The sequence below is a fragment of the Eptatretus burgeri genome, chromosome 8 (assembly GCF_056783735.1).
Source record: "Eptatretus burgeri isolate ZD-2024b chromosome 8, Ebu_testis_v1, whole genome shotgun sequence".
Lineage (NCBI taxonomy): Eukaryota > Metazoa > Chordata > Myxini > Myxiniformes > Myxinidae > Eptatretus > Eptatretus burgeri.
Window position 1 is genome coordinate 51,884,665 of NC_140968.1, and position 126,416 is coordinate 52,011,080.

The 126,416-nt window shown below is 43.7% G+C and overlaps 1 long non-coding RNA gene across 4 annotated transcripts; it reads left to right on the forward strand.

Moving 5' to 3' along the window:
- Nucleotides 1-30,059: 30,059 nt before the first annotated feature.
- LOC147021731 (uncharacterized) lies at nucleotides 30,060-90,438 on the forward strand. Of its 4 annotated transcripts, none has more exons than XR_015060902.1 (4): nucleotides 30,060-32,447; nucleotides 61,157-61,262; nucleotides 78,807-78,971; nucleotides 89,790-90,438. It is a non-coding gene; the product is annotated as an uncharacterized LOC147021731 (long non-coding RNA). The 4 variants fall into 4 exon arrangements; XR_015060903.1 differs by lacking the exon at nucleotides 30,060-32,447 and adding an exon at nucleotides 57,799-60,521; XR_015060904.1 differs by lacking the exon at nucleotides 78,807-78,971.
- The last annotated feature ends 35,978 nt before the right edge of the window (nucleotides 90,439-126,416 follow it).

The following is a 126,416-nucleotide window of genomic DNA, read 5'->3' on the forward strand; positions in this document are numbered from 1 at the left end:
TTATCTGGGTGAGGATGATTGTGCCTTCGCTGATGCCCAGTGAATCCTTGAAGGTCTTTAGAGCAGTGACAGTCTTGTCATTGAACACTTGTCATACCAATGGTACGCTCTAGCGTTGAAGGGGCTTGGGGAAAAGAGCGGTGTGCGTCAGCTTGGTTAAGTGAATCGGAGTAGCCCGGTCGATCTCATAAACCTTCTGAATATCACTCCAGTAAGCTTTGTACTCATTACCATTTACGACAAATGAGTGTCTTGCCATCAACAGTAATCCAGTTGTTGCGAACATTTTTGAAGATGTGCACGTAGTCGTACACTAAGAACATAGATTGCTCTTGAATTGACAGCACTTGGCAACTTCCTGGTCCTCCAAGTTTTGAATAAACACTGAGGTTGGTATTGCAATTGTCACATATCAAAGAAATCACAGTACTGCCAGCACCAACTACAGCTGATGCAGCTTTGATAAGGAGTTCCTTCAGATGATCGGCAGTTAGTTTTTTGCAGGGCAAAATGTGTAGAATATAGCGTGGACCACCGAAATGGCAGGCAACTTCAACAACCATAGCATGTGAAGCAAGCATTTCATGTTCACCACCCGCTGCTGCATTTTGAGCATATCCTAAAACATGCCCTCCAGAAAATCACAATGTCTCGACCAGCTTTACCTCGTCAAACATTAAATTGACCAAACGCTGCTGTGGTTTAAGCTGGTCGAACAAGGTTTTGAGGTTGGAGTCCTGCTGACTACTAGCAAGCATCTGTTTTACCTTTTTTGTTCATGGTAGAATGATTAAGCTGGATCGACGAATCATTTTGTATGCACTGGGTGATATGTTGTGAAGCTGCATTGCGAAAATCATGGTATCAGTATCAAATCGGCGACGATCAAGAGGTTTGAACATAAGATGCAGCTGCGACAGAAGGAAGGTGAAATGAGGAAGCTCGTGTGCCTCAGTCATCCAACAGAGCTGGCTTATTACAAGCTGAAGAATTTCCTTGCTTGTGCATTCATAGATGTTTACCTGGTCAGTTATGGATCTAATCTGGGACCATTTTGAGAGCAGGCTGTTCTTCTGCAAAGAAAAATGTCGTTTGGACACCTCAATGCCATCTTTCTCAACTCTATTCAAGAATAGAAATCCAAAAGCTGAGTGAACTTGTTGGAAATGAAAGAACTGCTTGACAGTTTGTCCAGTAGCATCAGATCTTGATAGATAAAGGTTTTCCTGGTCTTTTATGACATAAAAGCCAGGAAAATAGGAGCTGATTTTAGCACAGAAGTGGTCGAAATCTTGGATATTGTCTGCAGCATCATCAGCTGCCTGCATCTTCTCAGCTCTTGATTCTGACGTCGAAGATGTTGTTGGGCGTGGGGCTGAGGTCACCTGCTTCAAAGCTGATTTCGGTACTCCAGGAAATATTGATGGGGGTTTTTTGTGTCGTTTGCCACCCCTAACTGACACTCAACCACAATTGAAATGTCTCACACATATATATCTCCTTTAAGCACCTCAAGGTTTCTTTCTCATTTGGCATTGCCAATATCCATCTCTCCCTCTCCTCAGGATCTTTTGGGAAGGATATGACCTTTACATAAGACGTCCCATCATAGTTTCTTCTACAACCAAAGCAGCTGCAACCATGTGGCATATTGTCACCAAAGCAGGAAACAACACAAAGATCCTGTCACATCACCAGCTGGACAGTTTCTGAAAGAGAAACAACCAAAACATACATTAGTCAACGATGATAGAAATCAGCAAGTAGGTGCAGTAGGTGCACAATGTCATGTTTTGTCATAGAATTTACAAAAGTTTTCCTCTATGAGTTCGACAGAAAAACGGGCAAAAAATACCAAAATTCAGTCATTTGACCTTGAGATATGACCTTTTGACCTTGAAGATAACCTCAGGTGGTGTTGAAAATGACACTATTGAACTCGCCGTCCTCAAAAACCCCTATATGGATCCCGAGATTGTGTTTCTAGCCCTTCTCGAAGTCATTTTAGCCCCGGACTCAAGTTAATCCTTCAGACTCAAGTTACAAACCCTGAGATCGTGTCGTTCCATTCCTTCTCTGTAGGAGTCTCTGGCTCTGCCTGAAGACAGGTCCTTGGCTGTTTGGCAAGGGTCATACTGGGTGGTCAATTGCCACATTTCCTTCCCAGCAGTTAGTCAGGGCAGGAATTTGTAATTCAGGGGAGGTTGAACTGCAAGGGAAAATGCAGACCACTGGGGCCGACCTGTCAGGCATGCAGGACGCAGAGGAGAAGATGGCGGTCGGGCAGGCCAGAGTTATGGAGGGGCTTAGGGCCACAAATCAGGTAGCTATGAGAGTAATAAAAGTGGGGGCAGTTCGGAGTCGTGTGGAAAAAGAGATCGCATCACTATGGTGGATAAAGGAAACAAACAATGAGATAGGATAGGTTAAAATGGGAATAGAGCAAACAGAAAATAAAATAAAACAGAGTGAAGCGATAGAGATGAGATTGAGTATATCGTCGCACCAAACAAAATTAAGAGTACAGGAGGTAAGCTGTGCGAGTTTCATGTGACCCCACATATGGTATGGGAATCTATGCCAGAGGCGCCGGCGTTGGTGCAGGACGATCGTGATGTGAAGCCAGCTATGGCCGCAACAGGGACAGGTATGTGTACGCCATTGGGAAAGGTGTGAATGAGGAGATGGGGGGGCCCAGTTTACATAGGTCTGGGCAGGAACTCTCCACAAGGAGGTATGTGTGTGTGTGTGTGTGTGTGTGTGTGTGTGTGTGTGTGTGTGTGTGTGTGTGTGTGTGTGTGTGTGTGTGTGTGTGTGTGTGTGTGTGTGTGTGTCGTGCGGTGTATGAGTCCCACACATGAACCGTTTGAACCTGCATCTGAGGTCCAAGGAGGTTAATGGACGTGTGGGGGAAAGGGTGGGTGAGGTATGCAAAACTCCACAGATGACATGGAAATTCGTGCCAGAGGAGCCGGCGGTGCAGGATGATCATGTGGGGGAGTCGATGATGGCCCCTTAGTTGAGGCTTAGTTGTTAAATGGCTTGACCAAGTGCTTAATTGAACATCTTAGTTGAGGGATTGGGGTTGGGAGGGGGGGTTACAGATTTGGGGTTAGGAGGAGGGGTTGAATGACTTAAAGAAGAAAGGGGGAGTAGAGGACATGAGTTTGAGTTGGGCAGTGGGGAGGGGTGGGGGGAAGCAGAGAAGGGACAGAGATTGGAAAGGAGAGTTGAGGACTTAGGATTGGGAGGGGAGTTGAGGACTTGATGTTGAAAGGAGGATTGCATATTTAGGGGTGGTGTGGGTGGGGGGTGGTGAGATGAGGTCACGTAAGGTATGGGAGCATGCGCCGGAGCAGCGCGTCGCTACATCCACTTTCGGCCGGTACTCCAGGGGCCTCCATTTGGCCATCCCCCAGGCTGACAGCTGGCCCATCCCCATCTCCTTGAAATGCTTAACAACCTGATGCAACCATGAGGCACGTGGTCAGCCCACTGGCCTCCTCCACTCACGAGGCTCCCTCACTGAGAGAATCTGGTGAGCAGGATCGGCGTCAGAAAAACGAGCCACATGTACATACAGCTGCAGCTGATGCTCACGGACTATGCAAGTAACAAATCTCATTTGAGTCTCTCTCAGCAACAGCCCATTGGACACAAAGTCCAACCAGTGATAGCCAAGGATACTCTGAGGAGACCTGGTACCAAAGGAATTACGCCTCTGTCTCAGATCCCTGGTCAGAGTCCAACTCACATCCATAGAGCAAGACTGGAAGCACCAACGACATGAAGACTCAGAATTTCGTCCTCCCACACAGGTACCGGCAGTGTACACCCCATGATCCAGTGATTCCATGACTCACCAGGCCCGACCCAGACATCTGTTGACCTCTGGCTCACTGCCAGCAGAGACATTAAATCACGAGCAAGGTAAATTAATCTCTCCGTGACCTCAACATCCTCGCCACAAACAGGTACAGACAGGATAACAGCATCCAAGATGTCACTGAAAGCCTGGATCCAAATTTTGACCCAGGAAACCCATAATCCCAGTGGCTCTGACCCCTCATTCAGCACCTCGTGGTCCTCCAAAAGGATATCTAGAGTCTCCGCAAAGATGACTGCATCATCTGTGAAATCAAGGTCAGAGATCTTGACATTCCCAAATGATGCACCACAGCTTGATCTCTCTGTCATCCCCCCCAGAATCCAGTCCATTCATGTGCTGAAAAGTGTGGTGGCAGTACATACCCCTGCCGAACTCAAGTAACAACTGGACATAAGTCAGAGATGGTATCACCACATCTCACAGCACTCTCAGATCCAGAGTACTGTTCAGACATCAGATTGATCAGTTTTGGTGGCACCCCACGAACACCAAGAATCCTCCAGAGGGCATCCCAATTTACCGAATCAAACGCTTTACAGAGTTCAACATAGGCTGCAAGCAGCCCTTGCCAAAACTCTCACCTGCATTCGGTGAGGATCCAAAGAGAAAGGATATGGTCAATCGTTGACCTCTTTGGTGTAAAGCCTGACTGCACTGGACACTGGTGCTCAAGCAGATGGTGGCAAATCCAATCAGGAATTATCTGAGCAAAGACCTTTCCCAGCACTGAGAGCAGCGTCACCCCTCGAAAGTTGTTGCAGTATTGGTGATCAGCCTTCCCTTTCCAGAGAGGGACACCAAGGCCCCTCTTCCAGTCAGTTGGGATGATGCCTGTGTTCCAGTCAGAGCACAGAACTGCATGCAATGACACAAGTACAGCATTTCCACCAGCCTTGAGAAGTTCAGCATGGATGCCACAGATGGATACCCACCGTCTGGTGGATGACACATCAGCACCACCCCGACAAACACTACCGCATTCTGACCCAGGAAGATTACCCTGTGGTTTCCGTCCTATCATCAAAGATTGGGGTTCCCAATGGCTTTGCCCCAATCCCGTCATCTGGCGAACTGCCCTGTGAAGGGCAGCTACACAAGAAATACTCCCAAGATGTGGGTTTTCAGATGGTTTTCTTTTGCTTTGGGGATGTTTTGCGGAATGAAGGGTTTTACGGTGGTCAGAGTGCAATTTCTGCCATCAACGTCCTAATAAAATGTAACGCAACTCCAGGAGGACGTCCGCAGACACAGTTGGGCACTAGATATGGATGGCCGTTGGCTCACAAGGAGCACCTCTGCCCTTTGACATGTCTTGTTTTTCATCCTGATGGGTGTCCATATCATACAAAGGGGGAGAAGACAAAAGGGGAAGGAGATGGCAGAGATTGGTGGAAGGATGTGGGGGGGGGGGCAGATTACAGACAGAGTGCTGGGAGAGGGAGTTTGAGGACTTGGGGTGCAGATGAGGTTTGAAGACTTGGGGCTGCGAAAAAAGGCGGGGGGGGGTTGAGGACTTGAAGAAGAAATGATGAGCGGAGGAAAGAGATTTTGGCTGGGGAGGGAGGGGGCAGAGAGTTGGGAGAGAGGGCTTGAAGACTTGGAGTTGGGAGGGAATTGAAGCCTTGTAGTTGGCGGTGGGGTTGAGGAGTTGAAATCACATTTTACATTGGGCCAAATAAAAAAAAAAACTCCAGTTGATTGTCCCCACCCGCTTCCTTTTTTGAAGCCACCTAATTCTTTTTTGTTCGTTGTTATTTTGTCATACATCCTGAAAAAAATCCATATCTTCATGTACAACTTGCACCATTCTCTGAATTGATTATTTCTTTTTATAACCGAGCCACAGGGCTGAGTGCTGTGCTGCCACTTTCCACTCACTGTGCTTTCCATTGCCGTTCCATTTCCTGCTTCCGTGACACTTTTCATTTGTGAAGATGGTTTTCATGTACTCGCAAATTCGGACAGGAACTAAAGTCCTGAAGCCATGGTATGCTCAAACAATTTTTGATACGTGACACTAACAGTGTGATATTTTCTCCGATTTCGCTTGTGCGAGTTGAACCAGGGAGAGGCTATGCAGGGGCAAGACCAAAAAGCGCTGGTGAGTCCACATCCCACATGTGTAAATATGTGTATTTAAATAAATGTTTACTGTAGATCTATGTAGAAAGGTGGCATGGTGAATAATTTGAATATGCATGAAGTGTGTAGTTTTTTTTGTATGTTGCTGCCATACATTTAAAAATATTTGTTTTGAACTGTGGATTGTATTTTTAATAGGCTTCATGAGTGTGTTGGTGACCTGTCGGATATGTGACCCACATCATGATATTTCTTTGGCTGTAGAAAACTGACATGTCTGATACATTACTGTAATGATGATGCAGTTTTGCTGGTTAGAACAATAAAAAGAATCAGAACATGTATTTTTAGTGAATTAAATCGGCTTCACACCAGACAACTATAAAACCATAACAAGTAGATGTCGATATGTGTATGATTTGTGATTATTTTCAATTTATTTATTTTTAAGTGTTTCTGTGCATTAAACATGAAGGGTCCTTGAATGAAAATGTCAGTGGTCATTTTGAACTAAAAATCTGGCGGCCATCTTGAATCTAAAAGCCGATGGCATTTTTGAAAATAAAATAAAAAGGGCCTCCTGGTTCCTTTAAATAAATAAAAAACATCTGGATGATCAACTGACATATTTTTTTTATATGGCCTGACATGGAATTTCCATGGGTCTTTGCTGTATATTCCAGACATACTTGATTGATGCCTTTGTCAGTGAAAGAGACAAGCCAAGTCTGCACATGCCTCTTAATTGAGACTTGTATGAGGAATTAGAGTAAGTGTCGTGCTTGCTTGAGGTCGGGTGGAGGAGAGTGATTAAGCCATTACCAGACTTCAGGACGTAAGGTAAACACCCCGCTGTAGAACAAGTGACAGGGATAAGTACAAGCCCAAGACAGGAAAGTATTTTGAAAATGAATGTGAAATTGGCTGCTTATAACACAAGCACACACATAAAAAGACCAATTGCACTCATTCATTGACTTTATAACAGCATTGTTAAAGTTTAATCTATTATCTCATTATGCCAGTGCTGCCAACAGCTCCAGCTCAACATGAAAGTTTGACCAACTTACTGAATGATGTCACTTCCTCTGAGCAAAAAGACAATTGAGATCATTGTATGTATTTTATAATATGATTACCATTATGATGCAGAAGACTGGACATGTATGGAGCATTTGTAGAATAGAGGAAAAATGTCATGTTATCTTTGAATGATTTCATTACTTCTCCATGAATGCATGTCCTAATGGGGGTTTGAGTGACAGAAAATGGTTGATACCCATGTGTGTATTAATTGCTCGATCGTTTCCTGATGTCTTGTTCTTCTTGAAATGGTCGTTTGGTCTTTGATTTTATTTTTGATTTGAAAAAGTGTAAATCAACTCCCAAATATATCTTGACAAGCTTACAGGAAGGACTTCATTTACACTCCACAAGCAGGAGTACTTGGTGTTGCTGGGCAACGCCAGATCCCTCATCCCACCCCATTCCTACAAACCTCTCTAACTTGCCTCATGTCATTTCGAAATCTACCCTTGAGGGACAAATTCATCGATATGGCCGAAATAAGTCATGGTATAGATGTTTATCCTTGTTGCCATGTAATGAATCTGGGGTGTGTTCAATTATCAAGTTTATTTTGGAGTGCTCTCCAAGTAGCTTAAGCACTCAAGCAAGCACTCCATTCGAAAGCGTTGATAAGGAACGGCTGGCTTGGCAAGCACTAGCTCGTTGCATAGTAACTGATCACACATCTCGACAGCATATAGGACAGCCAAATCCCCGACAAAAGGAGTTGTATTTTTTAATGAAAGACTTCAAATATGAATGATGAGTATTTTTGTTGTCATGAAAACGTACCTTGTTCTGGTTTCAACGTGTTTTCGTTTTTGAATAGTCCATGCACTCAGAGGTGATGTTGAGTGTACGAAAGTGGACGTGTACATTTCATTTAACTTTAACTTTAAAATGTACTTTTACGTAATAAATATCCTCCCAACTAATTAATTACGGCTTCATGATGAAGCCGTTTTTTCATTTATTTACTTCACATTATATGTGAATGACGGGCCCATCGGTTTGTTTATAAGTTTTGAAAAGTCGGGCGAAAACCAAAAGTTTTTTTTTAATTAAAGAACACTGTTTTCTTTCATCTGCATCATGAGAATGAACATACCTTCATTGGGCAGTGTATTTAGATCGCTGCAAACCAAACATGGATTACTTCAAAATGGTGCCATTATTTAAGGAGAGAAGATGCGTTGTTTAGTTTTCAAATGTACATCAGAGGCAGTGATGAACCCTCAGCTGTGTGGAGTGAAAAAGATGGTGGCAATTTGTGTGAAGCTGGAGGGAAATGTGTGGCCTGTAGAACAGGTGGTGCTTATGACCCACAGACACAAACTCAACTTTATATCGTGTGTGTGTGTGTGTGTGTGTGTGTGTGTGTGTGTGTGTGTGTGTGTGTGTGTGTGTGTGTGTGTGTGTGTGTGTGTGTGTGTGTGTGTGTGTGTGTGTGTGTGTGTGTGTGTGTGTGTGTGTGTGTGTATGTATATATATATATATATATATATATATATATATATATATATATATATATATATATATATATACATACATGTATGTGTGTGTGCAGTATATCATTCCAGCAATCTATGTGTGTGTGTATGTGTGCGTCTGTGTCTCTGTCTCTGTCTGTGTCTGTGTCTGTGTCTCTGTGTGTGTCTCTGTGTGTTTGTGTGTGTGTGGTGACCACTGTTTCTCGACAACCACTGGTCCGATCTAATTGAAACTTGCCAGGTATATTGCTGGGGACCTGAGGATGTGCCTTTTCAAGATTTGATATTAATCGGACAAGTGCTTCCCAAGTTATGGCCATTTATTTACCAACCAATGACAGGACACGTTGCTGCGTAGGCGTGGCCGATGCGCCATTTAGTTACCAATCACAGGACACGTTGCTGCGTCGGCGTGGCCGTTGTGGAAGAGATTCTCAGCCGCGTTCCCCATTATGGGTTACAACGTTCGGACTTCCAGATAGTGATGACACTGTATTCTCATAGTTTCTCGATTTCTTATGTGCATTTATAGATAAACACAATGCCCCAATCCAGTCGTCATTTATGAGAGTGAAGGAACGGCCTGTGCAGTTGTTTGAAAGTTTTTTTTTTTGGTTTGCACGTACGGCCACACGAGAGCGAAGGAATGGCCTGTGTGGTTGTTGTTTCTGGCACACAGATTGAAAGTTTATTATTATTTTTTTTTGTACGTACGGCCACCTACGTATGGGCATGTACTAGTATATATAATGTTGAGGCTCGAATAAGAGCTCACACACAAAATGTATACCAAGGGGGGGTAGGAGACATGAGAGGTAGGAGAGTGAAGCACAAAAGAGTGGGGAACAGAGATATTAGGAGATTTGTGGAAAGGAGAGGGATGGGGTGGGGTATACATGGTAAACAAGATGGACAATACAGGGACTTTCGGGAAGGAAAGCAGGGAATTTGAATATGGGTTTGGGGTGGATTAGGGTGGGTAGAAAAGATTTTTTAGCCTCAAACCTTAAAACATCTATCAGGGGTTGCTTTTATTACCTCCAACCCTCAACGTGGAAGATGTCCAGAAGAACATGGAGAAAAAAAAAATCAAATTTATGTGGAGCATGGAGGGAGGCATACAGATAAATTCTAATTACATTCTAACTGTGTGCATAGGGACTTTGTGGGAAATCTATACACTGCCCGGAAATAATCACCAACCAGACATAACCACCATCCGGATATGTGCGGAGAGAATTACCGTCCGGGCATAACAATTGTTGATATGCATTCGGGGGGGAGAGAGGGAGAGAGGAGAGAGAGAGAGACGAGAGAGAGGAGATGGGGTGTTATGCTTTACACACACACACACACACACACACACACACACACACACACACACACACACACACACACACACACACACACACACACACACACACACACACACACACACACACTTGTATAGTGTCGCCTATTCCTGAAATATAATATAATTTAAAGGATTGTTGTAAATTATTATAACTCTCTCTTCTTCTTCTTTAGGCGAGCTTCCGTTAGGGGTCGCCACAGCGGATCAACCATCTCCATTTCGCTCTATCCTCCACATCTTCCATTGACACTCCAATCACCCGCATGTCCGCCCTCGCCGTATCCTGAACCTCTTCTTTGGCCTTCCTCTTCTACTCCTGCCTGGCGGCTCCATCTTCAACATCCTTCTCCCGATATACTCAGCTTCCCTCCTGTGCACATGTCCAAACCATCTCAATCTTGCCTCTCTCACTTTGTCTCCAAACCGTCCTACCTGCGCTGTCCCTCTAATATACTCATTTCTTATCCTATCCATCCTCATCACTCCCAACGAGAATCACAGCATCTTTAACTCTGCCACCTCCAGCTCCGCTTCCTATCTTTTTGTTAGTGCCACCGCCTCCAAACCATACAACATAGCTGGTCTCACTACCGTCTTGTATACTTTCCCCTTCACTCTTGCAGCTACCCTTCTGTTATAAATCACTCCTGCAACTCTTCTCCAACCACTCCATCCTGCCTGCACTCTCTTTTTCACTTCTCTCCCACACTCTCCGTTACTTTGGACAGTTGATCCCAAGTATTTAAACCCATCCACCTTCCCCACCTCAAGTCCTTGCAACCGCACCATACCACCACCCTCCCTCTCATTTACGCACATGTACTCCGTCTTACTCCGACTGACTATCATTCCCCTTCTCTCCAGTGCATACCTCCACCTCTCGAGGCTCGCCTCAGCCTGCTCCCTATTCTCCCTACAGATCATGATGTCATCCGCGAACATCATAGTCCATGGAGACTCCAGTCTGATCTCATCTGTCAACCTGTCCATCACCATTGCAAACAGAAAGGGCTCAGAGTCGATCCTTGGTGCAATCCCACTTTTACCTTAAACCGGTCCGTCATTCCTACCTCACACCTCACCGCTGTCACACTGTCCTCATACATATCCTGCACCATCCTCACATACTTCTCGACCACTCCCGACTTCCTCATACAATGCCACAACTCCTCTCTTGGCACCCTCTCAGAAGCTTTTTCTAAATCCACAAACACACAATATAACTCCTTCTGGCCTTTCCTATACTTCTCTATCAACATTCTCAAAGCAAACATCGCATCAGTGGTGCTATTTTCTGGCATAAACCCATATTTCTGCTCACAGATCGTCACCTCTCCTCTCAACCTAGCTTCCACTACTCTTTCCCACACCTTCATGGTGTGGCTTAACAACTTTATCCCTCTGTAATTTCCACAGCTTTGCACATCACCTTTGTTCTTGAAAATCGGAACCAGTACACTCAATCACCACTCCTCCGGCATCCTCTCACTTTCCAAGATTTTATTAAACAATCTGGTTAACAACCCCACTGCCATCTCTCCTAAACACTTCCCTGCCTCCACTGGTATACCATCTGGGCCAACCGCCTTTCCACTTTTCATCTTCTTCATAGCAGTCCTCACTTCATCCTTACTGATCCACCCCACTTCCAGATTCACGATCTCCACCTCTTCCAACCTTCTCTCTCTCATTTTCTTCATTCATCAGCTCCTCAAAGTACTCCATCCACCTTCTCAACACACTCTCCTCGCTCATCAGCACATTCCCATTGGCGTCCTTTATCACCCTAACCTGCAGCACATCCTTCCCAGCTCGGTCCCTCTGTCTTGCCAATCGGTATAAATCCTTTTCCCCTTCTTTTGTATCCAAATTCTCATACAGCTCATCATATGCCTTTTCCTTGGCCTTTTGCCACCTCTCTTTTTTGCCCTTCGCGTGCCACTCCTTGTACTCCTGCCAATTTCTTCATCTCTCTGACTATCCCACTTCCTTTTCGCCAACCCCTTCTTCCTTATACTTTCCTGTACTTCCTCGTTCCACCACCAAGTCTCCTTATCTTTCTTCCTCTGTCCAGATGTCACACCAAGTACCTTCCTAGCTATCTCCCTCACCACTTCTGCTGTGGTTGCCCAATCATCCCACCCATCTTTACCACCATCCAACGCCTGTCTCACCTCCTCCCTAAATTTCACGCAACAGTCTTCCTCCTTCAGCTTCCACCATCTGGTCCTTGGTTCAGCCCTCGCTCTCTTCCTCAACCTCACCTCTAAAGTCATCCTACAGACCACCAATCAATGCTGTCGAGCTACACTCTCCCCTGCCACCACCTTACAGTCACCAATCTCTTTCAGGTTGCATCTCCTGCTTAAGATGTAATCCACCTGTGTGCACTTTCCTCCACTCTTGTATGTCACCCTGTGTTCCTCCTTCTTCTTGAAATACGTATTTACCACTGCCCTTTCCATCTTTTTGCAAACTCTACCACCATTTGCCCTTCCACATTTCTCTTGTTGAGACCGTACCTACCCATCACCTCCTCATCCTCTTTATTCCCTTCCCCAACATGCCCATTGAAATCTGCTCCAATCACCACTCTTTCATCCTTGGATACACTCTCTACCACTTCATCTAACTCACTCCAGAAATCTTCTTTATACTCCATCTCACACCCCATATGTGGGGCATATGCACTGATGACATTCATCATCACCCCCTTCAATTTCCAACTTCACACTCATTACTCGGTCAGACACTCTCCTCACCTCCAACACCCTCTTGACATAATCTTCCTTCAGGATTACCCCGACACCATTTATCCTCCCATCCACACCATGGTAGAACAGTTTGAAACCACCTCCAATGCTCCTCACCTTACTCCCTATCCACTTGGTTTCTTGTACACACAATATGTCCACCTTTCTTCTCTCCATCATATCAGCCAACTCTCGCCCTTTGCCAGTCATCGTCCCTACATTCAGAGTTCCAACTCTCACCTGCACACTTCTTCCCTTCCCCCTCTCCCACTGCCTCCGGACTCGCCTTCCCCGTCTCCTTCTCCTCCTTCGCCCAGCAGTATCACAATTTCCACTGGTTCCCTGCTGACCACCGGTACCGGTGGCGGTCGTTGGTAACCCGGGCCTTGACCGATCCGGTATGGAAATTCGTTTTGTTGTCCGCATAATGATTTGGCATAGGTTTTTACGCCGGATTCCCTTCCTGACGCAACCTTGGTCACCTCTTACGACACACAGGGATATGGTACACCTATTCTAACCGGGGCATACACCTCAAATTGTAAATTATGACAACCTCAAAACATATTTCTGTTACCTAAAGGCCCGGTCACACCTTGACGTTTTAGCCAGCGATGGCAACGTATTAAAATGTATCTAAAACGCTGGCTTACGTTGAACTTTGATGTTTTTTTTTAAAGATTCGGATGTATTCATAGCGACTTGGTCTTATGTATAACGCATTGGTAAGGAACACAGAACGTTTCGTTGTGTTATAGATAACTTATACCAACGAATGCTGAACCTGTTGTCAGCCTACACAACCGATGCCCAACGATAGTCTAACTTAGGCATAGCGCGTTGCACGCATCGCCGACGATGTCGTGACGTAGCCGATTAAAAGGCTGACGCACAACGATTCGAATCATAACTGCCGTAGTAATGGAAGTGTCAACATCGCGGTCACACCTTGGCGATCTTGCCAGCGTATGCCGACCTAAGAAAAATGTGTCTAAAACGTTGGGGCACGTCAAATACGGTATGAGTAAGTTTGGTATACGTGAGTAGAACGCTAAAGCACGCTATCATACGTCGTAGTAAGTAGAGTACGTCAAGAAATTTTAAACATGTTCAAAATTTTACGACGTACTCGGCGTATGAGACACGTTCCGCATGCGATGGGGATAAGTTTTACACACGATATGTGGACGCTTACACACGTCCACAAAGGCTACTTATAAGCTACTCATAAGTCGAAACACGTCGCGGTAATGTCTTTTTTACGCGAAACTTATTTCTAACTTATGTTTGACGTGCTTTGAACCAATTCTTTACATAGTCCCAACACACATCGACGTATGTAGACGTATTCCAATGACGTCTTCCGGTCGACAAAAAAAAATAATTTAACGTGTTTCTAGCTTACAACTGCCATATAAAGACGTGTTCCCAGCGGTTTTGGGAATTGGTATATAAAAATGGTGTTCATAAAAGGGGAACCCAACAGTGTTTTCGAGTCCTTTTTGAGTCGATGTCCATGTCAGCAGTAACAGTAACAGTATTAGTATTAGTATTAGTATCAGTATCAGTATTAGTATGTTCATGTTGGCAGTAGTAGGTGAGTGTGAGGGGGAGGGTGGGGGTTATGATGGATCGTCCTTGCGTTTAACGATTTAACGATTTAAATGATAATCTCAACGATTTAAATGGCTGCATCCCCACTATTGAAAGTAGACGCTTGTGCTCAACAATTGGATTTTTTTTACACTCAACGACTTTTAAACGGTACCACTCAACTATTTTCATTGTTTACAATGAACGATTTAAATTGCTGTCACTCGCCTTTGTTTTTTGACGCTGGGGTTTGAAAATTTGAAGCGTTTCTTCTGAACGTGCTAAATCGCTCAAACTCGACTATTTTAAATAGACGCTGCCGATGGACAATTGGAACCATAGCCAAGCTAGACATTGAAGTGTGAACATCCTCGTCATGCCGAAGAAAAGTTTGAAGAATGCTGCAAATAAGTGTCCTGGCTGTGGCCGTGGACGCTGACGCAAGGACGATCCATTATACCGACGTCTTTCAGCCTATGAGTAACTTAAAAGTAACGTCTGTCGATGTGTGGCAACGATCGCGTAACGTGCCAACAACACGTTAATCATAGGTTAGAAATAAGTTTCGGGTACGCTAAACATTACCTCGGCGTGTCTCAACTTATGATTAACTTACAAGTAGCATGTGTTGACGTCTGTCAACGATCGCAGACCGTGCATACAACTTGTGGCCAGCGTAGCGGAATGTGTGAGTCATACGCCGGCATACGTCGTGAAATTTCAAGCATGAAAAAATTTGAGGACAACCAAAAAGTACAACGTTTAAAGCCAGCGTACAACGACGTATGGCAGTGTTTTTCAGCGTGTTCTCAATGTTATCAAAACTTACCCATAACGTATTCAACGTGTGCCAGCATTTTAGAAAAAAAATTCAAAAATCGGCATACGTTGGCTAAAACGTCAAGGTGTGACCGGGCCTTTAAGTAGGAAGCTTAACCTGTAAGGAAATTAATGTTTTTCTGACTGCACAGATCATTAGCTGGGAACTGTTCTTTCTCGAGGTTTCAATCCTTTCATCTCAGAACCTCTACAAACGGCGGATCCACAACTTTGGTCACGGATCCACATCAGTGGATTACCTCCATCTGTTGCATCCATGCAGTCAGTCAACCCATCAATATAACATCACTAATCACACTTTACTCGCTGGAAGATTAAATGTATCATCACATAGTTACAACTCCCATCACACATTTTATGACATGATAATACATTAAATCATGCACATCTTACCATAAATATAACACGTGCATCAATAAACATGACCACCCCACTCACTTCTGAATCAAACTGTGTTCAAATATTCAAACGGTTGTTCATAAACGGTTTCTATTTTTACGGTTTTCTTGTCTCCGAGCAACCACTGAAGGAGGTTTGAATGGTATATATATATATATATATATATATATATATATATATATATATATATATATATATATATATATATATATATATATATATATTCATGTATTTAAATAAATATCTCGTTAGTAATATTTTTGCTATTCGTATTGTGTTTCACTAATTCTATTTCGTGTAGTTTTATGATCTTAAAGAAAATCTCTTTTAATCTGCTAACTGTGGCTCCCTGTGTTAGCCTTTGTAAACCTTTGTAAACCCATGTAACCTTGGTAAAGCACACCCAAGTCATATAAAATAACCAATTGCTTTAGAAACATTCACAAGGACAAATGAAAATGTGATCACTCGTATGCTGCTGAGGTTAATAGTTGAACCCTTCACCACCCATCATCATCATAAGATACAAGATGAAACTTTGTCACCATGGAGCCCTTAATCAAGCATGCAAGCAGGCACACACACCCACCTAGAGTCCCTTTACAAATCCAAATCTACCCATGCGTACCACGTCCGTGTGTGCTGTCTACGTATCTCTACCTTATAGCAACCGCCAACTGTACATCCCGATCAGGACACGAACTGTACCACTATCTACTGTGGGGTGCTCAGCAAGTGGCTTATGCACTCAAACAAGCACTTCAATGAAATGGTTCATAAGGAACGGCTGGCGTGGCAAGTGATAGCAAGCTGATTAGTGATGGCACACACCCGCAAAAAACTAAACATGGCGGATTTCACAACATTTTCAGATTTCACTCCAGGTTTCGAGTTATTTTGTCTCCATGATCCAATCCTCGAAACTCAAATTATATTTCTATGATATACCTTAATTAGTCCGTGAGAGTAGATCATGAAAAAACGCGTCATATAATGCATGAATTTACTTCAATCTCGTAATATGAAAACTATAAAACGCTTACAAATCGATGTATTCAGTGATTCGTGGGGATGTAGATGAGGCATTCGATGATATGAGTGAGGAAAGTGAAAAAATATTTTTGGAGTACTTTATTGTTTATAAACCGTTGTGGCCTGTTCCAACTTAAGGTATTATTCAGCAGGCCAAACAAAATGGTCAACTAAGACTCCAGTGAGGGATATCGAAATGACGGAGAATGCATGGATGTGTCCGAGGATGCGCCTGACAAAGGATATAATTATATAAGGCCGTTAATTCTCTTCAAAAAGGGTGTTTTAGTTAATCGAAACAACCAATTTTCACTCATTCACTACCTTGGAGTTCCCTTTGTATGCATGCAAAATTTCAGGCTGATAGGTTACATAGTTTTAGAGTTATGGAGGAGACACACACACACACACACACACACACACACACACACACATACACACATACACACACACACTGACATTTATTATTATAGACTATCAAATACAACCTGTCGCTTCGCTGATGGGGGTATTGAGATGGGAAGGGGGGTGGGTAGTGGGAGGGGGAGAGAGTAGGGATGGGGTAGTGAGGAAAGTGGAGCGACGAAGTGGGGCAGAGCGAGAAAGGTAGGGGGGGGGGGAATGCAAGAATGGGTGGAGAGTGAGGCCTCACCATATGTCGCTATTCACAGAGGGTGAGGGAGTGAGGAGGATTGGGGGGGGGGGAGTTAGTGGAGAGGGGAAGGGGTTGTTTTGTTATAATGCACCCTTATTTTGTTATTTAATGGATGTTAATTTGCAATCCAATGGTACTGTGGTATATTCATACCCTTTGCTTTACAATGGAATAATCCCCTTACGTTTTCACTGTCACAGCACATATGCTACCCCTTTAGATTTGCAGCAGTGGCGAATCAGTCCCCAGTTGCTAATTTTAACCACTGGATAAGAGGTCAAAATTCTTTAAGGCTACCGTGTGGAAAACGTTGTAAATTTTATCAGCCGGATCAATAATTTATCCACTGGATGGCACTTATCTGAGCTTTGAGCAATGTGGTTCCAGGAAATCGGTGGAGTATAGTGAAAAGTGTTTGTTTCTTTATTAATTGCGCATCGGTGAAATGGCGTTAACCGGGAGTGTGTGTCGCAAGGAGTGCCTGGATATCTATTGTTGAATCCGCTGGACAGTCGCATGTGCTGGGTACAATTTTGAACCAACCGCATCAAGCGGTCATGCCGGCCAGCTGTATCAGACGTCCTCTCCAAGTCCCGAGACGACCGCGCGTGCATGCTTTGGCTGTGCGGTATGTCCGTACTCCAATCAGTGGCTGGAGCAGTATCCGCGAGGACGCAGGCACGTTTCATGCAGGGCGTTAACTCAATCATTAATTGCAAGCACGCCTGACTCAATCATTCCTTAACGGACATCCCTAGCTATCAAAGCAATTGGAATCACTCAGAGACCAAGTTAATGTGAAAATGTGTATTGAAAATAACAATCGTTGAGGGAAATACAAGAAGAAGTAATAATAATTGACAACCATTTAAACTACGTGCCCTGGGTTTTGTACGGTCAGGGATGTCCTTAATTATTTAAACCTTAAAGGCCTTCAGGCATTCCACAGGAGTAGAAGGCAGGAAATGACAAGACTCAGGAATACTTGGAGCAATTTTAGGTTGAGAACAAATACAGCCGTTTCTTAATGTAGTTGAAAAGTGTGAACAGTTCGAGCAGGTTGTCTTTCCGTGGTCCAAGCTCCACAGCTCAGGATAAGACACGGCACAAGGTGGGGCCGAAACTGTTGTGGGAAGGAGTGGTATGATCACTCGTGGGAAGGCTGGCTCCACCATATTTTTGGTACTCGCACAGCACATCTCTCCCTGTAAAAGCCCAGATGAGACAGGTTCTGTGAAAGTCCAGATGAGACAGAACTCCAAGTTATGGCTGCTCTCCTTTTTTTATTTCCTCGGCCCTCGTCCCACCCCTTAACATCATAGGCCCCACACGTGCCATGATCATTGCCTGTGCAGGCATTGCTCATGCAGAGGCCATGCCTCTGTACCTCGGAGCTTCCCCCAAGTTTCCTCACAGCCGATTTGTGCCTAAACTGGCATCTTGTACATCCCGCTAGGTTTTGTTCGCTTTCAGAAAACATATAGGACAGATATGAAGGATGGAAAATTAAAACAAGGGGTGAAGGGATAAATTAATCTTAGACACATACCTGGGGGGGAGATGGACAGCAGCTGATATACATTTCAACAACATATTCTATATGACAAATTACTTCATTTTTATGCTAATGCATGCAATATGGGAGATAACTACCCCAGAATATGCAGAGTTATCCCACTCGAGGTCATTCCCACAACAATATCTTCCACAACAAATGGTCGCCCCAAGATGGAGAATGACTGTAAGTTTAAATACTTTGACATTAAACTTCATGATGTTGCAAAACACCAAAATTGAGTCATCAATGAGCCTCTGGAACTTTTAAGGTTGTAGCCTCCCTTGGTAAGTGAAGAACAAGAACTAAACCATAATATTTTGAAGATATCCTGGTGGGATTGGCACATAGACACCTAGAATGTTTTCCTGTGAAATTACAAAAAAAACGGTGTCCTTTTCACTGGATTCCCAGCAAGATGATTATTGCTCTGCTCTGAGTTATCTTTGGAGTGTGACTGTTAAAAATATATGCAAACTCAAGTCATGCCCTCTGCCAAGCTGCATTGCTTTCTTGGCTTACTCAAAGATGCCACTTTGGCTGAAGTCCTGACAGCAGATGGTTTGGATGAAAACGCCTCAAGGAAACTATCCAAATCCTCCATCTGCTCAGCAAAGGCTGCCAATACTAAATAAACTGCACCTCATTATGTTTCTTTTTCTTAAAACTTAAATGGAGATGGAAATATTGGTAATGGTCAATAACTCCAAACAGTCACAACAACGGTTGATAATTGCACGAAGAAATGTTGTGTTGTCTCGCAAGTTGGGGAAGATTCTGACGAGTTTGCGTGCTTTCTGTTTGTATTTTTGCTCCTGTCCACCTACCTGGTACTACCGTTGAATAATTTTAGGTGAATTTGTTAGCATTGAAAGTGAAAGAAATTTTACGACTCGTACTTCATTTTCCAAGCAATTACTGATGCTGTTCAAAACTGGTAATTATTCGGTGAATGGTTGAATGTTTTTTGGTTGATGACACCACCATGATATAAGCCATTTGCAGGTTTGTCCACCTTGCTTGCATGCTCCTTTGTTCTATCTAACTACAGGGATGAGGGGTGTGGGGTAGTATTCTAGTTAGTTCTCATGTGTTTTTCTTTCCTTTATTTTCCTCAATTTATATTCATAAGCGTACCCCTGCCATCTCTCGCGCATCGTGAGCCAATAAATGGAATAAACAAAAACATTTAACAAACTTCTAATTTTTTAAAATAGCATTCAGCACAGAATCCAACACAATGCATGCACACTTAGCCCCCCAAAACGCATCCCCATAATGGAAAGGTGACAACATGGACATCAGGTGATATTGTTAATAAAATATACCACACTCAGGAACCCAAATGTCAGGTCAGGTTCGATCAGTGACCTGCTACAGGTACCATGTAAACCTGTACTAACCTGTTCCATGGTCGGGTTGTCGGCGACTAAACCATCTCCCCCACCAGGTTTTCTGGTGAGGAGGGTGTTTGGATATGGACACCCAGCAGGATTAAAAACAAAACCTGCCAAAGGGCGGAGGAGCTCCTTGTGAGCCAACGGCCATCCATATCTAGTGCCCAACTGTGTCTGCGGATGTCCTCCTGCAGTTGGGTTACTTTTTTATGAGGAGGTTGGTGGCAGGATTTACACTCCAGCCAGCGTAAAACCCTTCATTCCGCAAAACGCAAAAACGCAAAAAAATCTGAAAACCCACTCCGTGGGAGTACCTCCTGTGCAGCTTCCCTTCGCAGGGCAGCTCACCGGATGACGGGATTGGGGCAAAGCCTTCGGGACCCCAATCTTTGATGATAGGAGGGAAACCACGGGGTAATATCCCTGGATCATATTGCGGGAGAGTGTGTCGGAGTGGTGCTGAGGTGTCGTCCACCAGACGGCGGTCTCCTTGGGTTAACCTGAGGTGGTCCCTTCGGGTGGGTGCCTGGAATGTCCTATCCCTAAGAGAGGATGATCACCTGTCTCTGTTATCATCTGAGCTCAAGTGTTTGGACATCGGGATTGCAGCTCTCTCTGAAGTTCGGAGACCGGATTGCGGCGAGATAATGGAGGGTGGTTACACCTACTATTGGTCTGGTCGCTCTGATGGTTACCATACCCAAGGAGTTGCTGTAGCAGTGTCCAATAAGCTGACCCCAATGATAATTGAGGTAACACCGGTCAACGAGCGTATTATGAGATTAAGGATTCGTCACTCCTTCGGTGTCATTTCCCTGGTCTCTGTTTATGCTCCGACTGAGGCGAGTGATCTCACCGTGAAGGACGCCTTCTACGCCACGCTCGAGTCTGTGGTTGATCAGTGCCCCAGACGAGATACACTTCCAGTCTTGGGGGATTTCAATGCATCGACTGGAACTGATAGGGATGGTTATGAGGTGTGTGTTGGTCCCCATGGGTCAGGAACTATGAACCAGAATAGCACTAAGTTCCTTGACTTTGCAAGAAGTCATGGACTTTGGGTGGCTGGTTCATGGTTTCAGCACCCACAAGCTTATCGCTGGACTTGGTATTCCAATGCTGGCGGTGTGGCGAAGGAGATTGACCATGTCCTTATTGACGGTCGTTGGCGGATGATCCAGAACTGCAGGGTCTACGGGAGTGCTCAGTTCCTCAATACTGACCACAGGCTTGTTGTAGCAACTCTAAAGCTGCACCTTAAATCCTGGAGAATGGTACCATCCCAGCCAAGGCTGGATGTTGGCAAGCTCAGGGATGAGAGAGTAGCTGATGAGTTTGCGAACAGGCTGAGTGGACACTTGGGGGGTCTGGGTGCTTTGGGGGGTCCTGAAGAGTTGTGGAGTGCCTTCAAGACCACCGTCCTTGATGTTGTCGGTGGATGTCTTGCAGCTCACCACAGGGCAAAGAAGAATTTTGTCTCTCAAGGGACACTGGATACCATTGAGCAGAGTCGCAGGGCCAGGCTGAATGGCAGAGCTGAGCTGTTCAGGGAGCTGAGGCGTAAAACTGTACGTGCACTGAGGGTGGACAAGGAGGCCTATGTGCGAGGAATCTGTGAGAGGGTAGAGCATCACCTGTGGACAGGTGATTCTCGTCCCGCTTACAGGGGAATTCGCATATTGCGTTCATCCAAGCCCATCCCTCGTAGCACTGCAGTTCGAGCAGAGAGTGGTAGTCTCTTGACAGAGGAGTCTGAAGTGAAGGCCTGCTGGGCCGGTTACTTTGAGCGGTTGTACCAGGCTGATCCCCCAGCTGTCGAGTTGGACGTCAAGGGTGTTACAATCCCTGTTGCTGACCCTCGAATCAACTGTGGTCCACCTTCGCTTGTGGAAATACGGGCTGCGGTGAACCAGTTGAAACGGGGCAAAGCTCCTGGGATCTGAGGCATCCATGCTGAACTTCTCAAGGCTGGTGGAAGTGCTGCACTCGTGTCGTTGCATGCAGTTTTGTGCTCTGCCTGGAACACAGGCATCATCCCAACTGACTAGAAGAGGGGCCTTGTTGTCCCTCTCTGGAAAGGGAAGGGTGATCACCAAGACTGCAACAACTACCGAGGGGTGACGCTGCTCTCAGTGCCGGGCAAGGTCTTTTCTCGGATAATTCTTGATAGGGTTCACCACCATCTGCTTGAGCACCAGCGTCCAGAGCAGTCAGGCTTTACACCAGAGGTCAACGATTGACCGTATCCTTGCCCTTCGTGTCCTCACCGAACGCAGACGAGAGTTTTGGCAGGGGCTGCTTGCAGCCTATGTTGATCTCTGTAAAGCGTTCAATTCAGTGAATCGGGATGTCCTCTAGAGGAGTCTTGGTCTTCGAGGGGTGCCATCAAAACTGATCGATCTGATGTCTGAACTCTACTCTGGTACTGAGAGTGCTGTGAAGTGTGGTGGTACCATCTCTGACTTATTTCCAGTTGTTACTGGAGTTCGTCAGGGGTGTGTACTGGCCCCCACACTTTTCAGCACTTGTATGGACTGGATTTTAGGGAGGATGTCGGAGAGATCAAGCTGCGGTGCATCGTTTGGGAATGTCAAGATCTCGGACCTTGATTTTGCAGATGATGCAGTCATCTTTGCGGAGACTTTAGACATCCTTTTGGGGGCCCTCGAGGTGCTGAATGAGGAGTCGAAGCCGCTGGGATTACGGGTTTCTTGGGTCAAAACTAAGATCCAGGCTTTCGGTGACATCTTGGATGCTGCTGTCCTGTCTGTGTCTGTTTGTGGTGAGGATGTTGAGGTCGTGGAGAGATTCACTTGCCTTGGCAGTGATATTCATGTCTCTGCTGGCTGCGAGTCAGAGGTCAATAGACGTCTGGGTCGGGCCTGGGGAGTCATGGATTCACTGGATCATGGGGTGTGGCGCTGCCGGTACCTGTGCGGGAGGACGAAAGTCCGAGTCTTCACGTCCTTGGTACTTCCAGTCTTGCTCTATGGATGCGAGACTTGGACCCTGACCAAGGATCTGAGACGGAGACTTAATTCCTTTGGTACCAGGTCTCTTCGGAGAATCCTTGGCTATTGCTGGTCGGATTTTGTGTCCAACGAGCCGTTGCTGAGAGAGACTCGGATGAGATTTGTTACCTGCATCGTCCGTGAGCGTCAGTTGCGGCTGTATGGACATGTGACTCGTTTTCCTGATGCTGATCCTGCTAACCAGATTCTCTCAGCGAGGGAGTCTCATGAGTGGAGGAGGCCAGTGGGCTGGCCACGTGCCTCGTGGTTGCAGCAGGTTGACCATCATCTCAAGGAGATGGGGATGGGCCTGGCATCTGCCTGGGGGGATGGCCAGATGGAGGACCCTGGAGTACCAGCGGAAAGTGGACGCAGCGACGCGCTGTTCTGGCACATACCTGACCTGACCTGAGGAACCCAGAAACACAATCCAAACGGATCAGATAGAATTTGGATCCACTGGGTAGACTACCGGCACTCCAAAAAAGCATCACCAAAAGATAATTTTGCTCTCCTACATGGTAAAAGTCTGTTTTGTTTTTTAAGTTAGCAAAAACGGGTTTATAGGTCAATGGGTACGAGAAGTTTGCAAATCTGAACTGAATAGCAACGGTTTACTGAAGAGTCAGTGGCATTAGGCCACTTTTGCTCCGATGAAGGGTTGATTCCAGAAACATCGGCTTCTCCTTGCTTCCCATGGTGGTTGGCATACCTCAATCAACGTCCTGATCATTTCATCCATTCTAGCTGTCCGCCGAAGATTGACACTTACCTTCACCAGCAAGCTAACTCGTTCTTCATTCCACAATGATACTTGACAATGTCCACAGTTTTCTCTACCAAACCATTTTAGGCAAGACAGTGTGAACTTCCATATGCTTTCTACCATTTCCTGCCAGGTACTCCTAAAACCCATCACTTGTAAGATTTGAACCATTTTCAGCAACTACAGTGAGAAACTACAGGAATCAGTTCTTGATGGTGGTAATAGTGGTAGAAACATACACATCAATTATTTTATGAATAGGCATCGATGATGAGCAATAACACTGGGGAACAATTTTTTTCTTATTATTTGTTGCATGAGATTTCTCAACTTATTCTACGTATTTTTTTCAATGCTGATTTCAAATCTGAAATCGGTTTCCCCCCACATGCTCTAGTTTTCAGGCAATTTGAAACTTGTGATTTTCGCAAAAAAGGACACCCATTGCTATTTGCACTAGGGATAACTTGAGAACTCGGGGTGCGATTTCGGACTTTAGTGGAAATATACGATGCCTAAACTACTAAATAACCATAGACCATATTCGTTTTGCTGCTAACGATTTGCTCACGATTTATTTGACATCAATTTTCTTTATCTTTATTGATATTTATTTATCTTTATTGATATATATTGTTTAACTTTATGTTTTTCTTTGTTTCAGATCTGATAATGGCTTCTTCAATAAGACATAAATTTGTAAATAATCCTGATGCATTCTGTTATGTATGTGGCTGCTACACACTACTTCATCAAAATATAACATCGTTTGTAAGGCGTGCCTATAAAGCCTATTTTGATGTTCCCCTTGGTGACCAAGACAAGAAATGGGCTCCTCATATTGTATGTAATAATTGTGAGGAAATGCTTCGTGACTGGACAAAAGGAAAATGAAAGGATCTGCCTTTTGGAGTTCTCATGGTTTGGCGAAAACCCAAGGACCACGTAACTGACTGCTATTTTTTCCTGGTCAACATAAAGGGTTTCGGCAAGAAAAACCAGCAAAAGATCTCCTATCCCTCTATTCCCTCAGCAATTCGATCTACTCTCCGCTCTCTGAGGAACTCCCCGTTCCAGTCTTTAATGGTTTTATCTTATCTGAAGATGAAGGCAGTGAACATGATCAGCAAGAGCACGAGGGTTGTGATGACAGGCTTCAAGAAATGGTTTCAGAATCCGAAGCCTCCTCATCTGATAACAGTCATCAGCCCCTCAGCAGTTTAGCCAACCGGAATTGAATGACTTAGTGAGTGATTTGGGGCTCTCCAAAAAAGCAGCTGAGGTATTAGCCTCCAGGCTGCAAGATAAAAAAATCTACTTCACCACTCTGAAAATGTTTCATATTTCCGAAAGCAGGACCAGATCTTTGCCTTTTTTCTCAGAAGACAATCAGTTTGTTTACTGCCACGATATCCCAGGTCTTCTCAGGCAATGAGGTGTTACTTCGTATAATCCAACAGAATGGCGATTATTTCTGGATACTCTAAGCGCAGCCTCAAGTGTATTCTCTTGCACAATGGCAATGTTTATAGAGTGGTTCCAGTTGGTCACTCAGTTCATTTTCGAGAAGAACATAATGACATAAAAATGGTCATTGACTTCCTCAAATATCACGAGCACAACTGGATCATTTGTGTGGACCTGAAAATGGTCAACGTTCTCCTTGGTCAACAGAAAGGCTTCACAAAGTTTCCATGCCATCTCTGCATGTGGGACAGCTGAGCTCGAGAGAAACACTGGATCCAGAAGGAGTGGCCCATCCGTGAAACTCTTGAAGCAGGCATGCCAAACATTGTGAATGACCCAATCGTCAGCCGAGAGAAGATCATTTTTCCCCCACTCCATATCAAGCTCGGCTTGAAACAGTTCGTGAAGGCATTGAATACTGATGGTGAATGTTTTCAACATATAGTTTCTGCTTTTCCTGCTTTGTCTTTCGAGAAGATCAAAGCAGGTGTGTTCGATGGACCTCAAATTCATGCCTTGTACGTGATGAGGAATTTGTAAGGAAGATGAATGACAAGGAAAAGACAACGTGGCTGCCTTTCGTCGCAGTTATACAAAACTTTCATGGTAACAAAAAGGCAGATAACTATGAGTTTCTGGTTAGTAGAATGCTGTTGGCTTTTTGCGATCTTGGGTGCAACATGAGTGTCAAGCTCCATTTCCTGAATAGTCACCTTGATCAATTCCCTGAGAACCTTGGGGCTGTAAGTGAGGAACAGGGAGAACGCTTCCATCAGGACCTCATGACGATGGAAGAGCGCTACCAACGGCGATGGGACAAAAATATGATGGCAGACTACTGCTGGAGCATCAAACGAGATTTCCCTGTGGAAGTCCACAAACGCAAGAGCTACAAGTGCAAATTCTTGCCTGAATAGGACCTATTTGAACTTTGCATTCCATCCTTATCAATTGTTCTGACTCACCTCTCTTCTTTATATCAAAATATATGTTAATTTAAATTTGCTTTTAATTCAAATTGTAACTTACCAAATAAATGTTGAAAATGTTGAATTGCAAATTATATGTTTAATATAAATTTGCTTTTAATACAAATTGTAACTTACCACATAAATGTTGATAATGGTGGATTGCAAAAAATCTAGAGCTTACAGAGAGAAACTAACTTCAGATTTAAATTCAGCACACTCAAATTAGGTAAGATCAAGTGCTGCTATCAATGCAACAAAAACTTTGTTCCCCAGTGTAATAATTGCTTTATAGACAACAGATCAGCACAATGAACACGAATCCCGCTTAATTGGCGACTCGGGTGCTCATAGGTAAGTGAGAGACATTTACCAGGAATCAGAGGTGCACAATGACGATCCACTCATGTCTGCTGCATTTACCCAATATCAATCACCATAAAGCAAGACAACATAATTGCAAGAGAACAACTTCATGCTGATGATGCCCTGATGAGTGTCATGAAGCATCTCAATGAAGGACTTTAAAGCAGTGGGTATCACTACATGGTCACCCCAGAGCATACATCCATGATGAAGGATCAACTCTATCTTTCATATGGGGAATGGATGAAGTTCAGGCTCCTCAATGACATTTAGCTGACCAGGTGATATAAAAGCATAAAGGCACTAGACTCATGCCTGGGCCCAATGTGGTATAAAAAGTGACGCATCTTCAATCCACAGGTGAGGTGGACAAAAATTCCACAAGATGTATTGACTCTGCTGGTGCTGGGACATGAACAATGGTTGGAATTTCAGGTAGTGGTATGCTCCCAGATCGTACTTGAAATGGTAGTCATATGCTTACATCATCACGGACCATTATTTGATCCTTCCTCAATCAATAATATTTATCCCCTTTGCTTCACCAAACAAGATCTCCAGTGGTTTGTGGTCACTGCTGATCTTGAAGGTAAGTCTATCGAAGAAGCGAATGAAACATCTTCCGACCTTGTGGTGTTTTCTCCAACTTCATATAATTCCTTTAGTCTAGGTATAATGCTCCTGAAGCACATGGTAATTTGTGACTCAGCATCACCAATGGCATCAAACAAGACTGCCCTGAAACCAAAAGATGCGTCATTTGAAAGCTTCAGCGGTTTCATACTATCAAGATCTACCAGTAAGTCACAACAACAGTTCCTTTGACTTCAGAAAGGTTTTCTATTGAGCTGCTCCCCAGATGAATTTAATAATTTTCATTGAATTAATAAGATGTCAAGTTATGCAAACTGATAAAATAATCTATATAAATTGACTGTAATAGTTCAACGGACCCAAATTGGCCTTCAGCTCTCTGCCATTAGGGGGTAATGGTGATTCAGTAAAGGCACACAGCTTGTCATTGAGGATGCTTCCTGACACGGTCGTTAGAGTTTAGATCAATTTTATGTCCGAGATACCTCACTTCCAGAGCTATGAACACACACTTCTCTGTACGCAACCACTTGCCCACATCAGTCAATCTCCTGAGCACTTGTTCTGGATTTTGGAAATGATCTTTGTTGACCAATCCAATTACCATAATGTCTTCTTCGTAAGCACTTTTGTGTCATGCCCTATAATAAATTGTTAATTATCCTTTGAAAGATCAATAGCACCAAATATATCCCCAAAGTTATACGAGTGTATCTAGTTCTAGAGAGTCTTCATGGAATATTCACCATAGTGTTGTGTGGTGCATTTATAACTGCCCTAATCCATTACTGCTTAGAAGAATTTGTTATTCATGTCCAGTCTAGTGAAGATCTTATACCAGAGTGAAGTAAAGATTTTCGATCCATGACAGCAGCTGTATGGTCACCATAGATCCTCACCATACTATCCAATTTCATAACTGGTATGTCGGGAGCTGTCAAATCGGAGAAGAGGGCAGGTTCCAGGATGCCTTTACTTTGTAGCCAAAGAAACTCAGCATCAACCTTCATCTGCACTGAGTAATACATATGTCACAGCTCAAAAAAAATTCTCAGTTACATCGTCATCTCTCAGTAGGATTTTTCAGTTGGTACCGCACAACTCACCTTGACTGTCCTAAAGGGAAGGGTATTTATTTAGAGCAAAGGTGATGGAATCAAATGGGCAAATTTATGCTCATGCAAGCTTCATTTTCTCATGCCAATTTCTGCCCAGCAAGTTTCGACCACCATCCTCAAAGACAATCGAGGAAACGCCTCTCTTTGATCCTTATGTTGGACCTTGACATTGAATGAACTCATAACCAGTGGAGAATATCTTGACTCCTTGACAAATTGTTGACTCCTTGACAAATCCCTGGGTTGAAAAAAGCTTGTTGGAAAAATGTTTGCACACAAAAGGCTGCCAGATGTACTAGTATTGATCTTGAAACGAATGTCATGTCCATCCAATGTTATCACAACTTGGTGTGCTGAACGTTGTGCACCCACTAAGAACATGCTATGCACTGTGGAGTCACTGACTAAGTGGATCTGCCAATTTCTGATGACTTAAACAATCTGTGGTTCACCCAAGCCACTCTTACAAGCACAATCTCCAAATCTTCAACAGATGTCCTCTCTTCTCACACAAATAACATTCAGAAGTCTTGTGTGGACATCTATGGCAATCGTTTTGATTGACACAACGGTAGCAGGGTTCCCACTTCTTCGATGAGATTGACAGGGTTTACTGCTCATCAGAATGTGATTTGGCATGGCTAATTAAGCCTCCCCCTCTCCTACCTATAGTGTCAGGGAGGGCTGATTACTGTTTTAGGGTTTGTTCCGACAATTGGTGCCCCCATTTTTAATGGTATCACAGAGCTTCTTAGACCCCTTGCAGTACTAAACCACAATTTCGGTTTTTCTCCTTTTCGGGCAAATGCCAAGCTGTATCTCAGATACGACTGGGACTTTTGGAATGAACATTTGCATCAACAATGGAAATAAAAAGTAGTTTGCAGGGTTGAAATAATTTTTTGACTTTGACCTCAATTTTATGGTCATCACCCAGTTCTAGACATTTTAACATTCTACTAAAGTGTGTCCGATCCAATTGGAACGAAATCTCCCTCCATAGATAGCCTAGAGCAGGGGTCAGGAACGTGTGGCTCGCGAGCCAGGTGTGGCTCTTTTGATGATTGCATCTGGCTCGCAGATAAAATTGGAGTTTGAAACTTTGAAAGCCCAATATTTCTCACGGAAACTTTACCTACAGTTTGAATGGTGTCGTGCTTCATTCACGTGCACGGCTGAACTTGGCAGAAGGAGAGAAGAAAAAACGCCTCCGAGTTGGCTGAAGCGGTTTTTGTTTCGTCCAGTCATGTGGCCGAGGCGACTAGTGATTTCGGTTCCTCCAATGACGTGCCGCCACCGAGACGCGTAGCGGAATTCATCTCAACCAATCACGCGCCACCGCTGAGGCGACAGCATCCCAGAGTCGGCCGGCCGCGCCGCACCTCTCGAGTACATAAGCCTGTGTGCAGGCCAGCCAGACTCACTATTTGCCAAGCCTCAGTTGGGTCAACATCTCCCAATCTCTCATTTTCTCAAAGCTAACCCTTCGATGAAGAAGATGGCGAAAATAAAAAAGATGAGGAGTATCGTACATTTCAGGACGAATGGGCCGAATAATTCACCTTTGTGGAGAGAGCAGGTTCTGTGGTGTGTCTAATTTGCAATGACAAAATTGCATCGATGAAACGGTCGAATATAAAGCGGAACTTCGACATGCGCCATGCTACCTTTGCATCAAAATCCCCTGCGGGAGCAGCAGAAAGAAAGCGTGCCAAGAGCTACTGAGCAGGGTGCAAGCCAGCCAGCAGCAACTCCGCGTATGGACCCGGCAAGGTGACTATAATTCCGCCAGCTTTGCTGGATCTTTAGCAATAGTGAGGAACGGAAAACCATTCAGAGATGGCGAGGATGCTAAAACGTTCATGCTGGATGTAGCCAATGAACTTTTTGATGATCTTCCGAACAAAGACAAGATAATCAAACGGATACAAGACATGCCTCGGTCGGCAAGAGCTGTTCATGATCGTACCATCATGATGGCAAACCAAGTGGAGGAAACGCAAGTGAAGGACATAAATACAGCGCCGTTCTTTTCCCTGGCTTTGGATGAGTCAACAGACGTAAGCCATTTGTCGCAGTTCAGTGTGATTGCAAGATATGCTGCTGGTGATACACTGCGCGAAGAAAGTCTTGCTGTTCTGCCAATAAAAGGGTCCACAAGAGGTGAGTATTTATTCAAGTCTTTCATGGAGTTCGCTCAAGAAAAAAATCTACGAATGGATAAACTTATCTCGGTGTGTACTGATGGTGCTCCGTGTATGGTGGGGAAAAACAAAGGATTTGTGGCGCTTCTCCATGAACATGAAAATAGACCCTTCTTAAGTTTCCATTGCATTCTACACCAGGAGGAACTTTGTGCTCAGATGTGTGATGGGCAGCTTGGCGAAGTGATGTCGCTGGTCATTCGTGTGATCAATTTTATTGTTGCCCGAGCCTTAAATGGTCGCTAGTTTAAAACACTGCTGGATGAAGTTGGAAATAACTATCACGGTCAGCTTTTGCACAGCAATGTGCGTTGGTTGTCAAGAGGGAAGGTGCTTAGCCGTTTTGCGGCTTGCCTAAACGAAATCCGGACTTTCCTTGAAATGAAAGGGATTGAGCATCCTGAGCTAGCCGAAACTGAGTGGCTCCTCAAGTTTTACTATCTCGTGGATATGACTGAACATCTGAATGAGCTCAACGTGAAAATGCGAGGCATTGGAAATACAGTGTTATCCCTTCAACAAGCCGTGTTTGCTTTTGAAAACAAGCTGGAGCTCTTTATCATGGATCTTGAAACAGGTCGTTTACTACATTTTGAAAAATTGACAATTTAAAGATGCATGCACAGCAAGTGAGCCCACTCAAAACTTTGATCTCCACCAGTTAGCTGGCTTCACATCCAGTCTCCTACAGTCATTCAAAGCACGCTTTGGAGAATTTTGTGAGCACACTCGTCTTTTTTAAGTTCATCACCCATCCAAACGAGTGTTCACTGAACACAGCCGACCTGAGTTACATTCCTGGTGTCTCCGTCAGAGATTTTGAATGAGAAGTGGCTGACCTGAAGGCCTCAGACATGTGGGTGAATAAGTTCAAGTCACTGAATGAAGATTTGGAAAGAATCGCACAACAGAAAGCGGAGTTGGCGAGCAAGCACATGTGGACAGAAATGAAAAAACTTCAACCCGAAGACCAGCTAATTATCAAAACTTGGAACGCGCTTCCTGTCACATACCACACACTGCAGCGTGTGAGTATTGCTGTATTGACCTTGTTTGGATCTACGTATGTCTGTGAGCAGTCATTCTCACATCTTAAAAACATCAAGTCCAACCTACTATTACGTCTAATGGATGAAAGCCTCAACGCTTGCATGAAGCTTAACCTCACCAAGTACCAACCAGACAACAAAGCCATCAGCAAATCGATGCAGCACCAGAAGTCCCATTAATGGTGAGTATTATAACAACATTATTTAAAAGAATAAATTCAGAGGCTTATTATACTCACATTTAGTTGAATTCAGTCTTAAAATATATTATATGGCTCTCACTGAAATAGATTTCCAAATATTTTGCTTTCATGGCTCTCTGGGTCAAAAACGTTCCCGACCCCTGGCCTAGAATAAGCCGCATTTCACCTTAATTTGCATCATACTCCTCCGAGTTAAAGGTCAAAGTCAAATGGTGGTCTGAAAAAAATAACGTGTTCTTTTGGTCATCGCTCAATTTTGCCAATGTGAAATCCTAAAGACTGCTCGGCCTTCCAAATTGTTCTTGCAACATAATAGTGTATCAACACTGATATTGTGCACCTGTTATTTGATTTGTGTGCTTGATCTACCTTTTTCGGATTATGACCTAATGCACAAAAAACACCTTTTTGATCATAATTAGAATAACCTTCCTCCAATTTTCATTGTAATTTTGTTAATTTACACTCTGCCCCTACATGTTGATGTTCGAGGTCATCTGGTGGTTCGAAAGAAATATGGCCATCATTGGATCATGGGCCAAGGGCAAGTCACGAGCGATCGCCAAGGATAAGCCTCCTCTGTCGGGGTCGCAGGTATCTAGTTTACCCTTGCACATGCAAAAATGATGATGTTGTTGATTTCATCACACACAATAGTCATAGTTATGTTGCTCGTATTCATGGTTGCTTTGTGCTAAATATCCCAAGCACTGTATGTGGATGATTTCATACCAATGCAGGTATTGAGTGCTTGGTTCAAATCCAAAGTCTTTTTGTCCCCAGTAAGTATGCCTTTTGGTGTTTCCCCATTATTGAGACTGGCTGATGTTGGCTCAGTGGATAAGGTGGCTGGCTTGGGATCCTAGGGTCGCTGAATTAACACCAGGTGGGGTTGACTCAGCCTGTCATCCTTCAGAGGTTGGTGAAATGAGTATCAGTGTACTGGTATAGGGGTACAGCATCTGTGGCATTGTTGTGCTCCAACAAAATGAGAGCAATCTGGCAACCTAGCTGCTACATGCAAGAAGAAGAAGAAGAAGATTGAGATTGGTGAACAAAATATCTATCAACCTTTCTAAACATGTTGAGCTGCAGTCACAATATTTGCATGGTCTGCAAAGTAACAATAGACTGTTTTATCTTATTTAAGAATGCACATCTGCTGTAAAGATATTACTTATGAATGGACCGTTGAACAATGCAGAAGGTTTGGAATTATTATGCTCTAAAAAGTTGAGTGTCAAGGGCTTGGAATCTCAAAGCAAACCACATCTCGTTGAATAAGCCATCAGGTCAGGTCAGGAAAGGGAGCATGCGCCGGAGCACCACGTCGCTGCGTCCATTTTCTGCCGGTACTCCAGGGGCCTCCATCTGGCCACCCCCCAGGCAGAAACCTGGCCCATCCCCATCTCCTTGAGATGCTGATCAACCTGCTGCAACCACGAGGTAAGTAGTCAGCCCATTGGCCTCCTCCACTCACGAAGCTCCTTCACTGGGAGAATCTGGTGAGCAGGATCAGCATCAGGAAAAGGAGCCACATGTCCATTCAACCGCAGCTGATGCTCACAGACTATGCAGGTAACAAATCTCGTTTGACTCACTCTCATTAACCGCTCATTGGACTCAAAGTCCGATCAGCGATAGCTAAGGATTTTTTGAGAGACCTGGTACCAAACGAATTAAGTGTCCGCCTCACATCCCTGGTCACAGTCCAAGTTTCATATCCATAGAACAAGACTGGAAGCACCAATGACATGGAGACTTGGACTTTCATCCTCCCGCACACGTACCGGCAGCACCATACCCCATGATCCATGAATCCATGACTCCCCAGGCCCAACCAAGATGTTTGTTGACCTCTGGCTCACAGCCAGCAGAGACATGAATATCACTGCCAAGGTAAATTCATTTCTGTGACGTCAACATTCTCGCCACAAACAGTTAATGACAGGACAGCAGCATCCATGATGTCATTAAAACCCTGGATCTTAGTTTTGACCCAGGAAGCCCATAATACCAGTGGCTCCGACTCCTCATTAAACACTTCCGAGGACCCCCAAAAGGATATCCAGAGTCTCCGCAAAGGTGACTGCATCATCTGCGAAATCAAACTCAGCCATCTGGACATTCCAATACGTTGCACCGCAGCTTGATCTCTCCAACATCCTCCCAGAAATCTAGTTCATACAATTACTGAAAAGTGTGGGGGCCAGTACACACCCCTGACGGACTCCAATAACAACTAGAAATAAGTCAGGGATGCTGTCACCACATCCCACAGCACTCTCATTACCAGAGTGTAGTTCAGGCATCATATTGATCAGTCTTGGTGGCACCCCACGAAGACCAAGAATTTTCCAAAGGGCATCCTGATTCACTGAATCAAACGCTTTACAGAGATCAACATAGGCTGCAAGCAGCTTCTGCCAAAACTCTCATCTGCGTTCGGTGGGGACCCAAAGAGCAAGGACATGGTCAATTGTTGACCTCTTTAGTGTAAAGCCTGACTGATCTGGACGCTGGTGCTCAAGCTGATGGTGGCGAACCCTGTCAAAAATTTTCTGAGCAAAGACCTTGCCCGGCACTGAGAGCAGTGCCACCCCTCCTTCGTTGTTGCATTCTTGGGGATCCCACTTCCCTTTCAAGAGAGGAACAACAAAGCCCCTCTTCCAGTCAGTTAGGATGATGCCTGTGTTCAAGGCAGAGCACAGAACTGCATGCAACGACACAAGTACAGCATTTCCACCAGCCTTGAGAAGATCAGCATGGATGCCAAAGTTCCCAGGAGCTTCACCCCATTTCAATTAGTTCACCGCAGTCTGTGTTTCCTCAAACGAAGGTGGACCACAGTTTATTGGAGCGTTAGCAATAGGGTTAGTAACACCCTTGACATCCAACTCGACAGCTGGTGGATCAGCCTAGTTTAGATGCTAAAAGTAAACGGCCCAGCGCGCCTTCACTTTGGACTCCTCTGTCAAGAGCCCACCACCCTCTGCTCTTACTGCGGGACACTGAGGGACGGGCTTGGAGGAATACAATGCATGGATTCCCCTGAAAGCAGGATGAGAATCACTTGACCACAGGTGATGCTCTACCCCCTCACAAATTCCTTGCACATAGGCTTCCTTATCCCCCTTGGTGCACGTATAATTTTACGCCTCAGCTCCCTGAACAGCTCAGCTCTGCCATTCAGCCTGGCCCTGCGACTCTGGTCAATGGTATCCAGTGTCCTTTGAGAGAAAAAAAATTCTTCTTCACCCTCCGGTGAGTTCCAAGACATCGACCGGCAACATCAAGGACCGTTATCTTGAAGGCACTTCACAACTCTTCAGGATCTCCCAAAGCACCCAGACCCCCCAAATCTCCACTCAGTCTGTTTGCAAACTCCTCAGCTACCCTCTCATCCTTGAGCTTGCCGACATCCGAGCCTTGGCTGGGATGGTACCATTCTCCTGCATTTAAGCTGCAACTTCAGAGTTGTTACAGCAAGCCTGTGGTCAGTGTTGAGGAACTGAGCACTCCAGTCAACCCTTCAGTTCTGGATTATCCACCAGCAACCATCAACGAGCACATGGTCAATCTCCTTTGTCACATCACCAGTGTTGGAATCCTAAGTCCAGCGATGAGCTTGTGGATGCTGAAACCATGAACTAGCCACCCTAAGTCCATGACCTCTTGTAAAGTCAAAGAACTTAGTGCTATTCTGGTTCACAGTTCTCGACCCATGGGAACCAACACATGTCTCATTACCATCCCGATCAGTTCCATTCGATGCATTGCAATCCCCCAAGACCCATCGAGTATCTCGCCTGGGGCACTGATCAACCACAGATTCTAGCGTGGCATAAAATGCATCCTTCATGGTGAGATCACTCGCCTCAGTTGGAGCATCTACAGAAACCAGGGAAATGCTACCCAAGGAGTGACAAATTTTTCATCTCATAATATGTTCGTTGATAGGTGTTACCTCAATTATCATTGGAGTCAGCTTATTGGACACAGCTACAGCAACTCCTTTGGCATGGTAAGCATCAGAGCGACTAGAACAACAGTAGGTGTCTCGACGCACCTTGATCTCGCAACAATCTGGTCTCCGAACCTCAGAGAGTGCTGCAATACTGATGTTCAAACGCTTGAGCTCAGATAAGAGAGACAGGTGATCATCCTCTCTTAGGGATAGGACATTCCAAGCACCCACCCGAATGGACCACCTCAGGTTCACCCAAGGAGGCCGTCGTCTGGTGGACGACACCTCAGCACCACTCCGACACACACCACTGCAATCTGACCTGGGAAGGTTACCCCATGGTTTCCCTCCTATCATCAAAGATTGGGAGTTCCGAAGGCTTTGCCCCAATCCCGTCATCCGGTGAGCTACCCTGTGAAGAGCAGCTACACAGGAGGTACTCCCACCAAGTGGGTTTTCAGATTTTTAAAATACTTTTGTAAGTTTTGCGAATGAAGGGTTTTACGGCGGTCGGAGTGCAAATCCTGCCACCAACCTCCTCATAAAAATAACCCAACTGCAGGAGGACATCCGCATACACAGTTGGGCACTAGATATGGATGGCCGTTGGCTCACAAGGAGCTACTCTGCCCTTTGACAGGTTTTGTTTTTAATCCTGCTGGGTGTCCATATCATACACCCTCCTCACCAAGAAAATACAAAAGAGGAATATCTTCAATTATATCTACTGAAACTAAAAGGGCACTTGGGAGAGTACGTACGTCATCGTGGCACTCACCAATTGGGTGTGTCTGTTTTTCCCTTCACTTGTGAATTGGTCGTGGCACTTACCAATTGGGTGTGCCCGGTTTTTCCTTCATCGTTATTCGTGTCTCTTGTTATCACATCTATCCGCATCAGCAAACAATGGTCCATCGAGGTGGTGCGGCAACTCGCACATTTTCCTCACCTTGTGCTTCCTCACCTCTCGCAGTGGTGATTACAGTGCCTCATCCTGATGATTTTTTATTGATCACAGTGCAATAATTTGCAATTTTAGGTTTATTTTGAATCCCCGGACATGAAGCAGCAATCCGTGTTTAGTGAGCCGACGTGGGTACTCCCACCTGGAGGGCGTGGGTACCTGTTTGTTTAATACATTAAATTTTTGAAATGAAAATTGAAAAAAAAATCATGAAATACAGGACGTTCAGGAAAAAAATGCTTGGAATTGTCATATCTTTTAACAATGACAAGAGATATCATGAGCTCTTTCAACAAAACTTTTAAAGAGCATAAAACATTTCAGGAAATGAGTAAAAAAAAAATTACATCAGAAAAACAGAACTTCACAAGTAAGGTATAATTTAGTCATTTTGCAAAAACTTTCAATATCATCCACCTCTTGGAAGATATGTGTTGTATCAACTCTGTCCTTGGAATTGGGTCTTTGATTTCCACAGCTTTGTAGTTTGCACAGGTCTGTGTATCTCAAACTGTTGATGAGACATCCAGATGTCTTCAGCATCACATGGCCTTGAGCATTTGGCATGATAGAAAATTCAAGGCCTGTTTTTGGTGCTGGTAATCCTTCAACTGCTTTTATAGGCAAACAGTATGTGCTTGTATCTGGTGTGACTTGATTGCTCCTTTCTTGGCATAAAATAGTCTGAATATTAGTTCATTGGCATTATGTTGTGATGGTCGCCCGGTTGTCCCACTTGTCAAGTTAAAATCCGGAAAGTCTCAATGCAACCGTAACAGTTAACCGGGGTCTTTTGCGCTGGATTTACGCATTTATGTCACAAAACTGTGTGTATTGGAAACCCAAGTCGACCCAGCGTTATGTCAATTAGGTGTCACACATTAAATGCAAATTAGGCCGAGCGAGCCTGACATGGGATGCAGTCTGAAGAGCGGTGTTGAGAAGCACAGCCAATTAGCCCTAAATGAGTCCTTCTTAATCACCCCAGGAGAACCACGACAGTCAGAATTCACCTCGAGACCAGGTATATTTAATAACCAATGACACAGGGAAGGAAACAAAGGAGGCAATAACAACTGTATATAATAAATCGAAAATAAAAACCCCTTACCCACTTCCGTTTATGCACCCACGAACCAAACAAACGATCAGGAGATCCTTAAGTAGCCTATGCCTTCGGCCCAATCGGATACATGATGTGAAATAGATAAAGTGTGGGGGGGGAGGGGGGTGACTCGACAGAAAGGAGTTGTGGGAAAACCTGACAGTTTGCAGGAAGAGCCACACAGCAGTCCTGACAGCTCGGGTTGGAGAATCTCTTGTGCCGTTCCTATAGTGCCAGGTACCACACCAGGAGAGGGTGTGGTTCTGGCATGGGCAATGGCATGATTCCAGAAAGAATGCAGGGGGAGGGGTCGAGCAAGGAGCACAACCTCTTTTCCTTGCTTAGAACACCTCCATTCCCCTCTCTGCACCTGCCTATATAGCTTCTGGCCAGTGTGTCATGACTTATGTATCACTCCCCTCCCCTCTCATTCATGATTGGACTGTGGGCTCTTCTTGGGTGGGGAAAACCCTTCCCAGCCCCACCGAATAGGGCTGCTAATGGTTTACATGGCCATTGCAGTCTTTCCTGCAAAGCTTGCACCTCAGGGCTGAGCGAAATGCTAAAAAAGCACATATATGAGAGATTATAGAGGGCAGAATTGTAAATGTCAGGTCAGGCCAGATTAGATCTGTGACTTGCTGCAGGTATCATGTAAACCTGTACTAAACTGTTCCATGGTTGGGTTGTCAGCGACTAAACCATTTCCCCCACCAAGATTTTTGGTGAGGAGGGTGTTTGGATATGGACACCCATCATCATTAAAAACAAAACCTGTCAAAGGGTGGAGGAGCTCCTTGTGAGCCAAATGCCATCCATATCTAGTGCCCAACTGTGTCTGCGGACGTCCTCCTGCAGTTGAGTTAATTCTTATTTGGAAGTTGGTGGCAGGATTTGTACTCCGGCCACCGTAAAACACTTCATTCCACAAAACACAAAAACGCAAAAAAATCTGAAAACCCAATCGGTGGGAGTACCTCTTGTACACCTCTTGTACAGCTTCCCTTCGCAGGGCAGCTCACTGGATGACAGGATTTGGGCAAAGCCTTTGGGACCCCCAATCTTTGATGATAGGAGGGAAACCACGGGGTAATATTCCCGAGTCAGATTACGGGAGAATGTATCGAAGTGGTGCTAAGGTGTCGTCCACCAGACGGCGGTCTCCTTGGGTTAACCTGAGGTGGTCCCTTTGGGTGGGTGCCTCGAATGCCCTATCCCTAAGAGAGGATGATCACCTGTCTCTGTTATCATCTGAGCTCAAGCGTTTGGACATCGGTATTGCAGCACTCTCTGAAGTTTGGAGAGCAGATTGCAGTGAGATCATGGCAGGTGGTTACACTGACTTTTGGTCTGGTTGCTCTGTTGGTTACCATTCCCAAGGAGTTGCTGTAGCTGTGTCCAATAAGCTGACTCCAATGATAATTGAGGTAACACCGGTCAATGAGCGTATTATTAGACTAAGGATTCGTCACTCCTTAGGTGTCATTTCCCTGGTCTCTGTTTATGCTCCGACTGAGACGAGTGATCTCACCATCTCACCATGGATGCATTCCACTCCACGCTCGAGTCAGTGCCACATATGAGATGCACTTCAAGTCTTGGGGGATTTCAATGCATCAACTGGAACTGATAGGGATGGTTATGAGACATGTGTTGGTCCCCATGGGTCTGGAACTTTGATCCTGAATAGCACTTTGCAAGAAGTCATGAACTTCGGGTGGCCGGTTCATGGTGATGTGGATTTTTCACCCAACCTCTTCGTGATCGTTGTAGAATTCTGTAGGTTGTTGTGGAATCTTGTCCTCCTCGAGGGTTCAGCGTCTAGCCGACTCAGTTTTATTATGTATCGTGTTAAATAAACCACAGACGCAAGTAAAATCAAATGTCCACAAGTAGTTCTTTCTTTCGTACAATTTATTTCTAATCTATCCTCGAGTTCAGCTTCTGGTCCGCACTTCCCCGCGATTTCTCTCCTTCATATTTATATATATATATATATATATATATATATATATATATATATATATATATATATATATATGTATATATATATATATATGTATATATATATATATATATATATATATATATATATATATATATATATATATATATATGTATATATATATGTATATATATATATATATATATATATATATATATATATATATATATATATATATATATATATATATATATATATATATATATATATATGTATATATATATATATGTATATATATATATATATATATATATATATATGTATATATATATATATGTATATATATATGTATATATATATATATGTATATATATATATATATATATATATATATATATATATATATATATATATATATATATATATATATATATATATATATATATACCATTTGAGAGTAGAGAGGGCTTTTTTTGATAGCAAAGAACAGAAAGTACAGCTCATCAGCCCGGTCACCTTGTACATGCAAAAGAACCAAACAATGTCCAAAGTGGCAAAGAAAGACAAGATTATAAGTAGGTGGTAGGCCTTAACAATTAAATAATAGAACAGTAGAGAGTAAAAAAAAAAACACTTTGACCTAGTCAGACTGAGGCAAGGGTTTCTTGTCTAAAGAGTAATAATTTCCCCAACACTCCCCCCTTGTTGCCCAAAAAGGCAACACAACTTAAGTTTAACGATTCTGTCATTTGGAAATACGTTTTCTCTTGCGTTTGAGTGTGCCCATCTTCTTGGGTAGTCACATCCCCATCGCTCACATCATCGAGCTCAGTCCCTTAGCCTTTCCTGTCCCACAAGCCAGGTGGCTTCATGTGGTTGTAAACTTTGGACCTGGTCGAGGTTCCAGTAGGCCCCTAGGCCGATAGAAGATAAGGCTACCCGTTGGGCTGCACGGCTGATTTTGAACAACCTATTTCAGGAACAGAGCAGATGGGCAAAGTGGAATGACAATTCCCGTTGAATATTTAACACACTCATTGCATTGATTTATGGATTTCCAAGTTCAGGTTCTATCTCGTAAGAGTTGTAGGATTCAATTTCAAAATCTAAATAGGAAGCTTGGGCCACCATCACCTTTTTAGCCGTATTCCTCTTTAGACAAGAAACAATCAATGCTGGCATTGTAATAGTTGCACATCTAACAAGCACCACTACAATGATGATCCACAATAACCCCACGGAGATCCAGTGTAATGTTGGTCACAGACGGTACTTATCGGCTTAACAGACGAAGTACATATTGTACAACTTGCATTTAGTAGTACAAATAATCCTGCAATGGAAATAATCATCGAAGTTATCAGGAAGCAATGTTCTCCTCGAGTTCTTTTTGGCCGTGTGCCAGTTTGCAGTGTGTGGCATGGATCCATGTTGCTCTTCCTTTACACTTCACAGCTGTATGGGTAGTTAGCAGTATTAGAAACGGCCCACACCAACGTGCTTGAAGAGAGTTCTTCCTTTTGTAAATCTTCACATAAACAAAGTCTCCGGGTTTGAGGTTGTGATGATCAGACGTGGCTGGTTCTGGCAGGGCTTGGTTCACTTGTGCATAAAAAGTCCTTACAGCATGATTCAGAGAGACACAGAATGTAAGCAACGTGTCATGCATTTGCTGCACGTTCATGTCTTTTATAGTCAAAGGAGGTGAGTTTGTTAATCTCATTGGTCTTCCCATCAGAATCTCATGCGGAGATAAGCCAGTGTTTCGATTTGCGGTAGATCTCATAGTCATGAGAGCAATTGGCAGAGCATCTGGCCATTTTAATCCAGTTTGTTCACAAATCTTGGCCAGTTTATTCTTTAGGAATCCATTTTGCCTCTCTACTGCCCCTGCAGATTGCGGACGGTACGGGCAGTCGAAATGTTGCTTGATTTGCAATATCCGACACAATTCTCTCACCACTTTGACTGTGAAATGAGTACCTTGGTCACTGGAGATCCTACAAGGTAATCCAAACCTACAGATGAAATCCCTCATCAACAGTTTAACCACAGTAATGGCATCTTCTTTCTGACAAGGGTAAGCCTCAACCCACTTGGTGAACAAATCGACGATGACAAAAGCAAATTCAAAACCACAGCATTTTGTTAACTGGACAAAATCCATCTGGATATGAACTAAAGGTCCGAATGGAATTGGATGACCCCCTGGGGCCATCTCCACCCCCCTTGCTGGGTTATGTTTTTGGCAAATATGACATGTCCTACAATACTGTTTTGCAATTGGACTAAACCCCAGGGCAAACCACTGTCTCCCAATTGAAGCACTCATGCCCCTCTTGCTGGTATGCCTGGCCCCATGTGCCAATCGGGTGAGCCAAGGTAATAGAGCTCTTGGCGCCACCACACGACCATCAGATGATCTCCATAATTTGGATTCATTTTCAAATTCACATCCAGCCAATATCCACAAATCTCATTCTTTAGTACTAACAGCTGTCTGCAAAGTGTTTACATCGTCAATGGTCGGCGTCACCTCTCATCTCAATACACATTGTGATTTCAAAAGAGCTCTGGTGTGGGCAGCAGATTTTGCAGCTGCATCTGCCCTGGCATTTCCCCGTGAGACGTCATCAGATCTTCCGGTGTGGGCGTCACATTTAACCACTGCAATTTGGTGAGGCAGAAGTATCGCTTCCAGCAGATTCGCAATCCATGCTCCATTCCTCACCCGTGCACCTGATGATGTTATAAAACCCCTTTCACACCAGAGGGCTCCGAATTCGTGCACAGCACCAAAGGCATAGCCGAAATCCGTGTAAATTGTCACTATTTGGCCTTTGGCTAAGTGCCATGCACGAGTGAGGGCGAACAGTCTGCCTGCTGCGTGGGACAGCTTTCAGCTAATCTCCTGCCTTTGATTACTTCGTGATCAGAGCAAACAGTGGAGCCTGTTAATAGATATCCATCAGGTGCACGTGGTGATGACCCATCGACATATAAAATCGATTCAGAATTTTGGATTGGTGTGTCTCTCAAATCAGGATGCGGTAGACACGTGTGTACGATTATCTCCTCACAATTGTGAGGATCACCATCTTGTTCTCCTGGCAGCAAACTAGCAGGGTTCAGCGGTGCACATCTTCTAATTGTAATGTTCGTGGGTGCTGTGAGTGAGAGTTCGTATGTCGTTGCTCTTGAAGCCGACAAATGCTGTGTTTTTGTTTTTAACAGTACAGCTGTGACTGCATGCGGCACCATGAGAATCAAAATGTTTCCCATGACGAGCGCTTCTGTCGCCTGCACCGCGAGCGAAGCGGCTGCTACTGCCTTTAGATAAGATGGGAATCCTTGCGCTACTGGATCCAATTTAGTACTATAATATGCAACAGGCCGTAATTTATATCCGTGCTTCTGTGTCAGCACAGATTGTGCAAACACCTGTCTCTCACATGCGTACAAATGAAAAGGTTTTTCAAAGTTTGGTAAACCCAGAGCAGGAGCCGAAGAAAGAGCTTGCTTTAACGTTACAAAAGACTTGTTTGCATTTTGTGTCGACGCCAGTGGGCTGGGTGCGTTTGCCGAACCAATGTCCACCAGGCGGTGCACTAAGGCCGCATAATCTGGTATCCACTGCCTGCAATCGCTGGTCGTTCCGAGGAAAGACCTCATCTGTTAAGCAGTAGTTGGCTTGGGCAGTTTTAATATTGCAGCTACACATTCAGGGGAGATGCGTCTTGTATCTCCCTTCAGAATATGCCCCAAATATTTCACTTCTTCTTGGCTAAACTGCAATTTGGCTCTCAATGCTTTGTGTCCCTTTCTGGCTAAAGCTCCCAATAGCGTCAATGTATCTCATTCGCATGCGTCTTTCGACGCTGAACAGATCAGCAGGTGGTGAACATATTGAATCAGTGTGGCTCCACAAGGAAAAACTACGTCATCCAAGTCATCTTTCAGAGCCCGCGAGAACAATGTTGGACTTTCACAATACGCTTGAGGTAACACAGTCCAAGTGTATTGTCTTCCCTTATAGGTGAATGCAAAAAGAAATTGTGCTTCTTGGGCTATCGGTATACTAAAAAAAGCTGAACAAAGATCCACGACACTAAAATAGGTAGTAGTACTAGGGATGCTTGCTAGAATGGTAGTTGGATTTGCAATTACAGGATAAGCTAAAATTACCACGTCATTCACTGCCATCAAATCCTGTACGAACCTCCACGTCGGCTTCCCAGGTTTTCTTACAGGTAGGATCGGTGTATTACATTGTCTAACTATGGGAATAATTATCCCTTGCTTCAATAGCGCTTCCACTATGGGTGCAATCCCTACTTCTGTTTCTGGGCATAAAGGGTATTGCGGTTTTCGAGGCAGTTTCTTTTCTGGATCTATTTTGATCTTGACTGGGTGCATGCCTCTAATTTGCCCTACATTGTTGGCATGTGTTGCCCACAGACAAGTCGGGACTCGTTCAAGTAATTCAGGTAATTTTTCTGACACATTTATTTCCGAGAGTTCAACCATCTCAAACACAGTTTTTACTGTCCCTTGACATTCTGACCAGCAGTATCCATCTGCTCCAATCTTCCAAAGTCCATTTACTTGGCTCGACTCCATCAGAGTCGCTTGTGATGCTTGCTTCAAAGAGGTTACCATGTGACCGATGTCCGTTTCTTGGTAACCTTTTGCAATCGCTAAAGTAACATGTGTAACACTGCACGGTTGGTTCCACAATTTTAATTGTTCCCGCGTGAGATGCACCTCCAGGCCAATCCCTTGCTTTCCAATACAAATTGTTCCCAACACGAGGTCAAAGGTCTGGTGTAATTTTGAGAGTGTTTCACTCGCATAGACGTTATCTTTCCCTTTGATGTTGCAATCTGAAATGCAGTGTCGTCGAGTCTGTACCCCGTGTCTGTCCTTGTGATATTGACTCACCCAGGCGTACACCTTGGGTGCGATTCTCTCCAAATGTGACACATATTCCTGCAAATAGTTAAATGCTTCACAATTAATCACAGTCCATTGATATACAAGATTTTCTGTATTTTCCTGCAATAAATTCATCATAGTTATGTGCGATTCGTGAGGTATTTCTAAATATACTCCCCCAGGGGTACATTTCATTGAACAGTTCAGTTTACATAACAGATCTCTCCCAAACAGATTAATTGGTGTATCAGTTGCCATCAAAAATGCATGATTTGCAGACAATGGTCCAATTTCTACCCGTAGTTGCTCTGTCAGTGGGATCGCCATGGCAACTCCTGACATTCCCACGACTTTCACTCGTTCTCGCGATAACGGGGCATTCGGAAAATCACTCCTTCTGAGCACAGATTTGGTTGCTCCTGTGTCAACTAAGAAAGGAATCTCTCGGCCTTCAATTTTCAAAGTCAATTTCGGTTCGTCACATGGTTTCAAAGTCAAAAGGGGTAACTCAGACGAAGTCGCTTCTGTTCTTTGTCATAAAACGAATGGGTTTTGGGGTTGGAATGAACCTTGAGTTGGAGGGGATAGAAATGAGGGAGGAGGAGGCGGGAATTCGGGTGGAGGAGGAGGAGGAGGGAATTCGGTGTTCGGTGCAGTGGGTTGAAATGAGCCAGCATGCTCAAACTTTGTTCCCCATCTTTCCTGTTGTCTGAAATATGGATTTTCATCCATTGGAGGCGTGGAGTGTCTGCGATTTTCATCTCTCTATTGTGCCCCTCGTCTCTATTTTACCAGTCCGTACGTATGATAAGTTCGACTGTTTCTGCGGTTCCAGCATTCGTTAGCCCAGTGGCCTTGTTTTCCACATGTAATGTATGACAGACATATCTGCGCTGGTCTCTGTATTGTGGTCTCCTCCGGTCATAGTTTGGCCCTGGGTTTTGTGCATATCTCGCATTCCTTCCTCCGGGGCATTCACCTTGACCCTGAACCTGGGATAGCATTAATGTTGATTCGTCTGCCTCGTCAGAACGTTGTTTTATTAATGAATTGCAATGCGTTACATACTCCGTTAATTCTTTTACTTCCTTCAATTCCCAGCCGATGCATACTCGCTTTATTTCGTTTTGCAATTTGGCTGTCAAACCATTAAGGAATACATGAGCAAATGGTACACCCTCTTCTTTTAGTCCAGAGTGACATTGATATACACCCCGAAAGTGCTCTAAGAACTCCAATGGGTCCTCGGCAGGGCGTTTCCTGCACGCCTGTATTTTTGCCCAATCTGTTTTAAGTGTTACCACCTCTGTGACTGATTCAATGAGTGTGTTGATATGTTCTTCATTCATTCAGAGCCCCATGGTCGATATATCGCTTGTACATCCCTTGCCCCCGGGTAATCTTGCAATGGAACCGCACCTATAAGTGCCTCATCATCTTCGTCCTTCGTGGTCTCCGACGTTATTATTTTTTTTGATCGAGTTTGCATTTTACCCTTGTTAGCAAAAGGAAATTTCTCTCTGCGTTTTGTTTCAGCTTCCTTTTTAATTACTCCCCTGGCTCCCCGTTGAGCCTCTCCTTGCCCTGTGGCATCATCTCCCTCTGTCTCCCCCACTTCTTCGTCCTCGAGTGGTTGTGCGATCGGCACTATGCCTTCTCGCAGGCACAGCTCGCTGTTTCTTGGTTTTATTTTCAAGTTGTACCGGCATTTGCTTCATTAATTGGTCTAGCTGACCCTTCAAGCTTAACAACCGTGCCTTTTCGACTCTGTCACGACATTCCTTCATCCAATTTATATAAATGCTCCAGTTCACCTGCTTCTGGGATTTCTTGTCCCGATTATTCATCTCCAGTACTTTTCTTAAATTGTCGAAACATTCATGGTCAAACGTACCATTCTCAGGAAAAGGTAATCTGCTATTTCTGGTCCAATTGCACCATTTTCCTACGTCTCTCACAGCATCAGGTCCATACTTATCAAACATAATTGTTGCACATGTACCTCTCCGTGGCTTTTGAATACAATTTGCCTCGGTATACACAATTTCATTCTTTTTCCCATTTCTATTTCCCATCTTTCAAAATCCCCTCTCAAATCACAGATACTTCAATGTTTGAAATACAATAAAACACAAAATACAATTTGCTCTAATACTCTGTATGTACACTCTGTTCGACAATGCGTTACCCACTGCGACAGCCCACCCTCGGGGCACGCTCTCTGCTTACCTTTGCTCAAGCACTTGTCATTCCTCCAGGCACTGCCTCCGGCAGATGAAGCACCTCCGGTCACTGGCACCAAACTGATGTAGATTTTCACCCAACCTCGTAGTGATCGTTGTAGAATTCTGGACGTTGTTGTGTAATCTTGTCCTCCTCGAGGGTTCAATGTCTAGCCGACTCGGTTTTATTATGTATCGTGTTAAATAAACCACAGACTCCAGTAAAATCAAATGTCCACAAGTAGTTCTTTATTTTGTACAATTTATTTCTAATCTATCCTCAAGTTCAGCTTCTGGTCCATGCTTCCCCGTGATTTCTCTCATATATATATATATATATATATATATATATATATATATATATATATATATATATATATATATATATATATATATATATATATATATATATATATAGATACAGTCATGCGCCACTTAACGACGGGGTCACGTTCTGAGAAACGCGTCGTTAAGCGATGTTGTCATTGTGCAAACATCATTTTTGTTTTGTTTTCGAACATTGTACTTACACAAACCTAGACACCTAGGCCATATGGTGTAGCCTATTGCTCCTCGGATACAAACCTGTACAACATGTTACTGTACTGAATACTGTGGGCAATTGTAACACACATCCAAGAGAGACGGAAGACACGTTAGTTTTACCTTTGTGCTGTTCATGACTGTGGTGTAGTCTGCGGGCCCACGGGGAGGGGCATGATGATGATGCATGATGGGCGTGATGATTGGAGGAGTGGTCGTGGTGGTTATCGTATCTGCAAGGGATATAGGGTGTGCGCGCCGTCTGAGGCGTCGTAGTAATACTGGAGTCGCCCGGCTCGTGAGTGTGCCGAATACGGAATAAAGGGGAGCCGCCGGGCAGAGTACGCCCGCGCTCGCATTTGTACAACACAGCTCGGCTCGACTGTCATTCCGCTCGTGTCTGCCTGCTAAGCATCTCCCACTTCAGTACAGTACAATGACGGCCATCGGTGTTATTAGCAGCAGCTTACAATCTCTCTCGCATCGATTATAGAAAGGTGAATAATTAGCGATTGGATTTTATAAATACGTAATCATTGCATCGATGTTATAATTTATAAATGAAGAAACGAGCTCCTTTCAATTGTGATATATATTTTCGGAACAGTGCGATTGTTTTAACAACACGAAAAGCTTCACTAAAAATAAATTTTTGTTTTAATGTCAACTAAGAACAACGATTTATTCGCGGAATTCTTCAATTCAAAGGTAACTTACTTGCTAGAAGGTAAACGTGCAAACATTGGTTCAGTTTGAAAGCCGATTTCCTTGAATCCCGATTCAGCACGACCCTGCTTTTTTTTGCGATGACATTTTATGGACCTCATCGATCGCATTATAACATGGCCACACTGTCGTTTATTATCATTATGAGGTATTATGTACTATACATGAAGTGAATGCGAGAAAAAAACCTTCGGAGTATAAGGCTTTATTTCACTTGATTGAAGCCGACTCTACAGACACATAAAGGAATACATGTGCAGTCGATCACCGCAAAATATATCAGCAATTAGCCAGCATAAGCACGGAGTCCGGTATACTCTCAATTCTCACCATTCAACGAGCACCAAGTGAACCACCGCCGTAAATGACATTGCCCCAGGGACAATCCCACCGACCGCGCGGCATCTCGGTTTTATCTGTCCCGTGTGCGAGCCGCGCGACACGTGAGCGCGCGTCACTTCATCCTTTATTTCATCACAGTTTAGTGTACATAACTGTATGTGCTATTTTTATACGAGACTACATCACTCGGCGACAGGAAATTTTCAGTTACATTTTTTTTTTCATTTTTTTTTTCCTTTTTTTTTTTCATAGCTGGCAGATCCCTCGTATATGCGATCCGTCGTTGCCCGGAACGTCGTTAAGTGGCGCATGACTGTATATATTTCTTCTTCTTCTTTCGGCTGCTCCTGTTCAGGGTCGCCACAGCGGATCAGCCGAATGATCCGCATAGTGATTTGGCACATGTTTTATGCCAGATGCCCTTGCTGACGCAACCCTGGTCGCCTCTTACGACACAGGGATATGGTACACCTATTTTAACCGGGGTATACACCGGCCCAGTATACTGGTACTCATTTCGCCGACCTCAGAAGGATGACAGGCTGAGTCAACCCCCTGGTGTATTAATTCAGTGGCCCAACGGGGCTTGAAATCAGGACCTTTTGGATCCCAAGCCGCTGCCCCAACCACTGCACCAACACCAGGCTTGCATGACTATATATGTTAGTATATATATATATATATATATATATATATATATATATATATATATATATATATATATATATATATATATATGTATATGTATATACATATATGTATATATATATATATGTATATACCTATATATAAATATATATATATATATATATATATATATATATATATACATATATATATATATATAAATATATATATAAATGTATATATATATCTATATATATATATATATATATATATATATATATACATATATATATATATATATATATATATATATATATATATATATATATATATATATATATTGTTGCGGATTCGCGCCCGCCGGCGTGCGAGCGGCCACGTAACTCGAATCGCGGCACGTCGCCCACCAGACGGACAATCCAGTCGTGACCCTCTCGGACTAACGCCGGGAACTAGTCACGAGTGGACCTTTCGGCCTCACCACGATCGTGCCAATCGGCCCCCCGCGTGGGATAGGGTTGCTCGCCAAATTCGACCTACCTAAGTACCCACACGGAGGGTAGACCGGGCGATCGCACCTCGCCGCAGGTCGACTTCGGACACGGGCCACTTTAAGCGACCCGTTCCGTACTATCGGGATAACCGAGCGGTGTTATCGTCGGCCCCAACGGTTCGATTAATTATCGGGCGTTTTAGCCCACGACCAACCCTTTACGTGAAGTAAGATGGAGATTCAATAAAGGAAAAGACGAAGCGAAGCGGGAAAACAGTTCAACATAATTCACATTTATTTCGCGATGAACGGAAAGCACACATATACAATTACACCAAAAGCAAATGTAAAAGGAGAAGAAACACACAATATTACACAAAAAGCAAATATAAAAGAAGAAGACAATGCAGAGCTATCCGACTACCGAGCACATGGCAACACTTATACAATTTTACTTCACAGACGGCGCCGACAACACATATACCCAAAGCAAAAGAAAAAGGACCACCCTCAAGGATGAGGGGGGTAGGCGGGCCTGGGGCCGAGACCGCGTCGGGCCTACCCGTCTGGTGATGAGACGCAAAGTGGCGGTGGCGCCCCAACTCCGCGGGCCTCGCGGACAGTGTCTGGTAGGGAGTGGGAAAGGGGCCCCCTTGTCGCACTATCTCAGCGCGGGGGGGAAACAGGAGGGGGTTGTTGATGCTCGGGGGAAAGGAGGATATCTCCCTGTCTCGGGTCCCGCGACGACCGTCTCCACCACGACCTCGGTCGCGCCGCCGGCCTCTCCCTCCGCAGTTCCCCGAATCCGATGCGAGCACCCCCTCAACCGCCTTCGCCGCCACCGCCTCTCCACAGCTTTGTCCGATCGCCCTCTCCGTCTCCTCTCTTGACTCGTCCCAACTCTTCACTGGCTCCGCGAACTCCCAACTCCTCGACTGACGAACGCGGCCCCTTATATGCCCCGTGGCTTCGCCCCTTCACCTTTGACCCTTTACCTCCGACCCTTCACCTCTAACTGGCTCCCCATTGGACCGAGGAAAAGTGGGCGTGAATGCTTTTTGATCCATGAATTTGCATATAGCGACCACGCTCCAACGCCCTGGAGGCGGGGCCAAATCGCCCCACGCTCACCGATAGGACGGAACAGAAGTGGGCGTGAGTCGTTTTTGATCCGTTTTCTTCGGAAAGTCTGTGATGTTTCTGAACACGCTGCTCGGTGCGCGCCCTGCACGAGTCCAGTATCGGTGCCCACAAGTGGCGCAAGAATGGTGGTGATGCGATGGTGGCGAGTTGTGACGGTAAAGGTCGTGGCTGTTGTTGTGAAGCGGCGTTGTGGTTGGTGGTTGTTGTGTGATGGCTGTTGAGACGTGGTTGGTGGTGGTAGTAATGGCGGCTGGTCCAAAATAAAGATAGTAAAAGAAAAACGGCTATCTAAAAGGGTCGCAGCCCGCATGAATGACATTTATTCCCTCTAAACAACGGGTTTGGGCCTAACTACACATATACTTACAGAGATATCTCACCTAAGGGACCTGAATGGTGGTTTGCGAATTTCGTCAACCACAACAATATATATATATATATATATATATATCTCATTAATATATGTATATATTTCAATATATGTATGTATATATATATATATATATATATATATATATATATATATATATATGTATGTATATGTATATATATATATATATATATATATATATATATATATATATATATATATATATATATATGTATATATAAATGTATGTATATATATATGTATATATAAATGTATGTATATATATATATATGTATATATATATATATGTATATATAAATGTATGTATATATATATATATGTATATATAAATATATATATATATATATATATATATATGTATATATATATATATATATATATATATATATATATATATATATATATATATATATATATGTATATTTGTATATATATATATATATATATATATATATATATATATATATATATATATATATATATATATATATATATATATATATATATATACCATTTGAGAGTAGAGAGGGCTTTTTTTTGATAGCAAAGAAAAGAAAGTACAGCTTATCACGCCGGTCACCTTGTACTTGCAAAAGAACCAAACAATGGCCAACGTGGCAAAGAAAGACAAGAATATAAGTAGGTGGTAGGCCATAACAATTAAAAAATAGAACAGTAGAGAGTGAAAAAAAAACACTTTGATCTAGTCAGACTGAGGCAAGGGTTTCTTGTCTAAAGAGTAATAATTTCCCCAACAATGGTTTTTGCACTGACAAGCTCAATACTGACCTCCGGCTTGTTGTAACAACTCTGAAATTGCACCTTAAATCCAGGAGAATGGTACGATCCCAGCCGAGCCTGGATGTTGGCAAGCTCAAGGATGAGAGGGTAGCTGAGGAGTTTGCGAGCAAGCTGAGTGGAGATTTGGGGGGTCTGAGTCTTTGGGAGGACCTGAAGAGTTGCGGAGTGCCTTCAAGACCACCGTCATTGATGTTGCCGGTCGATGTCTTAGAACTCACCATAGGGCAAAGAAGAATTTTATCTCTCAAGGGACACTGGAAACTATTGACCAGAGTCGCATGGCCAGGCTGAATGGCAGAGCTGAGCTGTTCAGGAAGTGGAGGTGTAAAACTGTATGTGCACTAAGGGTGGACAAGGAGGCCGATGTATGAGGAATCTGTGAGGGGGTCCTGTGGTCAAGTGACTCTCGTCCTGCTTAAAGGGGAATTCGCGCATTGCTTTCATCCAATCCCATCCCTCGGTGTACTGCATTGAGAGCAGAGGTTTGTAGGCTCTTGACAGAGGAGTCCGAAGTGAAGGCCCGCTGGGCCGGTTACTTTGAGCAGTTGTACCAGGCTGATCCACCAGTTGTCGAGTTGGACATCAGGGGTGTTACAAGCCCTGTTGCTGACCCTCCAATTAACTGTGGTCCACCTTCACTTGTGGAAACATAGGCTGCGGTGAACCGGTTGAAATGTGGTAAAGCTGCAGGGATCTTTGGCATCCATGCTTATCTTCTCAAGGCTGGTGGAAATGCTGCACTCGTGTCATTGCATGCAGTTCTGTGCTGTGCCTGGAACACAGGCATCATCTCACCTGACTGGAAGATGGGCCTTGTTCTCCCTCTCTGGAAAGGGAAGGGTGATCGCCAAGAATGCAACAACTACCGAGGGGTGACGCTGCTCTCAGTGCCGGGCAAGGTCTTTGCTGGGATAATTCTTGATAGGGTTCCCCACCATCTGCTTGAGCACCAGTGTCCAGAGCTCTCAGTCTTTACACCAAAGAGGTCAACGATTGACCGTATCCTTGCTCTTCGGGTCCACACCGAAAGCAGATTTGAGTTTCGGCAGTGGCTGCTTGCAGCTTATGTTGAACTCTGTAAAGCGTTCAATTTGATGAATCGGAATGCCCTCTGGAGGATTCTTGGTCTTCGTGGGGTGCCACCAAAACTGATCGATCTGATGTCTGCACTCTACTCTTGTACTGAGAGTGCTGTGAGATGTGGTGGTACCATCTCTGACTTATTTGCAGTTGTTACTGGAGTCTGTCAGGGGTATGTACTGGCCCCCACACTTTTCAGCACTTGTATGGACTGGATTCTACGGAGGTTGTCAGGGAGTTCAAGCTGCGGTGCATCGTTTGGGAATGTCAAAATTTCTGACCTTGATTTCGCAGATGATGCAGTCATGTTTGCGGAGACTTTAGATCCCCTTTTGGGGGCCCTCGAGGTGCTGAATAAGGAGTCGGAGCCACTGGGGTTATGGGTTTCCTGGGTCAAAACTAGGTCCAGGCTTTCACTGACATCTTGGATGCTGCTGTCCTGTCTGTGCCTGTTTGGGGTGAGGATGTTGAGGTCATGGAGAGATTCACTTACCTTGCCAGTGATATTCATGTCTCTGCTGGCTGTGAGTCAGAGGTCAATAGATGTCTGGGTCGGGCCTGGGGAGTCATGGATTCACTGGATAATGGCGTATGGTGCTGCCGGTACCTGTGCGGGAGGACGAAAGTCTGAGTCTTCAGGTCCTTGGTGCTTCCAGTCTTGCTCTATGGATGTGAGACTTGGACGCTGACCAAGGATCTGAGACGGGGACTTAATTCCTTTGGTACCAGGTCCCTTCGGAGAATCCTTGTTTATCGCTGGTCAGAGTTTATGTCCGAGTGGTTGTTGAGAGAGACTCAAATGAGATTTGCTACCTGCATAGTCCGTGAGCGTTAGCTGTAGCTGTATGGACATGTGGCTCGTTCTCCTGACGCTGATCCTGCTCACCAGATTCTCTCAGCGAGGGAGTCTCAGGAGTGGAGGAGGCCAATGGGCCGACCACGTTCCTCCTAGTTGCAGCAGGTTGATCGGCATCTCAAGGAGATGGGGATGGGCCAGGTATCTGCCTGGGCGATGGCCAGACGGAGGCCCCTGGAGTACCGGTGGAAAGTGGATGCTGCGACGTGCTGCTCTGGTGCATGCTCGCATTCCTGACCTGACCTGAATCATAAAAATTCGATCAAAAGTTTTTTTAATTATAAACATCAACATATAGGGAAAGGAGACGTTGTTTCACTATCCATAAACAACAACATATAGGGAAAGGAGACGTTGTTTCACTATCCATAAAAGCAAAGTATATCTAATATCACAATTAATCACTTGATGCTTTTGCTCTCCATTCACTTTAAGGAAATAACTGCTCGAAACTGAGCATTATTAACAGGGCTTCATCCAATTTTTGTTGTTAGGTTCTCCAATGAGTACCAGCAGAAACGGTTTGGTACTCCCCCCCCCAAAAAAAACAAAATGTCAGCTTAGAGTGTGCTCGTCTGTTTTTCCCAAACTCCTCTCAGCTGAGTATGCATCTTTCTCCTCTGTAAACCTTTACTCAGAATGTCCACTCCAGACGAGACACGCGCAAGCTGCTCTTTTTTTTTTCGTTCCAGATGCTTCTGAACCTCCTCTTCTTTCTCCTCCTTGCTCACGTATTTTCCTTACATCTATTTTTTTTAATCTATAACTTATAAACCGACAATATAACGTGTAAATGATAACGTTAATATTTATTCAATTAATTTTGAAAGCACAGTATATCGGTTACCAGAATTATCACGGAATAATCTTACCTTCACTCGGTGAGAAAATCTCCTCTTCCTCCTCATTGCTCACGTGTTCTCCTTGCATCTTAAAAAAAAGAAAAATCTCATGAGTTATAATATAACTTATAAATTATAATTTTATCATTTATAAACTTCATTTTGTGCATTTAAATTTTGATGTCATAGTGCAGTATATCAACTTATCAGAATTATTACAGAAGGATCTTACCTCCACTACCTGAGAAAACCTTCTCCCAAAAGCCTCTGTTGTGCGAGTACACTTTTGAGCTGTCGAAGAATCTTTGAAGTTTGCATTTAGTGGGGTGATTTTGGGGTTTTTTTTTTAACTGCACATGAGTATCTGAGGACCATTGGGGTCCTCCTGATGACTCCATCTTTACTCTTTACTTCTTTGGATTCCTTCTTGGTTTTCCGTTTGATTATGCTTGTGCCATATCCTAATGCTGTGTAGACTGTGCTCCCCCCCTGACAGACCTCTGATAGCTTACGTGCATGTTGCTGCATTTGACCCTGGGTGTAACTGCTGAAATCTATCTGTCTGGATTCTTACCAACATCTTTATTCCGTTCACATTTCTTTCTAATGTTTTGTTTTTTTCCACAATTCTCCTTATTCATTCTCATTCTTGCTTTTTCTTCTCTTTCACCTCTTTTCCTCTCTTTCATTGTCTGTCTCTCTAAGGAGAAGTAAATAGTGGAAAGTTTTCTGTCAGGTTGACTTGGCTGTGCATGGATGGGCTTGGGGGTAGAGGAGTAGCGGCTGAAACCCGAATCCTATCCAGGATGACTCCATCTTTGCTCTTTACTTCTTTGTGTTCCTTCTGATAACTCAAATGCAGTATTTGGTTTTCCATTTGATTACTGTACTTTTCTGTTGCATTTTGCATTCCGTATTTCATTGGTTCCGTACAGTGCTACAGTGGTTCCGTGTAATTTACACCAGGTTTGTAAACTGTAGTTTACAATAAAGAATGTTTTCATGCCATTTTCTCTTCAGTTCTGCTTACATTGCAAGGTATTTTCTCCCTATGTTAACGTTCTCTAGGTCACATGGTAATCATGTAACTTGTGTCCGCTTTGCAAAATTAAAAACACACGTACACGTTTTCATGTTGCTCAGCAAGAAAATTCAATGAAGCAAAAATTTCCACTTCGACAGCAGTCAATTTCTTCAATTTTCAGATGTCAGTACATCGAATACTCCTTGAAAATATCAAGCAATAATACATGGTGGTGGTAGCTGTATCTGTATGAGTAGTCCTGGTGGTTTAGCAGAATTGATAAAAGTGACAATGATGGTACAACAGCGAAGTGCCAAAGTGTTGACCCCACTTGAATAATACACATATCAAGGTCAGAAGAAGACACATTAATAATTTTGTATTTCCTAAGGATGTTTCATCTTTGACAACTGTTCTTCATGCAGCTCAAATTAGAGAACACACGCCAATGTTGAGAGCTGTGGATGGTTTTTCTCAGGACTCAATTACTACAATTATTTATCACAGGAAATTCAGAGGTATCTCCACAATTAAAAAGGCTTAAGTGCGAGATCCATACATAGGACAATTGGAGAAGACAACCCATCAACATTCCATCAACGGAAGTCCACTTTTCGTAAATCACTACAACCGAAAAAAAGGTACCTCAAAGGTGAATGGACAAGAGAATCTCTCATTCATCGTTTGAAGTTTCAGTCTAGGACACGATAGGACAGGCTGCTTAATAGAAACAAGACTTGAAATTATTATCCTTACCAGCAGAGAACCTGTGTAGCTGCTGTAGCACATTATCACCGATCGTGCTGTAGACTACACACTGAATGATGTTCAAGAAACTTCTGGTGATTTGTGTACTGATGACTTTGAGTCAAAGGATAATTCCTTAAACTTATTTTCAGGTTGAGCTGAAAGATAAGCTTTCAGAGAGAACATTATTGCCGAACCTCACGAGATACATATTACTGATTTAACACAGCAGTTAGTTCACTCAATGAAAGCATCTGGTGTTTCGAGAGTTAAAGGATCTACAAAGTATGATCATTGCAAAACCTGAAACATACTTTAGTGTAGCACTACAGGGAGCATTCACATCATTTCTGACAATAAAGGGAAACTGTTGTCATACTCTGAAACTGCTGTTATAAAGAAATAATTTTTTCTTCTTCTCACCTGGCAAAAAGGACATCAGAATGAAAGAACTCCTGCAACAACTGGAATTAAAGCTGTTGAAAATAATGAGAACCTTGAATAATTCACCTGTAGAAACTACAATATCAGTCCAGAAACATATTGTTGTGGTAATGGCTCATACGGGTTAATAATCAGGGGTTCACATAATGAAATGGAAGACCAATAAGGAACCCGAAGAAGTAAAGAGCAAAGATGGAGTCATCAGGAGGAACCTGGATAGGATTCTGGTTTCAGCCAGCTACTTCACAACCCTCAAACCCATGCAGAGATTAGTAAATTAATGGTCTCCTGGAGCATTGGATATTTTTCATTCATTCCAATCTCCGGCCTTGGCATTGCTGTCTCCTTCAGCGAGTACAGGACTTTCACCCATTCCAGCTTTCGATATTTCCTCGTCAGTGGAACGGACAGACGGTGCATCAAGCTCTGCTTTAACCGAGCTTGCAGGATTTGGGAAACATTGAAGTTCGTCTGCTTTTGTAATGGGCTTCAAATAACGAAGCATATTTTACATTGAATTGTGGATGCTGAAGTACAGTGCCATAGTTGCGAACTGCGTAAACCTATGCTACATGTGTTGGCCAAGCGTGTTCCTTGCTGCTCACCACTGCACAACTGGTAACTGTATGCATATGGTGCACACTTTCTTTGCATGCTCTGGTACTGTAATCGTGCTCAAAAAAAGGCAAATATACTCACACATTGTTAAATTTTAGCTTTTCCGTTTTAACATGAAGTGCACGGATATTGATGTGGCGTGAAAAATTCCACTTTTGCTGTATTTATGAAGGTGGATGAGGCAAAGGTACGACTGATTAATTGAATTAAATTAAGTAAACTAGCACATAACCCATCCCTACGTTCCACACTTCCATGATGTCCATGGTAGATATTATTATGACATGAAATACTGGCTTCCACCAGGTGGTGAGGTGGTGCTATATGCCCCCCCGAACTCACCCACTCCTCCCTCCCTCCACCCCCAAGCTATGAAATATTTTTCTATTGCCTAAAACCTCCTTATGCACACCCCAAACACAACCATCACTTTTCAAGTCATTCCATCCAGTGGTTCTGCAATGTATGTAGATGTCAGACAGACACACAAACAATCAAACAGACACTTCTCAAATTATATATACTATTGGGCACCGCCACCCTTCAGGAGGGAGTAGCTGTATGGGCCCACTGAACATGGGTGGCCGCTTTGTATTCGGGAAGTCAAATAAACGTAAAATTTTCAAGGATTGCACTGTCCTCCTCTTCTTCTTCTTCCTCTTTCGGCTGCTCCCGTTAGGGGTCGCCACAGCGGATCATCCGTATGATCCGCATCGTGATTTGGCACATGTTTTACGCCGGATGCCCTTCCTGACGCAACCCTGGTTGCCTCTTACGACACAGGGATATGGTACACCTATTTTAACCGGGGTATACACCGGCCCAGTATACTGGTACTCATTTCGCCGACCTCGGAAGGATTGCACTGTCCTCCATGGGCCTAAAAATGGTTATTCACCATCACCTCAGCTCATCCTCAATCCAAACTCATGATATTTTATACCCTCATTAACCTTCCCCTCACCCACCCCTTGCCTTTACAGGTTATTGTGCTTTCCTGCATCTCCTCAAAATCTTTTGTTTTGTATTTATTTTATGCTTCATCCCTGGTTTTCCCCTTTTCATCTTGCTGTGTTTGAGCTTGTATCCAGTTTGTTCACCCTGTGTGTCCTCCCGTCCCACCCTTTGATCTCATTCTTCCACATGCCCATTCTTCCTCGAAGTGTCTCTCTGTTGCATCCCTCTACACTGCTGTCAGTGTGTTTTCCCCCTTTCTTGTTCCGTTATCTTCTAGTTCATTGTGTTGTAGTTCTTCCACGAGACTCGACTATGTGTACAGAAAACAATGTTCTCAGGATATCACGTTTTGGTTATGAAAATGCATTGAGTCACGTATTAAATATTTAAATAATAGGCTCCAATGACTACATCTGTGCTTTTGTGATGTGATGTTCCACTCAAGATGATTAGGCCATTTCATTCTGGGCTATTAGTTCCATCCATATGGCTATCTGAATATAGGTGTAAATGGTACGTCCTCCTAACAGAGGTGGGATACTCAGGACAAAATGTGAATGTTTCTGCAGCGAATAATTTTTCCTGGAGAGGTCCGCCACTCCGTCGCAAGGTGCTGAAGGTTTCAGCAGGGAATTTGGGCTACACAATGATCTACGAGGAATGTAACAGGAAGAAGAAAAACAAAAATACAATCGATTTTCACAAATCATTCAGCAAATTCTTTTAATATCACATCATATTTCGATTCATGATCCCTTTAAACGATGCTTTATATAATGCGCCACTTGGGCAAGGCAAAACTTTATTTTCTTGCTCTCGAATGTCATTTTAAGACATCTTATCTCAGGGACTCTTCTTGCCTTCTCACGTGCCTCTGTGTACATTCGGTGCTCACATCTCACGGCATTCTGCCAAGCGATGCTTGGAGTAAAATCCACCTGTCAACACCTTGTGGTTTATTTTTCTCTCATTTCTGCTCATAAAATATTTAGCCAATTGTTGCTATCAAACAAGCTTATTTATGTTCCTTCACAAGAGTGTCTCGTTCATGAAGTATACCTTAGTAGATGCGACCCTCTATAACGTATGCACTTCATATGTGGCCCTGAGTGCTTCAGACTCTCAGCACTGGCTGTGGAGTGAAAGTCTTCAAGGTTTTATTCAAGATACATGACAACTTGTATTTAAGGAACAAGAGAAACAAAAATCTTCAGTTATGTCGAAGTAACCTATGCTGTGCTCTGGGAATCCTAGGCAGGTTACGATGTTTTCTTTTGCTGTTCATCCAGTCTCTTGCTTGTTGCGTCCAACTGTGGCCCCACTCACTCTCAGTAGTTTTCCAATTTATTCTTACGCCGACTCTCTTGTTCATGAACTTCTTCCATGAGCCGCGATGTTGTATAGAAAAAAATATGGCGCATGCTTCGAAATACCTCTACACACACCTACCTGCTCTGCTTGCTGGTGCTTCTCTCATTCCCTTTAACATTGATACAGTTAGACTTACCCACACTTCTTTCTCACAAACTTTCTCCGTATTCCAAGTATATTCTGCGTAAAAAGAAAATCCTACCTTAGCTATGCCTGGTGTTTGCTTAATGGTTAGGGTGGTGGGCTTGGGATCCTAGGGTCCTGAGTTCAAATCCTGCATGGCTGCTGAATTAATACAATGTGGGATTGACTCAGCCTGTCATCCTTCTGAGGATGACAAAATGAGTACCAGCTTGCTCGGATGATTGAGCCATCTGAGTATTCTGTGTTGGAGTGGTGGCCTATCCAGGATTGTGCGGAATATCCCAGGAGACTGCTTTGGCAGCACCGATGATCCCTACAGAGTATGGTCTTGATGGAATGTCTGATCTGCTCTGAAACTCCACCAAATCTACTCTGTCAATTGTAAGTATTTTTGTCAAATGTCCAAGTGGTTTTCTCTTCGCTCAAATATTCATGCTTGTTTGTTCCAATTTTCCACTCCTAACGACGACCTGATGTACCTGTAACCATTATATAGTTATGCACCGAGATACACAATTTCTCTTTCAACAGAAGCAAGTGTTATTTTATTTTTTGGGGGGGTCAGATAGCTCAATTGGTAATGTATTTTTAAAGAAGCTGTCTATTTAGGTTGTAATCCCTGGGTCATTGTGCAATATGGATATGATCAATATTGGTTCTGGAATGGATATGATAAATGTGTGTTGTGCATTGTGCAATATGGTTATGACAAATGTTGGTTCTGGAGTGTACAATATGGATGTGATCAATGTTGGTTCTCGGAATGGATATGATAAATGTGTGTTGTGCATTGTGTAATATGGTTATGACAAATGTTGGTTCTGGAGTGTACAATATGGATGTGATCAATGTTGGTTCTGATTTGTGCGACATCGATGTGATACATGTGTGTTGTGCATTGTGTAATATGGATATGATAAATGTCACTTCTTGATTGTGTAATATGCATATGATAAATTTAGCTTCTGGTTTGGCTCAACTGCCTGAGCTCCATCATTGTAATATGGTTATTTCAGGTTCAAATCCCCATCCTGCTGGGTTGGTGATTGCAAACTGCTTGGTGCATTCTTTGCCATGGGGCACTCTTCCATCCGCTGCATATCTGTGCCACAGACAATGATGGTAAAGTAACTTGCATATTCTCTCCATAAAATTGACCTAAATGATAAATGGCCTACTTTTTCCCCTTGCATTTCCTTCTTCTTTAATCAAGCTTCTGTAGCACACTAGCACTGCTTCCCCTTGACTCCAATGTGATGTCCCTCCATCCTACAATTCGATGTTTTCGATTTAATGATCTCACATTTTAACAAAGTGGATTTTTTTCATTCAAAGACAAAAATTAATAATGATCAGACATAGTTATTAACCTCCGCCATCGAAGATCGGAGGTTAATGTTTTCACCCCTTTCTGTTTGTTTGTTTGTTTGTGAACAGGATTAAGGAAAAACTCCTCGACGGATTTCGACGAAACTTGGTGGGGGGATTAGGTATGGTCCAAGGATCATGACATTAGATTTTGGACTTGGTCCAAAATCCAATATGGCCGCTATGGCGGCCATTTTGAAAAAATATTTGAATTTTTTTTTTTTGCATTTCTACATGTTTTAAGTGATTTCCAACCCCCCCCCCCCCCCCAAAAAAAAAAAATTTAGAGAAAAAAAATTTTTTTGCACCTTTCTTTTCAACAAAATTTCGATTTTTTTTTTTTTTGCATTTCTACATGTTATAAGTGATTTCCAACAAAAAAAAACATGCCAAAATTATAATTGTGGCTGATTTTGGAACTTCAGGTGGAAATACCCACGTAAAATCGATTTCTGTCTCAAGGAATCTAGTTATGACGAATGAATTGAGTATGTAAAAGTTAAAAGTAAAAGGGAAAGTTGCAAACTATAACTCTGTGAGCACTGTTGACGTCAAATTGAATGAATAGGATATCAGGTTCACTTGAGTGACCAAGCAGTATTGGCGGCGGAGGTTTTGCACTCTACTGAGTGCTCCCCCTCTAGTTCATATTTTATTTTACAAATTCGAGTTCAGTTTCTCTTCAAGTATATCCACAAATCACACACCACTGTACCATATCGTTTCATGTCCAAAGCACACAATGAACATACACAGTTCATTTGTTTAATTTGTGATACCAATTCAGTATATTTTATCTCCATTGACACAAAGTGCCAAGTCAGGATAAAAGGCTGGCCAGAGAATCAAAGATATATTTACTTAGATGCAGCACTACCTGTAACACACTTCGACCCTTGGACTTTCAGAGCATTCTATTGGCTTGATGTGAAGGGTGCAGGGAACGGAGGTTCTCGTTAATGTCACAATTTTGAGTCACTAAACTGAAGTCATAGTTAATGTCACTCCCAGGTAGAATGTCCGTCACGGAAGCATGGCAGCTTACATCCAAACTATCTCAATCAAAAAGTCAGGACCATCTCCTTAGACATATGTTGGGCATTCGACAAAATCTGGCATCCTGCTGCGCTTGCCTAGCTCTCTGCCTGTGGTATTTAACACTGACTTCATTCCTGGATTTCTTATTTCTTACACTCGTGCAGTCAACGAGTTGCTTTCAATGAAGCCCTCTCCTCCCCTCTCGCAGTGGAGGCTGGAATTCCCTAACACTGTGTTAGGACCATTTCTGTTCCTTAACTATATAAATGACCAATCTAATGTGCTGGAAAACCCTCTCTTCCTTTTAACAGACAACTTCACATTGTGTCATGCAATAACTCATCCAACTGCGGGACAGACTGCAGCTGCATCGCTTTTTGTTATCTGGAATTGATTGGATGCTGGTCTGATAGATGGAACATGCCCTTCAATCCTGGAAAATCTCACTGTCTCAACATGTCACTCCAGAGAGATAATCAAACTAACCCACCTGTCTCTCTCTCTCTCTCTCTCTCTCTCTCTCTCTCTCTCTCTCTCTCTCTCTCTCTCTCTCTCTCTCTCTCTCTCTCTCTCTCTCTCTCTGTGTCTGTCTCTCTCTCTCTCTCTCTCTCTCTCTCTCTCTGTCTCTGTCTCTGTCTCTGTCTCTGTCTCTGTCTCTGTCTCTGTCTCTGTCTCTGTCTCTCTCTCTCTCTCTCTCTCTCTCTCTCTCTCTCTCTCTCTCTCTCTCTCTCTCTCTCTCTCTCTCTCTCTCTCTCTCTCTCTCTCTCTCTCTCTCTCTCTCTCTCTCTCTCTCTCTCTCTCCCCCTTCCCTCTCATTCTCTCTCTCTCATTCTCTCTCTCTCTCTCTCTCTCTCTCTCTCTCTCTCTCTCTCTCTCTCTCTCTCTCTCTCTCTCTCTCTCTCTCTCTCTCTCTCTCTCTCTCTCTCTCTCTCTCTCTCTCTCTCTCTCTCTCTCTCTCTCTCTCTCTCTCTCTCTCTCTCTCTCTCTCTCTCTCTCTCTCTCTCTCTCTCTCTCTCTCTCTCTCTCTCTCTCTCTCTCTCTCTCTCTCTCTCTGTCTCTGTCTCTGTCTCTGTCTCTGTCTCTGTCTCTGTCTCTGTCTCTGTCTCTCTCTCTGTCTCTCTCTCTCTCTGTCTCTCTCTCTCTCTGTCTCTCTCTCTCTCTCTCTGTCTCTCTCTCTCTCTGTCTCTCTCTCTCTCTGTCTCTCTCTGTCTCTCTCTCTCTCTCTCTCCCCTTCCCTCTCATTCTCTCTCTCTCTCTCTCTCTCTCTCTCTCTCTCTCTCTCTCTCTCTCTCTCTCTCTCTCTCTCTCTCTCTCTCTCTCTCTCTCTCTCTCTCTCTCTCTCTCTCTCTCTCTCTCTCTCTCTCTCTCTCTCTCTCTCTCTCTCTCTCTCTCTCTCTCTCTCTCTCTCTCTCTCTCTCTCTCTCTCTCTCTCTCTCTCTCTCACTCTTCCTTCCCTGCTCATTATTTGCCCTGCTGATTCAAGTTGCACCCAATTGTTTCACAGTACTCCACTGTCAATTTCACCTTGCTCTATCATGAGACTTGATATTGTCAAGGAAAAAAGGAGCTGGAATCTCATTGTACGCTATTTTGATTCAATCCACATGATCTTACGAAAATCATGATCAAAATGGCCTTCACCATGTTATCCCAATACTGGATCAGACTTACTGGCAGCAACACATTAAGGCATTGTTGAGTGCCCCAATCCTGATTATTGCCTAACATAGTTGTGACTGGAAGTGCCACTATATTTACACTAATGTATGAGGTATGCTTATCTGGCTGATGATAAGCATACGCTGTCCAACTTTTACCACTTTTTTTGTATGATGAAGCATGTTTTTGTCCTGTGAGGTAAAGTTGTTAGCTCCACCACCAAAGTCTAAAACCTCTCTCCCTCCTCCAAATCCTGGTGGTATCTAATCAAATCTGTTTCTGGTGTATGTTCCCCCTCCATCCCATCCCTTACCTCAAATGGTCACACTGCTGATACCGCACGTGAAAAGGCCGAATGCCTAAACTCGGTGTTTGCATCAAAATCTTATGTCTGAAACCCATTGCTTTCTGTCCCACCTTACCCAGTCACACCCAACTGTCCGTGAACTGTGTCCTTTTCTTCTGACAAAGTGGAGAGCTTGCTGTCAAACCTTGACTCAGATTCTGCAAACGGTCCAGACGGCATCAGCCCACGTGTCCTAAAATCCTGCTCCTCTGTTCTTGCTCACCCTCCCTCTGTTCTATTCACCATCTCATTTGCTCAAGATCATCTGCCATCTGCTTGGAAATCAGCAAACATTACTGCCCTGCATAAAAAAAGGTGTAAAAACAGATCCCTGCAACTCCAGACCAATCAGCCTTCTCCCAATCATCAGCAAGGTTATGGAATCCATCATCGCTTCAGACATTAAATCCTTCCTCTTCTCCAATGGCTTGATTTGCGATCATCAATTTGGTTTCAGAACAGGTCACTCTAAAACCTGGATATGCTGCTTCTGCTCTCCCAACAATGGATGGAGGTCCTCAATGCCAGACAGGAAATCAGAGGCATATCACGAGACATATCCTGTGCTGTTGACACTGTCTGGCACCCTGCCCTGCTCACCAAACTCTCTTCCTATGGTATCCAAGGCCATCTCCACTCATGGCTCACAGACTTCCTCTCCTGTTGCAGTCAACGTGTGGCCCTAAATGGAGTTCTCTCACCCCCCCCCCCTTCCTGTCCAGGCTGGAGTTCCTCAAGGCAGCGTTCTGGGCCCTGTTCTTTTTCTGGTTTTCATCAATGATCTCTCCGACTCTCTGGAAAATCCTCTATCTCTTTTCTGATGACTCCACCCTCTGCCATACCATCTGTCATCCCTCAGACCGACAAGCAGCAGCTTTCTCGCTCTCTGCAGATCTGGATAAAATCACAGACTGGTGCAACATGTGGAACATGTCTTTCAATCCTGACAAATCCCACACTCTCACTTTGTCTGTCTGAAAGGACCATTTAGAAAACCCCCCGATCTACTTTCTCAACAATCCTCTGGAAGAAGTCCTTTCTTTCAAGCTTCTGGGTCTCACTATCTGCTCTGTTGTAAAACTACCAAAATCACGAATCACTACTCACCTTCACTCTTTCATTCTTCTTTTTCCCCACATTTGGAATAAACTCCCACACTCTCTTTAATCCCATTCTTCCCTCCAGGCATTCAAAACAGCCATTGACCACCACCTCTTATCTTCCCCCATCCAAAACCTCGATCTTTTCTACCCCCGTTAATCCACCCCAAACCCACCTCTTTCAAATTTCCTGCTTTCCTTCCTGAAAGTCCTTGTAATGTCCATCTTGTATACCCCATGTTCCCTGCCCCATCCCTCTCCCTTCCACAGATCTCCTAATGTCTCTGTTCCCCACTGTTTTGTCCATCCCTCTCCCACCCCTCTTGTCTCATGCCCCCCTTGCTGTGTGTCGTGTGTTATCTCTCATACAAGCCTCGCCAATGTATACAAAAAAAAGGTCGACGGAGGTTATGATTTCACCCCTGTGTCTGTCTGTCTGTGAGAAGGATATCTCAAAGAGTTATGGATGAATTTGGATGAATGTGGACAAGTTGGGTGCGTTACAAAGACGAATTGATTAGATTTTGGTGTAAATCTGGATCTGGATACTCGGATTTTTTTAAGTGATTCCTCACCTTTGAAAGATATGGCCAAAAATGATGTGAAGTATATCTCAAAAAGTTATGGATATCTAGATCTAGTTATCTCTGCCACCGAAGGTGAAGGAGGTCATGTTTTCACTCCTTTCTGTCTGTTTGTTTGTCTGTTTGTCTGTCTGTGTGTGGGATATCTCAAAAAGTTGTTGACGGATCCAGATGAGATTTTGTGGACAGGTTAGGTGTGTGAGAAGGATTAACTGATTAGATTTTGATGAAGATTCGGATCTGGATCCGACGACTAGAATTTTAAAGTGATTCTTCACCATTGAGAGATAGATAGGGCCAAAATGATATATAGCACGATATCTCAAAAAGTTGGGCACACAATCAGAGGAAACTTGGTGGACATGTTGGGTGTGTGACCATGACTAATTGATTCGATTTTGGTGAAGATCCGAATCTGGATCCGAGAATTTTTAAGTGATTGTTCACCATTGATAGATTGGGTTAAACTCATATATATATATATATATATATATATATATATATATATATATATATATATATATATATATATATATATATATATATATATATATATATATATATATATATACATAACACGATATCTCAAAAAGTTGTTGACGGATCTGGATGAGATTTTGTGGATAGGTTAGGTGTGTGAGAAGGATTAACTGCTTAGATTTTGATGAAGATTCGGATCAGGATCCGACGACTAGAATTTTAAAGTGATTCTTCACCATTGAGAGATAGATAGGGCCAAAATGATATATAGCACGATATCTCAAAAAGTTGGCACACATTCAGAGGAAACTTGGTGGATAGGTTTGGTGTGTGACAATGATGAATTGGTTCGATTTTGGTGAAGATCCGAATCCGGATCCGAGAATTTTTAAGTGATTCTTCACCATTGATAGATTGGGTTAATCTCATATATAACACGATATCTCCAAAAAGTTGTGGACAGATTCAGAGGAAACTTGGTGTACAGGTTAGGTATGTGACAATGATGAATTGGTTCGATTTTGGTGAGGATCCGAATCCAGATCTGGATATGAGAATTATTTCATTTTTAAAGTGATTCTTCACCATTGAGAGATGATGCCAACATTAATGTATGACATGATATTTCAAAAATGTATTGGGCACGAGATGTTCTCATGGATCAGGCATTACGTGGAGGTATGCGCTTTACTGAGTACCCTTCTAGTTTTGTTTGTTTTTGTTTTTCTCAAAAAAAAAATTGGGAAATGTTGCCTTTCACATGACCTGTCTGTACCTTTGGTCAATGGGTAAACATCAGTGGATCGAGGTACTCATATACAGGAGTGGGGAAGTCTTTGTAAAGACTTTCATTTTAGGTCTGCCATGTTGTGCAGAACAGAATTTGTGCACAACCACAAGCACAAGCCCTATACTATATGCACCCACCTCAAGAGTTTGGTGTCATGTAATGGTGTCCGAATAGTATTGCCTCCTTTTTTTAATTGGACTGCCAAGACAGCTCGGTTAATTCCATGCTTTCTTCTGAGTTGTCTCGTCCTGGATTCAATTCCCGTGCAAATTGATCTCAAAATGTAATATCGTGCAGTGCCAGCAGGAAAAGCTGCATTGTGAATCACACCTCTCTTTAGAGGGGAAGTAAATCCAGCGATCCCATTGATTGTGTTCGCTCTTTAATGCTACAATTTATCATGGTTGATAAAATACATGCTTCCCTCCGCCACTGACGGTGAAGGAGGTTATGTTGTCACCCCTTTCTGTTTGTTTGTCTGTCTGTTTGTCTGTCTGTTTGTCTGTCTGTTTGTCTGTCTGTGTTCAAGATATCTCAAAAAGTTGTTGACGGATCCGGATGAGATTTTGTGGACAGGTTCGGTGTGAGACAAGGACGAACTGATTATATTTTGATGAAGATCCAGATCCGGATCCGACTACTAGAATTTTTTAAGTGATTCTTCACCATTGAGAGATAGGGCTAAACTCATATATAACACGACATCTCAAAAAGTTGTGGATGGATTCAGACGAAACTTGGTGGACACGTTTAGTGTGTGTGAAAAGGAACAGTAGATTCGATTTTGGTGAAGCTCCGAATCCGGCCCGATAATTTTTAAGTGATTCTTCACCATCGAGAGACAGGGCAAAAATTAATATATCGCACAATATCTCAAAAAGTTGTTGACGGATTCGGATGAAACAAGGTGGTCAGGTTGGGTGTGTTATAAGGAAGAATTGATTCGATTTTGGTGAACATCTGGATCCGGATCTGACTACTAGGATTATTAAGTTTTTTCAAGTGATTCTTCACCATTGAGACATCGGGCCAAACACAATATAGTACTGTATAGCATAATATTTAAAAAATGTATTGGGCTTGATATGTTCTCCTGGATCAGGTATTACGTGGTGGAGGTATGCGCTCTACCAAGTGCCCTTGTAGTTTTTCCTGTATTGGTCAGTGTAGAGTTGACCCACCCTTCTTGATATTAAGCTTATTCATCCAACGTTTGTGAATCCACAATGGGAGATCGGTTCAGACATCAGAATATATTAATTCTACCCTTGGGACAGTTTTCATAATCACTGTACCAATTGCTATACCAAAGCATTTCATAATGTAGAAAAACTGTACTTTTGATTGGAAACTCTAGGGTGCGAATTCTCATTCCGAATATCCATCCAATCCAATGACATTTTCACATTGTCGGGTGAGTTCGCTTGGGGATTACAAAGCCATGATTGCATGCCAAGCAGAACTGCTATCTTCTTAATAAGTATTGGCCATGATTTCAAAAAATTGCCACCCTCTGCTTTTGTCTTCTCACGGCATCGATCAAAAGGCCACGGGTTTTTTTAAGTTCAAATATCGCTACAAATGTGATATAATTGCCTTCAATGCCCTGGTGCCCTGGGGACTCCCATGGATAGCCTCGAGTTTTATGACTTTTCTTTCCCTTCTTGCTCGAACTTTATCAACAGGTTCCTGTTAAACTGCTTGCTCCTTATAAACCGGGTTATTAAGTGAGTGTTTGTTCATGGGTCGGACTTCCAGGTGAATAAAAGACCAACAGGATTTTCTGAGATGAAGGTTAAAAATAAGGTGATTGCTAAAGGAGAACATAATTCTCATCGTATCGTGGTCGATACAGTATTTTCACATCTACAGTCCTTGCATTTCCAACATAATTACGATAACGTCATTTTCTATGAATCGATGTTCACGGAGAAGTTAATTTCGAAAATATCGAGAGTCGATACTCCATTGCAGCGACAATGAGTAAATTGTTGAAGATGAAAGTTCTGCATTCCACCTCTTCCATGAGCCTCGACTTCTTGTCCAATAAATAACATGGGAGATGGGGTTTAGAGAGATTCGTGAGTTCAGCTGTAAAAGCTTATGATATTTATTATTGGTCGATCTTTCAAAGGTTGGGGACACGGGATAGGGGCGGCGTAGTTGCGAGGTTGATAATTGACTGACTTGATAAGGTGCCACCGGATATTAGAGGAGGACAACAGATCAAAGTTCTGATTTCAGCGGACATGGGTGTTGGGCTACAGCTTGCCGAAGAACAAACACACATCTGTCTTTGAAGAGTGCCCTTGGGGTCAAGCCAATCAGGAGTTCATAAACATTCATGAACTTTATTTCAACAGCTCATGAATATTTATGGGAATCTAATAAGCTGGTTCAGGAATCCATTTGACAATCCTGCCTTATTAGGTCTTTCAGAGTTGGCTTGGCTGACTCATGAGGGTCTCTTGTTGAGCCTTTTCATAACATTAATTAACCAGTTTCTCAATAATACTGTAATTCAATAATTCTTATTAATTTAAAGTGTGTGTGTCTGTGTGACAGAAATAAAGTAGAACGGCACTCAGAAGAGCATAAACCTCCACCAGACTGAACAGTTTACGTTTAGTATCCCACTGATCGGCCAGATCTGGATTCGGACCTGAACAAAAATCGAATTGGCTTGTTCTCGTCACATACCCAACTCATCCACTTAATCTTGTCATAATCCGTCCATAACTTTTTGAGATATCCTGCTAACAGACATACAAACAGACTTTCAAAGGTTGGGAGTGAAAACAAAACCTCTATCCAGCTTCGGTGAATATGACAATGCATGTAAATTTACAAAAGAGAATATATACTCTTGCACATAGCACATCACTACTTTCAGAAAGAATATAACAGCACCCAAGTTCCAAGGGCACTTCCAAATGTAACTGTTAGATCAGGACATGATCGAGCACATTCAACAACGATCCAACGAAAGAATCTTTGTTCCACCCCTTTATTACCCTGTCAGAAGTGACAGCAGGTGTACCTTATTGAACCAATATATTCTTGCGCATGTGCCACACATGTTCCCCCAAGATGGAATCTGAAAAATATAAAACTTTGCCACTTCAGTATCGAGAACAGGCAGTTCTCGAGACTATTAGAGAGAAGAAAGCCATCTATGATTCAAAGCACCTGCAGTTCCTCTGCTGAGAAATGTGCTTTCTGAATTCAGATGCCTTCAGGTGGCATCACCGAACATCGCCAAACAACCTTGGCAGGTCTTGTGAACTGGAGTTTGAACATAACCGCCAATGGAAACATTAAGAAAGCATCGATAATGCTTTCCATCAGTTTTTTTTGTCTTCTCTTCAAAGGTGAATGATACCATAAACTTTCTTATAAAATAGTTTTCACCATAGCAAGGAGGTATGGCAAAGTCAATGACTCGAGACTATCTTTGGAAGGGGATGTACTCCAAGTAAAGTGTATTCACACCACCGTAGCTTGTACCGAAGAGAGCAACACAATCAGTTTGCATCTAATGGCATTAAGAAGCGGTAACGAGGTTTTGTGCTTAATAACATCATTATACGTACTGTAATTATATTGACAAACTCTTTTGATGACACATTATATTTATGGAGAGTGCCGGTAATTTGTTAAACCAAACAATGCATCAATACCTGCACAAGATTTGTTCAAAACTTTTAAACTTTTCAGAAACTCATAACTTTTCTGCTCCAAATAAGAAAATTATTTATTGAATTTTAAGATCATGTTTAGAAACGTGTTTTGATTTAATTTCAAATCTGTGCACGGCCGTACACGTTTGCATTCTTTAACTCTGAAAGCAAAAACAATTTGCGATTTTCGACCTTCCTCGATTTGAACAAATGGAATTGATGTTCCCAAACTCCCCAACCAAGCAAGCAGTTCTCATTTCATTTCCAGAATTTCGTAAGGTTATCATATTTTACAGAGAAAATAACTTCACATGATGCCAATTCTATTTTTTTGGTGTTTAAATTAACAATCCAACAAATAAGATGAAATAAACAACAAATATGCAACTAAAGATGGCAAATGATACCAGTACAGAACTAGAGGGGGAGCACTCGGTAGAGTGCAAAACCTCCGCCGCCAATACTGCTGGGTCACTTAAGTGAACCTGATATCCTATTCATTGTAGGTCAAAACAGATCAGACTCTACTGAACCACGATTGAATAAACTAAACTAGATCGACGTGCATGTAGAAATGCCAAAAAAAAAAAATCGAAATTTTTTTGAAAAAAAAGTTGCAAATTTTTTTTTCCTCTAACAATTTTTTTTGGGGGGTGGGGGGGTTGGAAATCACTTAAAACATGTCTTCTTCTTCTTCTTCTTTCGGCTGCTCCAGTTAGGGGTCGCCACAGCGGATCATCCGTATGATCCGCATAGTGATTTGGCACATGTTTTACACTGGATGCCCTTCCTGACGCAACCCTGGTCGCCTCTTACGACACAGGGATATGGTACACCTATTTTAACGGGGGTATACACCGGCCCAGTATACTGGTACTCATTTCGCCGACCTCGGAAGGATGACAGGCTGAGTCAACCCCCTGGTGTATTAATTTAGTGGCCCAACGGGGTTTGAACTCAGGACCTTTTGGATCCCAAGCCACTGCCCTAACCACTGCGCCAACACCAGGCTGTAAATCACTTAAAACATGTAGAAATGCAAAAAAATTCAAATATTTTTCAAATAAAACCGAATTTTTTTTGAAAAAAAGTTGCAAAATTTTCTCTTTTTTTTCTCTAACAAATTTTTTTTTGGTTGGAAATCACTTAAAACATGTAGAAATGCAAAAAGAAAAATTCAAATATTTTTTCAAAATGGCCGCCATGGCGACCATATTGGACTTTGGACCAAGTCCAAAATCTAATGGCATGATCCTTGGACCATACCTAATCCCCCCACCAAGTTTAGTCGAAATCCGTCCAGGAGTTTTTCCGTAATACTGTTCACAAACAAACAAACAAACAGACAGGGGTGAAAACAATAACCTCCATCCATCTTCGATGGCAGAGGTTAACTTGAGGGGTAGCACTCGGTAGAGTGCAAAACCTCCGCCGCCAATACTGCTAGGTCACTCAAGTGAACCTGATATCCCATTTATTCAATTTGACGTCAACAGTGCTCACAGACTTATAGTTTGCAACTTTCCCTTTTACTTTTAACTTTTACATACTCAATTCATTCGTCATAACTCGATTCCTTGAGACAGAAATTGATTTTACGTTCTTGAGACAGAAATTGATTTTACGTGGGTATATCCACCTGAAGTTCCAAAATCAGCCGCAATTATAATTTTGGCATGTTTTTTGTTGGAAATCACTTATAACATGTCGAAATGCCAAAAAAATCGGAATTTTGTTGAAAAAAAAGTTGCAAAATTTTTTTTTCTCGAACTTTTTTTGGGGTGGTGGGGGGGGGTTGGAAATCACTTAAAACATATAGAAATGCAAAAAAAAATTCAAATATTTTTTCAAAATGGCCGCCATAGCGGCCATATTGGATTTTGGACCAAGTCCAACATCTAACAGCATGATCCTTGGACCATACCTAACCCCCCCCCCCCACCAAGTTTCGTCGAAATCCGTCGAGGAGTTTTTTCTGTAATACTGTTCACAAACAAACAAACAGAAAGGGGTGAAAACAGTAACCTCCGATCTTCGATGGAGGTTAATTACCTTCTGTGCAATTGCACTATTGCAAATACAAAAACAGAAGCAGAATTTAAAATGAGGCCGATACTAAAACGAGTAGAAACATAAGTATTGTAGAAATAATTGTCTCATCCAAGACCCATCGACATATCCTCTCCAACGTTGCTGGCACTCCATCTCCTCCCCTTCAATGCTTCCCTGTTATCTCTTTCCCCCCTTCATTTCCGTGGTAGTATCATTAAGTTAGTGTGTGTGTTTGTGCGTGGGTGTGGGTGTTTGTGTGTGCTTTGAGCAGGAATAGAGGAGATGTTTGGAATGGAATACTCCCCCCCCCCCACCCTGAGTTACCACATTTAAGCAAGGACAGTTGCCATTGGGTAGTGCATAAAGCAACTATGTAGATTGATTCCGGAGGGGCTAGAATGACAAAGCCACAGGACTGTATACATATACAGGAGAAAGGAAACGATTGTGAGGAGATCTGATAGAAAGAAGAGCAAACACAAAGAAGTTTGGCGCAGGAGCGGGCCTTTTGGCCCATCGTGTGCTGCATCAACCCACAAAAACCAACACCCATCCACATGCAAGCTTTTTACAATTCTTGCCGATATCTCCGTGCCCCTCTATCTCTAACCCATGTACATACAGTATCAAATTCCAATTTTAACCAATCCACTCTTTCTGCTGTCACTACCTTTTCAGGGAGACCATTCCTCACATTAACCACTCTTTGAGTGAAAGACCCTGCTTTAATACTGTCCTAACTCTCCTCTACCTCCAGGCTATGGCCCCAGGTCTTATCACTTTCTATTAAACTGAACTACTCTTCTGCACTTATTGTTTCCACACCCATCATAGATCAAATGTTTAAGATAATGAAGGGTATATAAAAAATAACCGAAGAATAGTTTTTCATTAATTATAATGGACAGTGACAGGATCAGGGGTGCAGTTTCAGAGTAAAGAAGAGGAGAGTTAGGACAGGAGTAAGGCCAGATTATTTAGTGCCCATCTGTGTCTGCGGATGTCCTCCTGCAGTTGGCCGACTGTTTTTTAGGAGATTGGTGGTAGGATTTGCACTCCGGCCACCGTAAAACCCTTCACTCCGCAAAACACAAGAAAAACGAAAAGAAAATCTGAAAACCCACTTTGTGGAAGTACCTCCTGTGCAGTTGCCCGTCGCAGGGCAGCTCACCGGATGATGGGATTGGAGCAAAGCCTTTAAGACTCCCACTCTTTGATGATAGGAGGAAAACCACATGGTGTCTGGGTCAGATTGCAGTAGTGTTTGTCGGGGTGGTGCTGAGGTGTCATCCACCAGATGGTGGTCTCCTTGGATAAAGCTGAGGCTGTCCGTTTGGGCGATCACCTGTCTCTGTTCTCATCTGAGCTCAAGCGTTTGAACATTGGAATTACAGCATTCTCTGAAGTTCAGAGACTGGATAGTGGCGAGATCATGGCGGGTGGTTACACCTACTATTGGACTGGTCACTCTGATAGTTATCATGCCCAAGGAGTTGCTGTCGTTGTGTCCAATAAACTGACTCCAATGATAATTGAGGTAACACCGGTCAACGAGCGTATGATGAGACGAAGGATTTGTCTCTGTATATGCTCTGACTGAGGCTAGTGATCTCACCATGAAGGACGCATTTTATGCCACGCTCAAGTCTGTGGTTGATCAATGCCCCAGGTGAGATACTCTTCTTATCTTGGGGGATTTCAATGTATTCCAACGCTGGTGATGTGGCAAAGGAGACTGACCATGTGCTCATTGATGTTCGCTGGAGGATGATCCAGGATTGCAGGGTGTACCAGAGTGCTCAGTTCCTCAATACCGACCACAGGCTTGTTGTTGCAACTCTGAAGTTGCAGCTTAAATCCAGGAGAATGGTACCATCCCAGCCTAGGCTGGATGTCAGCAAACTCAAGGATGAGAGGGCAGCTGAGGAGTTTGCATACAGCCTGAGTGGAGATTTGGTGGTCAGGGTGCTTTGGGGAATCTTAAAGAGTTGTGGAGTGCCTTCAAGACCTCCACACTTGACGTTGCCGGTGGATGTATTGGATCTCGTGGAAGGGCAAAGAGGAATTTTGTCTCTCAAGCAGCACTGGATACCATTGACCAGAGTTGCACGGCTAGACTTAATGGGAGAGCTAAGCTGTTCAGGGAGTTGAGACTTAAAACCCTATGTGCACTGAGGGTGGACAAGAAGGCTTATGTGCAACAAATCTGAGAGGGGGTAGAGCATCACCTATGGTCAATTGATTCTCATCCTGCTTACATGGGAATTCGCACATTGCAGTCCTCCAAGCCCATCCATCAGTGTACTGCTGTTGTAAAGAAGGGTGGTGGGCTCTTGACAGAGGAGTCCAAAATGAAGCCCAGCTGAGCCGGTTTCTTTGAGTGGCTGTACCAGGCTGATCCACCAGATATTGAGTTGGATGTCAGAGGTGGTACTATCCCTATTGTCGACCCTCCAGTCAAATGTAATCCACCCTCATTTGTGGAAACAGACTGCGGTGAACGGTCCTTCGTTCACGCTGAACGGAGGAGGTAAATCTCCTGGTATCTGTGGCATCCATACTGAACATCTCAAGGCTGGTGGAATTGCTGTACTCATGTCATTGCATGCTGTTCTGTGCTCTGCCTGGAACACAGGCATCATCCCAACTGACTGGAAGAAGGGCCTTGTTGTCTCTCTCTTGAAAGGGAAGGGTGATCCCCAGGACTGCAACAATTACCGAGTGGAGATGCTGCTCTCAATGCCAGGCAATGTCTTTGCTTTGGTAAATTTGAAAGGGTGTGCCACCATCTGCTTGAGCACCAGCACCCAGGGCAGTCAGGCTTTACACCAAAGAGGTGAATGATTTACCGTATCCTTGCCCTGTGGTTCCCCACCGAGCGCAGACGAGAGTTTCGACAGGGGCTACTTGCAGCCTATGTTGATCTCTCCAAAGCGTTTGATTCAGTGAATCGGGATGCCCTCTGGAGGATTGTTGGTCTTCGTGGGGTGCCACCAAAACTGATCGATCTGATGTCTGAACTCTACTTTGGTACTGAGAGTGCTGTGAGATGTGGTGATACCATTACTGACTTATTTTCAGTTGGTACTGCAGTTTGTCAGGGGTGTTTACTGATCCCCCACACTTTTCAGCACTTGTATGGACTGGATTCTGGGGAGGATGTCAGAGAGATCAAGCTGCGGTGCATCGTTTTGGGAATGTCAAGATCTCTGACCTTGATTTCGCAGATAATACAGTGATCTTTGTGTGGACTTTAAATATCCTTTTGGGGGCCCTCGAGGTGCTGCATGAGGAGCCGGAGCTGCTGGGATTACGGATTTCCTGGGTCAAAACTGAGATCCAGCCTTTCACTCACATCTTGGATGCTGCTATCTTGTCTGTACCTGTTTGTGGTGAGGATGTTGAGGTCACAGAGAAATTCACTTACCTTGGTAGTGATATTCATGTCTCTGCTGGCTGTGAGCGAGAGGCCAATAGATGTCTAGGTTGGGCCTGAGGAGTCATTAATTCACTGGATCATGGGGTGTGGTGCTGTCGGTGCCTGTGCGGGAGGATGAAAGTCCGAGTCTTCAGCTACTTGGTGCTTCTAATCTTGCTCTATGGATGTGAGACTTCGACTCTGACCAGGGATGAGACAGAGACTTAATTTCTTTGGTACCAGGTCTCTTCGGAGAATCCTTGGCTATTGCTGCTCAGACTTTGTGTCCAATAAGCAATTCCTGAGAGAAACTGAAATTTGATTTGTTACCTGCATCGTCCGTGAGCATCAGTTGCGGTTGTCTGGACATGTGACTCATTTTCCTGACACGGATCCTGCTCACCACATTCTCTCAGCGAGGAGCCTCGTGAATGGAGGATGCCAATGAGCCGACCACGTGCCTCATGGTTGCAGCAGGTTGATCGGCATCTCAAGGAGATGGGGATGGGCCAGATAACTGCCTGGGGGATGGCTAGATGGAGGCCCCTGGAGGGAGCGGGAAGCAGACACAGCAACGTGTTTCTCCAGCGCATGCTCGCATACCTGACCTGACCTGAAGGCCAGAGTCTTTCACCCAGAGAAGAAATGCACGGTGTAGTCACCCTGTAAATTAGTTACAACAGAAACAGTGGATATATTTAAAATTGAGTTGGATTGTGTTTAGAAGTAGTGAGAAAAGGGAGGGACTTGTATGTTGGCAGGATTGTGCAGGCTTGAGCGGGTTTTAAGCCGAGTCCTCTTGTGTTGAAGTTTCTTGTAAATCATCTTTTTGGATCTGACGTTTTAATTATCCAACCTTGACATCTGAACTCAGAAATTATTAATCTGTTTGAGTCCTGAATGATATCTCCACCAGCTGTTTTTCAACACATGTTCTTCTCGACATTCTAATTTGCTCTCCACCAACCAGTCTTCCACCTCCATTTTTTTTTAGACAATTATCATACCCACACTCTCACATTAGGTACATATATTAGTACCACTTGTATTAGTAATTTAGTTTCATTCACACCATCGAGGAACGTCCTGTTGATTTCATCCATCGTTTTAAATGTCTGCGACAGCAGATCGTCACTAGCCTTCACCAGCTGGACCATTTCATTTCAGTTTCACCAGCCGAATTTCCCTGGCTCACCTTTTTTTCTTTTAAACCTGGCACTGCACTTTAAATTGCCATCGCCCAGCAGGATAAATTTAACCCCACCCCCATCAAAATATTTTGTATTTATGGTGATTTAATGAGTGAAAAATTTAATGTCTGATGTATATAAATAAATAAATGTACGCTGCATCATTTTTGAGTGAGCTAATTTTTAAAATATTGTTTTAACCACACAAACAGTACAACATCAGCAGGACACCATAGTATCCAGATCATGAAGTTCGGTTGTACATGTTGGGGCATTTATATCTGACACATTTGCAATCTTTCTAGCCGGAAGCAGTCTTGGCATAACTAATTATTGTTTTCTTTGTTTTACAGATAATACTTGAAATCTTTTAATGATGGAACACTTTAAATGCAATGAGCATTCAAAAAAATTTTTTTAATGCAATGAGCATGCCAACTTCACAAACGAGGTCATCATGACAGATGAGGCACGCTTTGATTTGGCAGATTTAACTCCAGCAGATTTCTTCCTATGGGGATTTCTGAAGGGCAAAGCTCATAAGGAACATCCAACATCGATCGATGAATTGAAGGCAAACATCACCTATTTCAAGCCGATATTAAAAGAACAATCTTGCTCTATAAGTTTTTTATGGTGCACATACAGGAATATGCATATACAGGAAAAAAGATGAAGACGAAAAAAAAAATATCAAAAAGACGAGACAGAAAACACCAATTTCAGATTTTTTCAAACAACCCAAGAAGAAACAACCTGAACATTCACCAAGCGAGTTACCTGCTGAGCAAAATAAATATGGCAGATGCCCTGCAGCACCTGGTCACCACTATTGGGGTAATTCCTGTGTCCATTGCTGAATGTGAACGTGTCTTCATTGTGATGAACCTTATTCTGACTGATCAGAAAAGCCGAATACATGTCGCATATTCAATGGCATGGTGTTTATTTCAATTAACAGGCCTAACCTTGACACTTTCCAAGCTGAGAAATATCCAGAATTGGCGATTAAAGAGGGACACCACAGCACTGAGGTCAACCCTTCAGGAAAGAAGAGGAAGGAGAAAACCGTCTCCCACCATACCAAACTGTTCTGTCAGAATGATCCAGCCTTTTGGGGAAATCGGTAAGTTTATCAATTTGAATTTTTTATCTGGCTTCTGGCACTAAAACTTTCTGTCAAAGTTTGAGTTAAGGGGTAATAAGTTTTGAATGTATATATGAAGAGTTTAATAGTTCCAAGATTATTACAGCGACAGCAAGCGTTTATCTGCCACTCGGGTTTTCGTTGCCTGTTTGAAGGTAATCGGACGCAGAAACAAATGAGTTGTCTTCATATAGAAGCCTTCGACTGTGTATTCGTAATCCAAAGCTCCAAAAACCTCCCAAAGGATAAGACTCCGAGTAAGACTAGGTGAAATATTTGTCGCCCTCTTGTCTCAATGGAAAGCGCTTCTATGAAGAACAGAGCTTAGCTCGCAGAAAAGGCCTCTCCAAACCGATGGTCTCATAGCTCGATCTGAACACATTGCAACACAGTGTCACTTCGCAATGGTAGGATTAGCATCACAGCATGATGTAAGCTTTGCAGGGTTCTCTGAGATTTAAGCTTCACAGGGTTCCATAAGCTTTTATGCTTTGTATTGAGCTAGTCACAGCGTAAGAAGCTCCGCAACGAACAACCTCCCGGATAGCTCCATCCAGAACATCTGCCCAACTAGCTCTGCCCAGACATCCAATTAGACCAGCTTCACCCAGAAGATCCACATAACTAGCTCTGCCCAGACATCCAATCAGACCAGCTTCACCCAGAACATCCACCCAACTAGCTCCACCCAGACATCTGATCAGACTTGCCTCGCCCAGAACATCTGTCCAACTAGCTCAACCCAGACATCAAATTAGATTAGCTTCGCCCAGAACATCCACATAACTAGCTTTGCCCAGAACATCCACCCAACTATCTCCACCCTGACATCAGATCAGACTAGCTTCGCCCAGACCATCCGTCCAACTAGCTCCGCCCAGACTTCCAATCAGACCAGCTTCACCCACAACATCCGCCCAACTAGCTCCACCTAGATATCCAATTAGACCAGCTTCACCCATAACATCCACCCAACTAGCTCTGCCCAGACATCCGATCAGACTAGCTTTGCCCAGAACATCCGCTCAACTAGCTCCACCTCGACATCCAATGAGACCAGCTTCACCCATAACATCCACCCAACTAGCTCCGCCCAGACATCCGATCAGACTAGCTTTGCCCAGAACATCCACCCAACTAGCACAACCCTGACATCTGATCAGACTTGCTTCGCCCAGAACATCTGTCCAACAAGCTCAACCCAGAGATCAAATTAGACTAGCTTCGCCCAGAACATCCACAAAACTAGCTCCACCCAGACATTCGATCAGACTAGCTTCGCCCAGAACATCCACCCAACTAGCTCCGCCCAGACATCCGATCAGACTAGCTTTGCCCACAACATCCACCCAACTAGCACAACCCTGACATCCAATCAGACCAGCTTCGCCTAGAATATCCCATCAGACTAGCTCCACCCAGATATCCGATCAGAATGTTTAAACTAAAAGACATATGGCTCAAAGGATAATAACTTCTTCACTCACCAACAAATGGCATGACTGGCATTACATGCCTCCTCAAATTAGCTTCTCTAATTTCTAACATAAACGTTATACTAAATTATGGCGATCTTTTTCAAAGATTAGAACAAGCTTGTGTATTGGGCGTTCAAGTGAGACTGATGGATGAAGAGGAAGACCTTTCGCATTCAGTGATCTGTTGCCGATGGTCAGCCTAACCTTTTGAACATGCACATCTTCATCGAGATAGGCCTCTGTAACTTGACCCAACTAACAGTGGTGAGGTGCCAGGTTTTTGTCTTTCATCAGTACCACATCCCCAATCTGTGAGTTACAACGAGGAGTATTCCATTTTTGTCTTGAAGTTATGCTCTGAAGGTATTCCTTCTTTCATCTCATCCAAAACTGGTTTGCCAGGTACTGAACTCTTCTCCATCGCTTGTGGGAAGACACATTGGCATCTTGTAAGATACTTGGAGGGCTGGACGTGGCATTATAACTGGAGACTTCAGTGTCAACAACTGGTTGGGTAATGAGGAAACTACAGTGACGGATCTTTCAAGTTGTCAACTGTCAGGGAGCGATGATTCACAATGGCCGTGGCTTCACACGTCAGCGTCCTCAGCAGCTCATCGTCAAGTTGCCTCCTGTCTTGATGTATCAAAGTCGCAATCACGCTCCATATTGTTCGGATCTGCTGCCCTTGGACACCACCCATGTGACTACTGAAGGGATGTTCACCTTGAACTTGAAATAATCAAAGTTCTTTGTCAAGAGCATCTTATTGATAAAGCCGTGATTTATTTCAGACCATGCTCTCGAAAGTTAATTATCGGCTCCCACAAAGTTAGTGCCTCGGTATGATTGAAGTTGGCATATTGGGCCTCGAATAGCAATAAAATAACAAAGGGCATTTATAAAGGCATTTGTCTCTATGGAGTTGGAAACTTCAATGTGAATGGCTCTGGATGCCATACATGTGAACAGGACTCCATATTTCTTCAGCTCCTTACAAAAGACTGGTGTTGGCTTAGTGGTTAGAGTAGCTGGCTTGGGATCTTAAGCTCCTGAGTTCGATCCCTGTTGGCCCGGAATTTACACCAGGTGGTGTTGACGCAGCCTGTCATCCTTCTGCAGTCAGTGAAACGAGTACCAGTGTACTGATATAGGGGCATAGCATCAGTGGTATACTTGTGCCCCAACAAAATGATAGCTACCTGGCAGCCCAGCTGCCATATGCAAGAATAAAAAGCTCCTTCTGTCTGTCTTTAATCTACCAAATAAATCAACAGCACAGTATGTGAATGGTGGGGGCAGGGTTTATGCTATCTGAGGGCAAGTCAGCCAAATTTTGTTATTGAGCTGAAGCTCACAGTCTTTGACATGGTGCACATTTTGAAATGTAACTTGAAACTGCCAAGTTCATTCCAACAATCCAAAAACCACTTGTTTGGATCTCTTTGTTGGTTATTCTATGACATTGATGAGCAGCTTGTTCAAGAAAATGTCAAATGATCAAAGTCGTGATGTGATTGTGTCATGGAAGGATTACTGGGTGCTGTAGATCATGCTCACAATTGGTTAGCTTCAGACACCGACCAACTCTAATCACTCCGAAATCATCAAGGTAAGGATAGAGTTGATGTAGTGTAGTGCTATTTCAATGAAGTGCTTGTTTTCGTATCGAAGCCATCTGCCTCTTATCAGCATTGGCAAGTGCCAAACTTTGTGCTAGAGAAAAACTTAATTTCTTCAGAAAACGATGTGCTTTGGACCAGCTTGATTATCTCTGATTCTACTTTCTGTAGTTCTTGAACAAGGAGCATATTGCTTGTCGAAATAGTCGATTCATCTTAATTCTGGTCCATCCTGTGGCGGTTTGAACGTGCTTGTGGAATAGTTTTAAATCGGAGGCAGCCTGCTATTGCTCCTCTGGTTATATGCCAATTTGAAAAGTATTCAATACGTTCCAATATATCATCACAGCTGGGAAAATCATGTACTCGTAATGCAGAGAAATAAGCTCGTTTTACCTCTGGGGCTTTATTATCAAGTAGAAGCTCTGTGTCATCAAACAGACTTGCCGAAACTTTGGAGTTCCACAAGAAATCTGGTTCAGTAAGCCACTTGGATTTGTTCAAAAATTCCTCCACGCAAAGACCTCGTGACACTTCATCTGCAGGATTTTGATTGATCTGTACGTATTTCCATTGTGCAGGATTTGTGTGATTCCATATCTTTTGAACTATGTTTGTGAAATCACTTTGCTTCATTGGCGATGTATCCCAGTATGACCTTACTGTCAGTCCAGTAGATTTTGGATACATTCTCAATCTCAATCTCCTTGGCCAAGAGTTCGCTTACTTTGTCTGACACTAATGCTGCTGTCAACTCGAATCTTGGAACTGTCATAATTTTTAAAGGTGCTGCTCAAGCTTTTCCAATTACAAGAGAGCAATGGACTTGTTGATGTTTGTCCACCAGTCCTAAATATGAACATTGTCAATATCCACTCTCGCTGGCATCGGAGAAATGATGGAGTTCAGCATTTCTGACTTCTCCAGGGTTGGTCGGCTTTGAAGCTTTTGTTCCACAGTGAGTCTAAAAGGAAGAGGATGTTTCTCCATCATTCCCATCATGGTCGAAGAGATTGTGGAAGTGCAATGTCCCAGTACAACCGTTATTTGCATCGCTCTTGTAATATCTGTTTACTTACTAGGACAACAGGAGCTTCAAATCCTAAAGGGTCATATATCGAACACACTGTCAATAAGACACCTAATCTCGTGAGTGCTTCGTCTTTAAGATTGATCTGAAACTGGAAAGTATCACTGCACCAATGGATACCCAAAGCTCTTTCCAACGGCAGTGCATCGTGCATCAGATTGAGATGTCGAAATCCCTTTGCCTGATCTTGGGACGGAATGGCAGCCAAGACGTATTTTGAATTTGGAACGAACTTGTGCAATCTCAGGCCTCCCTGTAGGTACATAAACATGGTGTTATTGATAAGGTTGACGGCTTCGCCAACAGAAGCAACTGATGTGAGGCCGTCATCCACATAGGAGTTACATCGGACAAAATTTGCAGCGTTTGATGCAAATTCAGCCTCGTTGCTGTCTGTTTTAAGCCGAAGTTCGCACAACCAGGAGAGGACTTGGCAGCGAAAATATGGACATTCATCAGGTATTTAACTGGTTCACTTTGAAAGTCATCCCACCAGAGAAACCGGAGGAAGTGTCGTTGTTATTTCTTGATCTTGAATTGTAAGAACATTTGTTCCATATCACACATCAGTGCAAGAGGCTCCTGGCAGAACCTACAAATGACTCCAACCAGGTGAATTTTAATTGTAATGTGACATCTCAGCTTCATGTCGCAATTGTTATGTCTAGCTTGTTAGTTGTAACAATCAGAAATAACAAAATTAATGCGTTATGCATGATGGGAGATTTGGCAAACGTGTGACTCCTCAGGATTTTTTTGAAAGAAATTGTTTCAGTACATAAGTAACTTATTGATCATCTTGACTGTTTAAATTGTGTAGCACAGATGGAGTAAGGTTTGCCATAATATAATGTCTGTCAGTTTTATCCCCACTACTGGAAATTTTACAAATTCCACCCTAACCAGGTAGTTTTCCATTGGCTCGGGGATGGGTCTCCATTCTGACGTAGGATACTTGAATGGCTCATTCTTCCCAGTAAACGGGTACATACTCATTTTGCTGACCTCGGAAGGATGACAGGTTGAGTCAACCCACCTGGTGTTATTTGACAGAACGACAGCGGCTCAAAATCAAGAGCCTGAGATCTTAAGCCAGTCACCTTTAATCGCTAAGCCACCACCAGGCAAACGTCGAATATGTTGAGAAAAATAATGCAGATTCACATTGAAAGAATGCACAAAAAGAGCAAATTCATTAAAAATAATAATAATAAATTTTAGAAAATGGGTTTGTAAAAAAAATTCCTTGAAACTCATTGAAAAAAAGGAACAAAATAACGAAGTAAAGAACATTGCATTGCATGACGTGTTGGAAATTAGTACATGTGGTTTCATCTCTATTCATTAAACACATTAATTAAAATATTCTCAACACTTATACCCGAATTAATAAAGAACATTTTTCTCATAAGAACACAGAGCCTTTCTTCGGCCAATAATTGGATACATTTTAAAATTTCCCCATTAGTTCATTGGACACGGTTCATCATTTCCATCACTTCAACGGATGCACTTCCACATTCTCAGCATATGCACTGCACCTCACTTCACTTTGAGATGGGAATGTAGAGACCCTCTTTGATGTGGGAATGTAGAGACCCTCTTTGATGTGGGAATGTAGAGACCCTCTTTGATGTGGGAATGTAGAGACCCTCTTTGATGTGGGAATGTAGAGACCCTCTTTGATGTGGGAATGTAGAGACCCTCTTTGATGTGGGAATGCAGAGACCCTCTTTGATGTGGGAATGCAGAGACCCTTCTTTACACCTCACTGGAATATACCTACTCAGCATTCCACACAGTCTATCCTTTAAGGTTGACCATTTCTCTGAGGCAGACTACCCTCGAGTTAGCCTTTCCAAATCTGAAGGACCTAACTCTCTCCTCATACCCTCAGAGTTTGCTGATGTGAAATATATCAGCTTTACAGTACTATCTCGAACTCCACATCTTAACAATATACAGTGGTTACAGCAAATATAAACCACAATACTTAGCTCAAGATGATGATGATGATGATGATGATGATGATGATGATGATGATGATGATGATGATGATGATGATGGTGCTGTTGGAGTGGGGAGGAGGGAAGGGGTAGAGAGGGGAAGGGGGAGGGGGGAGCAGGGAGGAAGGAGCAGGATTCAGCGATTGGAAGAGCAGCATTATCTTTACGACAAAGTTGTCTGCAGCATTGCCACATCAGAGAAGGGTAATCCTTAATCACCTTGCCTTGAATGCCAGAGCAGATGTTTCGTGCTTGGAGAGGAAGGTACGAACTGTCATCTTTTTCCAGAATAATCCCTAAGAGACTTTGACTCTGACCAAGGATCTGAGAAAGAGACTTAATTCCTTTGGTACCAGGTCTCTTCGGAGAATCCTTGGCTATTGCTGGTCAGACTTTGCGTCCAATGAGCAGTTCCAGAGAGAAACTGAAATTAGATTTGTCACCTGCATAGTCCGTGAGCATCAGCTGTGGCTGTATGGAGGTGTGACTCATTTTCCTGATGCTGATCCTGCTCACCAGATTCTCTCAGCGAGGGAGCCTCGTGAGTGGAGGTGGCCAATGGGTCGACCACGTACCTCATGGTTGCAGCAGGTTGATCGGCATCTCAAGGAGATGGGCATGGGCCAGGCATCTGCCTGGAGGATGGCCAGCCGGAGGCACCTGTAATACCGACAGAAAGTGGAAGCAGCGACGTGCTGCTCTGGCACATGCTCCAGGGTGGCGGTGTAGTGCAAAAGTTGGAAACTCTTGTAACAGAACAAGAGCTGGTGTTAGCTGATAAAGGCTTATGGGAGCTGCAATTGACTGGGGAAAGGATGGATGAGATGTTACAGGAGCAGCTGAACAGTTGGGACAACACTATCAAGGGAGAGGTGATAGAACGAAAAGTTTATGTTATTCTCAATGGTGACATTGACAGTTCTGTTGAGACCATGCTAGGTCTGACTGACTCGTACGAAGTTAAACTAGACATGCTGCACTTTGACATTGGGAATGTTGCTGAACATGGTTGAGCAGATTTGGCGGAGTCAATATTTAAACCACTTGTAGGCCATGTAGAGGAGGAGAGTTGCAGTGATGGTAGTTTCCTGTTGGTTGAGCAGAAGGCTCATCTTGAATTTGGCCACAGTGAGTCAAGTGCAGGTTTGGAAGAGAAACTGATCTGCATTTGCATCTTGGCCACCCACCGATAATAAGGTGCCAACACCGTCTGGAATGCAGCAGGCACTTTCTCCTTTTGCAGCAACTGTTCTCAGCTGGAAGTTCTACAATTTACTCCACAAGCTTTTTTGGGGTGGACACCACAATGTTCTGCAGGATTCCTCACTTCAAGTTGCTCGGCTGGGGGAGTTTGGTCACGTGTGGAACCACCGTCATGATCATAGTGTTTGGCTTTTGGCCATCTATATCATGTTGAACATAAGAAAAGTTGACTGCCACATTGGGTGGCCGGTTCTTACACCTGACTGAGCTATATGGACTGGGAACTTGGCGCTCCAGGAGAGAGTGGCATTGGTGCTGTTTTTCAGCTGACAGTGGAGCTGTTTGCCTATAAGGACAGTGAGCGCAGCCGTTTTGAAGCAGGTTTCGCATCGTTGGATCTATCATGCACTGTCTCCATGACACAGTCTGGGCAGTGTTGTCTGGCACCTCTTACCCAGGTCATAACAGATCCGAGTCTCCGAGTGTCCTGTCCCATGGAGGAGCAACTGTGGTGTGATGGGAAGCAGGGGCCGGAAATGAGGGCATCTGCACTGGTTGAGTATGTGAGTGCAGTAGTGATGATTCCAGGTGAGGAAGAGACAGAGCTTGAACTGGAGCCAGAACCACAGCCTTTGTTGATTCCAGAACCCATCATTACAGAAGGACCCAATGAAAAAGATCTGTTGATAGAGAGCTTACATCAGGAGAACAGGGCATTGAGTACTGAACTGCAGTCATTCAAGAGTGAAGCCAAGAAGGTGATGAAGAGACGTCAACATGAAGAAAGTCGAAGCTGGAAAAAAAAGGCAAACAGAAAGAAAAGGAACAGGGGATTCAAACAGAGAAGCTAGAGCAAGAGCTGCACGAGGCCAAAACACATCTCAACTCACTCCAACTCTCATGGCAGGCAGCCGAGCAGACGAGTGTAACAGCCCAAGGTCAGGTGATGGCGGTCGTGTTAACAATGGTGGCTGTTTGTCTGGCTTTTGTCCATCGTGGATGGACGAGTGCGGTTGCCGGCATCCGAATGTGCCTGGAGTTATCTTCATGCTGGCTATGTGTCAACCGGTTGTGGCCTTGTTCCGCCTTTGGCCTGGCGCACACAGGAGGTGCAGTTGTGGCTGTGTCTGTTGGGCTGTGGCAATGTCTGCCTGGATTTTAGCTGTGGCCACAGTTTTTCCGAGAGGAGGATGTAGGCATCAATCGGAACAGGATGTGAGAACTCTCGGTTTACCAGATCCTGGAGGGGGATACAGGCTTCTCGGAATGGACCAGAGAACTCAAGGCCTACCAGATCCCAGAGGAGGATTTAGGCATCGAATGGGACAGGATGAGAGAACTCCAGGAATACCACATTCCGGAGGAGGATACAGGCTTCTGACAGAGAATGAGAGAAATTTGGGTCCACCAGATCCTGGAGTGGGGTGCAAGCATAGATCCTGCTGCCTCTCGCAAGAATGTTTGGAGACAGTTCGTGTGACTGATTTGATTTTCTGACATCTCCTGATCAAGGATGTGCTTGAAGTCTGCAATTACACCCAATCATTAACCAGGGTGCTCTTCAAGATTTTGGAATAATAGGCAAACTTAGAAGAAAGAAAAGGTAAAAGGTTTGGAACCCAGGGAGATTGAAAGCAACGAATCCATAGGGGTGGATTTAAAGGTGCAACAAAAATTGATAAGGGGTGGATGACACTTTTAGACCCAACCAACCTGTGATTACTTACACTTAGGGTAAAGTGCTCCGATGCTAACTGTCCCAAGGGTTCAGTTTTGCAAGAAATTGGGACATTGGTAATTAGGATGAGAGCAAGTGAGAGTGACTCAATAGTCAGTAAAGGGATTGGTTTGGAAACCAGAATTGTCTTGTGATGTTGGTATCTGTTACGTGTAAAGAATTGAATTGTGTTTGGAGAATGAATGTGGATTATAACATGTAAGCAGGCCATGACAGTGGAGGAACACGATCACCATTTTGCATTGCATTGTTTGAAAATTGAATGCCAACGGGGAAGGAAATGAGATGTTGGATTGTGTGGGTAGGGAAGATATATGGGTCCGTATAAATGGATCAAGCTCTGGAGGAGCGGTGACTGCGTCTCCCTCTGAGGTCATTTGTCTCTGGCAGCTGGTGGTGTCTGGAAATGGGGACCCATCGCTGGGGAGATCTGGTTGGGCGAACAGCAGTAAAGAGACCCTTGGCGATCCATATGAGGCCTTGAGAGCCTGGATGTGTGGAGACCCTCCCCGACGGGACGTCCAGCAAAAGAGCTGTTTGGCTCTCAGGGACCGAATAGTTGAATAGTTGAGGGGGGGTGGGGGCAAAGAAGTCGTAAGTCAGGTGACTTGTTTTTGGACTGCGGGCACCACAACCGGAAGTGCCCCCATCAAATATTGTTGTACGGTACCTCCCCGCTGCCCAGTTGAGGATCACACATGTGTAATAATATTTAAGCCATGGTCTTGCAGGGTTGGATGAATGATTTATATTGGGTTTATGTATAAGTGTGTGAGGGAAGGTTCACTTAATCCATGTCACTCACCTGTACCAGAGAGACAGGGCTCGTGGAAATTTGAATTGGTAAATTAGGATGGCTCCGCAAGTAACGTTGGGTATTGTGGCATCAACCCGGGAACACAGTCTCTCGAAAGGGGTTGTACAAATGTTAAAATGTATTTTTGGTTCAGGTTTTGTCTGTTATAGTAGATTTTTGTGTGTTTTCTGACATTTTCTACCTACCCCAGGAGTTAGGCATGAGGAACCAAGAGTTTTGCAAATATTTGAATTGTTGTGTTTTAGGGGGTAGAATGTTAAGAAGGATAGGTAAGTTAGCTACGGCTCACTTCACACAGCCCCTTCTAATTTATTTCATCAGCTAATTCGGTGTGAGTTGATAAGAAGTGGTAAGGCTGGAATTGTAGCACCTGCATTGAACCTTGCAGGAGCTACTGTCCTGGGGAGGGGGCAGTGTTATGTTTGTGGGTAGATGAAAGAGTTTCATAGGAAAGATAGTATCGTATAGAGTTGCTTGGCCTGTGGACATGTAGGAGGCATCTTGATGTAATTAAGTAGGGAAACTGTGAGCTTAATTGTTGCTTGTCACCACATGGGGGGGGGGTGGGGTGGTGCAGTGTTAATTGGATAGAGATGAAGGATAAGGTCCCCCAGTTTGTAATTGCCCCCTTGTGACTTTCCCCTATGTTTTTGTATTGCAAACAAGCAATGATAGAATTACATTTTTGTAACGGCAATGGCCATTGCAACCAAGCTACATGACCAAGTGGGAAAAAGCCCCATATCCAAGGGTGACAGCAGCCGAGGTCATGCCTCTGAGACTGATTGATGGGCGTGACATCAGGGAGCAAGAAGCCAAGAGGTGGTGCTTTGTTTGTTCCAGGGGCAGTAATCGCGAGAGATTGGGAGCGCACCCACGAGGCCAGAGTGAAGAGGAGTTGAGTGCAGAGTAAAGGATGCACACGGTCGAGAGATGAGAACATAGCTTGGAGATGGCGTGAAAGATCAGGGCACAGCAAAATGACTTTCCTTTGATGCATGAAGAAGACGGCACGATTATCGTATTCATGGTGAGGTGATTTTGGCTTGTGTGGTGAAGCAAGATGCTGGCTCTTGGTTGGGTCATGAGGAATGGGCCCCGAGCCTTGTGTATGTAACCGAAGGGGACGGCAGCCATTATGAAAAGCAGTGGGTTGGTGAGGACGATTGATGCACGAGAAAGCTGCATGGGTTCTGTGAGCCTTGGTGTTGAATCCCGCTCACGAATTTCATGACATATGTTCGTCCCGCTGCGAGAGGGAGGCCGAGCACCATTTTTGAGAGTGCGTATACATATGTGCCTCAATTCCACTTTCCATAAAGACCATCTCTGGCACACAGCTAAGTGCCGAGATAAAGGAGAGATTTTTATTTTATTATCCTGTGCCCTTGTCTGTATTTAAGTCTGTGTGGAGGTGCCTCAATTATATTTAGATGACCTCAAGTTTTTCTTTCATTATTATCATTGAATTATTGTCATTCTACAAATTTGATTTCTGTTATTAAATTATTTGTTCTATTTCATTTGCTTGTGTCCATGAATCTGTTGTGAGTCGAGTACAACCCGTGTGCCTCCGTCCTTTACTGCCATTTCTTTCCCGCGCACGCAATGATCTCCGAGAGTCTCGGCTGCAAGCCTCCAAGGGAGAACTGTTTGGCCATCTGTCAGGTGGGTGCAAAAACTCCCTGGACACCACAATATATACATATATATATATATATATATATATATATATATATATATGTATATATATATATATATGTATATATATATATATATATATGTATATATATATGTATATATATATATATATATGTATATATATATATATATATATATATATATATATATATATATATATATATATATATATATATATATATATATATATACATATTGTGAAGTATGGAATTGCCACCACCATGCCTTCTTCAATATTTTCATCTGTTTCTATAACCATGGTAAGTAAAGAAAGAAACTTTGGGTGTATTCAACTGCATCAGAAATGTTTCCTACTAAGTACCAGCCGAGGTATTGAGCCCAAGAGACTGAAATGGCCTGTTTGCCTAATCTTGTGTTTGCCTAAGCTTTAACTCCGGGTTTAAATCAGATGCATTGCTCTTAATTATTGTTCTTTTCATCCAAATGTAATTGTACTTCATATAATGGAGCTTCTCCATTGGCTTTAAATGTTTTGGTCCTTTCTGAATGAATGTGACATCGTTTCAGAATAAATGCTGTGCTGTTATGTAGAATGAACGGTAGATTATCACATTGTAAAGAGAGTTAACATGAGTAGTCTTTGCATCTGGCAGTGAAATACTTACTTCTCGATTTAAGGATAACCAGCAGCCCTCTCAAGAATACATTCGTTTACTCGAAAGTTGTGACTTCATGATCAAAACAGGAGGAAGAAATGTTCTGTTCTGTCCTGCTGATGGGTCACCACCAAGACCAGGCTGATGTTTAACTCAAAGTGTCACTGCACTACGACAAAGTCAACAATGATAACTAATCAGCAGAGCCTTCCACAACATACACTAGAAATCATAATGGTAAGGTAGGTAGGTAAGAGGGTCAGAGCCAAAGGTGAGAATTAATTTTTTTGTGAAATTGAGATCTCTTGATACATGTTTGAATACACGTTGGCCATGTGTGCCAGCAGTGGACAAGGTTCCAAATTATTTGTCTGGGTAAAAAAATGAGGTTGTATGAAAATGTACTTAAAGTTATAATTTTTCACATTTTCATGATCCATTTGAATAATTCTCCAATGATGATGTAATTGGCTGCAGAAACCCATTAGAGCAAACCATTCCGGCTCCTTTCGCACAATATTCACCATGTAAAACGTTACAACAAGAAACTGTGGCTTAATCACCTTCCAAATCCGAAATAGCTTTTGTGTGAAATAAATGGCTTTTAGCTTTTAAATTTTAGCTCAAAAAGCGAGCGTGGGTGCAGAGGCTGCCTTTGTTGGTAAGGATTGGTATTCCATCACCAATGCATTAAGCATGTGTGCCTCGCCCCAAAAACCAAACATGCCATTCAGAAAATGTTTGCATGTTTCCCCTGTGGACATCAAATATTTAAAGCAATCATTAGAAAGAGCACCCAGCATGTTCACACCTTGGCTTTAATTAAGGGAAAGTCACAAATCTGTAGCTCATCAACAGAAAGAAGAACTGCATTAATAAAGTACCATAAATGGTACTGTTTGTCGGGAATGGATACACCTGAAATGAACGTGGCCTTTGGGAATGCTGACAAGCTCAAAACACAGTCTCATGTAGTGTGATCATGTGTGACGGATAAAAACTTGTTTCTTATTCACATGGCGTCGGGTGGACTCTTTCTTGGTCATGCACACAAATATAATTTCCTTCCTGCTCTAATGGACCTTTATTCACTGCAGTATTCAGCTACTTTGTCAGCCCTCCATCTGTCATACCTGTCGTAAAGAGCATCCAAATGCATCCTGCTGAATTGTCTAAAAATTGAAATCACTTATTGGAACTTACTTCCATTTTCTATCACCACCTTCCTCTAAACCCCATTCTCAAATCTGAATTTCCATAGCTACAAAAATATTTTAAACTTTATCTGCACTTACTTTTTTGTATGCAGAGTCGAGGCTCATGGAGGAGTTAGAACACAGAACGGACCAGGAAGTTACAGAAAAAAAGAGAACAGTAGAAAGAGGAGGGTTGGGGTTAAAGATGTAGTGTTGTGGAATAGTGAGGTGACAGAAGGCAAAATGCCTATACTGAGAGTGAGGCCAGTGGAGTCGCAGGTGGATTCAGCAAACAAGCGAATGAGCGAACGAGAATAGAGGAAAGAAATGAGTGGAGGAAATAAAATAACCTGCAAGTAACTGAATTGGATGTATATGAATTAATGCGGGTAGAAAAGATCATGGGTATGACATGAGATGAAGGTGCACATCCTGCTTTGAAAATCTGGAGGGAAAAGTGTGATTGAACAATCTCAGAAAGGTGATTATGTAAACGGGAGACAATAGATAATTCAGAAGAACGCATTAATCTGAGAGGACATCGGAACCATTGGAAGTCTGCAGAGAGGGTCCAAGTATCAAGATCAAAGGAGAGTGGTTAAAAAAATAAAAAGAGACCACCAACCTGCATGCAGTGTGAGAACAACAGGCCTTGTGTTTTTCCTCATCGCAGGAGATGCCAACAATGAGGAGAGCTTCAAATTCCACTGAATCCAAGTAAAGCAGACATCATGCGTGGGACACCAGCCCATAGCTAAGCAGTACTCCATGAAGTTACAGACAAAGGCCTTGCAGACTGTGAATGGTTCTTATTGTTCAATAAAAGATTTGGAACGATGGAGGATGCCCAGCCTGTGGCTCTCATCCTCGTTGAAATCTCCTGCTCTGAGCCAAATCACAACCGTCTAGGATTTTGACAAAATGAAACAAACATATTTGTAAGGCTTTGCACACAGCAGTATAACTGAAGAGGAAGATTACTGGTAAAGCAAGGGAATTTTTTCACTTTCACTGCAATGTTAATTGTGGTTTCTGTATAGTGGTGGCTCATTGGTGAGGACACTAGATTGGCATCCAGTGCTTGTGGATTAAAATCCAAATGAAGGTGGAAGTATTAACCATTTGGATTATAAGCTTCAGGAAGTGGAGTTCGTTTCAGAATTGGAACACCACTGTCGGATTGCCGTTAAAACTCAACTTGTTCATTTATGATGTTTGGGGAGGAATAGTCTCCTTACTTCACATGGTCTCGTCTATACTTGATGATTCTCCACTCTCTATGGTTGAGTCTCACCCCCTTCCCTTATTACAAGAGGTCATTCTGTTTCACTATGGGTCTGCCCCTTTTCCTCGACTTGCAACTTAGAAAGTTGCGTTCTTCCCTAAAGTCATTTACAATTGTAATTGGCAATTGTGCTTCAGTTGTTATTGTACTTGTCATGTCTAGGTATCTAGTTCCGTCAAGCTGTGTCCAACTTCTGGTGACATTCGTGATCAGATTTCTCCAAACATCCTTATCCTGCACTGCTTCCCAAAGCGCTGGCAGCGACATCTTGGTTGCAGCCTTTACCCCATCCATTCAGCACATACAACGCCTGCCTCTTCCTCTTTTCCTCTCAACCGTACCCAGCATGGTTGACTTCTCCAGACATTCGTTTTCTGCTCACATGACATATCCAAAGAATGACAGTTTCTGTTCTATCATCAGCACTTCTAATGCACATGGTGGTCGAATTTCTTCAAGCACCGATTTGTTGTTTTTGACATATATCATGGTCATTGGCACTAACTCGGTCTTTCCTTAACAAGCCTTCGTTGATCAGTAAAATGTATCATCGCTTTGATTAATACGAACTTACCATCGATACAAATATGGTTATCTTTTATTAGTCGGTCACAGCCATAAAACATTACTCTATCACTGCTAAAAAATTGGATGTTTTCCATTAATGATCTTCTGCACTGAACACCAACTAACACTCTTCCCGACCCCTCAAGCATCAGACCGTTTCCTGCAGCTTGACCTGGTCATAAAGCTATCTGCCACCTATCTGTCTCCATCAATCTACAATGTCTTCCCGACATGAAACATCTTCTTGAGTAGTTTCGTCCCTTTATGAAACTTCTTTCCTTTATTTATACAATCTTCTCCACCATCGAAACATTTCAGCTTTGCCAAGAACCGTCTGTCTGGTTACTGCATTGATCGGTTCCTGGTTTCTTGATCTTATTAGTTAACTGCGCTTCATCCCCAGTAAATAGATGTGTAAGTAATTGAATCGCATCAGTCGCTTATAATAAACATTTATTGGCGACGACAAGAAAGGAAGTTGTCAGCCACTGAGCAGATTGAGCCATTTAATGCAGGGTTGCATCAATTTATTTTGTTTCCAAAGGCTAGGCCCAGGGAAGAGAGAGGAGACAGATAGCAGAAGGCTATGCAATGATAGTGGGGCAGGTGGATAACAGGTGGGTACAATGAGGGGATGAAAGAGTTGGCCTTAAACGCTGGTTACAATTTCACAAGTGTGCACCTGCATTTACATTGACTGTTATATTTGTAACAAATTGCCATTTTATCCAGTCATCAATTCTGATTTATGATGTCTATCCCTCTTCCACACAGCAACCCCTCTGGGGTGTAACTTGTTTGTAATCTCATCGATGCAAATGAGCCAGTGAGCAAGGGTAAGCCTCTTTCAAATACAGTGCAAAATTAAACATTGGTGCACTGCTTCACCACAATCTATCCTAATATCTGCCATCGTCTGGCAATTGTGACTATTCTGCAGAGGAATTATTCAGCATGATCTGGGGGAATTAAGAATGATGTACACGTTCAACTATAGGAGAAAACTGGCTCGCTGGATTATCGCTACCATGTCCGTCATGGTCGAGAATGTGACCAACACACCTGCATTGACAGCCTGATGCCTTGATATTGTACTTAAATATCCTGTACACACAGTATAATGTCCACAAATATAACGTTTGCTCGGTATTCCCTTTATTTCATAGTGATTTCTGCGAGTTGACAAGAAACATGGCAGTGGGTAGCATAATTTACTGTGGATTCAGCTGTGCCACTGATGCAATGCCCCTGTAGGCGAGAGCAGGAATTTGGCAAAGGTCCTCACTCACCTTCTCTTCGCAAAGGACACTGTGGGATCTTTAACGTCCACAAACGAATGCTAGCAAATGGGATGTCTATTTTAATGTCCATCTGAGGGACAACATGCACATTATTGCCTCGCTCTGCCTGTGAAACACCAGAATGACAGTTTATAGCCAGGCCAAGATTCGAACCCAGGCTAGGCAGCTCAGAGGTGAGTGTGCATAGCTTTAGGCCTTCCTGCCAGCCCACCTTGAAGGTTGTGAGAATTTCATAATTACCAAGGAAGGACTTGGCATGATGGAGGATGCCCAAACTGTCGCTGGCTTTGGAGGCCAGCTTTGATATATGGCCTGTCCAGGAGAGGTCGTAGCTTACGGTGAGGCCGAAAATGTCAAGAAATTGATATTCTTGCAGTTGTTGATTAAGGAGTGAACTTCCTCCAGTGGACATCTATACAATAATTGGAATTTCATCACCACCTTCAGGGCATTCACCTGCTGGTCTTCATAATGCAAAAAATGGCATTCTAATGTCCTGCTAACCCTATGACTTTAACATGAACTTTATTTTTATTACCTGAAATAATCAACACTACAGTATGGTGTGACATAATATGTGTGTGTGTGTCTTTACAGTAAATGCAATAACAGAGACAAGTTCTCTCCAACAGACACGACAGCTTTAATTAAAAGTTCTGACTGTTGTGTTAGTGTGAATTTGCCTTTTCCTTTTTAAAGCCCCCAAATGGCTGCAGGATACATTCACACAGGCCCACTGAGAAATGCCAGAATGTGTTTTTACTGCAGCATGTTGTGTGACTTTAATTTTAATTAGGTCTTAGTTTATTTAACTCACCGTTTGTTTCTCTTCCCATGTAATAATGACATTTCGGTTGCCTCGTTCATCGGCAACATCGGTGATATGCATCTTGGTACTTCGCAGACCTGCCATAAAGTCAGGAAACTCGATGACAATTAACTGTCACTTCATAGGGAAACAGCAAAACCGATCAATTAGGTATGTTTTCAGCTTTTGCTTCACACTTAATCAAGGGGACGGATTTTTTGGCATTTCCCACTGAGGATCAGAGAGCGATGTTCCTAATTAACGAGGGAGAATTTTCACCAAAGCCTTTGCTTGTCGTTGATTGATATATTTTTATTTGCTTCTTAACAGCTGTGAAATTATTTTCATATTCTTTCGTCTGTTAGTAAGTCCCTCAAGAGCAATATGGATTCATGTGCAAGGTGATAAAAGTTTCTCTTCTGCTAACTTTCATGGAAATGATAATCCACACTTTTTCAGTGAATGTCGTGTTTGCCTTTTCTCCAGTTTTTTTTTTTAATTATTATTATTATTTTTAAGCCAGTTTCATGAGTTGAGTTTTCTTTTTCTTTGCTCTCACAATGGGGGCTCACTGAGGAATGACATCGGAGAGATAGATCAATCAAGTGTCGAATCTATGGAGGGTGGGTGATGCTGATAAACACTCTACTGATAGTGGTACCAAGGTGTATTGTTGCGGGGCCAGATGTCGGCCGCGAGCACGACCGCGAGATGGAGCTGTAAAGTCGGCTCGACTGATCGCCTGGAATTCAGATCGTACTTCTTCGGAAAAGTACGGGTCCCTTTTTGGACCGTGAAGGGTCAATATTTCTACCACGTGGTACAGTGTTATTCGCCAATTTCCAAAATACCTAGAGACCACGTGGCGATTTACCGAGTCTCCACACCCTCGACGGCACCTGTATGGAATGAGCTGTTCCGCATACTCGTTCCGTGTGCGATCCGAGTGGTTTGATCACTGAGCTCCGTCGGTCCCGAATACCCTGTTACAATTGCACAACGGCCTTGCTAACTTTCCAACACGCAGCACGCGCAGTCAATGAAAGAATAGATGCGAACAAGCTGAAACATTAAAAAATCAGGGTATTTATTCAGAATTGGGGATGAGGGGAGCACATAAGGGCAGACCTAAACCGAATATTACTAAGCACGTATGCAAGGTATGTACAACAAGAGCACTTATACAGTTCACTACTTACTATACTGGCACCACAAAGACACATACGCACACACCCAAAGAATCGGACCAATGGTCTTTATTCGGACCTCCATCCCGGATGACAGTCGGGCTGAAGACCAGATTCTGCCTCGGACCTGCCCACCTTGTGTGGTCTGCGAACCGTTCGGACTGGGCACCAGCGAGGGCGAGCTGAATCCAACCACCGCGAGCCGCGATCAGCTTTCCGAGCTCCTGCGGGATCCCCCTCGCGCTCTGGAACACGCGCTGGTGAGATGAGGAGCCGATCCTTCCCGATCTGCTGCGTCAATTCCCCCGAAGAACCACCAGCCAAGAAGAGCAAAAGAACCGAACCAGAGCAGAGTGAAGAAGACTCGTGAACAAGAACGAAGGAGGACTCAGAACAACAACACCAACAACAACAATTTATCTCTCTCTTCCCTTCTTATCCCTCTCGGACACGGCTCGCTTCCAGCGTGACTCATTCGCCGTCGGTGGGGGCTGTCGCATCCCATTTCTTCGAGTCCCCCACGCGAGCCGATTTATGTCCATATTCGGACATGGAATTCAGTTTGTTCAGCGTTGGGTGGGCGCTGTCGCATCCCATTTCTTTGAGTCCCCCACGCGAGCCGATTTATGTCTATATTCAGACATGGAATTCAGTTTGTTCAGCGTTGGGTGGGGGCTGTCGCAACCCATTTCTCGGAGTCATTATCATTGGTGTTGGTATCGTTGGTGTTGTTGTTATCGTTTGTGTTGTTAAATAAAAGAAAACCTGACTATTAAAATAACTTCACAATGCATTTGCATTTATTCACCCATTACACAAGGGAAAGGGAGCTATCTATAAAACACATACTTAACAAAATAACTGAGCTATAGGAACCTGAATGTCTGTGCTCATGGCTTCCAGATTCGTAACAGTATAAGCCTAAAGAAGAAGACAAGATGAAGTAGATGTTACTGGACATTCATGGAGAAAATGTGGGGGGTTGCAGATTAGGTATTGTTATGTAGAAGGGATGGGGCGTGGGTGGGGGGGGGAGATCCAGAGCTATAATGTGGTAAGAATAGTATGGACAAGCCTGTCATTGGATTAGCAGTTTGGGTGGCTGGCTTGGGATCCTTGCGTCTTGAGTTTGAGCCCTGTTGGATGCTGAATTAACACCAAGTGGGGTTGACTCAGCTTGTCATCCTCCTGAGGTCGGTGAAATGAGCACCAGTGCGTTGGTAATTGGGGCACTGTATCAGCGGCATCACTGCAGCCCGAACCAATGATGCAACCAGCAGCCACAAGGCTGCACACGAGAATGTGTAGTGTAAGAGTATGGACTGTGTGTTTGAGTAAGTTTGATTTACCCTTGTATTAGATTCCTATTCGAGGTGAGTCTTATAATATATGCACTGAGGGGACAGTGACAATCCTTTTTCGACCAGAATAGGGTAAGGATGTGTTGTGTAACACCTCCTGTGCAGGCGAGGCCAGATGGAGGACCTGGGCATCAAGGTACAGGAAAGCACTCCATGCTTTTGAAAGGCAATATTACGAACTGTAAGGCTAGTGGACTGCAAACCATGGTGGTAAAGTGAGCTGTAGAGCCCTGGAGAAGGGAAGAAAGCTTTTAATAATGGCCACCCTGCAGGATGGGACTGCCTGAAAGATGGCACCACCCACACCATTCGGTGTTCAATGAGGGGGACCCAACCTGCATGAGGGTGGTCTCAGAGTTGATGCAGGCCATGTCGGCGCATGTGTGTGGCAGTGGTTGAACCATTTGAGATAACATCGCTCTCTCTGTTTTGTCACTCCTGACAAAAAGGATCATTTTGAAGAGTCAGGAGACATTACTTCTCATCACCATCCCCTTGTCTCCTGGTCTCCTCATTACCATTGTTCCACCCCGAGCCTCACGTTGCTCTGTGCCAAGCCAGCCCTCACGATACCAACCCAAGAACAAATGGTGCTTGCCTAAAGTCCTCATCTGCTCCTTTCATTTCGTGAATCTGGTATTGGCGGCACCATGGTGGGAAATAGTTCTCATTGTATAAAAGATCATGTTTCTTTTCCCCTTTCATTCCTACCTGTCTGCCAACCACTAGATCAGTTCCATATTTATTGATCATGCTGCCTATCCTTTTTCATTTACCATTGTAAATATAGTTATTTAACTATAAGAAACGTATTCCCACATTTTTCCTCCACTGGCACACCCCACCTCCAGTTTTGGTTTAATTTGAATGATTATTGGGGGATCATAAATGGTAATAGTATTTCTGATCACAGTACAGTAAATTAGGAAAACATCCTTTTGGTCATTCACAGAGGTCTTAAACCTCCGGCTCAGAACACCTGTGTTTTCTGGGTGTCTGGCATGACAACTGGTGGCAGGAGTGGGATAATTGGACATGGATACAAATAGCATCCTGATTCGATTTTTGTCCGGAGTGTGGAATTCATACCAACATCTTGAAAGAGAAATTATGAAAACTTCAATTTGTGTGCAGAAAGAGTGATGTTGAATGGGAGGATATATGCCGTGGAGCAGGTAAGTAGTGGAGTACACCAGAGATCAATTGTTTGACTGTTATAATTCATAAACGACATCAACAATTGACATAAGGTTTGGGAGTAGGCTTTCCAAAATTGCAGGTAACACTAAGCTTGGAGGTAAGGTAGACAGCAGAGATGGGGGTAATCTGATTCAGAAAAGTCTAGATGCTCTGATTGGGCAAAATATTAGCAAATACAGCTTAACATAAGTAAATATAAGATACAAGTGTTGGGTAAGAATAATGACAATAGTGATTGTATCATGCATGGGGTAGTCTTGGAGCACTCAATACAAGAAAAGGATTTAGGGGTGGTAACAGATGTGGGAGGTTCCAAGCAGCCATACGTAAAGTGAAGTCTCGGGATTGAAGTTGCATTTATATATGGATAATTTAATTATAAATAAAAATAAGTGTTGTTAACACTGCAAAGTAATTGATGGAGGCTGAGACCACACTTGGAATATTGTGTCCAGTTTTGGTCATCACATCTCAGGAAGGATAAAGCTTCCACGGAAAGGGTCCACCACACAATGAAGATATTGGTTCCTGGGCTAGCTGGACTTAGCTCTGAGTAATGACTGAAGAAGAGTGGACTTTACTAATTGCAAAAGAAGTGATTACAATGCATGTCATAGAGATGTTTAAGATAATGAAAGGTATAGAGGCAATAAGTCTGGAAAAGCTTTTCAGCAGAATGGATAACAAGAGGAATGGGAGTAATAGCTTGAGAGTTCAGAATGGAGAGTTGCGATGACATTATGACATCGAGATATTTAAGATATTGAAGGGTATAGAGGGAATAAGTGTGGCGCAGTTTTACAGCAGAATGGATAGAAATAGGACAAGGAGTCACAGCTTGAGAGTGAAGAAGTGTTGGGGATGACATTACAGATGGGCCAGTCTCACTCAGATGGTAGTTAATGCAGGGAATCTTCCTGCTGGAGCAGTGGTTGCCACCAAAACTGTCTAAGGGGTTATACTCGAATTGGATAGGTACCTGGAAGCATTGAGGAGACAGCTTACTTGGATATTGGTGGAAATGCACAGGCAGGATGGGCCAGATGGCCTCCTGTGCCGGACCACCTTGTGTTTCATTGACTCGTCACGTCTGACAATATTTGTAAATGGACAATCAATTTACCTTTAGTCTTGCCAGATGGAAACTGTTGTTTTCATTGCTAACTTTATTGAGTGTGAATATTGGTGGATAATTTGTATGATTGTAAATGCACTTACTTTGTGATCAACAGTTATTGTGGTGAATTGAGCCAGGTTATACTGATGGTCCTGAGCATTCAATTACAAGGAAGAGCAATCCATCGTTCATGCTCAATCACACACAAACACACACACGCACACACACACACACACACACACACACACGACGAGAGTGAACGGGTATGTAAACCTTTGTTCATGGTGTACATGTGGGGCACAGCCCCAAATGACCAAGCAGTGATTGACCCAATTCAAATCTGTGCCATCAGAATAAAAGCCACCATATTTCCAAAAGTTCCCTTCTGTTCTAATTAACCTGATGACAGGAAGAGGAGACACCTCCACTCTCAAGATTGCAAACAGTTCTATAAATAAACAAGCGAGGTACCCTTGCTATGCATGGGTGGGAACTGGACATCCGATTCGTAAAGGAATAAGGCAAAAAAAACTTACTGCAGCTGACCCCAACAGAAGTAAAGTGGGTAAGTTTCCTCATTCTGCTTTAAACTTAATCTCTTTATATTTTCATTCGAAACAGAATCGTCCCAATCCCAAATTAATACCATACCATTAATATTTCACAAAATACAAACACTCGTGAGGTTAACGAATACAGATGCCGTTCTCACATGACACCCAATGCAGACGTATCTGCCAGCAAGAAAAGGTGGATACAAAACACTTAGAATGGATCGAAAATTGAAATAATCATTGAATTGAGAAATTTATGAAACCTTCCACCCACCTCAGAATGGTTAAAAGCGGGGTCCTTTGGGTGAAAACTCAAAATCACAATTGTATTAAGATAGTATTGGTTCACGAGTCAGTAAGTGACTACTATATTCGTTTTGGGTGTGTGTCTGTCTGTCTGTCTGTGTCCCGAGTATAGTTCCGTGGGTTTTGATCTGATCTTGAGAAAATTAGGGTGCGAGGTTTGTATCATGATCCAGTTGTGTTTTCCGGAGAATGGGCGTGCTGCGCCCATTATGGGCGGAGCCACGCCCAAAAAACGTGTTTTTAGGGGGTAGCTGGTTTCAAGTTACATCTTCTCCGAGGGGGTTTGTCGAATCTGGCAGGGGTTTCGGTATTTGGTTAGCCCAATGGCACCTGCATAGCCCCACAGAGCTCAATTTTTTTCATTTTCGTCCCAAGGTCAAGGTCACAAGGTCACGAACTTAGAAAATGTCAAAAAAATCAATAAATTGGGCATCGAGCTCCTGGGGGTTTCAACTGTTTCGAATGAAAGTTCGTATGCAAGTAGTGCTCTTCGAGTACTACAACTTTCATCATTTACGTTTTTCCCGATTCCCACCAGTTTGCCTGTGGCGTCCCCTCGAAGGTCAAAAATAAAATAGGCGAACCGTGTACATTGCTCATGAACCATCACCATCTCCAGACTTGTCAAACCAGCGATTGTTTCTGCAGAACCCGTGATTGTGTTCACTTCCGGAGCAGTTTTGGACAGATCGAAAGTCAAAATCATAATTGTAATGAGGTATTTATGAAACCTCCCACCCAACTGAGGACATCCGCTGGGACCTCAAAATGTTCCACAGAAGGTTTGGTGGGACAAACCCCAAAACTGAGCGAGTAGTTTGGGGACGGACGGATAGACAAACACTCCTGCTTTATAACACAGATGAATCGGCCCAAGTGGGACAGACACTCATCTCTTGATGGAGGGTGGTAATAGTTGGGGTGCATTAGTTGATAAAGTAGATTTTCAATTTGATTCGATGGATATATTAAGGGGCCCGTGGGAGTTGAAAAGCCTGATAACATGATTGTATTCGTGCAGTGAAAACTATGCAGGCTGAGCAGGCCTTGAAATTGAAGAAAAAAACTTTCCACTAGTTTTTGTCCAGTGAAAGGACCCTTAAACCGTTTATACCCCAAATAGGGTGTAAAAGGGTCGAAGGGTATAAAGTGGTCTGAAAGTGTCTATGTGGTCTGCATGGGTCTAAGAGGTCTAAATGGTGTAACGGTGTCAGGGGTGTAACAGTGTAAAGGTGAGGAGTCTGAAGCGTTGAAAGTGTCTTAGAAGGACTAAAAGAGCCTTAAAAGGACAAAAAAGGTCTAAAGGGGTAAAAAATAGTCTGCAGGTCTAAAGGGTGTAAAGGAATAGAGAGGTATAAAGGGTCATTACAGGTCTACACAAAGGGTTTATGGGATCTATGGGGTCTAAAGAGTACATTCCAATAGTAATTAGGGTCTAAATGGTCTAAGGGGTCGAAAAGGTGTCAGGGTCTAAAGTGTTGAAAAGGTCTAAAGGGGTATAAACAGTCCAAAGATCAAAAGGGTTGACAGGTGTAAGGGTTTAAAGGGTCATAAGGGGTCCAAACATCTGTGGGGTCGAATAGGTACATTCCAAAAGTAGTTACTCCAATATAGTATTTGGTCTTCCATTTGATTAGTGTCCAATGGGTCTAAAATGGTTTAAAGGGGTCTAAAGGATGTAAATGGTTTAAACTAAAGAGTCTAAAGGGTCTTAAAGGGTCTCAAGGTCTATGGGGTCTAAAGGTCTGAATGGTATGTTCCAATAGTAGTTAAGGTCTCAAGGGGTCTAAAGGGTGCAAGTGGGTCTAAAGGTCAAAACGGTCGACAGATCGGGTCTATACTGGATTAAAGTGTTATAAGGGGTGTAAAGGTCTCTGGGGTCAAAGGGGTCTAAAAGTCTGAAGGGTACATTCCAAAAGTAGTGAGGGTAGAACGGGTGTAAATGGGTCTAAAGCGTGTAGATGTGTAAAGGATTCTAAAAGGTCTAAAAAGGGGTTCAAAGTGTCTAAAGCGTCAAGGGGTCTAAAGTGGAGAAGAGTTCTAAAGTATCTAAAGGGCTCTTAATGGTATTAAGGGGTCTAAAGGGTCTGTGGGTTCTAAACAGTACATTCCAATAGTAGTTAGGGGTCTTAAGGGTCGATACCCTATAGGGTCTTAAGGGGTCTAAAGTGTCAAAAGGAACTTAAAAGGACAAAAAAGTGTAAAAGGACTAAAAGGCACTAAAAAAAACAGCGGAACATGTAACATTTTATGCTTCCCTATCATGCTATCACTGATTTCACAGAAACCTGTCACAATTTTAAGAGAAAATAGTTGGAAATCATAGCAAACCTGCATAACCTCCACAATAAAGCACTGCTTGAGAGAACAGTTCTAAAGGGTAAATTCTAAAGGGTTCCTTCAATTGGCAGCCGTAGTATAGAAATTGTGGGTGGATTCGGGTAAAACGTCCCACCAATGGGTGGAACTCACACGCATCCGGACGCATGCCCGGCTTCTTTTATATATTGTAGTACAGATGAAGATGTTAAAATTAAATAATGACAAGCATCGTTTTTCATTTAATTCACAATCTCGTGAGATGACGGAATCTCTCGATATGCGATGGACATTGATTACATTTTGAGTTAATTAGTTCATTATCTCACCACCTGGATGGAAACTTTTAAAAGGGTTCCATTAGTTTTTGTGCTTCGACGTCGTGAATCATTATGCCGAGTTTCAAAACGATCCGTTGAGCCGCCTCGAAAGAGCAAAGAAAAAGTGAAAAATTGTTAATGGACCCACTGACTACCTGACTGCATGACTACCGGACTGACTGCCTGACTGAAGGACATCGTTATGACTTTAACAGCTAATCTCGTCTTCATCGTAGATGAGCTAAAAAGGGTTGATAATCAAGAAGAATGGCACAACAATATGAACAGATTGTAAAACACAACTATGTTTCATGATATGGAACTTCAACGACAAAACTTCCGGTTCCGGGTTTGGACCGACGAGAGTTCTCCTTCGGGGCTCCCTGCTGACATTCTCAAAGTTAAGTTTCCGGTCGTTATTTGTCCGGTTTTAACTGTTTAATTTTCTCACCTACATGTTACTGTGTGTTCCGAGTTCGGTTGTGTTTCAAAAATCGTGCTATTTTGTGAGTTATTTTGTCGACGTTCTTACCGGGTGTTTGAGGCCAAGGCCTTGGCCTAGGCTTGAGGCCGACCGGTTCCCCTCGGTGTTCCATCGTTTTTGTTTTTTTTCTCCCCATTACCTTCAATTTATATCCTCCCCATTACCTTCAATTTCCATCCTCCCCACTTTCCTAAACATCCCCCATTCTCCCAACTACTCTCTCTATTTCTTATCTCCAAAAAACAACAACAAAAGAAAAACAACAACAACACGCTAACCTTCACCCGATTCTGATTCTTCTTCTTCCTCTTATCTTCCTCCTCGTCTTCTTCCTCGATTTTTTTTCTACAACACTTCCATGACATAATCTGTTGAAAACTCTCTCAAACATTAATAATAACAACAAAAACGATCTTATAATGCTTCATCTTCCTCTCTCACACATGTGGTACTTTTTACTGTTTCATAATGCTCCACTCTTCTGCTATTTTAACAGACTGCTCTCATTTCGAACTCTCCTTCATTCCTTGCCTAAAAAATCCAACTATTACAGCGCTTCTTCTCTCCATTCTCTGAATTCGCCTTCATTGCATCCATCAAGAATTGTGTTAAATCGCATCTCTGACCTAAAACTTTTAAAACCACAGTTTGCCATGGATGCTCGCTTTCCATCAACCATTCTTTTTTTCCAACATCAGTGCCAACTCACCCCTCTCTCTAACTCTCAAAGCAACCATCCCACTCTTCTTCCTCCAAGCCTCCCTCTCACCTCTCTCAAAATTCCCCCCTCACCTTTCTCCCACCTTTCATCCCACTCAATCATCCTTCTCAAAGTTGCCCCCCTCTCATCCACCAAGCTGCCTCCCTCCACTGCCCTCTCACCTTCCTCTCTTCACTCCACCTCCTCAAATCCACAACTGCCTTCTTCCCCCTCTCTTGTCCCCCCTCTCCCCCAGCACCATAGAGCCTTTTCTCCTTCTCATTTGACCCCCTCCCCAAGCTATTCTGCAATCCCCCACACTCTTTCAACAACCCTCCTTACCTCCCACCCTCATCCCTTGTCCTACCCTCCCCCCCAACCCCTGCACCCAAAGCCTCCTCCCCTACCGCTTCATTAAAAGTGTGGACCTCAAATATCCGGAGCCTTCGCTCAAACCATTCAGATATTTCCATACAGGCTGCCACTGACAAACCAGACATAATCTGCCTAACAAACTTTCATCTCCCAAGACGTGTCTGACTCCCAAGTATCTCTCCCTGGTTACTCCCTCCTCCGGTATGACAGACCTGAGCCTCGTCCTGGTGGAGGTGTTGCTCTCTTCATCAAAGACTCCATTCCTCACTCTCCATGCACTGCTCTCACTCCCCCACACCCCCAGGAATACATCTGTCTTCGGCTTCCCCTCCACTCCCACTTCATGTTTATATGTGTACTGTACCGTCCACCTAACAGTGATGACTCCATCTACACCTCACTATCCGAAAACATGGACCATCTTCTATCTTCTCATCCAAACTCTCTCTTCCTCTGATGTGGCGACTTCAATTGTCATCATGCCAGTTGGCTAGGTGTGGGTACTTCTCTCACCTGTCATGGCACCTCAGCAAAAGCTTTCTGCGACTCGTTGAGACTGACTCAATCGGTCAACTCCCCGACCCGGATCTTAACCAATGGTACTCCATCTCTTCTGGATCTGATTTTGACAAATTTCCCTGACAATATGTGCTGCTCTTCTTCCGCTCCAATCGGTTCTTCTGACCATGTCCTTGTCAAAGTGGACATCTCGCTGGCTGTCATCAGAGAACCACCTCACTGCCGTCAAGTCTGCCATTTCACTCAAGCCGACTGGCAGGGTCTCCTAGTAGCCATCAAACTTACAGACTGGTCTCCTATCACTACTTTCTCAAACATCAACTCATCCTGCGAATTGTGTCAAAGAAACTTGCTCTCCCTCAAGCACAGATTTATCCCCTCTCGTGTTCAGTTGTCTTACCCTTCCTCCCGCCCTTGGTTTACTGAAGCCTGTGGCGAGGCAGTTGTCCTGAAACAACTTGCCTTTGCCTCATGGAAAGCAAACCCAACTGAGGGCAATCTCAGTTCCTTCCACAAAGCTCGGAACAAGTGTGCACCCTCAGGGGAGCCAGAAAACAACATCTCTCTCATCTCAAGTCTGAACTCTCAAACCTCTCTCCCTCCTCAAAATCCTGGTGGCATTTAATCAAATCTGTTTCTGGTGTATGTTTCCCCTCCATCCCCTCTGTTACCTAAAATGGCTGCACTGCTGATACCACACGTGATAAAGCTGAATGCCTAAACTCGGCGTTTGCAGCTAAATCTTGTGTCCGAAACCCATCACTTTCTCTACCCACCTTACCCAGTCGCACCCACTGTCCCTGGACTCTGTGTCCTTTTCTCCTGACAAGGTGGAGAGCTTGCTTTCAAACCTTGACTCAGATTCTGCAACCGGTCCAGACGGCACCAGCCCACATGTCCTCAAAGCCTGCTCTTCTGCTCTTGCTCACCCTCTCTCTGTTCTATTCACCATCTCATTTGCTCAAGGTCATCTGCCATCTGCTTGGAAATCTGCTAACATCTCTGCCCTGCATAAAAAAGGTGCAAAAACAGATCCCTGCAACTACAGACCAATCAGCCTTCTCCCAATCATCAGCAAGGTTATGGAATCCATCATCGCTTCAGACATGAAATCCTTCCCCTTCTCCAATGGCTTGATTTCCGATCATCAATTTGGTTTCAGACAAGGTCACTCTACCCTGGATATGCTACTTCTGCTCTCCCATCAATGGATGGAGGTCCTCAATGCCAGACAGGAAATCTGAGCCATACCCTGGACATATCACGTGCTTTTGACACAGTCTGGCACCCTGCCCTACTCACCAAACTCTCTTCCCATGGTATCCAAGGCCATCTCCACTCATGGCTCGCAGACTTCCTCTCCTGTCGCAGTCAACATGTGGCCCTAAATGGAGTTCTTTCATCCCCTCTTCCTGTCCAGGCTGGAGTTCGTCAAGGTAGCGTTCTGGGCCCTGTTCTTTTTCTGGTTTTCATCAATGATCTCTCCGACTCTCTGGAAAATCCTCTATATCTCTTTGCTGATGACTCCACCCTCTACCGTACCATCTGTCATCCCTCAGACCCGCTAGCAGCTGCTTCTTCGCTCACTGCAGATCTGGATAAAATCACAAACTGGTCCAACACGTGGAACATGTCTTTCAATCCAGACAAATCTCACACTCTCACTATGTCTCTTCGAAAGGACCGCTTAGAACCCCCCCCCCCATCCACTTTCTAAACAATCCTCTGTAAGAAGTCTTTTCTTTCAAGCTTCTGGGTCTCACTATCTGCCATGACCTTTCCTGGGCAATTCACATTTCCAACCTCGCCTCAAAAGCCAGTGGCCGACTGGGAATCCTCCGTCGTGCAAAGTCCTTCCTCGGCCCTCTTGAGCTCCTGACCACTTACAAAGCTTTTGTCCGTAGCCTGATGGAGTACTGCTCTCCCCTCTGGGCTGGTGCTCCTGCCTCCCACCTTTCTCGGCTTCACACTGTCGAAACCAGGGCATTTAGGATTATCGGCATCTCCCGCAATGAAGCTGAGTCTTTGGGCCTCTCACTCAATCACCGCAGGTTGGTCGGTGGTCTTTCTGTCTTCTACCATCTCCTCTCCAGCCTTGCCCCCCTGCTCTCTCTGCGATTTGTCCCCACCACATTTCCACAGGGCGCTCAAGGTCCGCCAACAACCCCCTTCTGGTAAAACTACCAAAATCACGAATCACTGCTCACCTTCACTCTTTCATTCCTCTTTTTCCCCGCCTTTGGAATAAACTCCCTCACTTTATTCTTTCCCATTCTTCCCTCCAGGCTTTCAAAACAGCTATTCACCACCACCTCTTATCATCCCCCATCCAAATCCCCGATCTTTTCTACCCCCGATAATCCACCCAAGCCCACTTCCTTCAATTCCCCTGCTTTCCTTCCTGAAAGTCCCTGTAATGTCCATCTTCTCTTCCCCATGTTCCCCATCCCATCCCCATCCCTCTCCCTTCCACAGATCTCCTAATGTGTCTGTTCCCCACTGTTTTGTCCCTCCCACTCCTGCCCCTCTTGTCTCATGCCCACTTGCTGTGCGTTGTGTGTTCGCTCTCATACGAGCCTCGACAAGGTATACAAAAAAAACAAACGACAACTGAATACGTATCTTAACCTACTTTTGCAAGCCTCATGACAAGAGAGGGTGAGTAGGGAGGTAAGCGCTGGCTTTCAAATGAGAAAGAAACTCAAATGGAGCCAATAAAAAATAATGGGATATAATGACTGTAATGGCTATGCATCCGCAGATATGGCAGGTTGGTACTGGCGTGTGGTGGCTGCGCACTGATTAGTCTCCAGCCTTCAGTGGCAATGCAGGAGTCTTATCTTTCTTTCTCTGCAATCACTCACAGCACCCGGGCTTTTCCTCTTCTTCACATATACTTCAAAACCGACTCACCATGCCAGCAGGCTTATACCCATTTATAAGCCACCTGCAAGGTGGAGTGTTGTATTGCCCACAATGGCATGTCCTTGTGCATGTGCAACACAATCGCCGCCAATTCCAAGCTGTGTGGAGCAGGACCAAATGAGTTGTCGGAAGTGGAGAGCAGAGTTTTAATTGCTTTTGGGGGAAAGAGGAGGAAAGGGGTTGTAATCATAAAAAGGAATGAGAGAGGAGGGAGATAGCATGGGTTAACACAGGCTTAATGGACAGGGTTACAGCTCTAAATCATTGACAGATGCCTCACATACATAATTAAAAAGGTCCTACCTGTCAAGGTGGAAATGACGGTCTGAAAACTCACAGATGCTGACTTTCTCTTCCTTTGCCTCTCATCAGCAAAGGGTTTTCAGCAGCTATACATCCATTAAGACCATTTGGGGCTAAGGGGTATCTTATTCGTCTTAAATAAATGTTAACTCTAGTATTTTCAGCTATATTAGGTCATTCGCAAGATCTCCACTGGATCATAGTCTCTCAAATAATGGACATACTCTGAGCTGCTTCACATCACTTTTGGAGCATTTGGCCTTTCTTCCTTGATCACTTTTATGATTAACACCACCAGTTTAGTGTATCCTTCTCAGAGTTTTGCACGCAGTTCCTGCTGAAACATGAAGTCTGGTTGCAATCTGCCACATGAAAGAGCCTTCACTACCTAAGAATTTGATTTATATATGCTCGCCACATGATATTTATTCGCCAGAAGCCAGACTATTCATCACACATTCACCACACCACATGTGCAATGTTATCACTGCCTATACTTTCAAAGACCTGCAGGTGCGGCACTTTCTGATTGCTTGCATGACAACCAATCATAGCGCACTATATCAACATACATGAGATGCAATTCTGTCACGTGTTCATTTGAATTTATACCCAGTGTTTCCTCTGTTTCTGTAATTACTTCAAATGCTGGTTGGCCTCATGGTGGTTATCTTTGCCTGCCTGACCCACATCTCAATATACACTTGATGGCGGTCTTTTCCTGGCCTCAAACAGACAAGATTCTGAAGCAGACCGGTAGCTTAATACCATGTCCAGATTCTGAAGTACATACACCCACAATTTGGGGCCTCTTGATGCTACTTAAATGATGAATGGTGAATGATTACCAAACAAACGTACAAACAAGAGCACAAACAAATGCACAAATACTTGAAATTATTTAAGATATGTATCATCACCAAGTCAATCCTGACTGTATCTTGTTTCATGTGGTTTGGCCTCGATTTAACCATCAATTCCTTAGCAGGCTGAACTATTTCTCTTCAAATGTACAGAACTTGGCCTATTCATGTCAGTTTTGTACTAATGTATTTATACCAATCGATTCAATTATAGACACTTCCAAAAACATCAGATAATTCACCTTATTTAAACTGTTTGTGAGATGGAATTTTGTCAATAGGTGACCAGTCTTTTGTTTTCACGTACAATAGATAATTTGGGGGAATCCTACACCACCAAGCAGTCTCTGCCTTGATTTAAAGGGATAGCTGGCACACTGCTTGGATTGAAGGCTGCAGCTGGTACACTGGATCTTTGAGAGGGATAGCTGGTATACTGCAAGGATTGAGGGCTGTATCTGGTATACTGGATCTTTCGAGAGGTATAGCTGGTACACTGCAATGATTGAGAGTGATTGCTTTCATCCGAGATGCCTTATTGGAAGTCCGAGATGAGAAAAAGTTGTTTGAATCATGTAAATACTTAACGGGTAGCAAAGGCTGCAACATGAGCAAGATGAGGACGGGAGGTATCGCAAGCCTTTTTTCGCTACAAAATCGATGCTCCTGCAAGAACGAGCTTAAAGGTCCCATGACACCCAAAAGTACTGAAATTTCATATCTATATATTATGTCCAATAGGAGTTTTTCATCGTGATTTCAGATCTGACAATGTTTTTTCACAATACTCATTCTGTAAAATGTGATATTAAACAAACAAACCTCTTCAGGAACGCCCCTAAAAATTTTCCTGAAAAGGGCGTAACACACATAATGTCAACTACAGGATGTCAAAGACTGCGCGTAAATTACTCGGGTTGGTGGTGTTGGTGGTCTACGTGATTCTATTGGCTTTCTGTGCGTTGCCCCATTCGATTGGTCGACTCAATCGCTGAATTCATTTCTGCTTTTAAAAAAAATCGAACATTTGGTTTTGAATAATGGATGGCATGTACTTTGATTTGTCTGGTAATGACAGTGAGTGTGAGAGAAATGAAGGATTTTGGTCTGAATCACATGGAGAATTGTCGGATAACGTAGTCGCGGGAGGTGAAGTTCAGGCAGCTGAAAATGAAATACGGCCTTAGCAGTTCGAGCCCGAAGCAGGACAAGCAGAGGAAAATGGCGATGAAATTCCCGGAGTTCATGATGATCGGGAGGACATCGAAGGAAGGCTTGGCAATAACAAACTGGTTAGACTAAATCCTATTCGTAATTCAATAATGTAAATTCGACTTGCATTACTGCTCGATATCAGAAATATTTTAGTGAGGTGACGTGAACAGCGCAGCGGACATGTTTCTACGCGGCGAATAAATCGCAAGCAAGGCCAGCCCATGTCATCGGCCGTATATCTCCGTGCATAAAACGAAGCAATCTCGCTGTCCGGATACGATGAAAACTTGTGTGCAGAACACACCTTGTGACAATTGTCTAGAGTAGTCCGATAAATCTGACGTTCTGTTGCATTTTTATTTATTTTATTCCTACTGTCGTCATGTAGCGCCAGTAGAAGACAATGAAGAAAAGAGAATAATAAAAGAAAGCTACAGCACGTCAGATTTATCAGTCAAGTCGGACGGACGACGGATTTATCGGACTAGTCAGACGGACGACTGATTTATCGGCCTAGTCGGATGGACGATGGATTTATCGGACTAGTCTAGACTCTAGAGATCTCGAGTCGATCCACTCAGTGCGAGTTTCTGCATGTGACGTCAACGCTGGGGTTCGCTGAAGTTAACTTTTTTAAGGGGCGGGGAATAGCAAGTTGTGAAAAGCACCAGAAATGGTCGAAATATTGCTCTAATTATCCCATTTTTGATTAAAAAAAAAAACATGGGTGATTTCTTCACTCGGAAGGTCAAGTTAATATAATATGGAATAAGCAAAGCCGAGAAGCGAACGAAGAATTCTTCTTACATTCGCTTCTGACTTTACCAAAACTTGTTGACAACTGTAAATGCCATTTCCGGTTACTTCGGCCTGGATTCGGGATTATTTTTAATGTAAAATCAAATAATGTAAATCACGATGAAAAATTATTTTTTGATGATGTGGGAGATATCTTTATTAAAATCAGTGGAGGAAATATACACCATGTCTGATATTATTTGGGTCTTTCATGTCTCCGACGATGCCTTTATCTCCCGGCATGCATCATTCCCCATGACAAAAACCGGAAACAAACAAAAAAAAGAAACAAAAAAAAAAACCGGAAGCAAAAGGGTCATAACCAACGACATGGATTCACAATTGCCAGGGAATTGTGTTGTTTTTGTTGTTTCCTATTCTCTCATGTGCACGCATTAAGTAATATTCACAAGATAGAAATAAAATCCAATCGTGTTTATACACCGCACAGCGTTTAAAAACAACCGGAAGCAAAAGGTCACATCCAACGACACGGATTCCAAATAGCCAGGGGTATTGTGTTGTTGTTGTTGTTGCTGTTGCTGTTGTTGTTTCTTATTCCCTCACATGCATGCATTAAGTATGAAGCTCACTGCGTTCGCTATATATAACCAGAAAGTTTTGGGTGTCATGGGACCTTTAAATGAAGCAAAAATGCAACACACTGACAGTGGGGCCACATTTGGACAGAAACAAGGGAATGAACAAAGAAAAAAAAATTGGAAACAGAGAGAGACAGAGAGAGACAGAGAGAGGTGGGAGAGGGGGGGGGAAGAGAGAGGTGGAGGAGAGAGGGAGAGAGGTGGAGGAGAGAGAGAGAGGGGGGAGAGAGAGAGAGGGGGGGAGAGAGAGAGAGGGGGGAGGGGGAGAGAGAGAAAGAGAGAGAGTGAAAGAAAGAGACAGGAAAAAATATACTGGAACTGCGTAGAAGAGGATTAGATTAGATCGGGTTAATGGGGTTGGTAAAGATTGCGGTCATGGATGGGGGGTAACATGTTCGCTTCTTTCTGAATTTATTTTTGACCATTGATTGTAGAAACCACTTTTTCTCACCTTTTGCCTCTTCCGACTCGTTATACCCATCGAGTTTTCTTGTTTGTTGGTTTTTAAACACTTTGAAACTCCCAAATGATTTTATGAAGCCTGCTTCATGAGTCAGGATGTTTAAGTTTCTTCTTTCCTTTATTACACCCCTGATTGCATTTGAGAATCCAAATTTTAAGGTCATAATTGTAATGTATTACTGCCATGGATTTTGGTTAACAAATAACGTCAGGCAGAGATGTGACCGACACATTCACTTCCCTTTATCACGTCAGATTCATAATCCTTAACTGCCAAATGTCATCCCTCAATGTTATGCACCAATCAATACTAACGGCTGTTGATTTTTTTGGGGCAAATACATCGAGGTATGGAATTTTATTATGTTACACTGGCAAAGCTCATCACTTCACCTCGCAACGCACTTTTGAACCCTTGCCTTGCATGCCTGAGCAACTTCAGATCTGGATCTCAAGGGCATTCAGATGAAGAAATAGACCTTGAAGGAAATGTCTTCGTACGCCTTGGTAGCACAGTATCCGACAGATTTGGTGTGCCAATGGCTAAGTTATCCGAGAGACAATTTGATATCTACTGCCAATCACAGAGGCTCCAAATGAATTTTCCTCTTTAATCACCCGAGAGCCAGAGCACGTGTCGGCTCGGTGCTTTCCCAGCAGACCTTGAGATACCAACCCTCAGGCTTAATGGCGGATCCAGGCCTGGTGAATACCACCAGCTTAAGGAGATTAATGGAAATTCTATCTCACTCTTCACGCTCGTGCAATTAAACTTGCTAGTAGTACGGCATGCAAAATGGAAATAGATTGGATCGTTCATTTCAAGGTGGCTCGGAGGTTTTCCAAGGCCATAGGCCTGAATTTATTTATTTATTTATTTTTGATCACTCACTTTTTGCCAATTATCATTCAGATGCTCTCCCTCTTGAGTTCCTCGCTCGCCCACACTTTCCTCCCACACCAGCTCCACTCCCGAACCGAAACCCATTTGCACAGGTTTTTGGAACTTGGCTGGAACTGCTTGATATCGATTCTTATTCGTGTAGTTATTCTGATACCTTAATAGGAACAAAAGATAGCTGCCACACAAGCTGCACACTGAGAGCATATTGCATGCCTTTGTCCATGAATGAATTTCAACAACAAATTGCACATGTTTGCATTTTGCTTCTCTCTGCGATGATGTGATGATGCAGTTCCTACAGGACAACCTTGTGATTACATTGGTGGTCTATGGTTATTGCTTTCAGCACCATAACTGTTTTATGTGCATCAAAACGCATCATATTTGCCATGGCGTTCTGCAAATATTTAGTTACTCTCACAAACAAAGCACGAAATAGAAACAGTGAGATTAATGCAAGTCCAAGAAAGAAAGTAATTTACTATTGGATTGATGCAGCTTAAATTTAAGATTGCTGGGAGCTTTCAATAATCTTTCATGAGCACCAACAAATCAAAGTTTGGCTTTTGAAAATGAGGCCTGTTCTCAGGGGTGTCACCCCACAAAACTGCCAGAGAAGGCACGTGGCAGCAACACAGTGAGGTGTGGTTGGTGTGAAGCTTCGCTACAAAGACTGGCAGAAATTTTTTTCAAAGTTCAATTCTGATTTCACCCCCCCCCACTCCCCACCTTCCAAGTGGAGGTGCAGCAGCTGCAGGCAGTGGTGGAGGTGCAACAATAGAAATTGGTAGACATGAGGTATGGGAGACAGTTTTTGTGGGTGATGAGACAATTAAATATGTAGATTCTTCAGTTTGCAGGAAGGATTGTAAACATAGAATTCTCTGCAGTTTTGAAGGAGCAGGAGTTAGGGACATTGAAGGAAGGGTAAAACTATATTGTATCGGGTCATGGCAGGAAGAAGTTGGTTGTGGTTGACCGAGGTACGAATGATGTCGGGAAGGTTTACTCAGAGGATTTGAAAAATAGATCCAGGATATTGGGTAAGTGCCTGAAAGTAAAGGGTTGTGAGGTCATGTTTTCTGGGATTCTCCCAAGTTTAGGAAACGATATGGAAATTATGAGCAGAATGATGGATGTCAACCAATGGCTGGAAGAATGGTGTAGGGAGGAAGGTTTTACATTTAAGAAGCAGTGGGAATCATTTAGGGGACAAAGGGAGTGTTTCCGGAATGATTGCCGTATATTAAATAGAAAGGGGACAGCAAGGTTTGCAGTGGTAATTGAGGATGCAATTCAGGCTTTTTTTTTTTGGTCAGAGGAGGGTGGAGAAAGTATTAAGGAAGGAACGGATGATGTAATTGTGATGAGTAAGGCCAGGCAAGAAAATAGAGTTTCAGGAAAGGAAAAGTTAAATATATTCCATACGAATGCCAGAAGTGTAAATAATAAGATGGAAGAGCTTGAAGCCAAAGTCGATAGCGAGGAGTGCGATATAATTACAGTGAGTGAGACATGGTTAAAGGAGGAGAGTAACTGGAGGACAAGATCGGAAGGCTACAAGGTGTATCGGTGTGATGGTAAGGAGAGAATAGGAGAGGACTAGCAATCTGGGTAAAGGACAGCATTGCATCAAGAGAAAGGGGTGACATTAAGGAAGGAATAAATGTTGAGGATTCTGTGTGGGTAGAGATTTGAGATTGAAAAGACAGTAAGATACAGATAGAATATATATATATAAAAAAGAAGAGTTTGTTTGTTTGTCCCCCTGTAGCGCCCACAGTTTGTAAGCTCGACCCTACAAACCATGTATTTTCTAAACCAGCATGATGCGGAAAAGGTTATAGGACAGGTCAGTGGTGGCTCCAGGGGGCTCAGGGGTTATAGGACAGGTCAGTGGCGCATCCAGGTGGCTCAGGGGGCTCGAGTTCACCATGTGTAGCACCTACAGACTGCCGAGGTGAATTACAAATCCAACATCACCCCCAGTGGTGGGAGAGAGAGGCGTGCCGGCAACCTGGACTGTGCTCATAACGAAGGAAACGAAAGTGAAAGTTACAGCGTGTTATCTGCGACGAATAAAAGTAATTTTTGTGTTGTCTGCGACGAATACACAACGTGTCCAATGTGTCTGAAAAGTAAGTGGTTTGAATATACAATATGGCACGCCCAATTCCACCCACAATTTCCGCTCAAGCTACCGCAAATCCGACTCCAGAAGAGAAACTTCATGACCCACGCATGCAAACTGACAGTATTCATCAGCAGTTACTGACTAAAATTTCCGTCATAAAACATGGACTGACCACAGCTGCATCTCACAAGGACACAAATGATGAAGTTGTCAGACTCCAAAATCTGGAGACAATTATTACGCTTGAGATGAACACTTTGAGAGATAAGCTGTACTTCATTGGTCGTGGATTTACAAATCAGCACATTCGAAGGATAACTGCCCAAGAGCGCACCATTGCATATTTACGTCAACTTTTCCCTAAGTGTTTCCACCAGTGGCCATTCGGGCTACAGTCATGTAATTGATGCTGCTGTAAATCACATTGAGAATTTTCACATTTTCCATGGATATTTTCATCATGACATGTGACCATAGTCCACAGTCGTGTAATTGGTGCTAATGTAAATCATATCTTTGAATGATACACTCAATACAGTTTATTTGGTAAAAAAAAAAAAAAAAAAATGGCAGCGTCTTCTCCAAAATAAAAACGCAATGAATCTGCCCGAGCAGCCGAGTCTCCAGAAAGCAAAGCTCGCCATCTTGAAGATCAGCGTGCACGCACTGCGTCTACCCGAGCAACCGAGTCTACTGAAATGAACGCTCACCGTCTTGAGGATCAGCGTATTCGAACCACTCGACAAAGAGAGCACAATGCTGCCAATAGGCCAACACTGACTTATGACCCAAATGATCTCCATGTTAATTGAAAACATTGGGACAATGGACAAGCTCAGCTGTCACTGTGGTGCAAAAAAGTTCAAGGCAGAAAGGCCTGGCATTTGCTGCCCAGGAGGCAAGGTTATCCTGCAGCCATTACCTCCACTCCCTCAAATCCTTCAAGAGCTCTTTTCAGGAGAGGGCCCCATGAGCAAGACCTTCCTGTCCAATCAATATTCGCGAGTACAATGGCTGCTTCTCAATGACCAGCTTCGGCCACAAAGATGCCTCTGTGCAGGGATGGAACCCAAGGTGACTCAACAGCAATTCTACAGCTGTCACATCATGGGAAGGGATGGCAACTACCTTCTGCAAGGTGCGTGCCTCTTCCAACAATACCTGGTAGATGCCTACTGTATGATTGAGACAGAGACTTCAGTTCTTGTGCCGTGAACAAAATGCTCTCAGAGCAGACAGCTACATCAGCCTAAGAGACTCCATCCTGGCTATTGATGGCGACCCTCGGCAAGTCGGCCAAAGAGTCGTAGTTCTGGCCACCTACACTGGCGGTCCACGCTACATGCATGAGAGACAAAGTGACGCCATGGCATATGTCTGAAGGATGGGCCGGGCTGACTTCTTCGTCACCTTGACATGTAACCCGCAGTGGCCAGAAATCGCGGACAACCTCCTGCCGGGTCAACAAGCAGAGGACAGACCATACATGGTGGCACAGGTGTTCTGCCAAAAGCACAAGAAGCTGATGGAACTGATGGTGAAGGAGGCTGCCTTTGGCAAGGTGTGCGCTTGGCTGTACAGCATCGAGTACCAGAAGCGAGGCCTACCACACGCCCCACATCCTCACCTGGCAAGACCCACAGTACAAAATCAGGCCGGAAGAGATCGACTTGGTCATTGCGGCTGAGATTCCCGACAAGGACAAAGACCCACAGCTTCACAAATTGGTACTGTCCCACATGATCCATGGCCCCTGCAGAGCAATCAACATGAACTCGCCCTGTATGGTGGACCGGCAGTGCACCAAACATTTTCCCAAGACATTCCTTCAGTGCACAGAACAAGGCATAGAGAGCTATCACAAATACTGACGCTGCAAGCTGGAAGATGGCGGACACACAGGTAACACCAAGATGCAACAGCTAAGCAAATGCATCAATCAAGAGGTTATCAACCAGTGGGTCGTCCCATACAACCCACTCCTATTGCGGGAATTTAATGGCCACATCAACGTGGAACTCTGCAGCAGCATAAACTCCATCAAGTATGTCACGAAGGGAACACACCAGGCAGTTTTTGAGCTGCAGCGAACACATCACGACAATGAGCAACAGACCGACCAGCCGATAGTGGTGGAGGAGATCGCTCTGTTCCAAAATGTGAGGTACGTGGGCAGCTGTGAGGCAGCCTGGCACATTCTGGAGCACCCAACGCATGACCACTTTCCACCAGTGGTTGGCTTGGCCGTGCACCTCCAGAACGGACAAAGAGTAATATTCACCGAAGCCAACGCAATGAACTTAGCTCAAAGGCCACCCCCAGCCAGCACCCTCACTGCCTTCTTTGAACTATGCAACAATGATATATTCGCCAAAACTCTCAAATACGCTGATGTCCCTGAGTACTACACTTGGGACCGAAGCACAAAGAAGTGGATATGGTGCAAGAGGGGTGTCCCATTAGACGCAAACGTCCCACGAAATGAGATCTGGCGTGCTCCAGCAATCGGCCACATCTACACCATCAGTCCAAGGGCAGGAGAATGCTACTTCCTGCGAATGCTCCTCAATGAAGTGACCGGTCCGACATCCTTTGAGAATCTGAGGACAGTCAACAATCACGTCTGCGATATATTCCGAGAGGCCTGCCATATGAGAGGACTTCTAGAGAATGACCAGCACCTGCGCCTGGCCATGGAGGAGGCCACAGTCACCCATTTTCCAGCCAACATGTGAAATCTATTGGCGATCATCCTCACAGCCTGTGTCCCCAGCAACCCAATTGACCTATGGACACAGTTCCGCTATCACCTCTCAGAGGACTTCCTCTACCAACACAGGTGCCGCGTGAACAATGCAGACGCAGACTACAATGACGACATTTACAACCAAGCCCTCTGCTGTCTCGAAGACAACGTCGCTCTGATGGGTGGCCAACCTCTGCAACTCTATGGCCTCCCTGCACCAGAGCATGACACGAACGAGAGGCTTTCCCGAGAATACCAGAGGGAAGTGAGCTATGACCTAGAAGACATGGCGGGTAGGCAGAAAACCTCCAAACCAATCTTACAGACGATCAGCGCATGGTCTACAACACGTTCCTCAAGATTATGCAACAGACCAATAACCCTAATAACAGCCCCCAAGGCAACATCATGTTCTTGGATGCCCCAGGTGGCATGGGCAAAACGTATCTGATCAATCTCATCCTTGCTAAGATCAGGTCCCAAGGCAAGATTGTGCTGGCAACAGCCTCAAGCAGAATAGCCGCTTCTCTCCTCCAAGTTGGCTGAACAATACACAGCACCTTTAAGGTGCCACTTGATACGTACAGGATGGACCAGCCAACGTGCAAAATCACCCGCAGCTCAGCCATGTCTAAAGTCCTGAAGGACACATCAGCCGGCATCGTAGACGAAGCGCCCATGACCCACAAATCGGTATACGAGGCGATTGACTGCACTCTTTAAGATATCACCAGCATCAACAGACCAATGAGTGGCATCCCGACTCTCCTTTGTGGCGACTTCCGGCAAATCCTGCCTGTAGTGAAAAATGGAACAAGGGCAAACATTGTCAACATCACCCTCAAGAAATCCCACCTATAGACCCATGTCAAAATCATGAAGTTCACCACCAACATGAGGGCTCACCTTCGTAACGACACTGCAGCTGCTGACTTTGCACACCTGCTTCTGGACATTGGAGAAGGTCGACTCCCTCTCGCTGCTGAGCCTGACACCATCAACACACCACCTACACTTGGAAAGTGTGTTATCAGACTGGAAGAACTCCAGGCGGAGGTCTACCAAAACTTGGCAGCCAACTACAACAGGCCGGAGTGGTTAGCAGAATGGGCCATCGTCTCTCCACTTAACACCAATGTCAACCACCTCAACACTTGGCTCAAGACGATTTGTTGTTGATTTGTTTGGAGAACACAAACAGTACAAGTCGGTGGACAGTGCCATGAGCGATGAGGAAGCTGTGACCTACCCTGTGGAGTTCCTCAACTCCCTCGAGCTGACAGGCATGCTGCCCCACCTACTTAAACTGAAGATCGGCACCCCCATCATGGTACTAAGGTCCCTGGAGCCACCGAAAACCACCAATGGCACCCGGTGCACCAGTCACAAGACTGCACGAGAACGTGATCGAGGCAATCATCTCCTATGGCCCTTACAAAGGTCAAGTTGTCCTCATCCCGAGGATACCACTGATGCCTTCTGATGCTGAACTGCCATTCCAGTTCCGCAGGCGACAGTTCTCCATTAAGCCTTGCTTTGCCATGATGGTGAACAAGTCACAGGGCCAGACTTTCAAGGCCATAGGAGTTGATCTCTCCGCAAGCTGCTTCTCTCATGGAATGTTTTATGTGGCAGCCTCTCACACTGGCAACTCTGCAAACCTCAGCATCATGGCTCCCAACAATCAGACCAGAAATGTAGTGTATCAAGAGGCACTGCAGTAATCACACGAGAAGTTGAGTCTGTTTTAAAATGCAGGATAACAATGGTCAGTATACTCCAATTACCCACTCAGCTTGAAATGAACAGTTTATCGTTGCTTATTAACCCCCTTAGTGCGCAATTACACCGTCGCTCTTTATCACACATTTATGTCACCTTCGCACTTGAGGGGTTTAAGTGGTTAACCCCGCAGCGCAGCGCGGGTACCCCAGCTAGTGCTTTTATAAAGCTCTGGGTGTGAAGGAAGGAGGAGCACCTGAATAATTCAAAAGGGCATGTGGTGAGGGAAGAGTATTGATTTTGGGGGATTTTAACTTGCCAGAAATAGATTGGGTCCAGGAACAGGAAAGGGCAGAGTAGATGAGGATTTCCGAGTTTTAGTCCAGGATTGCTTTTTAACCCATTTTGTAGATAAGCCCACGAGAGGGAGTGCAGTGTTGGACCTCCTTCTAAGTAATGATCCCAATATGGTGGAGGAGCTGGAGGTAGGGGAGCATTTAGGAGCAAGTGACCATAACATTGTGTTTGCAAAGATTCTGTTCAGGGTTAGAGTTCAGGATAGTAGGGTAAGGCTTTTAGATTTCAGGAAGGCAAACCTTGAGGGTATGAGGAGAGAGTTGGGTGATGTAGATTGGGAGACTCTAATAACAGGACAATCAGCATCAAAGAAATGGGAAACCTTCAAGGACCAAATGTGTAGAGTGCAGAGTAAGTACATTCCAATGAGGTGTAAAACAAGAGGCAGAAAGAGACCAGGGTGGTTGAGCAGTGACATAAGGAACGCTATTAAGGAGAAGCAGAAGGTATTTATTAGGTTTAAAAGAACAGGACTGGAGTTTGATTTACATCTCTAACGAAGTAAACAGAGGCAGGTTGAGAAAATAATTCGGCAAGTCAAAACAGAGTATGAGAAGGACCTGGTTAAGAATATGAAACATAATAGCAAGGCTTTCTTTTAGTATATCAAGGAAAAGGAACAGGTAAGGGCCAGTGTGGGCCCATTGAGGAATAGCACCGGGAGAGTGGTCAGTGATGAAAGTGAGATGGCAGGCTTATTAAACAGGTATTTTTCTTCAATTTTTACACAAGAACAGTCAGGAGAATTGCCAAGAGCTGAGAGTATCTATCGAGGAGGTGAGGAAGGGCTTTTTACAGAAGATCCAGGTTGGAGTGGAGGAAGTAAAGGAACAGCTAGGCAATGTAAAAGAAGATAAGGGTCCAGATAATATGCACCTGAGAGTATTGTTGATGGAAGTGGCTGAGCAGGTAAGCGAGATGTTAACGGATATTTTAAACAGCTCATTGGAGTCAGAACAGGTACCGGAGGATGGGAGAGTAGCAAATGTAACACCATTATTTATCAATGGATCCAGAGAATAATTCGGAAATGAAAGACCTGTTAGTTTGACTTCAGTTGTGGGGAAGGTGTTGGAGACATTAATTAAGGACCAGATGAGGAACTATTTAAATAAATAAAAACTAATTAAAGGTAGTAAGCATGGGTTTACCAAAGGTAGTTCCTGTCCAAAAAATATTTTAGAGTTCTATGAAGCAGTGTCTGATTGGGTGGATGAGGGAATGCAAGTGGACATGGTAGATCTAGACTTTAAAAAGGCATTTGATAAGGTTCCACATCAGAGGTTGTTAGCCAAAGTGAGTGCTTGTCGAGTGGCTGGTCAGGTTGGCTAATTGGATTGCAAACTGGCTTAGTGATAGGAAGCAAAGAGTGGCTGTGAGTGGGAGGATGTCTTGCTGGGAGGACGTAAGTAGCGGGGTACATCAGGGATCAGTATTCGCACCATTACTATTCATTATTTACATCAACAATTTGGATAATGCGGTGCTGAGTAAGCTTTCCAAATTTGCAGATGACACAAAGCTTGGAGGTAAGGTGGATAGCAGAGGGGGTGGTGATCAGATACAGGAGAGTATTGATACTTGCATAGATTTGGCAAAAGATTGGCAGATGTAATTTAACCTGAGCAAGTGAAAGGTGTTGTGGATGGGAAAGATCAATGAAAATAGAGATTACAGGATGCAAGGGGTCATTTTGGAGTGTGTCACACGGGAGAAGGATCTGGGGGTGGTACTAGATACGGGAGGTGAGCATGCAGTACAATGGCAGGCAACTCGAGGTAAAGCAAATCGGGTTTTCGGTTGTATTCAGAGGGGGATCAATTAGAAATCAAGAGGTGGTGTTAACATTGTATAGGAATTTAGTGAGGGTCACATCTAGAATATTGTGTGCAGTTTTGGTCACCACAACTCAGGAAGGACATAGATGCCATCGAGAGGGTTCAGCGCAGCGCTACCAGATGGATTTCAGGCCGAGCTCGACTCAGCTATGAGGAGCGGCTTAAGAAGACGGGGCTTTCTACACTAGAAAGGAAGCGGTTACGAGGAGATATGATGGAAATGATTAAGATAATGAAAGATATCGATCAAATTAGTGAAGATGAATTATTCAATAGAGTCGACAGTGAAAAGACCAGGGGCCATAATCTGAGTGTAAATAAGAGGAGAGTTAAGATGGTAGCAAGGCAGGGGACTTTTACTCAGAAAGTAGTTAATGCATGGAATTGTCTCCCTGGAAAGATAGTGGCAGCAAAAACAGTTGATGAGTTTAAATTAGAATTAGATAGGTACCTGGAAGTTATGGAGATAGAGGGGTATAGGGATGTTGGCAGGACTTTTCGGTAGTTTGAGCATTGATGGGTGATTGTGTGCCTATGTACGGAGTGCTATTGGTGGGGGTATCGTCAAGGGGTGTAGTGTGGTTGATGTGTGATTTTAACCACTCCATGCCCCCTCCTTTGAAGGGGGTGGGTGGGGAAGAAAAAAGAATAATAGAAAAAAAAATACAAAAACTTAAAATAAATACATTATTAAAAATAATAATATATTTTGCATTAACTTCTTTAGATCTTGTGTTGATAAATTAGTATGGTGTTCGCGAAGGCATGATGGGCTGAATGGCCTCCACCTGTGTCTGTTTTCCCTGTAAGATCAGGAATCGGACTGGGCCCAGAACACTGCCTTGGGGACATCAAATGCAATTAAATCTGTTGTGTTTGAAAGCATAATCGATTAATTTATTGGAAGATTAAAATCCACCTGCAATGTCCTTCCATAATTCTGTGCTTCTTAAAAGAATTAAGTTGCAAGAATGTTCTACAAAGTTTTGGAAAGCTAATTGCTGGTGTGCAATCTGAGCAGGGAAACATGTTCATGACATATGACCATGATGGTATGCAGCAAACGTTAGATGATGTGTTTCCTACGGAAGTGAAGCATTGCAAGAGGTGAACTAGTGTGGCAGTTGCAAGCAGGTGTACGAGCATGGAATACATCTTTTAACAAAAAAAAAAACAGACGATGCGACGGTCACACAAATCGATGACATACTGTCTGCAGTTACTTGACCGAGAATGTCATTCAAAGATGCAAAGAGTGGACGTGTTCGATACATTTTCGATTGGAATCTATGACTGGCATTTGGTGAACTTTGGTGAAAAATGGATTTGGAACTTTTTCCATGAGAAACCAAATTCCTAAGTTTAGAATTGAATTGCCAAAGATTCTTCTATTTCTAAAGAAAACCTTTGATTGACTGTTTTTGATTTTTCTACATTATTGAGTGATTGTGTTGGACTGTACATCATGTTGGTTTATTGGACTTTTAAAGGTAAAAGAGTGGTGAATGTAGAGGATTTTAAGCTTAAAGTTGTGCATCAGTCCCCATCATCAGAAACTCAAGGCCAGAAATAACTGCATGTCTACGTTTCTAATCCTTGGAGTTAATGGAAGCATGTTAAACTAGAAGGGCACTTGGGAGAGGGCATACCTCCGCCAGGTAATGCCTGATCCATGAGAACATATTGGGCCTAATACATTTTTGAAATATCATGCTATAAAGTACTATATCGTTTTTGGCACTTTATCTCAATGCTGAAGAGGAGAAGGAGATTGGGACCATACTCTGTGAAGAGCGTTGGTGCTGCCTAAGCAGTCTCCTTGGCTATTGAGCACAATCGTGGACGGGTCGCCACTCCGACACAGGATACCAGCATGCTGGCACTCATTTTGCCAACCTCGGAAGGATGACAGGCTGAGTTAACCACACCTGGTATTGATTCAACAGCTGAGCAGGATTTGAACTCAGGACCCTCGGATCCAAAGACCACCAGCCTTAACATTAAGCCAACACCAGGCGTAATGGTGAAGAATCACCTTAAAAATTAAATAATTCTCGTATCCTGATCCGGATCTTTATCAAAATCGAATCAATTCATCCTTGCCACACACCCAACGTGTCTACCTAGATTCGTCCGAATCGGTCCAAAACTTTTTGAGATATCGTGCTATTTATCACTTTTGACCCTGTCTCTCAATGGTGAAGAATCACTTTAAAAATTCTCGTCGTCGGATCCGGATTCAGATCTTCACCAAAATTAAATCAATTCATCGGCTTCACACACCCAACCTATCCACCAAGTGTCATCCGAATCTGTCCGCAACATTTTGAGATATCGTGCTGTCTGTCTGTCTGCCTATCTTTTCATCCAATTGACTGGAAATTTGAAGAGGATTTTTTTTAAGGACACAGAATTCAACCAGCCAATTATTTTTGAGGTCAACATGGACCAAAAGGTTTCGTCCTTTCTCTCAATGGTGAAAAATCACTTCAAAAATTTTCAGATCTGGATCCGGACCTTCACCAAAATCTAACCAGTTTGTCCTTGTCACACACCGAACCTGTAGACAAAATTTCATCCGGATCCGTCCACAACGTCTTGAGATATCCTGCACACAAATAAATAAATGAAATTGCTCGTTGAGCAAGGAATTGCCGGAATAACTTTGTCATATCTCCATGATT